Source organism: Pygocentrus nattereri, chromosome 9 (assembly GCF_015220715.1).
Source record: "Pygocentrus nattereri isolate fPygNat1 chromosome 9, fPygNat1.pri, whole genome shotgun sequence".
Lineage (NCBI taxonomy): Eukaryota > Metazoa > Chordata > Actinopteri > Characiformes > Serrasalmidae > Pygocentrus > Pygocentrus nattereri.
This window is the reverse complement of record NC_051219.1, coordinates 13,568,776-13,687,641: the sequence shown is the minus strand read 5'-3', so window position 1 is coordinate 13,687,641 and position 118,866 is coordinate 13,568,776. Positions and strand designations below refer to the sequence as shown.

The 118,866-nt window shown below is 40.9% G+C and overlaps 5 protein-coding genes, 1 long non-coding RNA gene and 2 pseudogenes across 21 annotated transcripts; 3 read left to right on the top strand and 5 right to left on the bottom strand.

Annotated features, from left to right (window-relative positions):
• Positions 1-3,814: 3,814 nt before the first annotated feature.
• si:ch73-217b7.1 (ensconsin) lies at positions 3,815-62,167 on the top strand. 10 transcript variants are annotated; one of them, XM_037541420.1, is made up of 21 exons: positions 3,815-3,913; positions 32,929-33,054; positions 33,753-33,827; positions 35,995-36,158; positions 38,429-38,543; positions 40,853-40,954; positions 42,288-42,398; positions 42,751-42,852; positions 44,979-45,095; positions 46,898-46,915; positions 48,945-49,126; positions 51,920-52,062; positions 52,930-53,228; positions 54,456-54,606; positions 55,605-55,773; positions 56,526-56,630; positions 56,716-56,757; positions 57,324-57,378; positions 58,495-58,618; positions 58,891-59,111; positions 60,407-62,167. In XM_037541420.1, the coding sequence occupies exons 1-21, from the start codon at positions 3,868-3,870 to the stop codon at positions 60,415-60,417; spliced, it is 2,478 nt and encodes an 825-aa protein (XP_037397317.1). In that variant the 5' UTR covers positions 3,815-3,867; the 3' UTR covers positions 60,418-62,167. The 10 variants fall into 10 exon arrangements, with proteins under 10 accessions (XP_037397317.1, XP_037397316.1, XP_017563366.1 ...); XM_037541419.1 differs by lacking the exon at positions 3,815-3,913 and adding an exon at positions 9,740-10,219 and having other exon boundaries at positions 48,969-49,126; XM_017707877.2 differs by lacking the exons at positions 3,815-3,913; positions 46,898-46,915 and adding an exon at positions 9,741-10,219 and having other exon boundaries at positions 48,969-49,126.
• Positions 62,168-68,368: 6,201 nt separating this feature from the next.
• LOC108433369 (chemokine XC receptor 1-like) lies at positions 68,369-87,019 on the bottom strand. 5 transcript variants are annotated; one of them, XM_037540997.1, is made up of 4 exons: positions 86,869-87,019; positions 77,503-77,785; positions 71,488-71,770; positions 68,369-69,734 (listed from the first exon to the last, which is right to left on the bottom strand). In XM_037540997.1, exons 3-4 carry the CDS (start codon positions 71,489-71,491, stop codon positions 68,731-68,733), a joined length of 1,008 nt encoding a protein of 335 aa, XP_037396894.1. In that variant the 5' UTR covers positions 71,492-71,770; positions 77,503-77,785; positions 86,869-87,019; the 3' UTR covers positions 68,369-68,730. The 5 variants fall into 5 exon arrangements, with proteins under 5 accessions (XP_037396894.1, XP_037396895.1, XP_037396896.1 ...); XM_037540998.1 differs by having other exon boundaries at positions 71,488-71,767; XM_037540999.1 differs by lacking the exon at positions 77,503-77,785 and having other exon boundaries at positions 71,488-71,767.
• Positions 77,883-79,421, bottom strand: LOC108433347 (annotated as a pseudogene).
• LOC119264004 lies at positions 83,528-87,102 on the top strand. The gene is made up of 3 exons (XR_005130695.1): positions 83,528-83,796; positions 85,105-85,393; positions 87,016-87,102. It is a non-coding gene; the product is annotated as an uncharacterized LOC119264004 (long non-coding RNA).
• Positions 87,103-89,614: 2,512 nt separating this feature from the next.
• On the top strand, positions 89,615-91,442 carry LOC108417808 (chemokine XC receptor 1-like). The gene is made up of 3 exons (XM_037541003.1): positions 89,615-89,919; positions 90,151-90,204; positions 90,287-91,442. Exons 2-3 carry the CDS (start codon positions 90,201-90,203, stop codon positions 91,252-91,254), a joined length of 972 nt encoding a protein of 323 aa, XP_037396900.1. The 5' UTR covers positions 89,615-89,919; positions 90,151-90,200; the 3' UTR covers positions 91,255-91,442.
• A 1,722-nt stretch (positions 91,443-93,164) lies between these two features.
• On the bottom strand, positions 93,165-95,957 carry LOC119264055 (annotated as a pseudogene).
• Positions 95,958-97,068: 1,111 nt separating this feature from the next.
• Positions 97,069-98,800, bottom strand: LOC119264003 (chemokine XC receptor 1-like). 3 transcript variants are annotated; one of them, XM_037541000.1, is made up of 3 exons: positions 98,577-98,800; positions 98,285-98,338; positions 97,069-98,202 (listed from the first exon to the last, which is right to left on the bottom strand). In XM_037541000.1, exons 2-3 carry the CDS (start codon positions 98,286-98,288, stop codon positions 97,208-97,210), a joined length of 999 nt encoding a protein of 332 aa, XP_037396897.1. In that variant the 5' UTR covers positions 98,289-98,338; positions 98,577-98,800; the 3' UTR covers positions 97,069-97,207. The 3 variants fall into 3 exon arrangements, with proteins under 3 accessions (XP_037396897.1, XP_037396899.1, XP_037396898.1); XM_037541002.1 differs by having other exon boundaries at positions 98,285-98,309; XM_037541001.1 differs by having other exon boundaries at positions 98,285-98,800.
• Positions 98,801-100,743: 1,943 nt separating this feature from the next.
• Positions 100,744-109,241, bottom strand: LOC119264054. The gene is made up of 3 exons (XM_037541276.1): positions 107,598-109,241; positions 103,091-104,290; positions 100,744-100,816 (listed from the first exon to the last, which is right to left on the bottom strand). Exons 2-3 carry the CDS (start codon positions 104,266-104,268, stop codon positions 100,744-100,746), a joined length of 1,251 nt encoding a protein of 416 aa, XP_037397173.1. The 5' UTR covers positions 104,269-104,290; positions 107,598-109,241.
• Between the last annotated feature and the right edge of the window lie 9,625 nt (positions 109,242-118,866).

The window sequence follows — 118,866 nt, the reverse complement described above, 5'->3', positions numbered from 1 at the left end:
AAAACAATTTGAAATGTGGACTCATCAGACCACAGGACACTTTTCCACTTTGTGTCAGTCCATCTCAGATGAGCTCGGGCCCAGAGAAGCCGGTGGCGTTTCTGGGTGTTGTTGATATATGGCTTTTGCTTTGTATGGCAGAGTTTTAACTTGCACTTAGACGGAGTGACGAACTGTGTTCACTGACAAACGGTTTTCTGAAGTGTTCCTGAGCCCATGTGGGAAAATCCGTTACAGAATCTGTCACCTCATTTTTATTTATTCATTTAGTAAGTAAGTTAGTTAGTTAGTTGTTGTTAGAGCTGTGTTAGTCCTTTTCACAGAAAAGAACTGAGAACGTCCTCCAACACTGCTGTAGTTTTCAGATAGCGCCACTAGGTGGTGTCCAAAAACAGTAAAAAGCAGAAATGCTCAGCAAAAATACATTCCATCAATCTTAAACATATGAAGTGAAGTACATGGTACTAGTTACATGGCCCACCTCAAAAATAAGTAACCTCTGTAGGTGAAATAGCTGAACTGAATGAAATACGCATATACATAAACACACTCGCTTTATTAGGAACACCTACCCTATATCTACATTCACCAGATGCACTTTGTAGTTCTATAATTACCAACTGAAGTTCATCTGTTTCACTGGATACTTTGTTAATCAATGGTGAGGACCCCCCGGACCACCACAGAGCAGGTATTATTTGGGTGGTGGATCATTCTCAGCACTACACTGATGTGGTGTGTGTTGTGTGAGTGGCTCAGACACAGCAGTGCTGCTGAAGTTTTTAAAAAACCTCAGTGTCACTGCTGGACTGAGAATTTTCCACCGACCAAAAACATCTAGCCAACAGCGTCCCATGACCAGAAATTGGACACTGATGAAGGACTAGAGGATGACCAACACAAACAGCACATATGAGCTATAATTTCTAACTTTAACTACAAGGTGGACTAACAAGTTAGGAGTGTCCAATGTGGACAGTGAGTGGACACTGTTTAAAAATTCCACCAGCACTGCTGTGTCTGATCCGCTCTTACTAGCACAACACACACTAACATACCACCACCTCAGTGTTACTGCAGTGTTGAGAATCAACCACCCAAATAACACCTGCTCTGTGGTGGTTCTGTGGGAGTCCTGACCACTGAAGAACAGGGTGAAGGACTGGAAATGACACAGGCATCTCCCAGAAGATAATAAAACGATGTACAAGAGGCATCACTGTGGAAAAAAAGTGGCATATCCAAAATTATTGAACAAAAAGTGGCATATCCAAAATTATTGAACAAAAAGTGGCATGTCCAAAATTGTTCATACCCTTTGCAAACTGTCACAGTCAATGGCAAAATCCAAAGTTCTATACCATTCCAAATAGTCCAAGCTGTTCTAAAGCATCCTAATTACCCTGATTCATTGGGAAAAGCTGTTTTAATCAACTCAACAGGTGAAAAACAGCAGCTCTCTGCAGGTGGTTTGTGGACAGTCATAGCTAAGACAAAGGAGCTCACTGAGGACCTGCAGCTGTGCATTGTGGCTACTCACAAGTCAGGAAAGGGCTATAAGGCCATATCTAAATGTTTAAGTTCCAGTGGCTATAGTGCAAAGTATTATTCAAAAACACAAGACGTTCAACACTGTGGAAAAATCTCATAGGACATGGTTGGAAGCAAAAAGTGACACCTGTGCTGGCCAGGAGGATAGTGAGAGGTGAAAAAGAATCCAAGGATCTGCTGGTGGCAAAGTCTCAAGGCAGACAGTCCAACGGACACTGCACACTGTTGGGTTCCACGGATGCAGATCAAGGAGGATGTCACTTCTCCAGAAAAGGCACACAGAAGCCCACTCGGCCTTTGCAAATTCTCATCTGGACAAAGAAGAAGACTTCTGGTCTTCTGTTTTATGGTTAGATGAAACAAATTGAATTGTTTGGCCACAATGATGTGTCCTTCATTTGGTGTAAAAAAGGAGAAGCCTTCAACCCTAAGAATACCATCCCCACTGTCAAACATTGTAGTGGGAACCTAATGATTTGGGGGTGTTTTTCAGCCAGTGGACCAGGGAACCTCATCGCAGTAAAAGACACCATTTAAAAAAAAAAATTCATTCACACTGAAGGCATCAAAACTATGAATTAACACATGTGGAATTATATACTTAACAAAAAAGTGTTAAACAACTGAAAGTATGTCTTATATTCTAGATTCTTCAAAGTAGCCACCTTTTGCTTTGATTACTGCTTCGCACACTCTTGGCATTCTTTTGATGAGCTTCAAGAGGTAGTCACCTGAAATGGTCTTCCAACAGTCTTGAAGGAGTTCCCAGAGATGCTTAGCACTTGTTGGCCCTTTTGCCTTCGCTCTGCAGTCCAGCTCACCCCAAACCTTCTCGATTGGGTTCAGGTGCGGTGACTGTGGAGGCCAGGTCATCTGGCGCAGCACCCAATCACTCTCCTTCTTGGTCAAATAGCCCTTACACAGCCTGGAGGTGTGTTTGGGGTCATTGTCCTGTTGAAAAATAAATGGTCCAACTAAACGCCACCCGGATGGAATAGCATGCCGCTGCAAGATGCTGTGGTAGCCAAGCTGGTTCAGTATGCCTTCAATTTTGAATAAATCCCCAACAGTGTCACCAGCAAAGCACCCCCACATCATCACACCTCCTCCTCCATGCTTCACGGTGGGAACCAGGCATGTAGAGTCCATCCGTTCACCTTTTCTGCGTCGCACAAAGATACGGTGGTTGGAACCAAAGGTCTCAAATTTGGACTCATCAGACCAAAGCACAGATTTCCACTGGTCTAATGTTCATTCCATGTGTTCTTTAGCCCAAACAAGTCTCTTCTGCTTGTTGCCTGTCCTAAGCAGTGGTTTCCTAGCAGCTATTTTACCATGAAGGCCTGATGCACAGTCTCCTCTTAACAGTTGGTCTAGAGATGTGTCTGCTGCTAGAACTCTGTGTGGCATTGACCTGGTCTCTAATCTGAGCTGTTGTTAACCTGCGATTTCTGAGGCTGGTGACTCGGATGAACTTATCCTTCGCAGCAGAGGTGACTCTTGGTCTTCCTTTCCTGGGGCGATCCTCACGTGAGCCGGTTTCTTTGTAGCGCTTGATGGTTTTTGCGACTGCACTTGGGGACACTTTCAAAGTTTTCCCAATTTTTCGGACTGACTGACCTTCACTACTTAAAGCAATGATGGCCACTCGTTTTTCTTTACTTAGCTGCTTTTTTTTTTCTTGCCATAATACAAATTCTAACAGTCTATTCAGTAGGACTATCAGCTGTGTATCCACCTGACTTCTGCACAACACAACTGATGGTCCCAACCTCATTTATAAGGCAAGAAATCCCATTTATTAAACCTGACAGGGCACACCTGTGAAGTGAAGACCATTTCAGGTGACTACCTCTTGAAGCTCAAGAGAATGCCAAGAGTGTGGTAATCAAAGCAAAAGGTGGCTACTTTGAAGAATCTAGAATATAAGACATACTTTCAGTTGTTTAACACTTTTTTGTTAAGTATATAATTCCACATGTGTTAATTCATAGTTTTGATGCCTTCAGTGTGAATCTACAATTTTCATAGTCATGAAAATAAAGAAAACTCTTTGAATGAGAAGGCGTGTCCAAACTTTTGGTCTGTACTGTACACACACACACACACACACACACACACACACACACACACACATATATATATTTCATATTTCTATATGAAGCGAATGGCTTTGAATGTGTGTGAGTAAATGTGCTCGGTGTCTCCTCCTCTCTGGAAATAACCATCACCTGAGGGGTGGAAGGTGCCGCGCGCCCTTCTCCACCTGTCCGCAAGGGCGCGCGCCTGTCCCCGCCTCACGTGACGCGGGCAGAAATGGCGGAGCCGGGGGAGAGCGGCGGACATCGGAGTTACAGCCAAGGTGAGGTTTAAAGTCTCTACACGAGTAAGGGTCGCCGCTCGCCCACCCAACCTGACTTTTCGCCGCGGACAGCGACGCGAGCGTTTGTTCGATGTGACGGGGCAGTTTCTCTCTGGGGATGAGGTGAAGCCCCTGCGGCGCTTAGTTGGAGCGAGCCGGTCATGAGAACCATGAGGACGGGATTATCCGGACTGGCCGCGGCGAGCGGTGGCAGCAGTTGGTATTTTAGAGAAACCGGGTCTTATGAGGACTTTCTGTCAGCCCGACACGCATTTCATACGTTTTAAACCTCAGCCGCTCTCAGAAACGCCGAGCGCCTCGAGAACACCTGTTGCGTGTGAGCGTTTTTCTCTCAGACCTGCTCGAGTTTCTCTCGCTCAGGCGCGGAATGTCGAGTTGGGAATGCGGAGAGGAGTTTGACAGGATTCAGAAGCGCTCGGAATAAGGTTTTTAATGTTTTTAGTAGCTGACGGGCGGCTGTTTTCAGGTTTTGGGCGACCGCTTCAGTTTCAGCTAAAGCTAAAGCGGCCGGTGAGTCAGCCTCAGTGCTGGCGCTCCTCCGGTTCATGCCCCAGTAGAGCCTGAGGGCTCACGATCTGACTGTGACCTGATCGTCTTTCTGTGCTTAAGTGAGTTCACTCACCCCATAGACCACACATTAGCCCTAGAAACGGGTAATGCCTCAGTTTCGTCATGGACGTCTGTTTGATCGTCTGGACTTTGTTGGGGTTGTGGTGTTTGTAGTTCTTTGTTGTAGTTCAGAGGTCGTTCAGTAGAGCAGGTGAATGCTATCTGGCTTGGTTTGGAAAGTGTTGTGAGTGAGTGTGTGTGTGTGTGTGTGTGTGTGTGTGTGTGGGAAGTGAACGTACTGCTAAAAGAGTAAAATTACCTTTACTCTCTAAGCTGCAGGGAGCAAAGATCAGATTGCTCAAGTCTTTGGCTGTTCTCACTGTAATGAATGGATGAGGTGTGAGTTTGTGTCCCTGGGTGTGTTTAAATTTCTCCAGGATTTCCAGCCAGAGGCAAATTCTCAGTGATGTGATGGTGAGCTGCTGAATTACGCGTACACAAATAGGTCCGTTCCTATTTATTTCTACAGGAAGAGCTGCTGCTACATGGTTCATAGTGATAACTGAAAGCTGTTTGTTTAGTTTATGGTGGTGTTTGTAGGGATGTAACAATACATATATTTTAAGGTTTGATATGCTTTTTATTCCTGATGTGTCAGATTTGACTCCGTGTTTTGGTATGTGTTCAATACTACATTAAAAATTACATTTTCAATTTTTCTCAAACTTGAAGTGTGTTTCCCAAAAGTCAGTAGAAGAAAATGCAAATGAATGTTTCCATTATACACAGGTTCCAGGAGATGATGTCTCACACTTGTGCTCTGTGGTCTGACAGTCTCTCCTTTAATAGATCTCAGTAGAGCAGTTCTGACAGCCCTCTGTCAGCTGAACATGGCTGTAGCCCTGACAGTGGAGCCGGTAGCTGACCATTTGTTAAGGGTAGCTGACCATTTAACTGTTTATTTTGACTGTTTTATTTATTTATTTTGTTAGTCTGGATTTTAAGTTTTTATGACCGTTAAGGAAGTGAATGGAAAACACTCTGCCGATTGTTTTGGCTTTGATTGGATTGGCCGGGGCTGCTGTCTAACAAAACAAGCCCAATAACAAATAAGCCCTAAAACAGCAACCAATAAAATTTCTGAAAAAAAGAGTGGCATAGCATAAGCCCCTCCCCCCATTTTACTCTGGTAGGATTCATCCCAGATGCCTGATTTCATCACTGACTTTGGTTTGATCATCGAGTATCAGTGATGCAGTTTTAAATTTCGGTGTTCTGGTTTTTTTTGAGCCTGCATTGAAATCGTTGTGCCATTGCTTGAGGGTGGTAGCAGACAGAAAAAGCCACGCACGTACACACGGATGTACTGCAGCAGGGCTGTGTGGAATGGTCTGCAGGTGGTTTGTGTGAACGTGTTTATCAGACATTGTTAAAAGTATAAAGACAGATTATGTACTATTGTATTTAAACTCCTATATTTTGTAAACTGTTGTTTTTAAAGAAACGATATGCTAGAATAAAATCGAGGCACTTGTAGCAGACCTTCAACATACCTACAGATATTTAAACTGCTCAAAAGTAATTGAAATAAAAGCAAAATGTATTTATAAAACTATGGGCTCCATTAGCTACAGATAACTGTTAAACCTCTTTGAATGTACCGAGGGGGTAGGTTTTTAAACCTGCCTCTTTGCTTAAAAGACACAACTGGTGCCTGCTTTTTGTGCTGTAAAAGCTGCCCCATACATTGTTGCTGGAGGTGTCTGAGCACACATTAGGTAGCAGTGCATTCTGGGGGTTGTAGTGCAGCTTTGGTGAAATAGGCTAATATTAATAGAAAATTTAAGTCATTTCACAGGCCAGATGGGATTGTGCCACGGGCCTGACACGGTGCCTTGTGTTTGACTCTTGCGGCTTAACATCTTGAGCCACTCAATGTAAAATTGTCCAAAGTATTGTAGTAGTCATCTGGTATACAGATGATGAGCTCACCTATTGGTTAGGAGTGAAGGCCTTATACATTAATTACCAACTGAAATAGAAATCCTCTGGAATTGTTTGTGTGTGAGAGAGAGCGAGAGAGAGTGTGGGAGAAGGAGGAAAAAAAAGGAAAGAAAGAAATGGGTTAATCCACTAATCTGAGGAATACCGACAGGCTCCTATCTGCTGCTGGAGTGTAATGTATTTGCCTATGAGCCCATATGCTTGTGGACACTGCTTACGCTGCATATTTACATGACAGAGACTGAGAGCTATGTGTGTGTGTGTGTGTGTGTGAGTGAAGATTTCAGGTTACAGTAGTGCACCACAGCATAGCTGTTTGTGTGTGTATATTTTCATGTATTGAATGCGGTGCTGGAGTGTAAATATATTTGATTTGTTTTCTGTATTAAATAAGTTGTTTTCTTCTGTATTGCTATCTGTGAGTGACTGGCTCATTAAACAGCGATCATTTATAGGCAAGCTCACACCCTTACTAATGCTGACAGTTGTACGGTTAAGGGTGTGTTACATGCAGCTCAGTAGCCAATTTCTATATACATAGCAACTTCTCACACCTACAACCTTTAGTGATGTTTATTTGTAGAGAATCCCTTTGAAAGTACAATTATATTGTGCTTTCTGTGCAGTTTTATATGTTGGAGCATTGGTTCTCAAACTAGTTCTCAGGGCCCTCAGACAGGAAGTTTTTGCTCTTTTCCAGCTCTCAGCATGTAGGGATAGAGCAAACTCCTCTACAAATGTGAGCCATCTGGGAGGGCCCAGAGGACCAGTACAAGAACCACTACATTAGAGAAATGTGATCGTCTGAGGTTCCTAAATGGATAGTTCAGTCAAAAACGCTGACCTTGCCAACAATATGTGTAAATGAACAGCTACTTGATTAGCATTATGCAAATTACATAATGCTTATTTATGGCTGCTGATTTGCATTTATTGTTAGCCACATTATCATGTTTGGCCAAGCTGTTTCACTGTGTTCTAGTTTAAAAAAAAAAAAAAAAAGCTGACGTTACTAAAACACAAAATTAAAATGTAGAGCAACAACTTGAAAAATGACAGCATGTAATCAGTGACTACTAGTTACTTTTCACTGTCATCCACATTAGCAGGATTGTTCAAGCCATTGTTTTAGATCTCAGTGTATTATGCTTATGTCCAACTCCTCAACTACACCCTCCTCAGTGTTGGTTCAGAACATGAAACATTAAAGGGCTGTGTTATTAATTATAGAGTAAACTGAAGTTATATGAGTAAAACTTATATTGACTGTGAGGGCTGTTTCATTAGACCAGTCATCTCTGTGTGACGTACAGAGAGACTGGTGTGAATTTATTGGCAATATGAGTGTAATTTGCTTTTAACTGGTGGCAAGGGGCAACTGATTTGGCAGTGAATATGAAAACTGTTCCAATTTATTTTGGAGGAAAGCCTACACTGTCATCCATCATCCACATTCATCCATCTGTCCATCCAAACATACACCACCATCCATCCATCCATTCATCTATACTACTAAGCAACAATGTTTCAGTCATATATATAATATTTAAATGGGCAAACATTAATTTATGTTTTGGAAGATGTTCAATATATGACCCCTGCTGCACGTTGGCTGGACATCAGACAGACGACACACAGAATCCAGCAGGCCCAGCAGCCCCAGGAAACGCACACCTCTTAGCTTTTGTGGGTACAAAATATACATGTACTAAGTATGGGCTAAGAATAACTTTCTAGAGACCACTAAATTTCCAAGGTATTTTGCCAATGTTCTCACAAAGCTTGTAGTGCATATGTAAGCAGTGTCCTTACCAGTCATGAGGCTTGTGTAGGTTGTAGGTTATTTTTAACAACACTGTTCACCTTCAATATGTTCTAGTCAGATAAACTTACTATGAGAAAGCTAACATTGAACAGAAGTTAACCTATCAAGCAGAACCGAGCCAGCAAGAACGTCCGTTTGTCTGTGCGTTTACTCAACCAGCAGTCCCTGGATGCACATCCAGCAGTAAATGAATCAGAACCTTATCTTCTTTAAGGCATTGCCATGTAAAAGTGAGAATGATTTGAGTCAACTCTGGACACATTGTGGTCCACACCACCATCCTTCAGCCCATTTCACTCATTTTCTGATTTCATGCAATTCATGTAGTTGTTCTGGTTGTGAATTGAAGGCTGTCAGTCACGTATGCATATCAGAATATTAGGCCACACCCAGTCCATTTTCAGAAAGTTCTGATAAACTTCATTGCTATGTGGTGTATGGTAGTCTTTAGACTGCTGCAGGAGTTCTTCTACTGCTTGGACTAAACAGGACTGGGTTTCTCAAAAGCATCTCAGCACAAAGATGATTGTTAAATGGCAGCATTACAATTACACTGAACACTCTCTCTACTAGTTATAATCTTTACACTAAAGGCATTTTCACACTAGAGTTGTTTTCCAGACCCAGGACTGCTTGCTCTGTGAGTTTGCTATGTTTTATCAAGTCTGAAGGTGTCTTCGGGCCTGGGAGCGGTCCAGAATGCTACTCTCTGGCCTTCCTGAAATTGGTGGTCTGGGGTTTGCTTCCAGCAATCGCTGGTGTGTTCTGCTGCACGTGTGGAAGTTCTCCGCTCTGGGTGACGCGTGTGGGGTTGTGTGATTGGTTCGTTTTGCAACGTGATTACTTCTACTTATTGCGTCGCTTCCGTTTTCGTCGTGATGGCGGGAAAAGGATTACTGTAGTTCCTGCATAGTTCCATAGTGGGCTCAAGAATTTGGGTCAAGTTTGAAAATGCCCTAAAATGCGTTTGAGAAATTGGGCCCAGATTAGAATCTCTAACCAAGACGTAAGTGCAGGCTCCGTGCTGCCCTCTGGTGGGACCATATAACTGTGGAGAGAAGCTAATAAGCTTATCAAAAATCTAAATTACCTATTTGATGAATTTAGACTTGAATAATCATTAAAAAATTCTGGCTCATACATTACATCCACCTGTCCATCCTTCAGTCTGTCCTTCATCCTTTGCTGTTGTCCTGATGAACATTAACTGACTGGTTCACCTTGCCCCGCTTCCCTCCATGCTGAATATTTCAGTAGGAAACAGAGCTGTGGGTCTGTGTGGTGACAAGTGTGTGTGTGTGTGTGTGTGTGTGTGTGTGTGTGTGGGAGAGAGAGAGTCTAGGGCGGACCTTGAGAGGGAGAGAGAGACAGAGGCAGCATCAGCAAGTAGAACAGCAGCAGCATCTCTGGCTTAAAGACAGAGTGAGGACAGGGTAAGGGGAGAGCAGAGCAGGCTGTTTGTGTGGATTAAAGTGAGCTTCTCTAAAGCTTGGCAGCATGAGGAGTCTTCACTGAGCTGTTTACCCCTCAATCAGGGCTAGCAGCAGCGTTTTCTTCTTCACGTCAGTCTTCTAATGTCGCTCTGTCTGTCTTTCTTTCAGTCTCTTGGTCAGTTTTTCCTCTGTCTTCTCATGCATAGCTTTTTATCTCAGCACACTCACATCCAATCTGCAGGCAGGTTGAGTGCTAGCTGTTAGCGTTAGCATAAGTAAGCTAGCAGGACAGCAGCAGAAAAAGAGTGAGTGAGGGAAGGGGAGAAAGAAGGAGGCCTGAAAGAAGGTGGGGGGGGATGCCGGCGCCCCCCAGACTGAGGAGGGGGGGCAGCAGGCCGGCTCTGCCCTCGCTCTCAACCATCGCAGAGGAAGAGGAAGAACAGAGGAGCCGCCGCAAGAAACGCAGGAGAGGAGGTGAGAGAGAGAGAACAAAAGAGATAGAAGAGGGGTCATAAAGTGATGGAGACTGGGGAATAGACAAGTAAGAGTGCACAGAGGAAGAGAAGAGAAGAAATGGAGGAGCCTGAGGGTTTAGGCTCTTCAGTCATCAGGCTGCTTTGGTGCTGCGCTGAGCTGACATGCTTAAATGCCACCTTTCTGACCTGCCAGCGTCTGTTCTAGTTTCACTATATGTTTTTTAGAACACTGACTTGACTTGATGTGTGAGTTCTAGAATACTGGCTTGACACTGTGTTTGAGGGTTCTAGAACCATGACTTTGCTCTGTGGATGAGTTATAGAATACTTGCTTTACTCTATTTGATGGGTTAGGAAAACTGGCTTGATTTTCAGTATCTAGAGTGCCAGATTGACTTTGTGTGAGAGTTCTAGCTTCACTGTATGAGAGGGTCATTGAAAACTGGTATTCTAGTAGACTGACTTGATTTGTGAGTTCTAGAATACTGGTTTGACTTTGATGTTTTCTAGAAGACTGACTTTTCTCTGTGTATGAGATTGACGTATTAGCTTCACTCTGTGAAGGTTCTAGAAATCTGGTATTTTAGAACACTGGCTTGACTCAGTCTGTGAGTTTTAGATTACTGGCTTGACTTTGTGTTTGAAGGTTCCACGACCACAACTTTGGTCTGTGTATGAATTCTAGAGTACTTGATTGATGTGTGTGTGTGTGTGTGTGTGTGTGTGTGTGTGTGTGTGGGTTCAAGAACACTGGCATGACTTTCTGTATAAGTTCTATAATACCAGATTGACTTTGTGTGAGAGTTCTAGCTTCACTCTTTGTGAGGGTTCTGGAATGCTGTCTTTAAACGTGCAAGTTCAGTAATACTGACCATGATGAAGCTCTAATGTTTGCGGATTTATGTACCAAAAATTACTTTCATTAATTTTACAATGTACAATACAATTATGTACATAATTCTCACCTTTCTCCTAATTCATTAACAACGTCTCTTTATACCTCACAATTAAACAGGCTGTTTTTGTGACTGTACCTTTATGTGTAATGTAATATAAATAGCCTTTTGTGATTGGCTGACCCTATCGCACTTGCCCTGCGTTGTCCAGGCTAAAATGTAGGAAATAAAAACTGTAAAGTTATATCACTCTGTATCACTTCAGTGTGAATGGGCGGAGCTCAGCTGCTATAGGCTGAACAGCTGGTCATACATAAATGTGTTCATGGTTAAAACATCATAAAGATGATGAATTAATGACGGGCTGTGTTTGCAGCCTAGTTTTGCATGAAGGAACTGTATGGGTGGGGGATTTAAATGTACAGTCTTTAACATTGTTTATATTAAATTGTTCACCAATAATTATACCACAGTTCGTTCCGGTCACGTAAGACTGATTGAGAAGCGTTTTAACTGTGCTGTTATTTTGCCATAACATCATGTGTTTTTCACAAACTCTGTATTACTCCACTGAGACACCGTTGCTAAGCAACGAGTTCGATAGGAGACGCTCAGGCTATTTGAAAGTTTTTGCTTCTTATTTTGCGCACAGACAGAAAATTGATACTTTGAAGATCACATTTGACCGACAGCCGATTTGGTCAGACTCTGAAGATGAGACGACAGTAAATTCCCAAACTGTCAGTTGGTCTGTGAGGAGCTGGAGAACGAACTGCCGGCTGAGCAGCGAGTGGGTGGAGCTCGTTACTCTGACGTAGCAACAAGCTGCTTGTTAAGCATCTATAATTTGGAGGAAGGAATCACGAACATTTAAAACATATTAATTGACACGTTCACGGCCCAGTTTATTCATTTCTTACTTTATTTATTTAACTGTGTAAAACTAATAGAACACTCGAGGTCGTGTGTTATCGATCATCACGGTTGTGACAAGCTACGGTGATCAAATCTCAGCCATGATGTTATCCCGCGATAGCACACTCCCTCTTGTGTTCAATTGCTTAATTATTAATCGAGGGCATGAAATCTATGAGAGAATTTATTGTTCAATGAAAAAGTGGATGCGGTGATAAAGGATGCAGTTCATTACATATTTGAGGAAAGAGGATGAAGAGGAAGATGAAATGCATCCATAACAGAGATGGAGTTATTTTCTTTTAGCCATAGTGACTCAGTCGTAGCCTCTGCTTTGCTTGGTGTGAAGAGGCCTTGGGCTTTGTCACCCCCTCTGGAGCAAATGGAAACTGTTCCAGAAATGTGAATGTTACTGTTAAAATATCTGTAGTTTTGAATATTTCTTGATGTTCTTGTCCTGAATTGTTACAGCCCTGTTGTAATATGCCAAACCTATTTTTAAAAAGCAAGGAAAACGGCTTTCTCATTTAATAGGCCTTTTAATAGCTGTTTGAGGACGTTCAGCCTGTGGAAAGCGTTATAGTCCTTGTTTTGTCCTCTAATAATAATCAAGAGACGTTTTAAAGAGTTTACTCTGCTGAGTAAGTTTACATGTTAAATTTGGCAAATCATTTGTAAAAATGAGTTAATTACTTCTGTATCCGGTGTCTGTGGGATATTTGGCTTGTTTTATTGCATGTGTGGGTGCGCCTGAGAGTGTGTCTTGCTCCCGTGTTGAGGAGGATGTGCATGAGTGAGAACCTTTTTTAGCACATACTTGTCTGAGGAGTGAATGGGGATAACTTGCTGTGACACTGTTTGAAGGTTAAATGTACAGGTTAAGCTGCCAGAGCATTGTTTTTATTTTTTAAATTTATTTTTACATTTGCATGTATTAAACTGCTTTCTGGCTGTCAGATTGGCTCGCGGTCTGGCGTGTGTTTACAGGGAGTGGCCATTTTGCCCTACAGTTGAAGCTGTTAATGACTGACGGGTTAGACAGGAATGCATCAGCATTGTCCTCATTCTGGGCACATGACCCGGAGGAGAACGACAACATGATAGGTGATCAGACGGTCTCCATGGTTGCAGACAAACTGGATCAGTGTGACTTTTGGCTTCAGAAGCACATGAAACCCAAAAGAAATGGAGTCTGCAAATCATACTGTAGCTGTGATAAGAGCAGGTTTGCTTTCACTGTCAACTTTAAAGAGGTCTGAGTGTATGACTTTGGGTGATTTCTGCAGTATTTGTGGTCATTTCCTCGTCTCTTCTGCTAATGCTCAGCTACACAGCATAGCATTGGCTCTGTTAGGACTAAGAGTTGAATGATCTCAATTATAAGTAGTTGTCAGTCTTGATGGTGACGCATTGTTCTAATCAAAGCCCTTTCACAGTTTTTGTATAGCTCACTTTAAGCTTCGATTATTAAGCCTTCTATCCCACTTCATTCTACGAGCATTGTCTCTCAGGTGCTCTTGGGAGATGTAGTACATCAGTGTTCTCCAGCTTTAAGTGCTTTTTGGTAACTGATACTTGTCTCATGACAACTGTGTTAAATATGGCCTCTGGCATAAGAAAACCTTGTAACTCTGTTTCTTTACTTTTTCAAATTAGTAAACCACTTGAAGATCTGCCATTTACATGGTGCGGAAAATTTATTGAACGGACAAATAAGTTTTAAAAAGCACACACAGCAGAACTCACCAACACAACACCAATGATGTATTGTTTTCTGCTGTCCGGGAAAAGACTTGGAAATATCCCTGTGCACAAAATGCCCACACTTTTGCCACCAGACAACTGGAATTGTGCTTTTTCTATTTAGCTCTGCTCCAGCACTGGAGTGTCCAGTTGCATGGGTTTTTGGTACCTGCCCAGGATTGGTACCAACAGGACTTTGTACTTGAGGGTGGGGCTAGCTGTACTCTTTCGTTCTATAGACTATGTTCATTTGTAGACCACTATTTTTAGAATTGTCACTTTGTCAGTTCACCAAAATAATTCTAGCTAGTTATGTCGGTACTGCTAACATTATTAGCATTTAGCAGTCCCTTTTTGCATCATCCCTATTTCAGTCATACCTCAAACGGGTAGAAAATTACCTAGAACTAGAACCCTATGTTCTGTTATTCTAATACTTTAGGTCAGTTCTTTTTTTTTTTTATGTGTGTGTGTAGTGAAAAAAATGCCCTAGCAGAACCAAAGTGAACGGGAAGAGACCAGAGCAGGCCAAAATGAGGCCCAGAGACCAACAAAGGATGTTTGGTTTGGCCTACCAGAAGGTTCCCCTAACTTCCCTAAACAAACCTTTTTATATATGACTTCTTATTACTTTTAAAATTTGATTTAGTACTTTTTGTAACAAAACATATAGTAATGGTATTAACTAAAAGTCAAAGAAAAATCAGTTGCCTTTAATACTGCATTCCTCACTATTCATAAGAGAGGTGTAACAACACACATGTAGTCACTAGTTATGAGCTGATAGCAAAAGTGATATGATAATGGTCATAACTGGCAGTGGTACCCGGGCTAGAGGAGATTTAGGCACGGACCACTTGAGTGAAGATTATTTTCAGGGAATTTAAAGACCAAACTGTCTACTTCATATGTATGGACAATGTCATAGAATTTAAATAACAGCATTTCTCAAACTTCTGAAAGCACATGTGCACCAAGTAGCTGCCCTTGGCTCATCACAAGCATTACATATTAGCCAAAATCGTTTCTGGAAAAATATTTCACCAGAACTTCTCTTAAACCACATTGCAATCTCAATTAAGTTTGCACAGAGTTGTTATGTTTTAGGAGACTGTATGACTTAACTGAACTTCTCTGCTGTGGTCAGCCATTTCAGACATTTCCAGGGAAGCGTAGTCAGGAATCGTGCCCACTCTGTTAATGACCGTCACAAAAACTTAATCTAGACCTGCACTCCTACTCCTGAGGTTCTTTGCTAATGCAGAACGTCTTGTCTAAAAAGTCTGCCCACAACGTTCTGCTGCTCGGTGAAGTAAATCATACCATGCAGTGTGAGTGAGTTGAGAGCGGTTTTGGTGATGTATTTTCTGGGTGACTATTGAGCGGCATTGTTATTTAACAATGTTAGGCACGCAGCTCTGGTTATAATCTAAAGAAGCAAAATTTGAACTCCAAACATGTCTTGGCTGATCGAGTACCTCTGTGGCGAGTGAAAAACTTTCAAATCTTGCCTGTTAAACTATTCATCAAACTATAAATTAATCACAAAGTTACACAGTTGAGTTTGGCAGAAAAATCACACAGGAGTTAGATAAAGAGGAGGATGGGTCAGACCTGCACAGCTAGTTAATACACATGTGTCAGAACCCTGTTCTTTGTGTTTTAACGATTGAGCAAGGTCTCTCGCTCTTTGTCGCTCTCTCCCAGCTTAGCATTAGCGGCCACTAAGCTGCTCAGCTCTGGGATTGGAGGCCTTCCCCTTTTGCGGACTCTGACACACACACACACACACACACACACACACACACACACACACACACACACACACACACACACACAGATTGGTGCCATGTGGAGTGCACATTAATCGCTAACGCTAGAATAATCTCCCTCTGTCTCCTGTGCCTGCGCGCACACATTCATACATAGAAATACTAATATCACGCATACAGAAGCACACATAAGGGTGAGTATTGACCCCTCACCCCTCTTCATCTTTCTCTCTCTCTCTCTCTCTCTCTCTCTCTCTCTCTCTCTCTCTCTCTCTCTCTCTCTCTCTCTCTCTCTCTCTCTCTCTCTCTCTCTCTCTCTCTCTCTCTCTCTCTCTCTCTCTCTCTCTCTCTCTCTCTCTCTCTCTCTCTCTCTCTCTGGGGGTGGGGTGATGAGAGGCCACTGCTTGTGTTTTCTCACTCTGCACGCTGGTCAGCAGCAGCAGTCGCCCCACTGTCCTTCTTTCATTTCTTCATCTCTTTATTTGGCCTTGAATTAGCGGGTGTAATCCCCGGCCTGTGACGGATGCTTCCTCTGCTGGCCTCTGGGTCTGACCCTCAGCGTGCGTTTGTGGTGCTGGCGGTGTTGCCGCTCTTCATTTGGGATGTAATCGAGGGTTGAGGAGTGAGTTCTGGAACCTGAATTAGTGTTCTGGAACTCTCCAGAACTCCACTTTCCAGAACCATGAGTGACACTCAAGGTAAGAGAACTGTAGAGTTTCTGTCCAGATTTATACTGTTCCATAGGGCTGTTATCAAATTGTGGATTTTCTGACCAATAGTATGATTGCTGTTTTTAATGTGATTATTATCTATTAATTCTTTTTTCTGCAAAGAAAATCAGCACATATATCTTTCACTGAATGTAGTGTGCCAGTCTGCTGGTTCACGGTCTCTACATTGTTAGGTTGAAATTGCCCATTCAAAACTTTCCACATCCAATATTTTTCTCGCATTTTATTGGTCCACATATGATGATATGTGGGTTTAGGTACCGAAAACATTCATTCATTTTTATGTGACAATTGTTCAACCTCTTAATATCCATTAGATTTGAACAGGCTCTTTTTGTTGCTGTGTGTGTCAGACTGATGTATGTAAATGAGCTCTGTTCTGATTGGCCAAGTATTGTGCAATGTTCATAAAGCATTCTGGGTTGAAACACTGCGTATAACTTCAAAATGAATAGGTTAGCTATACTGCTGAAGCCTGAATATATGGATACATGTAAAAGTGTTAGTTTTATTGACATTACAAAAACAACTACTTCTTAGTCATATATGCATAACTCTTATTTCTATTATATGGGCCCTTCAAGACAATGTTGACTCTTCTATGACATTTTATAAAAATGATAAACTATTCAGCTCTTGTGTGCTTTGTTATGGTGAGGAGATGGTTGTACTGGGGTTGGAGTTTCTCTAAAGCTTTTGAAGGCTGTGTGTGGTTGCTAAAACTATTTTTCTAGTAAGTGTTTAGCACTAAGATCTGTGCATGTTTTGGACTGTAGACCTATTGCAGTTGTCAACCACATGTAATTATCACCATCGTAGTACTACATTACTGCTGAAACAAGCTTTGGAAGGCTTTGAAGGAATCATCCCATAGATGTGAAGAAGAGGCTTGTGTATTTTATGTATGTTTTTCTTTTATGTGTATGATGTGTGTTTGGAGGGGATATTTAGAAGCATGTGAAGCGTATAAAGCTTTGTGGGATTAATGCTGGGGGGGAGGGTGGTCATGTGTGAGTGTTTAGGGGGCTGTACAGCAGACTCACACACAGGGAACTTTCTGATCTTTGAACTCAGAATAAAGTCAGTCATTGAGACATGAGAAATACAGAGAAAGGCAAGAAGAGTTTACGTAGCAGTACTTTCAAATAGTCTAACCTGGAGGCCTGTGGAGAGGAAAACAGGAATAGAGATCACTGGATAGATTGAATGACTGACTGAAGGTTGTGAAATGATAAAAAGGTAGAAGCTATCTGTTGGTGATGCCTGTCTGCCTGTCATGCCTTTATCTGTAAAAGCAGGTTGTCTAACTGTTAACCAAAATACACTGTTTCTAAGTCTGTCTGTCTGTCGTGTAGCTGAGATTATCTGTCTGTCTGTAGTGCAAATACTTGCTTTACCTGTTTACCTGTCTGTCTGTTAGCCCAACATCATCTCTCAAGCTATCTGTATTATGGACACTCAATTTGCGCTTACAGGTAAAAACAATCTTCCTGTCTAACCAAGAGATTGTCTGCTGGTCAGCCTGTCTGTCTCTTAGCTAAGGGAAACTCTGTCTGTCTGTCTGTCTGTCTGTTTGTCTCTTAGCTAAGGGAAACACTGTCTGTCTGTCTGTCTGTCTGTCTGTCTGTCTGTCTGTCTGTCTGTCTGTCTGTCTGTCTGTCTGTCTGTCTGTCTGTCTGTCTGTCTGTCTGTCTGTCTGTCTCTTAGCTAAGGGAAACTCTGTCTGTCTGTCTGTCTGTCTGTCTGTCTCTTAGCTAAGGGAAACTCTGTCTGTCTGTCTGTCTGTCTGTCTGTCTCTTAGCTAAGGGAAACTCTGTCTGTCTGTCTGTCTGTCTGTCTGTCTGTCTGTCTCTTAGCTAAGGGAAACTCTGTCTGTCTGTCTGTTTGTCTCTTAGCTAAGGGAAACTCTGTCTGTCTGTCTGTCTGTCTGTCTGTCTCTTAGCTAAGGGAAACTCTGTCTGTCTGTTTGTCTCTTAGCTAAGGGAAACTCTGTCTGTCTGTCTGTCTGTCTGTCTGTACTCTATTTTTCTGTATGTGAAGATTAACTGTCTGTCTGTCTGTTTGTTAGCCAAGATAAAGTCTCTCTAAAGCTGCCTGTCTGTCTGCCTGCCAAAATACGTTCTTTCCCTCTCTGTGTGTCTGTCCTGTCATGCAGATACTTGGTATTTTTGTCAGTTAAGCGATATTGTGTGTCTGTGTATCTGTCTGTATGTTAGCCAAGATTCTATCTTATCTATATTTCTATATTTCTATCTGTCTATATTTCTATCTATCTGTTTCTGTATTCTGTTTATCTGTAAGTGCTGGTTATCTGCCTGCCTGCCTGTCAGTCCAGATACACAGTCAGTCTGCCTGTCTCTCTCTCTCTCTCTCTCTCGCTCGCTCGCTCGCTCATGCTCTCTGCAGTCATTTGTTCTGTTGTGTAATGAAAGCAGGGCTCCTGCTTTACATAACTATTCATCTCTCCTGTTTGCCCCCTGACCCCCGGCTGGTTAGAACTCTGGCATTCCTCCATCACTGAGCCTCAGTTGCACTCCACTGCACACACACACTCTGCCATGGAAACTGGCTCAGCAGAGCTGACATGAACGACCAGCATCAGGCCCATGCCAGAAGTTATGCGAGGGACACAAATGTATGAAGAATCGAGAGTTGTAGGATTGTAGCGTGCCTCGTTTTTGGATGTATAGGACCCCAATATGAATGAATTACTCTACTGATTCCTGTTGTATTGGTTTGTTGGAGAGGTGTTTTAACACCTGTTAATGCTTTGTCATGCCTCTGCCCTAAATCCACAGACCAGTATGTGCATGTATGTATGTGTCGTTACACCTGTGTGTCTGTTTCGTTAAGGGCAGGATGACGTCCCTATGGCAGTGTGTCATAGCCTCTCTCCCAGAGCTGTTTGAGGACAATGAGAATGCCAGCATGGAGGATGTTCTGATAAATCCTCCTTAACCCAGATAGTCTACACCAGGAATAGAGCTGTAAATGCATTCTTTGAACCAGAATGGTGTGTGTGTGTGTGTGTGTGTGTTGGATTATTTTACTTCATATTGATCTGGAATGATTTAAAGATCTTGTATCTTTATGATTAGTGCCAAGAAATACATGTTGGGGGTTTTGCTGTCTGGATATACTGTTGTTCTCCTGTTCCTTTTGGTTTGTATGAACATACTTAAGTTTAGTTCTAGTGCTCTGGCACTGAATACATCTGTTCTAATGAGAAGCCAGGTGATATCAAATAGAGGCAGAGGCTTTCAATCGAAATTCAAAAGAAGGTTATGTTGCTTATGAGCATAACGAGAGATGTGCACAGGCATGAAATTGAAGCCTAAACCCAACCCATAACCACAACTTTGAGACTTGACTCGATCCAACTGGTACTGCCAAATTTGAAACCCGAACCTACTCAGACTTACTAACGAGTGGATTATCACAGACAGGGTTTTACAGTGCTTTGCTTTTTTACTAAGCACTTAATATCTCTGTAATACACTATAAACAATATTTATCAGTATTATTGGAATTCCCTGTCGTAGCTGGCAAGAACAGCATCTTGATTTCTGATTAACTGTTGTGCTAAAGTTCAGCAACATTCCTGCTGCTTTTTCTACTTGCTGAAATATTTAACACACTTCACTGTGGCTGTTTACAGAAATTTGAGGAACTCTGATTTCGATAACAAGTGATGGATCAGTCAATTCCACACAATGTTGATTGGAAAGTTGTCTTCATTTTTACTTCTTATACAGAGAGATTCACTCAAAAGAGGCCCCAAATATTCTGTAATAGCTCTGACTAGGACAAAGTAATCTGAAGGATACAATGTGCAATGTGCTCCTCAGTATATGGAGCTTCAAATAAGCCAGGATGCCCCTGTGTTGGTGCGATGAGGTAGGCAATGGACAGCCATCACAACGTTTAACCTCTGATTGCAACTTCAGGTGCATATCCCCGTACCCCTTCATGCGTCTGGCAGAAAATCGAGATCAGTTCCAGCATTGCATGTCATGCAGTCGATACATCAAGGTATCATATTTTTTAGTTCAGTTTACTCCATCCTAACAGGAATTACAGCAGAGAATATTTGGGGCCTCTTTACTTTGTTTTACACTTTGTCTAAAGTAAAACACGGGTGACTTATGACTCGAACATCACTCTCAATTCCCGAATGCCTGGAATCCGTTAATAAATTGTTTTTTGGGATCAGCTCCTGGCCCTACACTTCATTTGAACTTAACAAACAATGGGCCATGGGGAAGTACTGTTGAACTAAATTTCTGCTTTTATTCAGGTTCTCATTGCCCCATTCTTCAAACTGAGGAGACATTCCCAAGGCAGCTACAGACTATAATGATTTTTTTATATGCTTAAATTTATAAAAAAAAGATCCAGAACCCCTGGACTATATTATTCAAGAGAGTGAGAGAGCACGAGACGGAGCGCAGGAGTGAAATTTTATGTAGCATATTCCTTTAAATAAAATCATCACTCAAACAAGCCCCCACAAACCAAATGAAAAATCGGCCCAAACCTGGCAAAAAACAGTCATTTGTCAGGCCTGAATCAGGCCTGGGTTGGAAAACAGACCACCAATCACGATATTCCATTCATATATCTTACTGTAATGAAATGAAATTAAAATGGCATTGTCACAACAAAGCACCAGAGGTTTTGGTTTTAGGGGCTGATAATGATCTTGGCATGCTATTTTCTAACCCTTTAATTAAAATGAAGGGAAACAGGATTCTTTTATTCCAAAGTCATGCAAATCAAAGACGCTTGTTCGAATGCAAATAGTGCTTATGTAAAATACACATACTCACAAACTTGTAATGACTTGTACCTCATTTGAAGATTACTGCATCATAAAAAAGGTATTTAGTGGAATAGCTTAAATGTTTTGCGCTGTTTAGTTGGTGTGTTCCTGTATCCAGTACACAAGCTTTAGTATTTCCATTACATTTACAATGGAATGATTACATTATTGATATATGGCGAGTAGAGAGTGCATATTTTTCTTTTAAAATCATGGGATGTAAATCAAGGTGACAAAGACACTTACAATTGTTAGGAAACACGGCTGTATCCTAGTTATGTGTAAATAGTGGTTATCACATCTCTGAGGTTTGTCTTTGTGGTATGATTGTACCTCATTTGAGGTGGAGAAACCGCCCACATCATCACTGTCATTGTCGTACACAGTCCACAGTTCCAGTTCTCTCTGGGGGTGGATATTTTTAGCTGTGAGGAGAATCAGATCGGATCTGTCGGTATTCATTCAGAATGCCTCCCCATTCCACCCTTGTTCTTCACTGAATCACTCTTGCAACATAGTGTCTCCTTAAGAAAGCCTTTAATCCTTAAAATAACTAGTGGTCTCTGAAATGAACTGATAAGTAATGACATATCAAAATTTAAGGCCATGCCCACTTTTAAATGTCTCAATATCACAGAAATGAATGAAGATACAAACCTAAACTTTTGCCCACTATCTATCAGACACAATGTCATTTATTTCCTGAAAGTATTTAGCCAATCAGACCTGGTTTGTTGAGCTTTCGATGCGAATTTGCCCATATAGACCTTCTGTGTATGAAGTGTTTATATGGATAGGTAAAGTGATGAATGGTTTTTTGGGTTTTATGTTATCCTGGGTTTAGTTAATTGGCTCTGCCTTCAAATGTGCAGCTGGCTTTTGTGCTTCGATAAATGTCATTGAGCTCAGCTCAGTTACATGAGGAAGAGCTGTAGGGTGTAGACTGTAAAGTACACATTCACATGCACACTGACCCGGTCTCTATTGTACCCTCTGGAGAGATCATGAACCTGTGATTTAGCCTGATGCTGTAAGGCCACAATGGGCAGCAAATGCATTCCATATTAGATTACAGTGATGTATTATTGAGGTATTCACCTTTTATTCTTATTAATAAATCCCCCATAGGCCATTTGAAATACACATGTTTAACTGGGGATTTCAGAAACTAAAACACAGCTTTGTTTCATCCCTCCTTTTTGATATAACTGTGTTTCCTGTAGGGAATACTAGTCTTTTTTTTCTATTGTTTGCAGATATAAAGGTTTGGAAACTGATACCTAGAGCTTTTAGCAGAAAGTAAATGGGTCAGACAGAGTTGGGTCTTTGCATATATCTGGAACAGCAGTGTCCCTAAAGAGCCTTCAGGAAAAGGCAATGTGGAGCAGGCAGCAGCTACTTTAGTCTGGTCTCATCAAAACCAAATAGTCATGGACTTCTCTTTTCTTACAGAGTCTTACAAATATCACAAGAACACGTACGAGCACATCAATTGAATTCTGTATTAATGCACCCAACAATGAAGTAAATAGCCTGCAGCAGTATTGAACGTACCCTATGTAAGTTCTGTACGTGGAACTGAAAAGCTCTACTGTACTACTGAATGCTCTATATTCCATAAGTTCCAAAGTTATGTTTACCGCTCTTTATTAGCCCAAGTTAAAATGAACATAAATGCTATGACTGGTGCTAGCTTTGGCTTGCCTCAGTAGCTTTCAAAAATGGTCTCCATCCACTGCTACCTTCTGTATAATTTTTCACACCCATGATTTCTGATTTCCTCATGTTGTCAGGCATCATGATTTCTCTCTGAGCACATGGATGAAATAGTTGTCTAGCTTCTCTCTGGTGTTTGCTTTCAATATGGTAGACTGTTGTAGTCCTATCATTCTCATGAAAGATGATCTGAAACATAGCTATTTATAGCGCCACTCTTTAATTAAAAGCTACCCAATATGAGCTGTTATTAGAAATTACTAAACGTTTTTAACCAGTGACATTGGTCGAACAGTTGTTTGTTGATTTAATGTTTAATTGGTTGTTTTACAGAATTCAGATTTAAAGCAGTTAATTTAGCATTGCACAAACTGCAAAATGAATGTTCACACAATAGTCTAAAACCACAATGAGTTGGTAAATGTTAAATAGACTAGGACTTTGACACTGTATGACATTTATCTATCTGCCTCCATGATGGTTTGTAGCTATGAGTGTACTTTTGCTGACACATTTGTCATTTATTATGTGGTTATTATTGTACGATGCTAAATGCTAGAGTAATAACAACATTAAATGTCTGATTTCTGCTAATTGCTCTTCCTTGCTGTTTTCTCTCTAATGTCTAGACAAGCCATCTGACCATCTGTCCATGGTTTATCTGTTCCTCCCTCTCTTTTTCCCTGAGCATTATGGGATGCACTCTGCAAATTAATCTTGCATGGGAACCCCCCACCCCACACCCTCTTCAGTGAACAAAACAAACAAAAATCAAGCCAGTAAATTATATCACTATGGCATCTGCATTAAGGTGTGTATGTTATCAGCTAAGAAATGAAGTATATGCAAAAGTAGTAAATTCACACAGTTCCCCTCAAAGGCTTTTATTCCTAATGTATGAATAGCAGAAGTGAAATAATCAAATCAGATTTGATCAGTTTTATCTGTTTAAATGTGTGGTTTTGTAGGCAGTTGAATATTGGACATAATAGCTATGCTCTGATATGTGTGTGATAAATTACAAGTGCATAGAGGTGGTTACTTTTTTTGATTGTTTGCTATAGTAATGTATAGCTACTGGGCTGCACAATATATAGTTTTTAATTATAAAAGTGATATTATTCTAATCCCCAGGTATTTACTATGCATTAAGCTGGCTAAAATTATCTTTTACATTGTGACTGGCCATTCGCAGATCCCCGTGTGTGCTCTTTTGTGCACTGGGTTTTATCCATCCAGCAAAAAACGTCTTCGTCCTACGAGCATTATATAGTCACTAGATTCAAAGGGGGAATAATTGCAGTTAATAGCATCCAATTTTTAAAAAAGTTATTCAGGAGTTTTATTTGCTGTAGGAACATGATGTTGCCATGTATTCCAGTGTGACGTCCAATCTTACTTCCCATGGTCCCTCAAAGTTAGCCTTTTTTTTATTATTATGCAAGCCATTGCAGTAAATTTAACTGATAACCGATTATGCCCATTTACAAAAAATCAGGCACATATCTACTCATGCTTTTTGAGGTTTCTCCCACATTGTTAAATGAAGGCTCAAGTTTGGGGAACGTTCAAATGGGACTTCCCTGTTCCCACTTGGTCATGAATGCAGGATACACATTACACAAAAAGAATGGTTTGTGATGTCAGCCATATTGCCCCTTTCTGTCAAAGTAGGTGGTTCTTGGCTTGCGAGGCTCAAGTGACATTTACCTTCGCAATACTGATATAGCAGTAGGTTGCAACATACAAATATCCTCTGGTTCTCAAACTGGGTTATTGAACTATCCCCAGGTGTTGTGAGTTGGGTTGGAGCAAATATGTGACCCACCCATCATCTTGCCAACAGATGCCAGTTTTGGCATACTATGCAGGCTTTAATCGTGTCATAGTCATAATAAGAAGTATGTACACTATATTGCCAAAAGTATTCACCCATCCCACTCATTAGATTCAGGTGTTCTAATCACTTTCATAGCCACAGTTGTATAAAACCAAGCACTTGGGCATGCAGACTGCTTCTTCATCAGTCATCAGAATACTTAATTGATCCCAGGGGGAAATTGCACTTCTACAAATATTTGTGAAAGCTCTCAGGAGCTCAGTGAATTCCAGCATGGTATCGTGATCAGACACCTCTGCAACAAGTCCAGTTGTGAAATTTCTTAGATTTTTTTTTCCCCCTATATTGAATATTCTGCAGTCAACAAAGTGGAAGCGACTGGGAACAACAGCAACTCAGCCACAAAGTGGTAGGCCACATAGAATGACAGAAGGGTCAGCAGATGCTGAGGCGCATAGTGCTCAGAGGTCGCCAACTTTCTGCAGAGTCAATTGCTACAGACCTCCAAACTTCATGTGGCCTTCAGATTTGCTTAAGAACAGCGTACAGAGCTTCATGGAATGGGTTTCCATGGCCGAGCAGCTGCATCCAAGCTTTACATCACCAAGCGTAATGCGAAGCGTTGAATGCAGTGGTTTAAAGTGCCGCCACTGGACTCAGCAGTGGACAACGTGTTCTCTGGAGTGAATGAATGAATCGAGCTTCTCCATCTGGCAGTCTGAAGAATGAGTCTGGGTTTGGTGGTTACCAGGAGAACGGTACTTGTCTGAATGCATTGTGCCAAGTGGAAAGTTTGGTGGAGGGGGGATTATTGTGTGGGGTTGTTTTTCAGGAGTTGGGCTCGGCCCCTTAGTTCCAGTGAAAAGAACTCTTGATGCTTCAGCAGACCAAGAGATTTTGGACAATTTCATGATTTCACACACTTTGTGGGTATGGCCACTTCCTGTTCCAACATGACTGCCCACCAGTGCACAAACCACAGTCCATAAAGACAAAGATGAGCGAGTTTGGTGTGGATGAACTTGACTGGCCTGCACAGAGTCCTGACCTCAACCCAATAGAACACCTTTGGGATGAATTAGAGCGGAGACTGTGAGCCAGGCCTTATCGTCCAACATCAGTGTCTGACCTCACAAATGCGCTTCTGGAAGAACGGTCCGAAATTCCCATAAACACACTCCTAACCCTTGTGGAAAGCCTTCCTAGAAGAGTTGAAGCTGTTATAGCTGCAAAGGGTAGACCGACATTATATTAAACCCTTTGGATTGAGAATGGGATGTGACTCAAGTTCATATGCATGTGAAGACAGACGAGCGAATACTTTTGGCAATATAGTGTATAATATAATGGAAATATGATATTTTGTCCCTTTCTTGCCTCTCACCCCCCTAAACTGGATAATACAATTTGTGTGTTGAAAAGGAAGAAAAATCTGAGTAAGTATTCTGAATGCAGCTTAAGACAGCCTGAAGTCTTACACTGCTTTCATAGTAACTCTCACAGCAGTGGCAAAGATTCAGCCATGGGTGTGAATAAATATTGATCAGGTGTGTGAGGTGGCAAATGTAACAGCAGGCTGCTGATTGGTTTTAAAACACAGATCAATATGAAACTCAGCAGGACTAGAATGACCTCGGTAAATGCCGTCATTGATAGAATGTCAATATCCAATGTGGGCGCAACTGTAACATGACATGATGTGCGATAGAGCCTCCCTCTCACAGATCAGCACTTCAGTCCCAGCGCTGGCCCTTCCTGTACTGCACAGTTCAGTGTTTTTTTTTTTGCTCTGACACACCTGATTCAACTCATCGGCTAATTATCAAGTCTGTCGTGAACTGAGTCAGGAGTTTTGTAGCAGGGGGTTGTGGGTCCACAGTTCTCAAATTGACAGCTTAGTTTTGTAGTAGTTACTGAATGATATGCCTGTGGTTAACTGTAAAATATTTTAAAAGTAGATAAAAAATAAAGTGTAGATTTATCCTACACTCTCAGAAAAAAGGTACGACTCCGTTACCGGGGCAGTACCCTTCTTGTCACTGTGGTCATACCCTCAAGGGTACGTCACAGTACCTTTAGTCAGGGAACATAATTGTACCATAATCCATGTAAATGATATTTTCTAAGCTGTAATGACTCCACACACCCTGTCTCATTGCCAGGCTTTTTATTAAATGGTTTTGTTTTAAACCAGTAGTTTATAAAGATACAGATATCTACTTTTCCACTGGGAAAAACTTATTTAAGGTACACGATTGAGCCTTAAAACCACTGCTGTACCTTTTGAGGGAACATTTACGCTGTTTGTACCTTGATGAACAAATCATGTACCTGCATGGTACCTTTATTTCTAACAGTGTACATAACATCTATAACTCATAACATTTTAGCATCTTTTATATTTTATGTCAAAAAAAAAATCACTAGTCTTATGAAACAAATGTGTTGTGTAGCTATGAGAGTGAGGACCTGAAGTGTGGACCCACAGATGAACCCTTAGAGCCTAACAGGCTTTTATGTTCCATGAACATATTGGTTGAATTTTGCTGTTAAATAACCACGTTTTTATTTGTTACAAGAATGCTGCATTCAGGAATGTAATGGTATTTGCTCCAACCTCATTTCCAAAAACATCGGGACATTGCAAAATATATGTGTGTGTGTGTGTGTGTGTGTGTGTGTGTGTGTGTGTGTATATTATAAATGTATAATGTGTCTATGTATGTGTAGTTATGAGAGTGAAGAACTGAAGTTTGGGCCCACAGATGAGCATTTAGAGCCTGACAGGCTTTTAAATTCCATGAATATATCAATTGACAATCGTATCACTTACAAATAATATTGTGTAACAAAACCTATTAGTTTGTTTAATTTCTTAATTTTCACCATATAAAATATTGTCTCTTCTCTGCTGTTTTATTTTTTTATATCTTTTATATTTGTGTTTTATATCTAAACTCTTTTATATCTGTATTGGTGGAAGTTTTCGTATCAATCAGGCCAGTTATATACACTACTCACAAAAAGTTAGGGATATTTGGCTTCCAGGTGAAATTTCAGGGTGAACTTAAAATGCACTCTAACCTTTACAGGTGAACTTAATGTGACCTTCTCTAAACTTTTGAATGCACATGTCCAACTGTTTAATGTTTCAGTACATTTTGCACAACTTGCTGTTCTCTAACAGGGCAAGGTGGTGGTGTTAGGTGTGTCTAGTCAATACAGAACTGCCCTACACTTTGTGAACGGTACAGTGACGAGCCCATACTACTTGAATAACATCATTAATCCAGTCATTGTGCCTCTGCATGAACAAAACAGGCCTAATCTTCATGGACGACAATGCTCCAGCTCCTTGAGGTCGCATCATTAGGGAACGGCTGCTGGAGACTGGGGTACCTCAAATGGAGTGGCCTGCACTTTCTCCAGACCTGAATCTCATAGAAAACCTTATGGGATCAGCTGAGTCCCCATGTAGAGGCTCATAACTCTGTACCCCAGAACCCCAATGACCTGTGGGCCGCCCTGCAAGAAGAGTGGTATGCCATGCCTCAGCAGACAATGAGTCGACTTGTGAACGGCATGAGACGTCGTTGTCAAGCTGTAATTGATGCACAAGGGCACAAGACAAGTTATTGAGACACTGACATTTTTTGTTGGGGTATACCCACCACTGTTGTTGGCTTTTGTTTCAGTAAATTGTTTGAGATGAGGAAATCATTGCATGCTTCTACTTAAATACCCTACTTTCATGATATAATATCACTGTAAGGTGAACTTTTTAAGTTTTCCATAAATTTCACCCGAAAGCTAAATAACCCTAACTTTTTGTGAGTAGTGTATATGTAAAAATGCTCTTTCTGGATCAATTTGAATTTGTTGTCTCTTGAAACTGAGGAATCTGAATCTGAAGAGGGGAATCTGATTCTCACTTAGACGTCTGAAGAGTCAAAAGAAACACTGATTTGATCTAGAATCTGCACCCCTTTTATACAATGTTAGTTTTTTTTTTCCACTTTTCCACACGTTAGTGTAATAGGAAAGGTATGACTGGTTAAAATGATTAAATAACAAGTACAAAAAAGTGTCCAAAGAAAAGAGCTGAACAAATCAACTATTATCTATTATAGATTCTTTAAAGTTGCCCCCTTAAGTGCCATGTCAAAGTAGCTAGGTTGCATATTTTGGCATATCAAATAAAAAAAATTAATGGAAACAGCAGCTAAACTTTGAGTTAACGTATGCACACCTGAGGGGGATACATTTATACAATGAAAACACATTTGCTGAAAAATAATGTAAATGTTTCAGGAATTAAATCATGTGACTGCTTTTCTGGCTGTACTTACAGAACATAACGAAAAGCCCCTCAGCTGTTGCCACTTCATTTTTTCTTTGTGCTGTTATGCTGTAAAATACAACAATAAAATTGGACAGTGCTGCTCAACGTTGGAGTTCTCTGTGAACCGTTTCCATTTTTCTCAGTGTGTTTTATGAATGACACAGAGCTGATAGAAACTCATAGTTTTGCGATATTTATTATGTGCTTGAATTTAATTCGGCAGCTGGGTAACAACATGGCTGTTTTCTTAGGTAGCTCACTAACATGCTTGAAAAAGATGCACATAAGCTGAGTGCTTGACTCCTCAAGCTACCAATTTCAAGCATTTAAGCGTAAACTGTCGGGTCAGAATGTCTAAAACTAATAAATACATCCAGTTGTATTCAAGCTTTTCAATTGAATTTTGAATCGGCGCTTGAGTCAGTCTTACACATTGACCATATGTGGTTGGAATTTTACATGAAGGTTCAACGGGACAATTTTTAGCTCCTCAAACCTCCCATGAATAAGAAATCCTCTTTGAGAACAGGAGCTTCCTTCTTCCTCATCTGTGTCGTTCTGCTTGAGTAAACCCACTTTTTCCCAGCACCCTCTGCTCCAGTGCTGTAATCTCTTTCCCAGCCCCAACAGGATCACGCGTGATTATAAGTCAACAGCACCTGACCTGATGTCACTGAGCTGGGTTGGGTACATAAGCAAAGAACAGTTTCAGAGATAGAGTACTGACTATGCTGGCTGCTTAAAGGACTACTTACTACTACGACCTATTGCCTAAATCGGCACACACTTACTTCAAGCCATGTTGAGTTGTTAATCATATTTAGTGTTAAATTGTCAGTGAGTGTGGTTTTAAAATTTGAAATTCATCCTTCAAAGTTGCTGGTACTACTGTTTCTAGCCGTGTAGCACACTTTTTTCCATTTTACAGAACTTTAATGGCAGCAAATGGAATTTTATTTTTCAGTGGGTGATGAGGTGTGCTAGGCTATTTAGAGGGGCAGCTTGAGCGACCACTGCACAACCCAGCCACCCCCTGCCCCCGGGGCCGCACCTGCACTGAGGAGTAATGTTATGGACAGGTCCACGTCAACATTTAATTGATACTGAGAGAGCTCTATATTGTGAGCCCTGATAGCTCATCTGTTACTGATCTAACACAAGAGCCCACTGATTTCTCTTGACAGTTTTTGAGTAATCAAACTTGTTTCTCTGTGTGTTGCTGTTTTTCGTGGAACACCTGTGCTGTCCTCTAAAAGGTTATCCTAAGTGCTGCTGCTTAATCCTTCCCAGTGCTTAACCGGGTGTCTGTTGATCAGCTCTCAATGCTCGAAATAATAATGAATGTATGTACATAACTGATGCGCTCATTGAAGTAGGGGTGTATCTGTTCTGTCAGAAGGATGACTTGAAAACAAAAAACACTTCAAATATTATTATTTTTAAGGATGATTTAGAGAGTAAGTAATTGAGTATCTTGTCTGGAATTATTAAGTATTTGAAGCCTGTAGAAGTGTCATGTGGTGCCAAGCAATTCTCTTTGAGACGAGCAATTAGAAGGCTACACGCTTCAGTTACTTGTAGATGATGTTATTGTTGCGCTGAAGCTGCAATACTGAAGAAGCAAACTTTTGACACCACAGGGAAAATCGTGTAAAATTAGACTTTATTCCTTTAGTTCCAGTTCTTTATTGAAAGAGTTTTGTTGATAAGATCAATGTCATTCACTTGGCTTATCGTGTGTTCAAAAATATAATTGGGTTTGGTTGGAGATCTATTATTTAACCTGATTTACAGGGCTAGTACAGCCAACCTGCCCTTCTCAGAGATTGTTATCTGGTCTGTCATGCTCCTCTGGACAGCCGTTTCCGCAGGCCTGTGTGAAAAGTCTTTGGTTTTGTTTTGGTTTCTTTAGCGATGCATCAAAAGGAAAAATCTGTACTGGTGCTAGTGATTGACGTTTTTGAAGTCTGCTCATGTCCAGGCTAATGACAATAATATAGATCAACTGCTTTGAAGTGTAGGGGCAGCACAGTGGCGTGGTGGGTAGTGCGGTCGCCTCACAGCAAGGAGGGCCTGGCTTCGATTCCCCTGCCGGGTGACCGGGGTCCTCTCTGTGTGGAGTTTGCATGCTCCCCGTGTCTGCGTGGGTTTCCTCCAGGTTCTCCGGTTTCCTCTCACAGTCCAAAGACATGCAGTCAGGCCAATTGGACATGCTAAATTGCCCCTAGGTGTGAGTGTGTGAGTGACTGTCTGTGTCTGTCTGTCTGTCTGTCTGTCTGCCCGCCCTGCGATGGACTGGCGACCTGTCCAGACCTTTCGCCCGAAGACTGCTGAGATAGGCTCCAGCACCCCCCCACGACCCTGACAGAGAAGCTGCTTAGAAAATGGATGGATGGATGCTTTGAAGTGTATGGATTAAAATGTAAAAATTATTTATGAAAATGAACATCTGTCTGAAGGGGAATGACCTTTTATGAAATGTCTGGGCACCACTTTAGTCTTTTCTATTGTTACTGAAAACTCAGAAAATGCTCCATAATATTATTTAAACTTTATGTAATGTGGTCTGACAGTTTGCAGTATGCCACAGTGTTGGGGCAACACAGCTGCTGCATTGTACCCCAAGTTGACAGTGCTTGTTGAGCAGATTAAATGTCCCGAAGTGCACGCTTATGGTGTGGTTGTGTTTAAAGGAACAATTTGTGAGAGATCAAACTTCTCTGTTTGCCCTAGATGAAGCCGATCAGCCAGGAAACGTTCAGTGTCCAAATTTTCTTGTTTAGTTTAGAGTTGGAGCTACAAGGCTAATGTAGCTAACAAACACTAGAAGTCCATAGTCACCCATACGTTTTCTGTAAATCTGCTTGCTCAAAGGAAATCCCGACTGTGTACAATTAATGTGACCTTACACAAAACTTCAAACCTGCGTAACCAGCTGCTGTCAGACACTGTAGACTCTGTTTGGCTGAAATTGCATGTGCATGTACGTCACACCGGTTTAACAAGGCTTCACATTTCTTTCACAAGCTTCCGATCTTGAATTTTCTAACTGCAGATATGAAAATGTTTATGAAAAGAAACGACTGGAATTCAGTCCGGTGTTCATATGCCCTGGCCTGCATGTATACAAAGAGGTGTTGGATTCTGCACGGGAGGCAGAATTCAGCACAACACTGTTATATAAAGTGGCTGGCTTCACTGTTCAGCTACACAGTGAAGGTTTGTTAATTTGTTCTAGTGTGCGTTAGCAACATTAGCCTCATAGCTCTAGTGCTAAATTAAGAAGTGCAATTCTGACATCTGACCTGTCTTGGCTGTTGGACTACACCAGGGGTAAGGGGTAAATTGTGTGAAGTAGATTTTTTTTTTTTTTTTTTGCTGAACCATTTGTGTGCGTGTGTGTGTGTGTGTGTGTGTGTGTGTGTGTGTGTGTGTGTGTGTGTGTGTATATTATACTTAATAAAACTGTGCAAGAGCTTGTTAACATCTGCTGTGTATTGGTATTTAAGAACATATGCATTTAGTGTGGTTTTCTGCACTGCACCTTTTTATAAATGGTACTTGGACGCTGATCTGAAAGTGCATGAACGCGCATGCACTTGTATGCAAAAGTTTTAATAGCCCTGGTCAAAGTATTCTATTGTTGCAATGCTGGTAACAACAGTGTTATAAATGGTGCTACATGGAACCCTTTCTAAAAAGGTTCTTTATAGAACTATATACAACACATTCTCCATCAATCTGTAGGACCATTTCACCATTCAACTATTTAACTAAGCATGAAATGGTTCTATGTAGAACTTCTGGTTCTAAATAGAACATTCTCTTTACTAAAGAACCCTTGAAAACCCTTTTAAGAGTGTAGTGCTACTGTTTAAAGGCTTGTTTTAACATCCATTTTCTTCATCTTCCTCTTTTTCTGTCCTTCAGACTCGGACTGTCACCTCAAAGGCGACGAGAAGAAATCTTCAAGTCAGCCAGGCTCGTCCACCTCCGGGCACAACACCTACACCATCCCCAGTCCAACAGATGTACAGAATACAACCGGGAGACCTGGTGGGTCACTTGTACAACTTGAGCATTTTTACAGGGATTAGCTGCTGTGTGTTTTGTGTTCAGAGTGGTTTGATTTCAAATGCTTTGTTGTAGATAAACTTACCAACTCAAGACCTCTTCACTGTGGTGGTGATAAGAACTAGCGATGACAGTGTCTACATGCAAATATAGCCATTTATTTACCATCCACAATGCTTAGAAAATGAATGAATGAATGAATGAATCACCAGTGAACCTGCATTTTCCAATACATACATTTTAGGCTAAGAGATTATGGCAAGAAACATTAAAACATTTGTCTCAGAAATCAGACAACATATTTATAACCATTTTTATAATGGCTTTTAGATTAAACTACTCTCAATGACTTTGTTTACTTAACCATTTCATTATGCATGGAATGGAATGAATGCATGGATAGAATTCCCCTTTTAATCCTTGTTTGAATGTTGATTTGTACGGCTCCTCTTTTTTTTTATTTATTTATTTTTTTTTTTTTATTCTAACCTATGACAAAGTAGATAATTAATTATTTGCTGTATGATCCAAAATTTGAAAATATACATAACAAAAAAGGTAATGGAGTGGTAGACAGCAGACACCAAAGCAACTTACATTAAAATGGCTCATAAGCTGTTTTGTATTCTGTCAGTGTGTGTTTACATACTAAACATGCATGTGTCTATGTGTCTCCACAGAGCCACTGGTACTCAAACTCGATGAGAGGCAGAGACTGGCTCGAGAGAGGAGGGAGGAGAGGGAGAAACAGATTGGTATGACGCACACTCTCTTAGACTCACTTCCAAGCATCTCCTGCAGTTTCTGAATAAAACTCAACCTAAACGAATAAAAGGAACTTCATAACCTGCATATGTAGAAATGTGTTGTCTTTGATGGCTGTGCAGCTGTATATCACAAACTGTTTACTAAGGAGAGAAGATTAGCTTGTGCAGGGTGAAGCAGGAAAGACTAATATTGAGTAGAAAATGACTATACTTGAAACATAAGCCTCATCAGATCTATGGGGATGTCCAGGAAAAAGGGCAACTGGAAATAAACACTTTAAAGAGAAATTTTCTTTGGTCTTAATTAATGCTGCTATAGTTTACATATGTTTTGCATGTTTTCTGTCTACCTCATACTGCCTTATGCTATGTTATTATGACAATGTGTGTTGTGTGCCACATGAGGCCCTGGTGGAATGTTTTGTTTCAGTACACACCTGTGCTAATAGAGCTTTAATCAGGCCTGAAGTTTTGATCTGAACCGATAACTTTCTGTCCGAGCCCAACCTGACTGTGCATCAAGTCTAAACCTGCCCCAAGCCTTACCTGAACATCAGCAAGTTCATAGTCCAAAATTGACCTGAGTCCAAGAAAATTCTGTCTGAAACCATCTCAGTGGTGAATAAAACCTTATAGGATGGTGATGGCTACTGTGTAGTAAATAGCAGTCATTAGATCATGAATAAATGAAATGAAGAACAAAGGCTGAAATAATGTTAAAAAAACAACAGCTGTCCAGAATTAAGTTTAAATTCTACTCAGTTATTATAGTTTTGAAACTTTAGTGTAGTTAGATGGTGTAGTTTTTATTTAGTTTTATTTTTAGTTTTCAGTATGGGGGAAATATATTAATAGTATGGGAGGGTGCTGTGAGAACATGAAGATGACTTTTAAACCAACCCATATGTTCAAGAAAATGATGATCAAATCTGACATGGGCAGTGTGGTTCCATGGTATTTGAGCAAATATTTCAACTTATAAATTACAGCTGACTTATAGTTTAACGTTGTGTTTTTAATGTGTGCTTTGACACATGTATCATTTAACAGCTATTGTAAATTTCAGGTAAATTGTTTACCGTTGTAAAATGTTTCAAAGCTTCAAAGCTATAGCTTTGCTACAACTGTCTAATTATGCTATGTTATGTTAATCAGTGATCCATTTTTCCATTTCCTGCACATAATATATGTTTTATAGGGATTGTGTAACTTACACCAGCAAAAATAGCAACTTACAGCTTCAATAAATTGATCAGTTATGGTATCAGGTATTGTGTGTATTGGTATCGAGCATTATCAGGCATTGTGTGTATTTTGCTTCATATCAGAATATAAGTATGTGGTTGATGAAGGAACAACAAAGTTTTTCATCTTTGAGATGTTCTATAGCAGAGGTGGCTTGTGTGGGAATAACAATGTGGTTCTGACCTTTGTGACATTTCAGGAGGAGATTTAAGGACCGTTAATATCACTAATTAAACTGCAAACACATGGTGTGTGTGTGTGTGTGTGTGTGTGTGTGTGTGTCTCTCTCTCTCACTCTCACTCTCACTCTCTCTGTGACTGCATGACTAGGTGAATGTGGCAGGTTGCCGTGGTGAAGTTCAGTCATTATGTAAACTGTTGGCGGCCTGTGCTCACATAGACGGAAGCAGAAGATTTAGGCTTGCATGTGTTTATTTTAGATTGGTTAAATCGTTTGCTGTTTCAACAGGACCATTCACTCTCTCCCCAGTTGGAACCAGTAAAGGAGTGAGGCTTTGAAAGATGATTAGGCAGCAGCTTTGCCACAGTGATGGATAAAAATAAATAGACCCCAAAACCAGTTGAACTTTTATACCTGTGTTTTCTAAGCATTTTTTTTCAAAGCGATCAGTCAATTGATCACCTAATTGGCACTGTCTGTCATACACAACAGTGGAATGCCTGGCATAATTATTGACATTTCCAAAAATTGTAATAGCGTAGTGCATTTTGAAATTTTAGCACAGCCTAAAAAGTTACATGAGGCCAATGGCTGTTTGTACAGTTGTTCTGTTTTATGTATAATATGTATTACATCATGTTTATTATGATGACTCTTTTAAAATCTACAAAATGCTTTACATACATGATCCTGTTTCATTACTTTATTTATGTGTATTTATGTGTATAGCTGCACGGGAGGCTCAGTGGCAGGAGCGAGAGGAGCGTGCACGGCAGTACTATGAGAAGCAGCTAGAGGAGCGAAGGAGGCGTCTGGAGGAGCAGAGGGTGAAGGAGGACAGAAGGCGTGCTGCTGTAGAGGAGAAGCGAAGGCAGAAACTCCAGGAGGAGAAGGTGAGCTCCTCATTCCCTGGAGCACATGCATTGTGAGATACATACATTGTGTTCACCGAACTTCACCATTATCTACCACATTATGGTGCAAAATATAATACAGTCATTTGCATTACACGTCAGAAACTACATCACGACATCCACGTATAAATACTACCACGTATAAATATACTACATATATAAATAACCCACAGATACCAAAACACACCATCATACTCATTATATAGTATATACAGTAACAGTATAAGAGAAGGCAAAACTTTCTTAACTTTCAATGTAAGTTAATTAGAAAGAGATTTTATTCCAAGTGTTTTTGGAAAGTTTCTATTAGTCCGTTCATCATAAAACTTTTACACTGTTACATGTGAACGCCTTGTGCGTGTCTCTCTCTCTCTCTCTCTCTTTCTCTTTCTCTTTCTTTCTCTTTCATGCTCCCTCATTAGCTCTCTTTTCTCTCCTCTTTTCTGCACCAGTCAGTCTAGCTTTCACCTTATAGGTGGATCAGGGTTCATCATCCTGGATGAGCCCCCAAATGTTACGTTCCCACAAAAAGCTACAGTCCAGGGGAACGTGTGAATGTGGATGTCCTTGAATTAAATCTGTTTTCTGTATACTCCAGGTTCCTCAATGGTTGGCCATCTCCACCTACTCACACCGCACATGTTACTGTCCCCACACTCTCCCCTGGACTGTAGCTTTTTGTGGGAACGTAACATGCACTATAATGTCCACGTAAATATTAAGGCTGCTTGGTATCGATTTAAAAACTACACCTTGACATCTGTAGTTACCAAAAACTGCACCGTAATGTTGTTTACCAAAAACTACCCCTTGAAATTCATATAAATTGTAAATTGTAAAAAAAAAAAAAAAATATGTTTGTGGTCACAAGGGCCTACACCGGAAAATGTACACATTCCCCCAAAAGACTAAAATGCCATTATAACTGTTCTCCTAGCTTGTAAGAATTTTAACCAGCTTAAGAGCCCAAACAGGCAATGCTTTACAGCACCAGCTGAAGTTCTTATTTCAGACCCAGAATATCTAGATCTAAATCTGATTAGAGTTTTAAATCACTACTCAAACTGCACCATAAAGTGACTGGCACATGATTATAGGATCATGACCTCACAGGTTTAGAGAAATGTCATACGACATTAGCAGGGTCGTATGGGTTAGCAGGGTTAAATTCTCAGCCCTTTTTTTCCTGTGTACCTGCTGTTGCAATTGTACACACATCTCTCGCAGTGCTCATGTCCTCCCCTCTCTGACCTTCACATTCCCATGCTCTATTCGAAGTGGAGCTGAAACTGTTCCGCAGTGCACAGGTGATATAAGCTCAGCACCTGCAGGCAAACAGCTGTTAGCATTAACATTAGCATTACAGGAATGGCAGCTTTCACAGGAGTGTCTTCCTTGAAAGCAGGCGGTTTGTGTGTATGCTCACCTCAGTTGTGTTTTACCTGTATCTGTTGACAAAATGCTCAAACAATAATAATCTGACACACAACAGCCACCTTTTGAAATAATGCTTTACTAAAAAGAAAATTATAGCCTTGGGAAGTTTCGATTAAAATAAATGCCACTTGGTTTAACATTTTGTTTCCCAGCACAATATCTTTAATACTCTTTTTTGAGCCACAGATGTCCAAATACTTTTGGTCCCGTTTGTTTATTGAAATCACAATTTGAAAGTACAGTTTTTCGGTGGAAAGAGCTGCAATTTTTATTATTATTTTTTATATCTTAGCTTATGTTATTAACAGTGTTGAAACAAATTTTAAGTGTGGAAATATAAACATGGAGTTCATAATCTGCCTTTAGACCAACAAGAAGCAACCAAATGTCATGTCACAACTGCAACTGGCAGGCAGGCACACTACATTCAGCGTTCAAGTTTCAGGCAAAAACAACACACTTGGAGTGAGAATTGTCATAACATTTAAAGCATGTTTACAGTCTAAGTTACTTGGTTGAAGCCCACTGCAGAGAAACATTTGTTAGACTCCTCAAGCTTCGTTCCCACCAGTCTAATGTGTATGTAAGCTAAGTTGATCCTTTCTATAGCAGCCCTTACTGAGGTGTGTATCATGGAACTATGATATCATGGAACATCTATTGCAGTAACGAAAATATGGGATTTATTGTGTATTCCTAATTCGGTCTTGTACGTTACTCTGTGGTAATGTCCTATTTGTACTTGTAGAGTATAACAATACTTTTTTTTCTTTCTTTCCTGGCTTTCTTCTGTGTGTATGTGTGTTTTCCAGGCACGCTATGAAGCTGTGATGAGGAGAACTCTGGAAAGGAGTCAGAGAACCAAACAGAAGCCCAACCGCTGGAGCTGGGGAGGAGCTCTCACCACCAGCACCTCGCACAACAGTGGTAAACACACACCCGAAACCCCTTGCACTGTAGCCCATCATACTTGGCAATGCACTTACCACAAGAATATGAAAAACTGGTGACTTAAAAATACAAACCTCACATGCCCTTATCTTGAATTTACACCAGAAACTAAATGTCACTAGAATCGTAAGCATAGCAGAAGTAATGCAGAACCAACCATGCATCACACATGTGCCTCATGCCAGAATGTCAGCTCATTGTTTCCCTATTTTTCTTTTCAAACTGTTTTACAGCAGGTTCAAAAGCAAGTCTTTAAAGCACAAACAGCAGGTCTGTTGATGACCCAATTACAAGTATTTACTCTCGCTTGTGTCAGACAAAAGACTCGTCATTCTAATGGGAGCCTCTACACAAAGTTAATACAGAGCAGGAGCTGCTTTGCAACTACTAGGCCAACAGAACCATAACATTTTTAGTAGATTTTGTTTTTTAAAAACAGGAAGTTGGGAGAGTGGAGTGGATTTACATTTTACTTGAGACTGCAACTGCAAGACTCACACTTTTCAGGAATAAAAACATTGGCTTTGACACTAGGACCGGGCAATATGGCAGCATATCGCTGTTGTCGGAAGAAAACCTTGTATATATCTTCAAATTGGCAACTTTACAGGAGAAGAAACAAACCTACTTTACTTTTAATGCAAGTCAACGGAATTAGATTTTTTTCCAAGTCATGTGGGCCATTTGTTTTGGTCCATTAATCATACACACAATGTAAAGGGCAACAGGCATTTTCAAATTTTTTCAAACTGCTATGATAATTTACCTCACAATACATCACTTTTCTGATCATGCTGTGGATAACATGAGTACTTGAAGAGCAGTTAACTGCAATGAGAGCATAATTAGTCCTGTTTAATTGGAAGAGGTGCAGTGCACCATGTGAAACATTGAATAAAATTCATTGTACAGTTTTTGATAGCATTTTTTAATGTGACACCACTAGTTCCTTTTAGTCTGTTCAAACATATCGTACATCAGAAAAGCTGAATATTCTGACATGTTGTGAAATTCTATTTTTACCATATTGCCCAGCCCTACTTACTTAAAGCACTCGCATTTTGATAAACATAAGACACGTCTAGTGCAGATGGTGTGGCCTACTGTATTGATTAAAATAGAAATTTCTTAGATGGATGACTAAAAATGTGCTTTAGAAATGCTTTCGGTGTGCCGTACACAATAAGCCGGTGTCTAGCCTGTAGGAGAGTTCTGAGAATTGTTTGTTGCTTAATTTAGCTTTGTTTACATGCACACAATAGCCCGGCTAAGTTTATAAGGCTGTTGTACATTGAGCTCAAATTATTTGGACAATAATAATTTAATCAAAGTCTGTATATAACGGATGTCATCTTGCATGAAGGAATGGGATTCAGACACCAAATGATTTACTCCACATTCTATTTGGCTTTATGCTGATTTTGGCAGGCATATTAATGGACTAATCAGTCATCTCTTGCATTGGCATGACAACAACCAACATGATGGATTGGAGGCATTAGGTCGCTGCCTGCTTTGTCCTGGATGGTATTTCCAAAAGCAGCTCAAATGGGGCTCAAACTTGGGCTATGGATATTGGAGTTGTGGAAGCGCTCAAAGTTTCTGCTCCTGAATAAAGCAATGCTGTCCACACTGCATCTACTTTAGCCTGCATGCACTTGAAGACATTCTGGCCATTTCATAGGTTTTTTTTTTTTGTCATCAAACAATAAAAAAATTCCCATCTGGTGTTTATAATTTTAATGCGAAATAATCATGTACAAATAATTTTGTGTCGTTTATTCACTTCACATTCTGTGTTTAAAGGCCTTTAGTTAGTCTAAGTTCTATTTTAAATAGAAAAAAAATTAGTCCCATAGTCTGAATGTGCATGTAAATATAATTATTATATGTCTTCATTCTTGTAGTCTCTTTTAAGTTTGTTTTAAGGTCCTCATACTGTCTTTGTCTGAAATGTGTTCATGTTCCTGTGCAGCTGCAGGAGTGTGTGTGTGTGTGTGTGTGTGTGTGTGTGCGCACATAAACGCATGTGAGTGTTGCTTTGCATCTCTTAGCTCTCACACATTTGCTGACTCAGGGCCTGCTCCCACTGCCCCCTCCCTTTTGTTTCTCTTTGCTTTTTTTTCTTCTCTCTCTGTCTCTCTGTCTCTCTATGTATCTGTCTCTTCCACAACTCTTCTTTTAATAATCACTTCCCATCTTGTAACTTCTATTACTTCCTTCCTCCTTTTTTCCCCCCATCCTCTGCTCCCCTTGCTCTCTCACTCTCGCTGCCCCTCTCTCAGGTTTTGATGACTCTGCTCTCCTCCTGCCGTTGGACCTGGCTGGGCTGGAGCATTATCATGGTGCTTTTAGCCTGGCGCGTCAGCAGCGCCTGCGCACTCAATGTGAATATGACTCGGAGTAGAGCAGCCCACTAGCCAGCTGACTAGCATCAGCGACCCTAGAATGTAGCATGAGACTGTAGATAGCAATAGCGTTAGTGTAACATGGGTTGTGTGCAACAGTTAGCATGTAGCCTACAAAACCTTACTGTAACAATGACCCCAGTTGCTTGGTTAGCATTAGCATTTAACTCTCCTTTATAATTTTTAGAGCCTTCCAGAGTTTTTTGCAGAGACGAGAAAATTTTTTGTGTAGTTTTTTGTACACTCCTGTAAGTGTCTAGAATGGTGGTTATTTTGATTAAAGTTTTGATCTTTGAGAGCATTCTTAAAACTTTGCTGAGGAAGCCGATATTTCTGCAGTTGTACTTGTCCACATTGTCACACAGATGGTATTAGTGTAACTGAAGTGCATGCATTAACAGTAGCTGTAGTCTTAGTTAGCATTAGTTTTCCATAAAATTAACCTAAAATCAGTATTTGCTAACCACATCGTAACACTGAGGACGTTTTGCAATGCTAGAGCATCAGTTGCTTGACAGCCTCTTCTATTTCCGCTCACACTTTTCAGTCATTCAGGCATTCTTTCTCCACTCAACTAATTCTCTCTGGAGGGCTGTTCAATCCCAGAAACTCTGGAGTTGACTCTGATACTGATTCCAAGTGTTGGGAATTGATGAAGTTGGTTCTAAAAGTCGTTTCCTCATGATCCTTTTCAGATTCTCGATTCCAAACATCAAAACATAAGGAGGAAAATAAAAGTACATACAGTATGTAGAATATGTGATATTGTATGCATGCGTTCTGTGTAATGAATGACAAGGAATCAGCACATGCAGAGCAGAATAAACAGCAGTTTAAAAAAGCTAAGAAAATTATGGGGTGATAAATGTGTGATGGATATGATCACATGTTTACAGCCTAGTCACTAACAATCAACCCATGTAGGAAATCTGCACATTTATCGTTCGGTGTGTTCCTCAAACGTAACAAAAAAACATTTATTTCCAGTTTTTTTGACACTTGCCATTCAGCCATTTGATGTGTGTGTAAAATGATGTGTTTTTTACACACAGTCAAGACAGAAACAGCAGAATAACTCTGTGTGCATGTGGATGCAGCGGCACTTGGACGTCACTGTGTGGAAATGAGCGCAAAGCTTTGAAATCAAATCCTGATTCCCAAATGCCTGGAATCGGACAATCGACTCTCTTTGGGATCGACTTCCAGCCCTGTCTGTTTGTCTGTTCCCTGTTTCTGCAGCACTCTCTCTGTGCACAACTTGTCCTTTCTGTTTTGTCCTTTCTGAAGTCGTTGTCTCTGTGTGTGTTTGTAGATGCTGACAGAAGGTCAGTCTCCACCATGAATCTGTCCAAACATACAGACCCAGTCATAACCAAACGTTTATCCTCCTCTTCTGCCACGCTGTTAAACTCACCAGACAGAGGTAACCACACAAACACACATGCACCCAGATACCAGAAGACCTTTTTGTTCTACATGCTGTTCTTTGTTTCTCATTGTGTTTTCACTTTTGTTGGTACTGTAAGGTTAACACACTCACACAATTGCACCCATATACAACGAAATGAGCTGTTACTCAACTCTTTTTGGGTTTGTGGTCCATTTAAAGATCTCTTTACTGTTCAAAGTTGTCATGGATAATAATGGACTTGGTGATAAATGTTCATTTCTGTTTAAATGTTCCTCAAAACTCAACTTTGTTTCAGTGGCAGTCAAAGTTGTGATCTGTGTTTGACAGGCGTGTGATTTGTTGTGTTCTGTGCTGTCGGTTTAAGCCTTACAGAAGCGGACGTCCCTTTCTTCCTCTTGCTTAGTAAATAAAGTTCAGTCTAAAGCGCGAGGTTCCAGAGAGAAGATCCAACAGGACAAACCCGCAGGTGGTCCTGGGTTAAACCCAAGTTATTTTTCTCTCTTTCACAGGAAACACACATTCACTCTCTTACACACAGATCCAGCAGGAATTTTGGGGTGAAAGTTGTGTTTAAGGAGTAGCTAAGAGAATGTTACATCCTTTCTAGTCTCCGTATGAGGAGCTGTTTGGATATTAAAGGGGCATTCTGGTGTAAAGCTTGTATTTATTATGTTATTTGTCAAGTTTGCGGTATTCAGTTGAGCATCATTGTATGGCTCAGCATCATCGATTTGACAAGTTTTCCTTTTTAAGTTCTCTTACTACAGCACCTAGCAAGCATCACACACACACACACACACATACATACACACACACACACACACACACACATACACTATATGGCCAAAAGTGTGTACCTCCTAATGATTGAGTGCGGGTGTCTCAGCCACACCTATTGTCAACAGGTGTATAAAATCAAGCACATAGCCATGCAGTCTCCATAGACAAACACTGGTGGTAGAACACTCATGTCATGCTGAAGAGCTCACTGACTTTTGCTAAATCTGCTCTGGTGAACTGTAAGTGACAAGGCAACATTTAGGAGTAACATCAGGTCAGACATAGTGGTAGACCATGTAAACTCATAAAGCAAAGAAAACATTGTACACAATTCTTTTCTTCCAACTTTGGCAGTGTTTTGGTGAAGGTGTTTTCCAGTTCCAGCATGACTGTGCATCTGAAGCAAGATCCATAAAGACGCGATTTGCCAAGTTTGGTGTAGATGAAGTCCCATGGCCTGCACGGAGCCCTGACCTCAAAGCCCATTGAACACCTTTTGCATAAATTTAAATGTTGATCGCAAGCCCAGCTTTCCCATCCAGCATCACTGCCTGACCTCACAAATGCTTATTTGACTGAATGGGCACAAATTCTCACAGACGTGCTTTTGGAAAGCCTTCCCAGAAGAGTGGAGGCTGTTTTAGCTGTAAATATGGGAACCAACTCCCATTAACTCCCATGGTTGTGGAATGAGATTTCCAACGACCTCATGTAGGTGTGATAATCAGATGTCCACATAATTTTGGCCATGAAGTGTATGTCATACAACCATTGTGAATTCAATCATAACTGCTAGCCTGGCCACTGATCCACTTATCCGCTGATTAAAAACAACCAAGTTAGCATTAGTGTACCTCTAACCTTAGTTGTCGAACAAGATAAAATGCTTATATTTATCAAAGATACTATTCAGTTGAAGAGTTGTTGGGTATCTGGATAGCCATGTAACTTGCTAACATTCTAATGAGTGAGATCCGTCAATCGAGTGATCCATTATTTCCTTTATGATGATTTGAAGACACCACAGATATATGGCATATACTCAGTTTGCTAGCAGTAACATTAGCTCTCTGGCTTCCTTCTGCATTCACCAGCTGACAAATAAATAACTTTTAAATACCTCGCCCCCAAAACATCCCCCGTAAAGTAGTTCCTTCTACCCCCAAAACGCTTCATCAGGAGGGGGTTGTTTTAGTCTTTAACCTGGAAAATCTTGCTCTAGAGAGTGTCACTGCACGAGGCATGAACAACAGTAGTTAAAATTTCAGCTTTGGCCAGAGTGTCTCTTTAATGTTAAGAAATTTTAGAAGTCAGTATCTATAGATCTGTGAAACTAGCCCCAAATCCTGTTGGTGTTTAGGTGAATGTGTGGGGAATATGTGACTATGGGATCAAATGTAGAATGTGTTCATGGACTGACTGGCTGGTTCATTGGTCTTGAATGTATTGTGATGGTCTGTTATGATTTATACTCTCTTACTCCACCTTCTGTCCATGCTTGCTTTGATTGAATGATGTGCTATTGCTGCCCTGTATATTGATTTGCCTGTGTTTACTTTGCGTATTGTAGAGCACACATTGCAAAACCTGTATGCAGTCCAGCAATGCATGTATTCTTGTCCCATACTGAGGTCACATGGGCTGACTCACCCTGTGAATGCCATGTTGTTACTGTGTCGCATGTTTGGCTGGTTTTTAATGTTTGGGCTGTCATTCTTTTTATTGATTGGTCAGATTTTTTTTTTTTCATTTCCATTAGTAGACAGTAATCAAACAACATCTAATCGATGAATAAATGTTTGTGTGTTTCAGGTATGCGTCGTATGCCTCTAACTCCATGGGAGAATACTGTAGTCAACCGCTTGCAGACCCCAACTCACTCTTACCTGGCCAGAAGCCGTAGTGCTATGTCACTGTCTGGAGATGCAGGTAAAATAAATAATATGAATAAATGAACAAATAAAATGCTAATGCACAGTATGATTGCTCTTACTTGGTTGTTCTGAGGTGAATAAAGTCAAATGAGGCTAATCCTCTTTTCACATAGATTAGTGAAAAGCTGTCTATTTCTTTCTTTCATACTTAATATCACTTCTGCAAAGCCCAGATTGGATGGGAGGGTTAATGATGCAGCCTGGCACACAGTATCCTGAGTTCGAAAGCTGTTTTGGGATCATCTGTTGAATGAAAATGCATTCAGGCCTGACTAATATAATGTTTTGATGATCATATTGACTGATATTCAATGGATTTATCTACATTTCTCTAAGAGCATTAATTAAACCCATGCAGCCTGAACTGGCAAGCTAGTAAGCACAAAAGGCCTTCATGATTGATATAACAAAATCTACGTGTGCTATTAAATGTGTAAATTTCATGTCATAGTGCAAAAAATCTTTATTGCTGCCCAGTGCTGCAAGATCTAAATTTAGTTTTATCTGAGGAGGTACTGTAATTTTAATGATTACCCAGGAGATCTTAATCCAGTATGAACCTACAGTCTGTTCAATTCTGAGTTTTTACAAGTCTGGAGTTAAATACCTTTTATGATTTCCCAAATCCAGAGTAAGTAGTAGTAGTCATGTTTTAAACGTCTACAGAGCAGAGACAGAGTCTCAAATCTGCGCAATTTCATCGTCATTTCTTAGTGTGAGTATTATTTATATGCTGCACTGAGGTAACTGGTCATAAGAGGGAACCTGGTGAAAGCTTTTATCTTAAGTATGACATAATCATGACAGCCTATATGCTGCAAACTAATGCTAGCTAAGTTCAGCAATTCTCACCACCCACCTACTTGGATATGTCCTCGTCTCTCATAAGTAGCTTTTTTGTTATTGTCTTCTCTGTACAACCTAGTTTTTTTTTTTTTCTTTCTTTTTCATCGTCTTCATGTGGCTGACATATAAAAATGACATCAGTTATGCAAAACAAGTAATGAACTCTGTAGAGCCCTGCCTCTTTTTTTCCGTTCCACCTTAAACAGTGCAGCAATTACACAGTACAGTCTGTAGAGATTCATTTACTGTTACTGTTTATCCTCAAGATCAGTACAGGGCTACTATAATCCACATTTTTGAAGATGCAACATTTTTGCCTAATTGAGAGGAGAAATTAAGTAACTTGGAATGTGATTTCATTCTTGGTAGGTGGTACTTAGTAAGTTCAGTAAGGCCCATTTACTAGCCTAGCATTAATTGGAAGTTTTTGCTTGCTGTTTAATTTTAATCTTAATGCTGACGTGAATCTCCAGTCTATGACGTTTTGATCCAGATTGTGAGGGGTAATTTTCACTCAGATACTTGATCCAATATGAATCAGCCAGTCAAATTTGTTACTTATTACATTACCAGACCTCCTTTGATGAAACTAATCCAGCTCAAATAGTGCATCATTGGTTATTAGAGCTGCTTTATAAATGATTCGTTTTCTTTAACAGTTAGTAAGTGGATATTTCCTTCCAAAGCCTGGATAACTTTAACAAGGGGACCTTTTAAGGACCACCCTCCTTCATTTAAAATGGGGAGGGAGAGCGAGAGAGAGATGAATATTGTAGAACAGAGCTCTGCTTGGCGGGTTCGTCTCACACTTTCTGAAACAGAACAGCTCTTTCAGGGGTTCACTCTACCCCGCACTGTTACCACGGTTACAGCCGTGCCCAGTTACTGTCGGCTTGGTTTTATATCAACCTGTGCGTGCGTGTGTGTGCGCGCGTGTTTTTGTGTATAAAGGTCGTCTTTGCTGTATGCGTGAGTAAGCTTTTCTCTTATACTGCTTCACTGTGTTGGCATTAATGGGGCTTGGTTGTCTCTCAGGGTGTTTGTGTAACTGTTCTTTCTACTTTTACAGTTTGCACTTGTTCACCTGGGCATTCTGTCATTGATTCTAGTTCATAACCAATGCTTGGACTGAAAACCTGCTAATGTGGAGCTCAATCATCACCAGCTATTAGTGCTGCACAATATGACGTTCGTTAATAAATTGGCTTTTGCAGTACTGATGAAAGGGAAGGCTGGAGCATGCAAATGAGCCTCTAATAAATCACACAAAATCAAATTACTATGTACCAGGAGTATCCTGATCAAATGTCTGACTTTTCCAGATCAGTGTTGTGATTAGTCAAGAGATTCATGTGTTTAAACAAATATTTTGTGTCGTAATAATACAGGGCTTCACCACTGTGTTTCAGTATACTTCAAGCAAAGATACATATTTGTATCTAGATTGCCAACAGAGGGCACTCTACTGAAGCCAATGCTCCAGAACACTTACTTTCTTAAGGGCTTGCATCGTGTTGTCGAGTTTTTTTTTTTTTTTTTTAAAAGGTTTTTTCTCCAAGATACACATCACATGACATCGCAACCTTTTTTCCGATTAACATAATACTAATACTCACCTCTATGGGAATCACTGTTATGTTAACACCAAGCTTACTGAGGATCACATTCACTGGATTTATTATTACATATGGCAGCCCTACATAAACAAGGACCTTTGAATTTTAGAAGTAGTCTTCTTTACTTTAATCTTCAGTTTCTCTGTGAATTCTCCAGTAAATAAGTACACACACACACACACACACACACACTCATAAACCTTTTGACCTGTGACCTGTGCAAAAGAAATGGCACCTTTATTTTGTTCCAATTTGTTCGTAAATAAATAGAAATTCTGTGCTATAGTTTGCATAAAAATGTCATATTATGTATGTTCCCTGTAGAGCAGTGGTCATCAGCTCTCCTCCTGGAGAGATCTACTTTCCTGCAGAGTTTAGTTTCAACCTTCATTTAATATTCTGCTTCCCCATCATACCCAACATGAATGTATCTGATTCAGCCAATCAAAGACTTCTGAAGAAGGTAATTAGCTGGAGCAGGATTGGCAGGATTGGTTGGAGCTACACTCTGCCGGAGGTTAGATCTCCAGGACCAAGATTGGTGACCACTGCTGTAAAGTAAGAACTAAAGGCAATTTGACCAGGGATATTTTAAGGTTTGTATAAGACTGTATATTCAATTGGCTACAGGCTTCTCTATGAAAGCTACATTGAGAGTTATATTAGCCATAAAAACAACTTCTATGTGGACTTTTGCAGGGCACTATTGCAGGAAAACCCAGTGCTCAGGTTTTTTTTTATTATATGTGCAGTTCTTGAGAATATGTTGACATTGTCCTTAGACAAGGATTCATTTTACATTGCAGGGAAGGAGTATGGCAGTCAAGCGGCTTCACTTTGCCGTGTATATAATGACCCCATCAGCAGTGTACTGTTATATCACAGATTATATCACAGTATATAGCTGTGTAATCAAAATCTGTTGTGCATATTGTGCAGCCCTATTGGCTACTATTTCAGGGGTCCTCTAATAGGCCACACCCAACACACATCTCTGAGTGTCATTATGGTAATCCTGGCCCCTTCCCTCAGGAATAATTGTAGTTGCTGCATGCCTTTGTAGTGCTTTGTAGATGCTAACACACACTTTCTCTTTCTTTTCCTCCCTCTCTCTTTTTCACAACACACCTTCTCTTCCTCCATCTCTTTTTCATAACTCTTTGTTTTCCACCATCTCTCTCTCTCTCTCTCTCTCTCTCTTTTTTTTTTTTTTTTTTTTTTTTTTTTTTTTTTTTTTTTTTTTTTTTTTTTTTTTTTTTTTTTGTTCACCTTCACTTCCCTTGTCCATCCCTCCTTCCTGATCCCTCATTCCCCCTGTTAATTAAATGCATAATCTCACTACATGGCCTGGTTGGCTGCTTAACCTTTGACCCCTCGTTCAGTGACCCCCGTTTGTCCTCGCTCAGCCTCCTGTCACCCAATGAGCTCGCTGTCCTTCAAGTCCCTGCAGTCACGCAGTGCTGAGAGGCCAATCAGAGCAGGCCTCAGCCTTGAACGACCCATCAGAGCTGGATATGTTGGGCCGGAAACCATCCCCCGCAGAAAGACGACTCATAACGTACCGGTAAGGAAGAGTGTATGTTGTAAAAGCTTTGCATTTGTAGGTGATACTGGAGTGCGTAATAGCAACATGGCCTTTGTTTACCAGTCCATAGAATCCAAATATGGAACCAAAGCTGTAAAACAGCCTATGTTGAATTCATGGATGTGATGTCACAACTACAAACACATGCAGAGATCTCCCTTATTTATTTAATTATCAATAAACTGCCATGAAGTACAAGTCATTCATTCTTCCAAATATTTTTGTCTGTCTGACTTGGATGGTCTCACTGTACTTTACACATACACTCACCGGCCTGTTCAGTTGCTTGTTAACACAAATAGCTAATCAGCCAATCACACGGCTGCAACTCAATGCATTTAGGCGTGTAGAGGTGGTCAAGACAACTTGCTGAAGTACAAACCGAGCATCAGAACGGGGAAGAAAGGGGATTTAAGTGACTTTGAACATGGCATGGTTGTTGGTGCCAGACGGGCTGGTCTGAGTATTTCAGAAAGTGCTGATCTACTGGGATTTTCACACACAACCATCTCTAGGGTTTACAGAGAACGGTCTGAAAAAGAGGAAATATCCAGTGAGCGGCAGTTGCGTGGATGAAAATGCCTTGTTGATATTGCAAATTTCTCTTTATCTTTGTTTTAAATTATTAAAGTGTTTATTCTTTTACATAAATGGTTGCAACTGTAACAACTGCAATCAATAAAGGATTCTGATTCTGATGTGAGAGGTCAGAGGAGAATGGGCAGACTGGTTCCAGATGATAGAAAGGCAGCAGGAACTCAAATAACCAACCAAAATCTCTGAGGAACGTTTCTAACACCTTGTTGAAAGTCTGCCATGAAGAATTAAGGCAGTTCTGAAGGCAAAAGGGGGTCCAACCTTTCACTAGCAAGGTGTACCTAATAAAGTGGCCGGTGAGTGTAAGCATGCTTTCAGTGTACTATAGTTTAGCCTGACCAGTCACAATGAAGTCATAAGGTGTGTTGTTCCTGTAGCAGAGGAGCACAACTGAGGTCATTTATATATCAGTTTTAAAGTGCAGAAAGACAGTTATTCAAGTTAAAGGATAAAACAGGTTTAAAATGTAAACTTAGACGGAGTTTTTGTTGCATAAAATTACACAAACATTAAGAGCCCCAGCTTTGGCTTGTTTTAGTCTGAGCAGTCTCAAATGCAAACCTCATTCTCTGTTTTTGCCAGGAGCTAATGTCATTAAGGGCTTGTGTCTAAGACTCAGGAACCACTAACCTACACCGGACACAATCAGTCTGTTTGTATGTGTCTATGCCAGGGAAACTGTTACCAGCTGCAACCAGCCTTTATCCCTTTCCTTCTCTCAAGCCTTTCTCACACCACACTGATCTGTGTTTATTACTTGACATCTGGCCATCATTCTTACTCAGAGATCTGCACTTACAGTTCCACTCTGACTGTGCAGAACTCTTGTATTCCACCTAATGTACAATCTGCTATCACTGTCTACCAGGGGTGGGTTCCTAGAGACACAGAGGCTCTTTACACCTTATATTTACCTGTGTTTTTTGTCCAGATCATCTCTTGATATTTAATTGTATGCAAAAATTGACCCCTGGCCAAATGACACTGCTGATTTTGAAGTAATAAGATGTAAACACAACCTCTGCAGCAAACTGTTTCTCTGCTTATGTTTATACACAGTAATTATGGCTTCTGCAAATTTTGTGCACACTTCAATATGTAAATCCCAAAACTTAATTACATCAATAAGCCTGAATTGACCCATTTGGACTCTTGAGGCAGGTCAAGAATCGTCAGCTAAATACAATTCCAGAGTAAGTTCTCTGACTCTTCAAACGTTGTGCTTACACTCTGTGTAACAACTGTGGCTGAAGATCTGAATATGAAGCTAACGCATGCCTACAAATCTATATAAAAAAATATCTGTTGTGCTTCCAGCTCACATTTTTCACATAATCTGCATGTAAGACTTTTGTGACTGAAGTATGCAAAGCAACAGGTAGATAAACCAGAGGCATTTTGAAAACAAGTGTTGTGGTCTGATGAAGTAAAAATTGAAGGAAGTCTTGGGCCACGGTTACATACAGGGTGTAGCACATGATGAAAAGAACACCTTCCCGACTGTTAAGTATGGGAATGGCTCAATTACAACCTTCTTAAAATAAGAATATAAAGACTCCTATCTGGCTACTCTGATGGACTACCAAGTGTTAATGTGGGGGCTCAGATTTTATCAGGATACAATCCAGATATGAGTCGCATGAAATGACTGGGTGTATAACTGGGTCTTGAGGTATTGGGTATATTTTGTTGGTAGAAACAGCCCACAGGTATAATACTCATTCCAGGTTAAAAATAATAATGATAATCCCAGGATTTTAAATGGCCTCACATTTTTAGTCCATCGTGGAGGATGTACACAGTAGAAACTCTCTCCAGAGGACCTAGTAATTTGTCCCTTTTTTCCCCTCAGTAGTGTCATCTGCTGGACAAAAACTCAACTGAAGAGTAATGTATGTGAAACCACAACAGCACTGGGAACTGGGGGGAGAAAAATGAAAGTGAAGTGTTGCACAAAGTGTGCTTCGTCACTTTCTCCTGTGAGCCGTTCCATTTTTGAGCTTGACAGCTTTATCGCCACCTGCTGTTGTCCTGCAGTGCAATAGCAGCACACTTTTTCTTAACCATGTGACAAGATTAAGATAAAGATTTAAGTTGAAGATTTGTTCTTTAAAGTTGTGTGTTAGTGAGTGTTGTGTGCTGTTTTTGTTGTTGAGCTGTGTTTTATGTGGTTAGGTTGACAGGAAGGATAAAGACTATGTGAGAAAGTCCTGGAGTAATCTGTCATATCCTACTCCAACACTGACCCCGACACCCTTCAAGAGAGCTCCGTCACCGGGTAGCCAGCGCGGCAGAGCCAGTCAGCTGTTGACGGTCAGGTACGCATCCACACACACCTAAATACATTCACACATTTGTACGGACATATGTATATATGCACTGCTCGAAGGTTTGGGGATACCCAAAGTTAGATTTAGATCACTTTAGATCAGGGTTTTCAAGCTCAGATTGCCAGGGTGCCACTAGAAAAGGTGGTCTTCTCCAAGTTGGGCAAGTCCCATGTTTTTGTTTTTTTTTTGCCGCCCCCCAATATTTTTCATCTAATATTTTATCTAATTTTGTAAGCAAAAATATAGGGAAAATGGGGGGAAAAACATTTTAAAGTATAATTTTTAACACTTAAAATATAACCACTTAAGTGCATCTTTGTCAGTGTTTTTAAGCAACTCTCAATCTCATAAGGCCAGTAGTTTGAGGCCTGTTTAAATACTCAGCTGCAAAATCCATTTCAAGGTAGTCAAAATGCATTCCTTGATATGAAGAGAACAGGTCTTGGTTAAATAATGATTTTTGACTGAGTGCTGACATCAAAACAAGAAGATATAATGTGTGGGTTTGGCATTATTCCCAAAGTGGGATTTTCAGTAAAATTCTAGAATGTTTTCAGGAAAATTGGTACACCAGAGCATCCCACTGTTCTAACGAGGAACCCATACAGTGATCAGCAAGCCACAGTCATGATAGAAAATGGACAAACTGACTGATTCCAAATCAGCAAAGGTATAACACAAGCCTACAAGGCTACCATCACCATACCCACAATCTCAGCTGGACCAGATCACAACGTAACTCAGACATTATGAGAAAATTCAGAATTTCTCCTTTTCCCCTGTAAAGTTTGTGTAAAGGTTTATTTTTTAATGTATTTTTTTTATCTTTGCGCCGTGTTTTGCTTTTGGTTTCAGGAGTTCCGCTAAACCACCTCAGAAGCCTCCCATGTCCAGAAAGTCCAGATCTCCACCTCCACTAGCTTCCCTCCCTCTGTCACACAGCAGCCCCTCTCTGTCTCCTGGTAACCTGCGGCCTAACAGGGTGGCATCAGAGAGCCCCAGAGTCACCCCGGAAGGCGAGAAAGCCAAGAAGGAGGACAAAGGGGCAAAAACAGAGGCAGAGGAGGCAGAAGGTCAAGAGGAGGTGGAGCCAAGACCAAGCACTGCCAAGACAGCAGCAGAGGCCACAACACCAAAAGCAGAGCCTGCTAGTGGTTAGAGCACTTATTTAATTTTATGTATATGCATGTACACAATTAAAAGGGCTGCAAGACATGACCAAATACCAGTATTGTGATTTGTATTAATAAATACACTTTATGGATAAACGTATTGGGGCACACCCCTTAATCAGTGAATTCAGGTGTTTCAACCAGTCCCATTGCAACAGGTTTGTAAAATCTTGTGTAAATTTTCCCAGAAGAGTGGAAGCTATTAGTGCTGCAAGGGACAGGCGGCAACTCGGTATTAATGTTTGTGTTTAGAATGGGATGTCATAAAAACTCCTGTAGGTGTCCAGTACTTTTGTCCATATAGTGTATTTTGATTGCCATATGGATTTCATGGAAATCATTGAATCAATGACAAATTGTGATATGGTTAAAGATTGCCAATGTCTCATAGGGATGTGCTCTCATAATGAGAAAACGTATGTGGGGACAATTGTGTGGGATTATGGCAAAATCTGCAGCATAACAAGAATACGTACCTTCTAAAACCTGCACCAGATTCGTCTAGTTTGTGCTCTTTTAATAGCTTCAGTACAATTAGTAAAACAAGCACAGCAAATGAGCTATTCCTCCAGAGATAGTGTTTATTTTTAAAGCATGTAGCAATGTGTTCCACGCATACACGACTTCACACATCTGCATGCTTAATTGTAGTTTTATGGGCAGAGTTTTTATCCATGCTAACTTACATTTGCAGGTTTGTTATTTGTTGGACAGCACTGAAGAGTGCATGATCACTCATTACTTTGAGCTCTGCCTTTACAAGGAGTAGGATTAGTTTAGTTTTGTGCTCTCTTTGTTCCCACATTAATAAGACTTCATTCCCACCTAAATGTAGCCCAAAATTTCTCATTCTTATCACAAGTCTGGCCCCACGAGACGAGCAGTATTTTAACCGAGATTTAAAAGAATTACATTTGTTGAATTACATGTGTAACTTGATCGATCAAAACACCTGCAGAAGCACTTATCTGGAGCTGTGGTTGATCAGGATGGTCACAGTCCACAGTAAAAACACTGATTGATTGACATATTGCAAGCCTTCTGGAGTATCAGTACCGCAAGACCATTGTGGTGAACAATACATTGTGCAGCCCTAACATGCTCTGTGTATTTCATTGTGTTCACTCCTGTAATCTTTCTTTGTAATTGTAGTTGGTTTCTCCCATCATCTCTTCGTCTGTGTTTTTGTCTCTCTGTATGTCTTTTTAGAGAGTGGTGTTAGTCCTCCAGCTGTTAGAACATCTGCGGGCACTACTGACCCAGAGGAAGCCTCTCGCCTGCTGGCTGAGAAACGGCGGCAAGCCCGAGAGCAGAGGGAGAGGGAGGAAGAGGAGAGGAGACAGCAGGAGGAGGCTGAGAGGTGTGTGTGTGTGTTTGTATCTTTGAGGTGCACAAGTGTTTGTGTCTTGATGTTGAGTGTGAGTCATCGATATCATGATGGATATCATTTCTAGGGATGACCTGATCTGATCAGAAAGATGCATTTCTGAGCCAATGAAAGCATTTCTTTGGTTCTGTATCTGTATTCCCTTCTGGTTTGCTTGTTTTATCCAATTCTTTACCTTCTATTTATGCCACTGTCATTGTTGTGACATAAACAGATATATCTGCTGAGTGAGACTTCAATTAGATTGTTTAATTAACCATAATGCTGTTTAAATTTGCTATGTGTGGCTGTAATCAAAATGCAAATATGGGAACAGACTCCGTATCAGCAATTACTCCAGATTTACTCCTTTTTATGATGGCCATGGAATGCAGTTTCAGTCTGAAGATTCCACAACTCAGCCTTGAACCTTTCATATTTTGTTAAATATTTCAATTAAAATGTAATTGTATTTTGAATGAAACCATTTTATTGGATTACAGTCATAAAATATCAGATGAGTCCTTTTCTGCTCTGCCAGCAGTGGGCAGAGGCAGACGCTGTCTGGCAAAGTGGACATTCCATTGTTTGTTTTGTCAGCGGAACTTTCTGTCAAGACTTCAGTCATCTTTTGCCTTTGAATTCAACAGTGGAATAAACTGGATTTTACAAAAAAGAAGAAAAAATGTGAAGCTATGGATGCTGTCTAAACATCTCACTGTTGAAGTAAAAGCACACAAAGTATTTTACAAAAAAATAGAGTGCACCTTCCTGCCTTTTAACCATTTTAAATAAACAATATATGTTGATAAACCTCTTCTCTGATAATGAAGCATTTTTGGCAATGTATCCATACCTGTGTTTTCCTGGCTGCATGCCATCATGGATTGTGTACCACTAAGGCAGGGAGCTAATTTTCTTTCAAAACAACGTGTAAATGCAGCATAATATTTTCAGAACTTTATCAATTGAAATGGGTTAATTATGCACAGGCGCCACAAAGAGGAGATGGCTCGGAAGAAAGCAGAAGAGAAAGCGAGAAGAGAGGAGGAGGCTCAGCGTCTGGCCGAGGAGAAGAGACATAAAGAGGAGGAGGAGAGACGCTTAGCAGAGGAGAGGCTGCAGAAAGAGAGGGAGGAGGCAGAGCGCCTTCAGAAACAGGTCAGAAATCACACCCACAGCTCTCTCTGACCAGTGCCTTGCAAAAGTAATTCACCCTCTTGGAATAACGCTTTATGGATGTGACATTAGCATATTTATGGTGTTTTATTTGCTGTAGTGTTGTATTATCTCAGATGCTCATTAAATACTTCTTAAAACTATTTTTTTTTTTTAAAGATATATTTGTTGAGATTTGGCTGCTGCTATTAGTAGGATATACACACCTTCAGACCTATCATTGTTTGGTATTTGCTATTTTTTTACTATTGTATATGTTTATTCATTTTAATATGTTACTGTGAAGGGCTTTGTAATTTCAGTTTAGGAAAGTGACATAAATGATGAACCATATTTCTTAAGCTTGTTAAGAGCCCGAGTTTTGTTTAACAAGCAGTTAAGCAGACAGCTAACGGGCTAACAGGTGACTCCAGTAACATTAGTTAGCCTTCAAGTTCAGATGTTTACTGAATGTTTGACTGCATATCTGGAAAATATGTGTAGTCCATGTGTAGACTGTGGCTAAAGATAAAGTAAAGGTTTCCTCATTAGGCACTCTTATTTTATTGCAAATAATGCAGTACATTCAGAACACATCTTTGACATTAAAAACAAAAAGGTTTCTTTCAAGAAAGTTAAATAGTTTCCAGGTCACTGTAAGTGTGTCCAACTAGGAATAACATTGCACAGATGAATGTAACATACATAGAACCCTCATAAGGTTAACAAGGGACTGTGTTTGTGTGGTTTAACAGAAGGAGGAAGAGGAGGCCCGCCAGCGTGAAGAGGCTGAGCGTTTACGTCAGGAGAGAGAAAAACACTTCCAAAAAGAGGAGGCAGAGAGACTGGAAAGGAAGAAGGTTTGCTGTGTTTGTTTTTCTGAAATGTGGTGGGTGTTTTTATTTGTGCTCATTGATGATTTATGAACACACTGTGCTTCCACAGCGCCTTGAAGAGATCATGAAACGCACACGGCGATCTGATCAGGTACTGTAAAAGACGCAAACACACTTTACTGAGGTCCTGTTTCTGCGACTCCCTTGTCCGTTTGGTCATAAATGACACCTACATAATCTACCTCTTATCCCAAATGTAGTCGCCCTGCCAAGACGTGTTTGGTTTAGTGTCTGAAGTTTGCTTTAGTCTTGCACTGTGAAGCTAATGCAACTAACAAGTGATGGAAACTTAAAGCCATCAGATACAATTTGAAGACTTTCTTCAAACTGTGTGAAGTTGTTAGTCTAATTGAGATTACTTGTGTGGTTTCTGACACTGTATGGTGTGCTGTTATCTACAAATATGGACAAGTATGTTGCAGAGTTAAAAGCAATGCCAGCAACCATCTTACAGCCTGGATGTTTTTCATGCTTCTGTCCATTTTGCAGGCTTCCATTACGTGTTAGCTACATTAGCTTTGTAGCTCCAGTGCAAAACTAATTTGAGGTGAGGTGAAAACCATATGTTTTATTTTCTCCTGAGCCATGGCCTCCAAGTGTTGAAATCTCTCACCTGGTAGTTGTTGTTGGTCTTAAATTTGTTTCTCCTGTATGTAGAAAAGCACAACCCAGAGGAATGGAGACATGGGCCAACAGCGTGGTCAGGACTCAGGTAAAACCATGTGCATGTATTTTTTTGTTCATTCAAATCGGTGTACTGCCCTAATCAGCACACTGTTACATCATTGATAAATGCTGTATCACCTAGAGTTTCTCATCAAGCTTGTGGGACCTTGAAGGAGGTACTAGACTTCACCTACCATGAAGGAGGTACTAGACTTCCAGCCAGTTGTATGCTAAAAGGCAACGCTTGGTATTTGAAGCTTTTCTGTATGGAGTAGTTTTATAGGCTGTGTATGTTCTGTGTGCAGATGTATTCTGGAGTACTGGCTACATGTTTATAGCCCAAGTTATTTATTTTTTTGATAATGGAAGCTATGGATGGTGGGAGGGTTGGGGCCTTCAAGTTGCTGGCTCACCTTTTTCCACAACTGAATATCAACCATGCCTGGGAAGAACTTTGTCTGATACCAGCCACCTTTTGTCTGGGAATTCCTTTGATAAGTCACTTCTACTGTAGAATCAAATGGAGCCGTTTGTTCTTAGCTGTGAGATAAATGATTAGTTGACGGCAGGGTGCCTCAAGTTTCTGCTTAATGTCTGTCCAATTTTGGGTTCACTCCTGTATAGATAGTTTGATTGATTTATTGATTGATCAAGGGTGTGAATTTGTAGTCTCCCTTTTACTGGAATAACAGCCTCTACTCTTCTGGTACGAATTTAGACAAGATGTTGGAACAGTGCTGTGAGGATCTGGTTGTATTCACCCACTAGAGCAATAGTGACGTTGATGTTGAATGATTAAGTTCTGGATCAGAAACGCCACTCAAACTCTGGAGCTCCATCATTCCCTTAGGATATATTTGGGGGAATTATACCCCTCTAGGTGACACTTGGCATTGGGAATGATGACCTTGGGCTCATGCGCAGCAGCTACAGAGAACCCGAATCCATTATAAATGCTTTACAATGGAAATTATACAAGCTTTGTTGAACACCTGTGGCAACAGTAGGTGCGCCTTAGAGTAGGACACAAATTAGAGGGGGGTGTTTGGATAGTTTTGGTCACTGTACACTTTGGTTCAGATGCAAGTCAGATTTTATTCTTACGTGGCCCGAGGTGGAGCTTGGAGTCTGATCTTTCCTCCTCTCTTTGTAATGATTTCAGCCCCTGGAAGCCCTTCGGTCACTGTATCCTCTCCACGAGCCCCTGAGGCATCGCAATACAGTGACAAAAATGGACACACAAACCCCAGCCTCAGCTCTCACACACTGCCCCCTGCTGGACACAAGTGAGTACTGGATACAGAGACACTTCATTCAGTAGTGTTGGAGAACCGGGTTCTGTGTTGTGGAAAAAATTCTCAGTTCAGGCTCCTTTGTTGTCGATAACTTCGGTCTACAGAGAATACACTAATTCTCTAATTCTTCTGTCTTTCTTAATTTATGGCTGTAATTACATTTGTGCAGTGTACAGTAACTTATATGACTGGAAATTAAATAAAGCTCATAATGCAACTTTCACTTAGCGAAGCTTTTCTCATTCCGTTTTTGTTTTCAATAGTGTGAGCACAGAAGCCCAGCTCCGTGAAAATGGCATCATCATGGAGACACAAGCCTTTGAGGAAGTAATCGAGGTACCCATGGTGACAAAACTGTCCCGTCAGGAGGGAGATGGGGAGGAAGAGGACGAGAGGAGGAAGACTCCGCTGCTGGCCTTCAGAGAGAACGGCAGTAGTCATAACCTGACCGCCCTGGACGACAGCCAGAGCCAGGTCCAAGCAGGTGATAACACGTTCTAAATTAATAATTAATGTTAAATATGTGTTCTGTATAACATTTTTTGCCCATTTTCACTATGGCATTTTTTTTTAATTCTGGAGCAGATTTTCTCCTTTTGTGTTTTCTGGTCTCTGCTGCTGATGATACAATACTTCATATATATTTATTGATGCTTCCATACTTCCTGAAAGAGTAGTAGTTTAGTATTGTTTTGAAAAGAAGCAGCAACTAGGTTTTATTTATTTATTTTTTTTAAGCATTATTATTATTATTATTAATTTGTATTATTTATGTATTTATTCAAATATTTTAACATTTATTTATTTGTTTTTATAAATAATTTGTCTCCTGGGGCCTAAACAAAGGCACAGCTCAAAATAAGAGGCGATGATGCTCTCGTTAACATTGTCTGATTGACAGCTTACTAGGATGAAAAGTCCTTTGAAAAAAACTACTTTCCAAATCTTCTGCATAACTACATGATTAAGATGTCAACAAAATTATTCAAAGTACTTTGATATAAAATGGTTCATTGTAGAGAAACTTACTCACATTTATTCACAGTGGTGTTGGTAGGAACGGGGTGGGGGGGGGGTGAAATATCTAACACAAATATATATTAAACATTTTATCTATTATCCAAAATGACTACCTACACTTACTTTCTGAGTTTTTATGTTATGTTGATGATGGAAAAATTCTTTAGGGACTGTACTGTCTGATAGTGGCCTAGATGTACCTCTGCTATGAGTAGATTTAAAAAACATCCATTTAAGGTAAAACGTCTTAGACATCAAGCAGTGTATTCATAACCATTTCATTTAATAACTTTCTGTGAGGGAGCTTTTAAAGGCATTAAGCTCTTCAGATTTCTGGTCCCCATCACCTCTGTGTTGTGATTCTGACAGTAATTTCCTCAAGAAAATGTTCACATCAAACTGCATTGAATAACATTGAATTTTACTCAACCAGTGATTTATACTTGAAGTATATTTGGAAACATTGGTTATGTTTTCATTTAAGCATGTATAGTGTTAAATTACACTTTACATACAGTAAAAAACACATTTTGCAAGACAAAAACAGTTTTGTTTGTGAATAATGGCATTTTTATTGCTAGGTTGTATTCTTCTGTTTTAGGATCATGTCTGGCCCTGCGAACTTTAATTAGTTGCTTTTCTGATGTTTTCTGAAATAATTGAGAATAGCTTAGGCACTTAACAGCTACTGTGACAGTGATTTTTGATTGTATTATTGTGCTTCATATGTTCATTATGTTCTCTTTTACCTTTCTGCAGGTGATGTCTGAAAACCGGCAAGAGAAGAATAGGGAAGTAGATAAAGAGAGAACATCCAGCTGCTTATGTTGGAAACCTTCTTTCCTTCTCCTTTTAATATCCTCAAGTTGGCACACCTGGAAAACTGAGGAGAAAACAACTATATAAAGCTTCCCTTCTCCTCACAATGTGGACAGCTCTCCTAAAGATTGCTCTTGTGCTTCCTGCATTCTGGCTTCTGCCTTGACCCCTTCCAGACTAAAGTGGTATGTCCCAGGAACATAAGGAGCAGTAGTGGCCCAAATCATTTATCTACTGTTAGTGGGGGAGCTGGGGTATGTCTAAAACCTGTGGATTTAAATCAGCTGTAAAGTCTGATCTAATACTTGAAGAATTTTTTTTTTTTTCGTTGCTGTTGAGGTAGCCTTCGGTAAAGTGCTAACCATAGTGACGCTGTCGGATGGTGAATGACCTTTGTGATGTTTAGGTAAATCTAATGCAAAACTGACAAGTTTTGCTTTTGGTAAACCAGGAATGGTGTTTGACTTACTGATCTCACTGCTTAGTTTTGGAATTCCTTTAAAGAATGAAGAGAAAGTACTTTCACCTCATTTGTGAAGCTTTAAAATACATTCGCCTCGTCTCATCGGTGTGCATCTGATTTGAGAGAACCCTCGTAATGACCTGACCGATGGTTCAAGAATCCAAAGACCCTATCCATCAAGCACTGTCTAAAACTGTTTGATTTCAGACCCTGATTGGCCAATCAGGAGCTACCCCATGACCATCAGAGAGCTTTTTTTTGCATTTTAGTGGAAATAATACTGTTATTCAAAAGGTTGTGCACTACTCCAAGTTGACCGCTAGTGGCAGTGCTTTCATCCTACACTGTAGACATCAGAAGGGAGAATTTTTCTGATATGTAATGAAGCAGGCTTTAAAAAATCTCACTCTGTGTGATCAGATATCATAAAATGAGGAAAAATAACATTTGCAATGCTGCTACATACAACGTCCCTTTGCCTTATCAGATCATAAGTGTGAGATGTTTGAGCAGCTTATCACTATGTTGGTGGACCTATCATTTGGTTTAAGGGCTGATTTACCCCCCCCCCCCCCCCCCCTTTAATTTTACACATGCAGGACCACAACCAGCTCAGATCTCTCTTAGATTCATCTCAAATTGCCCAGTGAGTCTGGACTGATGGAAAGACATCAGCAGTTTCTGAACACTGTAATGCTTTAGCCATGTAACACGATCAACAGTAAACAAAGGTGGCCATCCTGCAAACAATGTCAATAAAACAGGTTAAGATACTGTATATTTTGTTGAATGGATGTACAGAGAAAATATGTAAATTTAGATATGTATACAGTAAAGACACACGTATAACTGTAAAAGTTTCAAAGTTCTATATTTTATTAAAACTGACACACAGCGAGACACTGAGGTATATCATGAATGGAGCTTTACTAAAACTGGAAGCCGGGGTCTTCTATACCAGCTTTATCAGAGTCTATTAATAATATTATACATAGGATGAATAAACCTGCAGCAGCACTTGATCTCCGAAACACTGGATGCATAAGAGCTCTGGCTTGGTTTTAGTTCAGTGGACTATGCTGGGTTCTTCTTCACCAAGCCTTCTTTTCATCTCTGTAGAATCCTCATTACAGACACACAAAATGACCAAAACAGAAATACTTTCTCTCCCCAAGCAGTCAGATCTGTATAGCATGTAAAAATATAAAAAGCAATAAAATTTTGTTTGGAAATCACAATGTTTTTTGTTTTTTCTTTTTAATATGAATATTTTTGACAAGTCTGCCACATCGTTCATAAAAATAAATGGTTTTGTCTTTGTTAAATTGCCTAGTGCTCACATCATAGATTTCCATTAAATAGTCAAGAAAGCTTTTATTTAAGTCACGTTTCCTTCAAAACTGCACTCCAAGTAGTTATTTTAGTTCTGATTTATTTAAGACTATTTAGCAAATTCTCTATCTTGTGTAATGAGTTTAACTGCTTACAGAATGACTGAACTGACTTGAAATACTTGGGTACAAATACAACATTACGAATGATAATAGAACAGTCTAAAAAGGCCGCTTTGTCATTGGAAAGTATTGGCATGAATGATATGTGACAGGCTTTCCCTCACAGTCCCTCACAGGGTCTAAGTTCGTATAAGAACGTAGCTAGCTGTTTCTCAGCTGTATTTGACGTGTTGATTTGAATAGATTTTGATGACCTAGTGGTCTAGAATTGCTCCCTACTTCTAGTGCTGACTAGCTTTTGGTACACAGCCCAATTCTTTAGTAATTGAAACAGTGGCTGCATCTAAAACTGCATCCCATACTGAACAGTGTGTCAGAATAGTAGATGACTGGGGCCTTTGAGCTAGGAGATTAGGAGATTGTGAGTTTGATCCCCAGTGATGTTACAGCTAATCATGGCCGGGAGAGCACAACTGGGCTCCATCAAGAACCTATGAATAAAAAAAATCAAAACCTGGCTGTCTCATCCAATATATAAACTCTTAAACTGGTCTCGGTCTTGATGCAGACTTACCTACTACAAGTAATATGTAATATAAAGCCTAAATGTATCTTAAGACATTATTGATTATTAATAATGTTATAGCCTTACTCAAAGTTTGCATTGTAACTGGAAGCAGTGAGGAGGTTATTCTCTGATGCTTTTTTTTTTTTTAAAACATATTCAGAATCAGCAGCTAAAGTCAAATGAACATAAACTAAGTGACATTCCTTCTTATTATTAAATAAAAACAAAGTAATAATAACATTCTTGTCTGCTCACAGGGGATGTTTGAAACTTGGACCCCAAAAACACACAATGCTCAAACAGATTTTAATTAAACATATTCAACAGTGGTTTTCAAAAACTCAAATGAACCTTTGTAGCCCATCAGTTTACGTCACATGGAGACTAAACACAGTAAATATGTACACTATATTTCCAAAAGTATTCGTTCATCTGCCTTCACGCGCATATGAACTTGAGTGACGTCCCGTTTTTAATCCACAGGGTTTAATGTTGACCCACCCTTTACAGCTACAACAGCTTTAACTTTTCTAGGAAGGCTTTCAACAAGGTTTATGAGAGTGTTTATGGGGAATTTTTGACCATTTTTCCAGAAGTGCGTTTGTGAGGTCAGACACTGGTGTTGGACAAGAAGGACGGAGAAGTGTGATTTGTCTGGAGTCCAGTGGCGGTGGCCCTTTACACCACTGCATTCAACGCTTTGCATTGCAGTTGGCGATGGAAGGCTTGGATGCAGCTGCTCGGCCATGGAAACCCATTCCATGAAGTTCTTTACACTGTTCTTGAGCTAATCTGAAGGTCACATGACGTTTGGAGGTCTGTAGTGATTGACTCTGCAGAAAGTTGGCGACCTCTGCGCACTAAGCCCCTCAGCATCCGGTGACCCCGCTCTGTCATTTTACATGGCCGACCACTTTGTGGTTGAGTTGCTGTCGGTCCCAAACGGTTCCATTTTGTTATAATACCACTGACAGTTGACTGTGGAATATTTAGTAGTGAGGAAATTTCACAACTGGACTTGTTGCACATGTGGCGTTCGATCACGGTACCATGCTGGAATTCACTGAGCTCCTGAGAGCGACCCATTCTTTCACTAATGTTTGTAGAAGCAGTCTGCAGGCCTAGGGGCTTGGTTTTATACACCTGTGGCCATGGAAGTGAATGGAGCACTTGAATTCACTGATTTTAAAATATAGTGTATCTAAACCTGGTGATTTGAGCCAGAACTCCTCAGCTTTTCTCTCTTCACCCTGAGAATCCAGCACCAGCTACCAAATCAGCCTTCTCAAATGAGTCCATAGAAACTTTCTGTAGTCATTTGTGTGAACCGAAGGTTGTAAGAGTTTGGGAACCTCTGACACAGAGAAAAGGCTGTTCTGTTTATTCTGGTTTTATAGATATTTAATAATAATTACCTCAGCCCGAGGCATCATACTCGGCTGGTCTCGACAACAATTTCTAAGTCAACTTTATCCTGAGATCGAGACGACTGAAGTCGAGTCAGACGAGAACCTTTGGACCTCTAGTGCGTAATATATAGTGACCGAGCGTTGGAAGTCAACACAGATGAATATTGTGTGAACAGTAAACCACAATCTTTGAAACTGATTACTGATATTCTTAGATGTCTGTTCTGTATTTGAAGATTTCATAAAAATTCAATGTCCATCCATCCATCCATCCATCCATCATCTTCCGCTTCTCCGGGGTTCGGGTCGCGGGGGCAGCATCCTGAGCAATGAAGCCCAGACCTCCCTTTCCCCAGCCACTTCCACTAGCTCCCTGGGAGGGATTCCGAGGCGCTCCCAGGCCAGCTGGGCGATATATTCACGCCAGCGTGTCCTGGGTCTTCCCCGGGGTCTCCTCCCCGGTGGACTTGCCTGTGACACCTCCCAAGGGAGGCGTCCAGGAGGCATCCTAACAAGATGCCCGAACCACCTCAACTGGCTCCTCTCGACGTGAAGAAGCAGCGGCTCTACTCCGAGTCCCTCCCGGATGACCGAACTTCTCACCCTATCTCTAAGGGAGAGTCCAGCCACCCTGCGGAGGAAACTCATTTCAGCCGCTTGTATTCGCGATCTCGTTCTTTCGGTCATTACCCAAAGCTCATGACCATAGGTGAGGGTGGGAACATAGATCGACCAGTAAATCGAGAGCCTTGCCTTATGGCTCAGCTCTTTCTTTACCACAACAGACCGGTAAAGAGCCCACATCACTGCTGACCCAGCACCAATCCGCCTGTCAATCTCCCGCTCCCTTGTACCATCACTCGTGAACAAGACCCCAAGATACTTAAACTCCTCCACTTGAGGCAAGAGCTCATCCCCGACCCAGAGAGGGCTCTCCACCCTTTCCCGCGTGAGAACCATGGCCTCGGATTTGGAGGTACTGATCCTCATCCCGGCCGCTTCACACTCGGCTGCAAACCGATCCAGTGAAAGCTGAAGTTCTCGGCCTGATGTCCCCAATAGCACCACATCATCTGCAAACAGCAGCGATGTGACCCTGAGGTCACCAAACCGGACACCCTCCATCCCCTGACTGCGCCTAGAAATTCTATCCATAAAAATTATGAATAGAATCGGTGACAAAGGGCAGCCCTGACGGAGTCCAACTCTCACTGGGAAAAAGTCTGACTTACTGCCGGCCATGCGAACCAAGCTCCTGCTTTGTTTGTACAGGGCCTGAATGGCTCGTAGCAAAGAGCCATGTACCCCGTACTCCCGAAGCACCTCCCACAGAATACCCCGGGGAACACAGTCGAATGCCTTCTCCAAATCCACAAAGCACATGTGGACTGGTTGGGCAAACTCCCATGAACCCTCGAGAATCCTGGAGAGGGTAAAGAGTTGGTCCAGTGTTCCACGACCAGGGCGGAACCCGCACTGCTCCTCCTGAATCCGAGGTTCGACTATAAGCCGGACTCTCTTCTCCAGTACCCTTGCATAGACCTTACCAGGGAGGCTGAGGAGTGTGATTCCCCTGTAGTTGGAACACACCCTCCGGTCCCCCTTTTTAAAAAGAGGCACCACCACCCCAGTCTGCCAATCAAGTGGCACCACCCCCGATGTCCATGCAATGTTGAAAAGGCGTGTCAGCCAAGACAGCCCCACAACATCCAGAGCCTTGAGGAACTCGGGACGGATCTCATCCACCCCTGCAGCCCTGCCGCCAAGGAGCTTTTTAACTACCTTAGCGACTTCGGCCTCAGTAATGGACAAGCCTATTCCCGTGTCCCCAGACTCTGCCTCCTCACTGGAGAACATGTTGGTGGGATTGAGAAGGTCCTCAAAGTATTCCTTCCACCGCCCAATGACGTCTTCAGTCGAAGTCAGCAGCACACCATCTCCACTATATACAGTGCTAGTGGCACACTGCTTTCCCCTTCTGAGTCGCCTGACGGTTTGCCAGAATCTTTTCGGAGCCGACTTAAAGTCACTTTCCAAGGCCTCACCGAACTCTTCCCACACCCGGGTTTTTGCCTTGGCAACGACTGAAGCCGCAGATCGCTTGGCCTGTCGATACCTGCCAGCTGCCTCTGGTGTCCTACAGGCCAACCATGTCCGGTAGGACTCCTTCTTCAGCTTGACGGCATCTCTCACCTGGGGTGTCCACCACCGGGTTCGAAGATTACCGCCCCGACAGGCACCAACTACCTTGCGACCACAGCTACAGTCAGCCGCTTCAACAATGGAGGAGCGGAACATGGCCCATTCTGAGTCAATGTCCCCCACCTCCCCCGATATCTGGTCAAAGTTCTGACGGAGGTGTGAGTTGAAGATCAATCTGACAGGTTCTTCTGCCAGACGTTCCCAGCAAACCCTCACTATACGTTTGGGTTTGCCTGGTCTGACTGGCATCTTCCCCCACCACCTGATCCAACTCACCACCAGGTGGTGATCAGTTGACAGCTCAGCTCCTCTCTTTACCCGAGTGTCCAGTACACATGGCCGCAAGTCCGCTGACACGACTACAAAGTCAATCATTGAACTGCGGCCTAGGGTGTCCTGGTGCCATGTGCACTTATGGACATCCTTGTGTTCAAACATGGTGTTCGTTATGGATAAACTGTGGTTTGCACAGAAGTCCAAAAACTGAACACCACTCGGGTTCAGATCAGAGAGGCCATTCCTCCCAATCACACCCCTCCAGGTCTTACTGTCGTTGCCCACGTGAGCGTTGAAGTCCCCCAGTAGGACAATCGAGTCTCCAGTAGGAGCACTTTCAAGCACCCCTTCCAAGGACTCTATGAAGGCTGGGTATTCTGAACTGCTGTTCGGTGCATAAGCACAGACAACAGTCAGGACCCGTTCCCCAACCCGAAGGCGTAGGGAAGCTACCCTCTCGTCCACCGGGGAAAACCCCAACATACAGGCGCCGAGTCGAGGGGCTATGAGAAAGCCCACACCTGCCCGCCGCCTCTCACCATGGGCAACTCCAGAAAAGAAAAAAGTCCAGCCCCTCTCAAGGAGATTGGACCCAGAGCCCAAGCTGTGTGTTGAGGTGAGCCCGACTATATCTAGCCGGTATCTCTCGACCTCGCGCACCAACTCAGGCTCCTTCCCCGCCAGTGAGGTAACGTTCCAAGTTCCAAAAGCCAGTTTCAGCAACCGAGGATCAGAACGCCAAGGCCCACGCCTTCGGACACTGCCCGATCCACAATGCACCGCACCCCTACTACTGCCCCTCCCATCGGTGGTGGGTCGATGGGAGGGGGGACTCATGTAGCTCCTTCGGGCTGGGCCCGGCCGGGCACCATGAGTGAATGCCCGGCCACCAGACGCTCGATGGCGAGCCCCTCCCCCAGGCCTGGCTCCAGGGTGGGGCCCCGGTAACCCTGATCCGGGCAGGGTACACGAGTCCTGCTTTGTTGTCCTCATAGGGGTGGTTATGGATCACACTTTGTCTGGCCTGTCACCTAGGACCAGTTTGCCATGGGAGACCCTACCAGGAGCTTTTGCTCCAGACAACATAGCTCCTAGGGTCCTTCAAGCACACAAACCTCTCCACCACGATAAGGTGGTGATCCATGGAGAGGAAATTCAATGTCATTTAGCAAACTTTTATAAAAACCGAAAAAATAATTGAAATTAAAATGTTGGCTTTGTTATGAAGAAACCAGACAGCCTTTTACAAACTGCCACATTGTGCTGTTTAATCAAGAAAACTTTAAAAATAGGATAAAACCCCATAATGGCATAAACCAGCTGCTGACAAAATAGCTTATTTTCTCAAAATATTGACTTAGTATCCTGACATAACATCTTAATAACTTGAAATATTAAGTCAGTATGTCACTCACTGACCCATTTCAAAATATTGACTTGTCTTGAAAGAAGCATTTATTATATTTCAAGAAAGTAAGTAATTATTTCAGATATGCTACTTAAACACTTCACAAACAAATGACGGAAACATAGCTGTGCCAACTCTTTAATGATCACTCACACGTGACAGAACAAGCCATTAACATGAAAGTGAAGCTAAATCACACAGTGTACTCAATATTTGCTCAGTATTGCATTTAGAACATACAGCAGTACACCTTAAAAACATCATCATAAAAAATATACTTGGAGCGGAGTTTGAAATTTTATACAGTTGCATGAGTGAAATGGATGTGGCCACCTTGTTGGTGAACTGGCGAGGAATAATTTTATAAATGAAGATATTCAAGGCATGCATAGTGTGGAATATAAAAACATTGGGATATTGGGATATTGTGCCTCCTCAGTTTTTACCTTGTTTCTTTGTCATGCAAGGGGACACTTATAATGCTTCACAGTGAACTGTCAGAGTAAATTTCTGCCTGATGGAATTCTGTATTTGTTTGTCGTTGGAACATCTTCTGTAGAAGTGCCTTCAAATGATTCCTTATTTTTGTACTAGCAAAAATGTAAATGACTGGATTAACACAGCAGTGGGAAAAAGCGAGTAATCTGCAGACATGAAATGCGTAGTTAAGCTGAGCAAAGACACTGTATTGTGTAAAAAACTCGATCTGATGATGATTTAAAGTCTGCAGAAATATCACAATGTTATAAGGAGCCCAGCTTACAAAGGACACCACCACCATGCAGAAGACGAGTCTTACAGTCCTGTCTTTCTTTGTTTGGGCCTTGAAGATGGTCAGAAGAATTCCTTTGAAGCAGAAGCTCATGACTGAAAAGGCAACAACCAAAAAAATGTTCTGCTCATACGCGACACTAACGGACGCTTTAACGCTGTTAAGTTCACAGTAAAGTGTGTCAGGCTCTGTTGGGTCTTTGATGGCTTCGCTGAACAGTGTGTCTGGCAAAGCTGCTGAACAGCTCAACACCCAAGCAATGATGGGAATCACTGCAGAACTATGGCACTTGGTCCAGTCAGATAGAGGATGGGCCACTGCTACATAGCACTGAATGGACATCAGCATCAGGAACACAATGCTGCTATGAAATCCAACAGAGAAGACAAAGTTTACACTTCTGCACATAAAATCACCAAATATCCAGCTCCAGATGTAGGAACAGGCCCAAAATGGAATTCCAAGAGTGAAGATCAGGTCAGACAGAGCCAAATTAAACATGAAGCAGTTGGTCAGTGATTTGAGGTCCTCGTAGAGTCCAAGGATCACCAGAACTAGGATGTTACCAATGAGACTGAGGAGGACCACAATGAACATGAATATGAATATGGAAAGTACAATAGGGTCAAATTTGATCACAGCCTCCTGGGGACTTGATTCATCATCCACGGGAATGTATGAGTAATAGTCTGCGTATCCGTATATAGTGTCGTTTTCTGGAAAGCAAAGAAAAGATTGTTAAACGTAAAGATTGATCCTGTTTTGCCATCTTTCAGGGTGGTGATTGCAAAGGATCTACTTCTGTCATCAACTAAACTCTAGATGCGAACACAAAAATAACATTTTCATATCAGCACTTTCACCCTCCCTCTCTCTCTCCCTCCCTCTCTCTCTCCCTCCCTCTCTCTCTTACTTGGTTTCATTCTCTCTCTATCTTTCTATCACTCTTTCTCTCTCTCTCTCATTCACTCTTTCATTCTCTCTCTCTCTCTCTCTCTTACTTGGTTTCATTAACTATCACTCTTTCTCTTTCGCACTCATTCACTTTCACTCTTTCATTCTCTCTCTTTCTCTCTCTCTCTCTCTCTCTCCCCCTTTCACTCGGTTTCATTCTCTCTCTATCTTTCTATAACCCCTCTCTCTCTCTTTCACTCTCTCGCTCTCCCTCTCTCTCCTTCACTCGGTTTCATTCTCTCTCTCTCTCTCTCTCTCCCCCCCTTTCACTCGGTTTCATTCTCTCTCTATCTTTCTATAACCCCTCTCTCTCTCTTTCACTCTCTCGCTCTCCCTCTCTCTCCTTCACTCGGTTTCATTCTCTCTCTCTCTCTCTCTCTCTCTCTCTCTCCCCCCCTTTCACTCGGTTTCATTCTCTCTCTATCTTTCTATAACCCCTCTCTCTCTCTTTCACTCTCTCGCTCTCCCTCTCTCTCCTTCACTCGGTTTCATTCTCTCTCTCTCTCTCTCTCTCTCTCTCTCTCACGCGCGCGCCCCTGGCACATCACTATTTGCATGGACAGACTTAAAACTTACGATAATATTAAACACGGCTTATTTTGAAAAAGACCGACTTGCGACCACCTTGACCACCTCACACTAAACGACGGAGATGGCGCGAGCGCGGCTCTAGCGAGACTCTCGTGCTTTTATTACGACACTGCGTGCCTGTCCGCGGCAGCGAAGTCGCTTGTAGAGCCGCTTGGTGTAAGACCGGCATCATGAACACCCCTTACTGCCGACATTACAGCTGCTCTTCTAAACATCCTCTTGGAATGAGGCCGTCGGCGCTTTACTGGCGGGAATTCCCGCTCGGAGGCAAGGAAATTCCCAAACGGTCCACAGGAGAAAATCACTGGGGTGGTACTGCACCAGAAGGGGCGCTCAAGAGCGATGAACCTCGTCGAGTCCCAGCTGATCAACGAGCTCTGTTCCCGGGACGAGGCTGAGCCTCATGTCGCTCACACGGATCTTGAGGAATGACAGCAGAACAAAATACAAACCACGAGGGCGAGTGCAGTGTGAAGGTAGAGCCCCCCAACAGCGGGGTCTGTCTGTAAACATGTCTGCACTGAGACGTGCTCAGAGAATGCACTATTATTATTATTATTATTATTATTATTGTTATTGTTAGTTATTGTTGTTACTATTATTGTTATTATTATTGTTATTGTTGTTGTTGTTGTTGTTGTTGTTGTTGTTGTTATTGTTGCTTTTTCTGGGATAAGATGATACATTTACATTTCTTCTTCAGCTCACTGGACTCTATATTTAACACACAGACTTCGCTCGTCTTCACATTTACTTGATGTACTTTTACAGGCAAAACTGAAGTTTGGCGATTTTGTTCGGTTTTTGCCGGTTATCTGTTTTAAACACGCAGGAAACCCTTCAGTTTTCTAGCAGTGAAGACAAATCAGTGTTGTTTTAATAAAAGATTAAAATCTTTTTAAAACATAAACGTCATTTTCTTACCCATTGCTCTTTCCCAGTCGCTCGTCTGTGCCGCAGAGAGAAGTCGCGGAGAAGCAGAAGCGAGCAGGGATTCGGTTTCTGTAACGGATCTGGAACAGTTGTAGGATGTTGTGCGTCCAGTGTTCACTCAGCGCTGCGGTGCCCAGTAACTCCGGCTGGATTTATCCAGCCCAGGATCTTCTAGCGTGAGAGCTCCACTCGCTTACTTTCACTTCCATTTGTACAACATGGCAGGACTTGTAGGCATTGAGACGCTTGTGTTGAGGCTCAGGGAGTCACTCTACTGAAAATAAAAAAATATATTAAATATACACAAAATCTAGAGACATTTACACATTTTACAGTGACTAAATTATTTAGTCATTCATTTAGATGTCATTTTGCATACTTTTATGGAGTGACGTTAAAAGTGAAAGAGTTTTGTTGTGAAGACGCTCCAGGGCCTTTTACAGAGACTACTGTTAGAAGCTCATTGGTGCATCTAATAAAGAAAACTGCTTATATGATTGTATATGAGGCCACTTAGTAGGACAAACCAGTATGAAGCCAGCTACTGACAAAACAGTTCCTTCTGTAAATTCATTCAGAACAGTGCGGAACCTCATTCTCACCAGAGGAGTGTGGTTTTCGTGTCCTTTTCGAGAGACTTGCTTTGAGTTTTTCAAAGAAATCGGCAGAGATATTTTTGCTTCAGCTCATCCAAGAAATCCAAACACATTCAATGATGTTGAGGTCTGGGCCCTGGTCTGGTGAGCCCATTACTCTGAGAACACCAGCAGCTTTTAATTATTTATTTATTTTTTTAAACATCTGAAGCAAGAGAGGGGGCAGCTTTGGTGGTCTACCAGGTCTTGCATGGTTGTTAGGAGTTTCATTTTCTTTTGCATATCAGGGCCCACGTCATCCTAAAGGATTGCTTGCCTTTTTGGAGTGAGGGAGTTTGATGTGGTCTCTGGAACGTGCCCTTCACTCCCCAGTCCATGAAGTCCATGTGTGGAGGCTTGGATGCGTTAACAGCCCATTTTTGAATTCAGTATATTTGTTATTTCACAAAAACAACATTTACATATCCATCTTTTCAAGCTCCCTTGTCAATAATGGCCTGTCTTTTTACACTCAGTTACTGGCAATAAAATAAATAAAATTAGTATTTTATAGTAACAAAGCTGTAAATATGATACAGGATGTCATTGTGGATGGAACATGAGGTTTGCCTTGATGTTGAGAGATGTGCGAGAGCTGTGTCTCAGATGTGGGAAAGATGTAATTTCAGGACACGTCATCAGTAGTGTACCTTGGAATCATGGGGTGTTTTGGCCTTTCGAAACTAGATACCCTCATCAAAGGTGGCCAGCTACAGGGTGATCAAACCTGAGCTTGTGTCCCATGCCCAATCATGAGAATTGCCTGGTTGTTTAAATGGCACAACCCATGGGACTATGGAAGGCAGGGGACATCCTATTCCCTGAGTCAAGCCTAAAGCTGACCACATACTGGAGGGTGTTGACCTGTGTTCTCAAATGAGGAATGAGGTGGGGGCGATTAGTGAGCAGGTCATGCTGATGCTCTTTGAGCCCAGCACAGGTCCTTCTGCTTGATCCATATCCACTGGCTGCTTCTTTTGGTTCAGAGACTGATCTAATTGTCTGTTGCAAAGACTGTCCATGGATACCAAGGTCTTTCAGCAGCCTGATGGTGGAAGAAGCCACAAAACCTCTGCATCGCACCTCAACCGGATAGACTTTTGTAGCTGCCTGGTGCATGCTGCAGTAGTGGTCAGAGTGGTCATGTCAGTCGGTTAGGTGGAAGGCGCTCACCCCCACCACCCATCTTGAGGCCAGTTGCAGGTCCTTAAGGCATGCTTTTACTAAATTACCCGAGGGAGAAGCCCAAATTGCAGGCACCAGAGCTTGAGCTTCCCTGGCAGTAGAGTCTTGTTGATGTTTTGTAGACTTTTGATGATGTCCTGCCTTACTTGCGGTACTTGGTCTTTGTCCCTGAAGCTTGCATTGTACCATCTGCCCAGGCTTTTGACAGGTTGCTCAGACACCGTTGGTGTTGGGTCGTCACCAATGCAGAACTTCACGTCTTTAAACTGTCCCTTGACTATTGAGATGCTTCATGACTTGTTCAGCTTGATTTTCATCTGGGCCCACTTGATGTTCTCCTGCAGTTTTCCAAGTAGCTGCCTGGTGCATGCTGCAGTAGTGGTCAGAGTGGTCATGTCAGTCGGTTAGGTGGAAGGCGCTCACCCCCACCACCCATCTTGAGGCCAGTTGCAGGTCCTTAAGGCATGCTTTTACTAAATTACTGACGGAGGCTGGAACGTGGAAGAAGTTGATGGATTCCCAGAGGATGTTATGGGGATCTGATCCGAAGGCACTGGCCAGGTCAAGGAAGATGACATGGATGTCTCTTTTGTCTTTCTTCACCACTTGGATCTGGTGCCAGATCATACTGGTATGCTCCAAGCATCCAGAAAACCCAGGAATGCCAGCCTTCTGTACGGATGTATCAACATACTTGTTCTTCTCCAGGTACGTGGACAACCTCTGTGCTATTACGCTGAAAAAGTTTTTCCCCTCAATGTTGAGAAGGCAGATTGGTTGGAATCGACTAATTTCTGTCGCATCCTTCTCCTTGGGAATTAGCACACCTCCAACCCTTTGCCAAGCCTTAGGTATTATTCCCTTCTGCCACACTATTCTCATGAGCCCCCAAAGATAGTGTAGAACATCTGGTGCGTTCTTGTAGAGTTTATACAGTACTCCATTTGGCCCTGGGGCTGACGCTGCTCTTGTGCACTGTACTGTATTCTCTATGTGCTTCCATTTTGGAGGGCCAGTCTCCAGGTTGAATTCAGGAGGTTGAATAGGTGGGATGTCATGTGGGATAACTAGCTGTTCGTGCCTTTTTGTGTTGTGGTAGATCTTTTCAAGATGTTCTTCCAGTTCCTGCTTTGAAATTTTCAGGGTTCCACTTTTTTCCTTGGCCATGAGATCTTTGACAAACTTGAAGGGGTTTTTATAGAACAGTGTTCTTGTGTGTTCCTTCTTTTTGTGAAGTTTCCTCAAGTTCTCTGCTCTTCGCAAGGTTGCCAGCTGACACTTGTATGTAAGTAAAATTTTAAAATATTAAGAATATTAAAATATTTAGAAAGCATTTCAGAAATAAATGACAAAAATATAGCTGTGGCAACTCTTTATTAATCATTTATACATGACAGAATATAAGCCATTAAAGTGAAAGTTAATGCTACATCACACAGTACATAAAACACAGTCTCCAATTTCAACATAGTACAGACATTATTTAAGCATGATATGAGATTTAAAAGAGTATGATTATGATACATAGTTGTATGAATTAAATGGGTGTGACCTGCTTGTTGCTAGGTGAAATGGTGAGGAATAATGTTGTAGATGAAGGTATTGAAGGCATGCATAGTGTGGAATATAAAAATAAAACGCTGCAATATTGCGCTTCCTCAGTTTGACATTGCTTTTGTGTGGAAGGTGACTCAGGAATGACGTGTATCCTCAGTCCTGCTTCACATTGAACTGTCAGAGTAAATTTCTGCCTGATAGAATTCTGTATTCATTTGTCGTTGGAACATCTTCTGTAGAAGTGCCTTCAAATGATTCCTTATTTTTGTACTAGCAAAAATGTAAATTACTGGATTAACATAGCAGTGGGAAAAAGCGAGTAATCTGCAGATATGAAATGCGTAGTTAAGCTGAGCAAAGACACTGTATTGTGTAAAAAACTCGATCTGATGATGATTTAAAGTCTGCAGAAATATCACAATGTTATAAGGAGCCCATCTTACAAAGGACACCACCACCATGCAGAAGACGAGTCTTAAAGTCCTGTCTTTCTTTGTTTGGGCCTTGAAGATGGTCAGAAGAATTCCTATGAAGCAGAAGCTCATGACTGAAAAGGCAACAACCAAAAAAATGTTCTGCTCATACGCGACACTAACGGACGCTTTAACGCTGTTAAGTTCACAGTTAAGTGTGTCAGGCTCTGTTGGGTCTTTGATGGCTTCGCTGAACAGTGTGTCTGGCAAAGCTGCTGAACAGCTCAACACCCAAGCAATGATGGGAATCACTGCAGAACTATGGCATTTGGTCCAGACAGATAGAGGATGGGCCACTGCTACATAGCACTCAAGGGACATCAGCATCAGGAACGCAATGCTGCTATGAAATCCAACAGAGAAGACAAAGTTTACACTTCTGCACATAAAATCACCAAATATCCAGCTCCAGATGTAGGAACAGGCCCAAAATGGAATTCCAAGAGTGAAGATCAGGTCAGACAGAGCCAAATTAAACATGAAGCAGTTGGTCAGTGATTTGAGGTCCTCGTAGAGTCCAAGGATCACCAGAACTAGGATGTTACCAATGAGACTGAGGAGGACCACAATGAACATGAATATGAATATGGAAAGTACAATAGGGTCAAATTTGATCACAGCCTCCTGGGGACTTGATTCATCATCCACGGGAATGTATGAGTAATAGTAGTAATTGTCTTCGTATTCGTATATAGTGTCGTTTTCTGGAAAGCAAAGAAAAGATTGTTAAACGTAAAGATTGATTCTGTTTTGCCATCTTTCAGGGTGGTGATTGCAAAGGATCTACTTCTGTCATCAACTAAACTCTAGATGCGAACACAAAAATAACATTTTCATATCAGCACTTTCACCCTCCCTCTCTCTCTCCCTCCCTCTCTCTCTTACTTGGTTTCATTCTCTCTCTATCTTTCTATCACTCTTTCTCTCTCTCTCATTCACTCTTTCATTCTCTCTCTCTTTCTCTTTCTCTCTGTCTCCCTCTCTCTCTCTCGCTCTCTTACTCTGTTTCATTCTCTCTCTTTCACTCTTTCATTCTCTCTCTCTCTCTCTCTCTCTCTCTTACTTGGTTTCATTAACTATCACTCTTTCTCTCTCTCTCTCTCTCTCTCTCTCTCTCTCTCTCTCTCTCTCTCTCTCTCTCTCTCATTCACTTTCACTCTTTCATTCTCTCTCTCTTTCTCTCTCTCTCCCCCTTTCACTCTGTTTCATTCTCTCTTTATCTCTCTATAACTCTTTCTCTTTCTCTCTTTCACTCTCTCGCTCTCCCTCTCTCTTTCTCTCTCTTTCTCTCTCTCTCCTTCACTCGGTTTCATTCTCTCTCTCTTTCTCTCTCTCTCCTTCACTCGGTTTCTCTCTCTCTGTCTCTCTCTCTCTCTCTCTCTCTCTCTCTCTCTCTCTCTCTCTCTCTCTCTCTCTCTCTCTCTCACGCGCGCGCCCCTGGCACATCACTATTTGCATGGACAGACTTAAAACTTACGATAATATTAAACACGGCTTATTTTGAAAAAGACCGACTTGCGACCACCTTGACCACCTCACACTAAACGACGGAGATGGCGCGAGCGCGGCTCTAGCGAGACTCTCGTGCTCAACGAGCTCTGTTCCCGGGACGAGGCTGAGCCTCATGTCGCTCACACGGATCTTGAAGAATGACAGCAGAACAAAATACAAACCACGAGGGCGAGTGCAGTGTGAAGGTAGAGCCCCCCAACAGCGGGGTCTGTCTGTAAACATGTCTGCACTGAGACGTGCTCAGAGAATGCATTATTATTATTATTATTATTATTATTATTATTATTATTATTATTATTATTATTACTACTATTATTGTTATTATTATTGTTATTATTATTGTTATTGTTGTTGTTGTTGTTGTTGTTGTTGTTATTGTTGCTTTTTCTGGGATAAGATGATACATTTACATTTCTTCTTCAGCTCACTGGACTCTATATTTAACACACAGACTTCGCTCGTCTTCACATTTACTTGATGTACTTTTACAGGCAAAACTGAAGTTTGGCGATTTTGTTCGGTTTTTGCCGGTTATCTGTTTTAAACACGCAGGAAACCCTTCAGTTTTCTAGCAGTGAAGACAAATCAGTGTTGTTTTAATAAAAGATTAAAATCTTTTTAAAACATAAACGTCATTTTCTTACCCATTGCTCTTTCCCAGACGCTCGTCTGTGCCGCAGAGAGAAGTCGCGGAGAAGCAGAAGCGAGCAGGGATTCGGTTTCTGTAACGGATCTGGAACAGTTGTAGGATGTTGTGCGTCCAGTGTTCACTCAGCGCTGCGGTGCCCAGTAACTCCGGCTGGATTTATCCAGCCCAGGATCTTCTAGCGTGAGAGCTCCACTCGCTTACTTTCACTTCCATTTGTACAACATGGCAGGACTTGTAGGCATTGAGATGCTTGTGTTGAGGCTCAGGGAGTCACTCTACTGAAAATAAACAAATATATTAAATATACACAAAATCTAGAGACATTTACACATTTTACAGTGACTAAATTATTTAGTCATTCATTTAGATGTCATTTTGCATACTTTTATGGAGTGACGTTAAAAGTGAAAGAGTTTTGTTGTGAAGACGCTCCAGGGCCTTTTACAGAGACTACTGTAGAAGCTCAGTGGTGCATCTAATAAAGAAAACTGCTTATATGATTGTATATGAGGCCACTTAGTAGGACAAACCAGTATGAAGCCAGCTACTGACAAAACAGTTCCTTCTGTAAATTCCTTCAGAACAGTGCGGACCCTCATTCTCACCAGAGGAGTGTGGGCTTGAAGGACTGGGGTGGCTAGAGTGTTATTGCATGCTGAGCATGGTGTCTTTATTGAGATGACCCATCGCCCATCTGGATGCAGAATTACAGCCCTGCGATTGCTGTTATCACTTACAGAGCTAACATCTGCATGCATACCACCCACATTTAGGACATATGTTAATAAAGGTTAAAGCCACATCTGCCAATTACTTTAGCTGTTTTAATGTGTTGTGCTCCAGATGCCCTTTGAAAGTGTCTGTTGGATAATAAGCTAAGGTCTGCAGAAATACCACAATGTTATAAGGAGCCCAGCTTATAAAGGACACCACCACCATGCAGAAGACGAGTCTTACAGTCCTGTCTTTCTTCTTTGTTTGGGCCTTGATGATGGTCTGAAGAATTCTTATGAAGCAGAAGCTCATGACTGAAAAGTCAACAACCAAAAAATGTTCTGCTCATATATGACACCATGAATGCCTAAAATGGTGAAATATTCACAGTAAAGTGTTTTGGGGGCTGTTACCTGAGCTATGAGGCTGAATGCCAAGTCTGGCAAAGCTGCTGAAAAGCTAAACACCCAAGCAATGATGGGACAGAGACAGAGGATGGATCACTGCTACATAGTGCTGAATAGTCATCAGTGTCAGGAACACAATGCTGCTATGAAATAGAGTAGATAAAGTTCAGATTTTTACACATAATATGCAAAAAGGTCCACTTCCAGATGTAGTAAGAGGCCCAAATTGTAAGTCCAACAGTGAAGATCAGGTCAGACAGAGCCAAGTTAAGGATGAAGACGATTAATGACTTGAAGTTCTCATAGAGTCCCAGGATCACCAAAACCAAGATGTTACCAATGAGACTGAAGAGGACCACATTGGAGATGAGTATGTGAAGTACAATAGGGTTAAATTTGATCGCAGCCTCCCGGGGACATGGTTCATTATCCATGGAAGAATTTGGGTAATAGTGTCCGTATTCTTCTATAGTGTCGTTTTCTGGAAAGCAAAGATAGTTAAATATGTAAAGATTGATTCTGTTTTGATTGATACATATATAGATACATATTGTGGCTCGGCCAGGGGAGGGGCTGACGCTCACTGACCAGGAAACCCAACAAGAGCTCAGAGAGACATAGTCTGTGCTCCTCTCCTCATTATCCATCCATCCATTTTCCAAGCCGCTTCTCCAGCATATTTATATCCACAAGGGTTAAGAGTGTGTTTATGGGAATACATATATGTATATATATCCATCCATCCACAAGGGTTAGGAGTATATTTATGGGAATTTTGACCATTCCCACAAAGTTGGGAGCATGAAATTGACCAAAACCTCTTGGTCTGCTAAAGCACTGAGTTCCTTTCACTTTCCTTTCCTTTCATTAAGAGTTCCCAATCGCTTCCACTTTGTTATAATACCACTAACAGTTGACTGTGGAATATTTAGTAGTGAGGAAATTTCACGACTGAACTTGTTGCACAGGTGGCATCCTGATACCATACTGGAATTCACTGAGCTCCCGAGAGCGACCCATTCTTTCACAAATGTTTGTAGAAGCAGTCTGCAGGCCTAGGTGCTTGGTTTTATACACCTGTGTATGATTTGGAGGGGTGAGTGAACACTTTTGAAAATATTGTGTGTGTGTGTGTGTGTGTGTGTGTGTGTGTGTGTGTGTGTGTGTGTGTGTGTGTGTGTGTGTGTGTGTGTGTGTGTGTGTGTGGGCCCGAACACCCAGTGATGACAAACCTCAGCTGCGAGTGGGGCAGGAGGGGGCAGAGCACAAAGCCCGAGCTCCCCTGTCGGACGAGAGTGACACGAGTCACGGGAGTGATGGGGGAGGAGGACGACGACAATGGGGCGACAAGGAGCAAGTCCCAAGCTCCGTCGCCTGGGCCCCGCCCCCCCTCACGCTGCCCTTAATGAGAGCCAGCAGATGCGCTCAGGCTTCCAGCCAGATCAGACTTTAAAAAGAGCTGAGAGGCTCCAGTGTCCTCCTTGAGCCTGGGGTAGCATTTGCAGTGCTACAGTGGTGCCGAAACCCAGGAGAAGGATGGCAACACATCCAGGGAGTCTCCCCAGCAGAAAAAGAGGCCATCAAGACCCTGGGCCACCTGCACCTGGCCAGCTGGCAGGAGCTGCAGGCTGTCGTCCAAGATGCTGAAAAGCACTTGAAGCAGCTTGCGGAGCCCCCCCTCACACCACCCCTCAAGCCTCCAGTCCCAGTTCCCAGGAGGACTGGAACACCTCTCCCTCCTCTTCCTGCTCCAAGGAAGTTTGGAGCACCCCTTCTTTCCCCTCCCATCCCTCACCTCTCCCCACCTGCTGCCTGAGAGGTCACCGGGACCCCGCCTTCCACCGGAGACGCGCAGTGATGAAGAATCACAATATAATAATTTCTCTCTCCCAAATGCTTGTCTGTGCCACAGAGAAACACAAACTAACAGGGATTCAGTTTCTAACGGTTCTGATCAATAGTAGGAGGCTCTAACAGGCGGAGCATCACTGTGAGTTTGTTCTGACCCAGCTAGCAATGAGTATTTGGCTCAAATATGCGCCACGTCTGCAGTTCTCTTATCGCCCACTTTTGGCCTTCATGTACCGTGTTGACTCAGGGTGAGTCTGGCTGCCTCAGCTCAGCCACAGGTCCACCATGTCTGGGCCAAACAAATTTACCTTATACTTACCTTGCATGGCTATGTCTGGGCCAGATAAATTTACCTTATACTCACCTTAAATGGCCATGTCTGGGCCAGATAAATTTACCATATACTCACCTTAAATGGCCATGTCTGGGCCAGATAAATTTACCAAATACTCACCTTAAATGGCCATGTCTGGGCCAGATAAATTTACCAAATACTCACCTTAAATGGCCATGTCTGGGCCAGATAAATTTACCAAATACTCAGCTTAAATGGCCATGTCTGAGCCAGATAAATTTACCATATACTCACCTTGCATGGCCATGTCTGGGCCAGATAAATTTACCAAATACTCACCTTGCATGGCCATGTCTGGGCCAAATAAATTTACCATATACTCACCTTGCATGGCCATGTCTGGGCCAAATAAATTTACCATATACTCACCTTGCATGGCCATGTCTGGGCCAAATAAATTTACCATATACTCACCTTAAATGGCCATGTCTGGGCCAAATAAATTTACCATATACTCACCTTGCATGGCCATGTCTGGGCCAAATAAATTTACCATATACTCACCTTGCATGGCCATGTCTGGGCCAAATAAATTTACCATATACTCACCTTAAATGGCCATGTCTGGGCCAAATAAATTTATCATATACTCACCTTGCATGGCCATGTCTGGGCCAAATTAATTTACCATATACTCACCTTGCATGGCCATGTCTGGGCCAAATAAATTTACCATATACTCACCTTGCATGGCCATGTCTGGGCCAAATAAATTTACCATATACTCACCTTGCATGGCCATATCTGGGCCAAATAAATTTACCATATACTCACCTTGCATGGCCATGTCTGGGCCAGATAAATTTACCATATACTCACCTTGCATGCCCATTTCTGGGCCAAATAAATTTACCATATACTCACCTTGCATGGCCATGTCTGGGCCAAATAAATTTACCATATACTCACCTTGCATGGCCATGTCTGGGCCAAATAAATTTACCATATACTCACCTTGAATGGCCATGTCTGGGCCAGATAAATTTATCATATACTCACCTTGCATGGCCATGTCTGGGCCAAATAAATTTACCATATACTCACCTTGCATGGCCATGTCTGGGCCAAATAAATTTACCATATACTCACCTTGCATGGCCATGTCTGGGCCAAATACATTTACCATATACTCACCTTGCATGGCCATGTCTGGGCCAAATACATTTACCATATACTCACCTTGCATGGCCATGTCTGGGCCAAATAAATTTACCATATACTCACCTTGCATGGCCATGTCTGGGCCAAATACATTTACCATATACTCACCTTGCATGGCCATGTCTGGGCCAAATACATTTACCATATACTCACCTTGCATGGCCATGTCTGGGCCAGATAAATTTACCATATACTCACCTTGAATGGCCATGTCTGGGCCAAATAAATTTACCATATACTCACCTTGAATGGCCATGTCTGGGCCAGATAAATTTATCATATACTCACCTTGCATGGCCATGTCTGGGCCAAATAAATTTACCATATACTCACCTTGCATGGCCATGTCTGGGCCAAATAAATTTACCATATACTCACCTTGCATGGCCATGTCTGGGCCAAATACATTTACCATATACTCACCTTGCATGGCCATGTCTGGGCCAAATACATTTACCATATACTCACCTTGCATGGCCATGTCTGGGCCAAATAAATTTACCATATACCCACCTTACATGGGCCAAGTTCTGGCCAAATCAGGGCCAAAGAACATAACCTCAGCTTCACCTAAAATGGGTCAGATGTGTGCCAAATCAGGGCTATATCATACACTTACCCTATATCAGCCCAACGAAATTACCTTAAAATGAAAATTCTCCTTAAATGGGCTGGACATCTTTTAATTTTCTTTCATTTTTCGAAAGTGAATGAACAGAAGTGGACATAGCAAAGCAATCAACATTCTGCTGCAGTTTTAAGAACATGATGTGTGTTATCATGCGTTACACCAGGATGTGCTGTATTACTTTGTTAAAGTCATTGATTCTTAAAACTCACCTCTATGCATACATGAATTTCAGTGACAACACTAGAAATCATTTGGAAACAACAGCTTTAATTGTCTTACAAAAATATACATATCTTGCACAGACAAAATGGGTGGAATAGCATGTATATAGGTAATAGTTACCATATATCAATAAACAGGTGTTAAAGAAAAGTATGGAATGTGGAGTGTGCAGTACACCATTGTACTCATTGGCCACTTAATGTACAGCTACCCTGAATTTAAACTCATTGTCCATTTTATCAACTCCACTTACCATATAGGAGCACTTTATAGTTGTACAACTAGTCCATCTGTCCACTAAATAGACAAATAAGTAAATGCAGACATGTTAATTTATGTAAGGTTTTATTTATTAATATATTATTTTATATACATTTATTTATTTTTAGATTTATCATTATTCTGTGCAATTCCAGTTCACATATTAATTCACGGAGTCATTTATTCTTACTGTTATTTGTTTTTTACTTTGGCAGATCATGTCCCCCACACTAGAGTCAGACAGTGAACTTCAGCACTCAGAGCTTCTCTGAAACCTTCACCAGGACAAACCCAGCCTGCAGAAGCAGCAGCCAGACTGGATCATCTCTCTAGGTTTGCAATAGTTGAGTATAATGCCATTTAACTCACATGTTGAAAGCAAAGCTGTTGGCAAATTATTCAGTAGTTCTCTCTAAATCATCATTGATTTTCTCTTAGATCTGAAGCCATCATCACAGTGAAGATCCTGCACCAGATTCTTTCAACACTTGTTTGTGTCCCAGCTTTAAATCTCAGTTCATTACTCACAGATTTGCACTGGATAACTGAGTCATAAGATCCAATAGAAACTCAAATTTCAGATTTTGTGTGTTCTTCATTAGTATGGGAGCAACATGATGCAGCATCTGTGGCCAGATGATCAGAAGAAGACCTTCCTCTTTGTCTTGGAGGTTGGAACTGAGAATGGTCAGTATTTTGTTGCTGTGAATGGGCAGCAGACCTTGGTTGGGTTTTTTTCAGTCCAGCATTTTCTAGACTGAGTGCTCCGCTGTAAGACTGCTCTTGCCTTGTTTCACTTTCATTATTACTATTTTGCTCTCACCTGAGAGATACAATCAGACTCTCACATTCCTTGTGGCGCCTGAAGTATAAAATAAACAAAACATCAACTTATTTACTTCAACATGTTATTGCTTTACTGGCTTATGCAAAAGTTTGGGCACCCCTGGTGAAATGACACTATATTGATTTCCTAAGTGAAAATAAATGAACACACGCCCTCCACAGGCAGGGATTTCATTTCTCTGTAAAATTCAGTGCACAACATCTATTAAAATGTTAAAGTTAAAATGTGCCGTAAGTTTTGGACAGGCTTCAGAGTTGTGTTTATTCCTCAATGTGTTAAGTTCAGCAAATGAATAGTAAGTGTGCATTAAAATGTGCAGACGTGTGTGTCTGTATAGGATGTGTTCACTTCTTTTCACTTAGAAAATCAACAAAGCAGGTCATTTGACCAGACGTGCCCAAACTTTTGCTTACAACTGTAGTGCTGTATTGTAAGTTGAATATTTGCCGCATTTTAAGACTTTTACTCACTGTTATGTCTGCACGTTGTGAAAGATCTGTTTGAAAGTGATTACCATGGGTGAACTGCATCATGAATAAAAGAGAGATAAATAGAAGGGCTGTTTGTGTCATGAAAACAAGCTTATTAAAAAAAAAATACTGCACCTCATAATCACATGCAGAAGTAACTACAGTGAAGAGGAGCAGCGGGTGCTGTTAGGGTTTCAGAACGTGTCGTCTGCTCCCCAGTCCATGAAGCCCATGTGTGGGGGGTTGGATGTGTTAACAGCACGTTTGCAATTCAGTATTTTTGTGATTTCACATTTACATATTTACATAATATTTACATAATATTTACATATATCCATCTTTTCATGCTCCACTGATAAAATCAAACAAACAAACAAAAAAAAAATGCACCAGTGTTTGCAGATGCACACAGACTTTACTCTTTTTGCATTTACGTTTAAAGAATACAGTTAATGTATTACAACTGTGATTTAGCACATTATGTTTTTATTGGGTGAAAAAATTATTCTCCTGGAGTGAGCATGCAAACCTTTTTTGCCATTGCAAGTTTTTTGTTTAAATATGCAGAAATACAGGCAATAGAGAGAAAAGTAGTGATGACAAATCATAACATTGTTTAAATAAATGACTAAAATTATTGACGTAAATGTCATTTTTTTAACCATTTGTCTTTCCCAGATGCTCGTCTGTGCCAGAGAGAAGTCATGGACAATCAGAAGCTAACAGCTGTGCAGTTTATCTGTGCAGTTTATCTATATAGTTCTATAAAGAACTATAGAACCGTGTACCAACCCCTCCTCCACACAACACAACTGAGGGTCTCAAACACATTAAGAAGACAAACAGTTCAACAAATGAACTCATGACAAGGCACACCTGTTAATTCAAACTATTCCAGATGACAACCTCATGAAGCTGATTGAGAGAATGCCAAGAGTGGGCGAAGCTGTCATCGTCATGTCAAAAGGTGAAGAATCTAAAGTAAAAACATGTTCTGGGTTGTTTCACACTTTTTGTTTACTACATAATTCTGTGTGTTCCTTGTTACTTCATAGATCTTCAATATTGATCTACAATGTAGACAATAATTAAAACAAAGCGAAACCATTCAATGAGAAGTTGTCCAAGTTCAGACTTGATTGGTATGGTTTTGCAGTCAACTGAGTGGAAAAAAAATGACTAGGCCTGATATAAAATTATTTTATAGAACATGTTGATGCTGATACAGTGGTGTATTACAATGATTTAATATTAATTAATGCTTCATTTCAGATTCACTGTGGTGATGCTTGGAGGCAAAATTACAACAATTATGTCACTGTGCAAAAACCTAATCCTGACCCTCACCCTTGCTCTAATCCTAATCCTAACCCTAACCTTAACCTCAGCCCAATATTTAATCTCAGACCTCACCCTGGCCCTGGCCCTAATCTTAATCCTAACTCTAACCTTAACCTAAAACCTTATCTTAACCCTCACCCTGGCCCTAACCCTAAGCTCAGCCAAAACTTAATCCAGTTAAAATCCACTCACTGAATGGTGTCAGCAGTGTGTCTCTAAAAGCTTGCTGAGGATGTTGGTCTGTGTTAAAACTGTTACATGTTCAGTGACTCCTCAGGTGAACATCTACAGATATGAACTTGGACACTCAAAGTGAAAAACCACCGAATTCAGCAGAGTATAGTCCATTTTTATTTACATATTACATAATTAAATGTTTCTTGATAATCTACTGAATGTATTCACTGTTGTTACATCATTATGTATTATAATACTATACAGACAGAGGACATATACAGTAAGCCCACAACAGCACTGGATACATAAGAGCTCTGGCTTAGTTTTAATTCAATGGGATATACTCGGTTCTTTTTTTCTTTTAATTTCTTTAGAATCCGCATTACACACAGAATGACCAAAACAGAAATACGTTTTCTCCCCAGATCTGCTCGTATCTGTACACGTAAAAATACATACAACTCAAAAAAGTTACTGGAAAACAAAACACAACACTTCCGATTTTTCTAGTTACTAATAATACAAGTCAGCAATTCGGTTAAAATGTCTGAATATTACAATTATTAACACAGATGTATAATTAAAATGTCTGATTGCAACATACTCAAAAGACATGAATTCACCAATAGAGGTACTTTTGCAGATAAAGTCACTATTATAAATGCAGGTCACTCCTCCTCATCTACCCTATCTTACTCTATGCATAAATCTGTACTTTTCAGGAGCAACTTCTAGTAGAGTTGCTGTGCCATTATCACTAAGCCAGTTTCTTTGATTTTTTAATTAGGGTTTGATGACTCTAATGAGGTTTTTGGAGCAAAATCTCCCTACATAACTAGCAGAAGCTTCGGCGTTAAGACAGCAGAAACAGGAAGGAAAGGTAGCAATTAAGGGGACATTGTCTATATCATTAAAGGCACTTACCTGTCGTCCGTTGTCTACTACAGGTTGAGTTGCTCCCAGAAAACATTCTGGTTGCTCACGTAGCTGACACTGTTGTTGTTACACCAGGCTTGGAGCCAGCACTGCAGTGCGTAGAGCCTACTGAACAGCTTGCTTCCTGTCCGGTAGGTGGGCAGCAGTCTTGAGATGATGATCCTGGCATTGGTTCTCTTCTTAACGGTATCTCGAAGTAATCTGAAATGCTCCTTGAGGACTTCGCTCTGTCAGGATGAGATGTCATCCACCCCCACATGAATTACTACGGTGCCGAAATATCCCAGGCATCTGGAAAACAACAGATAGCCGAATTACTTCCAGAGTAAGTTACTTTAAGATGTCTCACTATTGAGTCTCCAATTATAATAACACTCTCCTGACTCTCTCTCTGAGGCACTCAAGCAGGTGGTGAGCTGAGGGCCTTGAACAGGTTACTGAAGGTAAAACTGAGTGTTGAAGGAATTGGTGAAAACCTTCTCCTTCCCCGGCCACGCTGGCGTTCCCAGCCCTGCTCCGGCGCGGGTGTGAAGATGGGCAATCCTGGTGTTAAACGTAGTAGCGCTCCATCTGGCAGAGTAGAAGTCGCCGCCAGGCTTGGTCTTGAAACAACCATGTAGGACGTATCCTGGGCTGCTTCCAAATGGGTTTTCCACCAGTGGAGCGCTGTCTGCCACTTTAGGGGAGCCCTGATCTGTTGATCCAACTGCAGCAGCTCCCTGCTCAGCGTCTGGAGCTCGTGTTTTCTCAGATTCCAAACAGAGAAATAAAGGTTAGTTAAAACTAAAAATAAAAAAACAACATTGTGAGGGTAAAGAAACAAGACACAAAATAAATATTTAGTTAAAGCAAGTAACCAGAAGGATTAATAGCAAGATAAAGGAGCAAAAACTAAAAGTCAGTAAATGAGCAAACCCAAATGTGTGACCTGTTCGGTCAACAATGGTGTCAGCCTTGCACATGCGCAGAGCATGACAATGCCAAGCCAGATGTAATAACATCTCCAGAACCACAGAATCACATCATCAAGTTTGCTGATGAAACGACTGTGGTGGGTATGATTAGCAAGAACGATGAGTCAGTGTACAGAGAGGACTGTGAAGAACCAACAACCTGTCTCTGAATGTGGACAAAACTAAGGAGATGGTTGTTGACTTCCGAAGAGTGCGAGGTGGCCACCCCTCACTGAACATCACTGGCTCTGCTGTGGAAATCATCAGGAGCATCAGGTTCCTCAGTGTCCACATCACAGAGAACCTCACCTGGTCCCTCAACACCAACTCCATAACCAAGAGAGCCCAGCAGCACCTCTACTCCCTGCGGAGATTGAAGAAGGCTCATTTCCCCCTCCCATCCTCACCACGTTCTACAGCGGGCCTGTGGAGAGCATCCTGAGCAGCTGCATCATCGGCTGGTTTGGGAATTGCGCCGCCTCAGACCACAAGACCCTACAGTGTATAGTGAGGACAGCTGAGAAGATCATTGGGGTCTCTCTCCCACCATCATGGACATCTACACCACATGCAGCATCCACAAAGCCACCAGCATTGTGGCGTCCCCATCCATCCCTCACATAAACTTTTTTCATTGCTTCTGTCTGGCAGAAGGTACCGGAGCATCCGTGCATCACTGCCTGACTCTGCAACAGCTTTGATCCGCAAGCAATTTGGTTTTTGAACTCATGATGACTGAACTGAAAGCCCCTCTCACACACACATTCTATACTCACACACTCTCCTCTTTTGCACTATCTGGAACTTGCTGCTAATACAGTGTTTACTCAAGTACCATGTATATCCTGCCTCAGGAACTGCTGTGCTCATGTATTCACAGTCCACAGCATGTTAATTAATCTTTGCACCTTATTTCACAACCCTTCCTCATGCTCACGCTGTCTGTCCTGTCTGTTTACTGTGTCTAATGTTGGTTTTATTTATAGTATTTACTGCATTGTTTCTAGTCCAATATTTTTGCACACTTACGTCTGCACGTTGCACTTTGTACTGCTTATTCTGTTTCATGTTGCACCGTGTTCCTTAGAGGAACGTAATTTTACACCACTGTGTACAAAGATGGAATGACAATAAAAGCCTCCTGACTTGACTTGACATGTTACAGAAGTGTGCAGAAGTATGTTGTCTGCAAAGGATGTGGTCACCAAAAATGTAATTTGACCAGGGGCACCCAAACTTTTGCCTATATACTGGATATAACCTTTATATAACATGAAAATGTCATTTATGAGTAACAGCTGAAGACAAGGGCTAATAAATAAAACCTACTAAACCACCAAGAACTGTGGGAAAGTCTGCTTCATACACTCTTAGAACTTGTCGTGGTTAGTTTGCTCTAACTGGATACCAGACAGTACAGACAAGTCTCACCCTCTCACATTCAGTCTTCCAACCTGAGCAACCCAGACTGTTATTTAACAGAATGTCCAATGATTACACATATAAGCTCAGCTATGTGTTTATGTTCATCATGTATTTGTAACTTTAATCAAGCAGCATTAACTTTCTGCCTGGCAACAAAGTAGCCTGCAGATGTAACCCAACATGCAGACAGTCAGTCTTTTTAAGAAACATAGAATAAGGGTGCAGATACGTTTCTCCTGTGTAAGAGAGAAGTGAGACACTGTCTGTCACCTGTGGTTTCTGCTACTTGCTGAAATTAAGTCATTAGCTTCTTTTAGAAACAGAGCTTCTGTTCTGAAGTTGACCACTGAAGGTTACATGTTCTCACAGTTTTTTAAGTGCCATGTTAGAAGATCCATGTTTGGTAAGGTTTTACTGTGTAACCAATCACAAGCTTTAAACTGTCCGTTCAGAAGTGTCTATATAACCCGCCGTCAGATGATGAATGTTTGAGACTTCTCATCATAAAACAGAACTCTCCCAGTACTAGAAAAACTGCATGACTTCTTAAATATCAACTGACTGAATCTTCACATCCACAAGACAAAGCAGACTGGATTTCTAGTGCAGGCTGCAGAAGGTGATACCTGCTCTGTACAATCAGCACTGATTTAGAGAGTCTGTAAGTATTTTACCTTTCCTTGTTTTAGTTTTAGTCCACAGTGTGGCACAAGATTACAAAGCTACATTTTCAGCATCTTTGTTAGGCTTTATTGTAAATCATCAGTAGCATCTCAGTCAGACTGATTATTTTAGTGTTGTGTGAGCAGATGTGTAGTGTAGGCTTTAGATGTACAAATGCAGTGTGAGAAAACAGTGAATGGCTGCCTTTAGTCCTGTTTCTGTGTTGTAGTGTCCTAATCCTCCTTCCGTGCGGCACAAACAACAATTCAGGAGAGAAAAATGGGTAAGAAAGAGCTCTAATTTAGTATGAACTGGTGAACAGAAGTGCTCTGAAGGTGTTCAACTGTTCTTTCTTTGCTTTCCAGAAAACAGTGAAGAGGGAGAAAATGCAAATAGCACATTTGGATATTATGACTATTATGACTATTATTACTCTCCTCCTCTGCTATGTCAAAACGAAGCTTTGATCAAAGCTGTTTCCACTGATTTTCCCATAGTCCTCACCATTGTGGTCCTCCTTAGTCTAATTGGTAACGTCCTGGTTCTGGTGATGTTTGGACTCTTTGAAAATCTCAAATCACTGACCAACATCTTCATCCTCAACTTGGCTCTCTCTGACCTGATCTTCACACTTGGGCTTCCATTTTGGGCTTGCTATCTCATGTGGAGCTGGACGTTTGGCGACTTTATGTGTAAAAGTGTGAACTTTATCTTCTCTGCTGGATTTCATAGCAGCATTGTGTTCCTGATGCTGATGTCAATTGAGCGCTATGTAGCAGTGGCCCATCCTCGGTCAGACTGGAATAGATGGCAGGGATTTGTCTTTCCTGTCATTACTTGGGTGTTTAGCTTTGCAGCAGCTTCACCAGAATTACTGTACAGTGAAGTCACGCCTGACCCAAAAGACTCTAAAAAACGTTACTGTACGTATTACAGCACTGAAGCTATCATTGGTGTTACATATCAACAGAACATTTTGTTTGTTGTTGCCTTTTCAGTCGTGGGTTTTTGCTACATAAGAATTATTCTGACCATCCCAAAGTCCCAGAGGAACAACAGAAACAGGACTAGAAGATTGATCTTCTCTATTGTGGTGTTGTTCTTTATCTGCTGGGCTCCTTATAACATTGTGATGTTTCTGAACACGTTGCATTTTCATCAGATTGACATTTTTACATCGTGTGATGCGTTCATTCATCTTGATTCTGCGCTTTATGTCTGCAAAGTGCTCGCTTGTTCCCACTGCTGCTTGAATCCAGTTCTTTATGTTTTTGTTGATGTAAAATTCCGTAATAATTTGAGGATGCTTCTACAGAAAATGTTTCGATGTTGAATTGACGTGAACTTCCATTAAATGAGATTGGTAGAAATTCATGTTCAGTTTTATGAGTGCGAGAAGTTGACTTAATTCACTCCTATTCAATAAATGAATAAATAAATCCATACAGAGATAATAAAAAATGGTATGTTGGAGCTAAAATATACACAGCAACTAAACAATCTTTGTGAACAGTTGGGCAGACAGAAATTGATCACTCTACATCATGATCATGAGCAGTGATTTTTTCCAAACACAGTTATGAAAAACTAGGTGCAGGGATAGTTTTGTTGCTAGAACAGAGTTTGAACAGGCTCTCAGGCTTATTTCAGCAAGACAATGACAAATTGCTGACCACATTCTGCATGTATTACAACACCATGGCTCTGTAGTAAAATAGTTTGAGTGCTAAACTGGCCTGCTCGCAGTCCAGACCTGTCACCACTGAAAATATCTGGTGCATTGTGAATGAAAAATACCACAAAAGAGACACTGAACTGAAATCCTTCATCAAACAAGAAGAGGAAAACATTTTACCTTCAATATTACAACAGTGTCTTCTCAGGTCCCAAACCATTACAGGGTGTTGTTAAAAGAAGAGGTGGTGCAGCACAGGGGTAAACATTGTCCCAACTTTTTAAAAAAATGTGTCAATGACATTAAATTCAAAATGGGCACTTATGCATACTGTCTTTTCACAATATTAAGCACAGTAGATAGCGAAGGTCCCTTGGCATATGCTCCTTTTATTCACCTAATTCACCAATTCACCTACTTATTCTGGAATGCTCCAGAATTCAAAATATGTTTATTTTTATAAAATACAATCAAGCTGGTCAGCCAAAACATTAAAAGTTTTTCTACTTCATTTAAACACAGCAGCTGCCTTTAACCTTGTGTGAAAGTGTAATGCAAATTGGACCAACAGAAATGGTCCAAAATTGCTTGGAAAAAATATCTTTACACTAAATTACATTTAAAGTTTTGACTATTTTCTACAGAGCCCTGCTGGTGACATCATGTATAAATAAAATGCATCATGTATAAATAATGCATGAGAATGAGATCCTTATGCATAGCCATAACTTAGTAAGGCATGGGAATGAGATATCATGTCCTGGTAAAGTGCGGGTACGAGATCATGCCTTGCTAAGCCATGGCCATATATTAGGATCTCGTTCCCCTACCTTACTAAGTTAGGACTTAAATACCCTGTTCCCATGCCTTACTAAGTCGTGGTCATGCATTATTTTCATTTATATAGGATATCACCAGCAGGGCTCTGTAATTTTCACACTTTTCTGTAAGGTTACTGTTTTTTTTTCCCAGTAAAAAACAGAAAAATGTAAATATTTCTGAACATTGTTGGAGGAGTCTGTTAACCTCTGTGCTCTCTGTCAAGCTGTTCAGCCTACTGAAAGAAGAAGTAGTGTAGACCAGTTACCAACTGGAGTATAGACCATTTACCAACAGCCTAGTAACAATGTCTTACATTGTCTTACATTGTCTTACATTGTCTTACATTGTCTTACATTAACAACATCTCACATTATGATGACTATTATAATTTATTACTCATACAGTTCTTCTTCTTCTTCTTTCGGGTGCTCCCTTTAGGGGTTGCCACAGCGGATCATCTGCCTCCATCTTGCCCTATCCACTGCCTCCTCTACTTTTACACCAACCATCTCCATGTCCACCTTCACTACATCCATAAACCTTCTCTGAGGTCTACCTCTTCTCCTTCCACCCGGCAGCTCCATCTCCAACATTCTTTGACCATTATATCCACTATTCCTCCTCAACACATGTCCAAACCATCTCAACCTGGCCTCTCTGGCTTTATCTCCAAACTGCTCCACCTTCACTGTCCCTCTGATCTGCTCATTTCTAATCTTGTCCATCCTTGCCACTCCCAATGAAAATCTCAGCATCTTCATCTCCGCCACCTCCAGCTCAGCCTCCTGTCAACCCCTCCAGGGTCTCCAAGAAGGCCGGATACTCTGAACTGCGTTTCAGTGCATAAGCACAGACAACAGTCAGAGCCCGTTACCCGACCTGAAGGTGCAGGGAAATAACCCTCTCGTCCACCGGAAAAAACCCCAACATTTAGGCACTGAGCCGGGCAGCTATGAGTAAGCCCACTCCTGCCTGATACCTCTCACCCTGGACAACCCCAGAATGGAATAAGGTCCAACCCCTCTCGAGAGAGTCTGTTCCAGAGCCCCTGCCATGTGTTGAGGTGAGCCGAACTATGTCTAGTTGGTATCTCTCAGCCTCATCCACTAGCTTGGGCTCTTTTCCTGTCAGAGAGGTAACGTTCCAAGAACCAGTTTCTGTAGCCAAGGAACGGAACGCCAAAGGCCCCGCCTTCGGCCGCCACCCAATCCACATTACACTGGACCCCCATAAGTGCCTCTCCCATGGGTGGTGGGTCCATGGGAGAGTGGTCCCATGTAGCGCTTTCAGGCTGAGCCCGGCCGGGACCCATGGGTAAAGGCCCGGCCACCAAGTGCTCGCTGAGGAGCCCCTCCCCCAGTCCTGGCTGCAGGGTGAGGCCCCGGTAACCCTAATCCGGGCGAGGGAAGCTGGGTCCTGTTGTTATCGTTCATATGGGGTTTTTGGATCACCCTTTGTCTGGCCCATCACCTAGGACCTGTTTGCCTTGGGAGACCCTACCAGGAGCTTTCGGCCCTGACAACATAGCTCCTAGGATCATGTAGGCACACAAACCTCTCCACCATTGTAAGGTGGTGATCCAAGGAGAGGTTATTATTATTTAGTTAATAATTTATTAAATTGGAGAGCATTAGATCAAATTTTTGGCATACATAAAACTGGCAGAATTCATTTGTATCATTCTCATTCTGAAGTCCACGTCGAGTCAACATCAAAACATTTTCTGTAGAAGTGTTCATAAATAAATTGGGAATTTTACACCAAAAAAACCCATAAAGCACCGGATTAAGACAGCAGTGGGAATAAGCAAGCACTGTGCATATATAAATAGCATAGTTAAAATGAATGAACTCATCACATGTCATCATCTGGTGGAAAGATAAAGACCTCAGAAACATCACAATGTTATAAGGAACCCAGCTGATAAAGGACACCACCACCATACAGAAGATCAGTTTTATAATCCCTTGTCTGTTGTTTTGTCTGAGACCTGAGGACATTCTGAATAATTCTTATGAAGCAAAAACCAATAAATGAAAAGGCAACAACAAAAAAATAGTTGTGTAATATATAACACCAACAACTGCTTTAGTGCCGCTAAACTTACAGCCATATTGGGTTGCGTCAGAGTCTGTTTGATCAGCTATGACTTCGCTGTACAGTAATTCTGGCAAAGCTGCTGAAAAGCTGAACATCCAAGCAAGAATGAGAATCACTACAAAACTCTGTTGCAGTCAGTCAGAGGACGGACCACTGCTACATAGCGCTAAAAAGACATCAGTACCAGGAACACAATGCTGCTATAAAATCCAGCAGAGACAACGAAGTTCACACCTTTACACATAAAATCACCAAATGTCCAGCTTCAGATGTAGAAACAGGCCCGAAACGGAAGTCCAAGAGTGAAGATCAGGTCAGACAGAGCCAAATTGAGGATGAAGATGTTGGTCAGTGATTTGAGGTTTTTACCGAGTCCAAGGATCACCAGAACCAGGATATTACCAATGAGACTGAGGAGGACCACAATGGTGAAGAACATGGGAACTGCAACGGATCCGAATTTGGTCACAGTCTTATAGCTAAAAGCTTCAGTAGGCAAAAAATTATCCACATAATTATTAGAATAGCCATAATATACAGATGTAACACTTGCATATTTTCTGTCTTCACTGTTTTCTGGAAAGCAAAGAAAGAACTGTTTAACACCTACAGAGCACCTCTATTCACCAGTTCATACTAAAGTAGAGCTCTTTGTTGCTCTCAGTCAGAGTGAAGTGCTTTAATTATCACTGAGATAAATGTTGAACAATTTGGATGAAGTAAAAACATAAACAGCATTTTCTTATCCATTTTTGTGTCACATGGAAGGAGGATTAGGACACTATAACACAGAAACAGAAGGACTAAAGACAGCCATTCACTGTTTTTGTACATCTCAAGCCTACAACATACTATCTGCTCACACAACATTAAAATAATCAGTCTGACTGACATGCTACTGATGATTTACAATAAAGCCTAACAAAGATGCTGAAAAATAAGCATGTAGCTTTGTAATCTTGTGCCACACTGTGCACTGAAACTAAAACAAGGAAAGGTAAAATACTTACAGACTCTCTAAATCAGTGCTTATTGTACAGAGCAGGTATCACCTTCTGCAGCCTGCATTAGAAATCCAGTCTGTTTTGTCTGATATGTGGGAAAAATGATTCAATCGATTAATATAAGAGACGTCATACAGTTCTTTCAGTACTGGGAGAGTTCTGTCTTGTGACGAGAAGTCTCAAACATTCATCATCTGACACTGGGTTATACAGCCACTTTAGACGATATCAAGCTTGTGATTGGTTACAGAGTAAATCTTTTCTAACATGTCACTTACTGCAAGAAAGTGTAACATTCAGTGGTCAACTCAGGTTCAGAACAGAAACTCTAGAAAATGCTGATGAATGCGTTTAAACAAAGAACAGAAACCACAGAGACAGATAGTGTCTCACTTCTCTCTTACACACTTTCATAAAATGACTGACTGTCTGCATGTTGGGTTACATCCCTTCTGCAGGTTATTTTGATGGGAGGCCAAAGTTAATGCTTTTTGATTAAATCTAAACGCTTGACTCATAAAAAATATAGCTAAGCTTCTAATCAGGAAAGCCTTTTATCCCAAAAATGGGCAGATATTTTTCAAAAACAATAAAATTTCTCAGTTTCAACATTTGATATTTTGTCTTTTTACTATTTTCAATGAAATATAGGGTTTAAATGGTTTGCACATAATTCTTTACATTTGCATTACACAGGGTTTTAACTTTTTGGGAAATCGGGTTATACAAGGACAATATGTAACATTTTGAAACAGAGAAATTGTATTGTTTTCTGAAAAATATGTGCCCATTTTGAATTTGAAAAAAAGTTGCAAGACTGTTAACTACTGTGTTGCATCAGCTCTTCTTTTAAGAATGCTCTGTAAGCGTTGGGAAACTGAAGAGACCAACTGCTGTAGTTTTGAAAGTGAAATGTTATCCCATTCTTGTTTGATGCAGAATTTTAGCTGCTCAACAGTTCAGGGACTCCTTTGTTGTATTTTCCATTTCATAATGCACCAGATGTTTTTAGTGGCTGGCATATTTGTACTGCAGGCTGGCCAGTTTAACACTGTAGTGTGTTTTTCCACTTTAATTTTGTGTGTGACTCCAAATCCAGGCCTCCATTGGTTAATAAATGTGATTTCCACTGATGACTTTTGTGTGATTTTGTTGTCAGCACAACCTGAGCCACTTGTGTGGGTTGTAGAGTCCGTCTCATGCTACCACGAGTGTGAAAGCACCACCAACATTCAAAAGTGACCAAAACATCAGCCAGAAAGCAGAAAGGTACTGAGAAGTGGTCTGTGGTCCCCACCTGCAGAACCACTCCTTTATTGAGTGTGTCTTGCTAATTGCCAATAATTTCCACCTGTTGTCTGTTCCATTTGCACAACAGCTGTGAAATTGATTGTCAATCAGTGTTTCTTCCTAAGTGGACAGTTAGATTTCACAGAAGTTTGATTTACTTGGAGTTATATTGTGTTGTTTAAGTGTTCCCTTTATTTTTTTGAGCAGTGTATATATATATATATATATATATATATATATATATATATAATATACATTAACATTATATTAACCTTTGCGCACTTTGTATGTTTATTAGGACTTAGTGTCCAGATGAAGGCTTCTCTAAGTGCAACATTACAGAGTGCGCTGTTGTCAGCAGTCAATGTCAGCAGTTACTGATCTTTGTAATGCTTTTAAAAAGTAATGCTATAAACAGTTGATGAAAGTCTACATCTCACAAACATTTTCTGTAGAAGCATCTTCAAATTATTACGGAATTTTACATCAACAAAAACATAAAGAACTGGATTAAAACAGCAGTGTGAAAAAGCGAGCAGTTGGCAGACAACAAACGCTGAGTCAATCTGAATGAACACATCACACGTTTTCAGAAACATCACAATGTTATAAGGAGCCCAGCAGATAAAGAACAACACCACAATAGAGAAGATCAATCTTCTAGTCCTGTTTCTGTTGTTCCTCTGGGACTTTGGGATGGTCAGAATAATTCTTATGTAGCAAAAACCCATGACTGAAAAGGCAACAACAAACAAAATGTTCTGTTGATATGTAACACCGAAGATAGCTTCAGTGCTGTAATGCGTACAGTAATGTTTTGTAAAGTCTGTAATGTTCTGTAAAGTAAAGTCTTTTGGGTCAGGCGTGTCTTCACTGTACAGTAATTCTGGTGAAGCTGCTGCAAAGCTAAACACCCAAGCAATGACAGGAAAGACAAATCGCTGCCATCTATTCCAGTCTGACCGAGGATGGGCCACTGCTACATAGCGCTCAATTGACATCAGCATCAGGAACACAATGCTGCTATGAAATCCAGCAGAGAAGATAAAGTTCACACTTTTACACATAAAGTCGCCAAACGTCCAGCTCCACATGAGATAGCAAGCCCAAAATGGAAGCCCAAGTGTGAAGATCAGGTCAGAGAGAGCCAAGTTGAGGATGAAGATGTTGGTCAGTGATTTGAGATTTTCAAAGAGTCCAAACATCACCAGAACCAGGACGTTACCAATTAGACTAAGAAGGACCACAATGGTGAGGACTATGGGAAAATCAGTGGAAACAGCTTTGATCAAAGCTTCGTTTTGACATAGCAGATAAGGAGAGTCATCAGAGTCATAATAGTAATAATATTCAAATGTGCTATTTGCATTTTCTCCCTCTTCACTGTTTTCTGGAAAGCAAAGAAAGAACAGTTAAACACCTTCAGAGCACTTCTGTTCACCAGTTCATACTAAATTAGAGCTCTTTCTTACCCATTTTTCTCTCCTGAATGGTTGTCTGTGTCACACGGAAAGAGGATTAGGACACTACAACACAGAAACAGGACTAAAGGCAGCCATTCACTGTTTTCTCACACTGCATTTGTACATCTAAAGCCTACACAACACATCTGCTCACACAACACTAAAATAATCAGTCTGACTGAGATGCTACTGATGATTTACAATAAAGCCTAACAAAGATGCTGAAAAATAAGCACGTAGCTTTGTAATCTTGTGCCACACTGTGGACTAAAACTAAAACAAGGAAAGGTAAAATACTTACAGACTCTCTAAATCAGTGCTTATTGTACAGAGCAGGTATCACCTTCTGCAGCCTGCACTAGAAATCCAGTCTGTTTTGTCTGGTAGATGTGAGGAAAAATGATTAAATCGATTAATATAAGAGACGTCATACAGTTCTTCCAGTACTGGGAGAGTTCTGTCTTGTGACGAGAAGTCTCAAACATTCATCATCTGACACTGGGTTATAGAGGCACTTCAGACGGTATCAAGCTTGTGATTGGTTACAGAGTAAAACTACCAAATACAGATTTTCAAATGCGGAACTTAAGACAATCCAAGAACATGTAACCTTCAGTGGTTAATTTCAGTTCAGAACAGAAACTCCAGAAGATGCTGATGAATTAATTTAAACAACTCTCACTTCTCTCTTAGACACGGGATTCGTATCTGCACCCTGTACATTTCTTAAAAAGACTGACTGTCTGCATGATGGGTTACATCCCTTCTGCAGGCTACTTTGTTGCCCTGCAGATAGATAGATAGATAGATAGATAGATAGATAGATAGATAGATAGATAGATAGATAGATAGATAGATAGATAGATAGATAGATAGATAGATAGATAGATAGATAGATAGATAGATAGATAGATAGATAGAACTTTATTGATCTTGGAGGGAAATTGCAGTGGTTCAGTAGCAAGACATATAATTACACATAAACTTACATAAATAGTACAAGAGAAATACATATTATTTACATATTTGCATGGCATATGAACTGTTTATAGAGTGAGTATCAGCATCAGCAGTCTGCACTAGAAATCCAGTCTGTTTTGTCTTGTGGATGTGAAGATTCAGTCAGTTGATATTTAAGAAGTCATGCAGTTTTTCTAGTACTGGGAGAGTTCTGTTTTATGATGAGAAGTCTCAAACATTCATCATCTGACGGCGGGTTATATAGACACTTCTGAACGGACAGTTTAAAGCTTGTGATTGGTTACACAGTAAAACCTTACCAAACATGGATCTTCTAACATGGCACTTAAAAAACTGTGAGAACATGTAACCTTCAGTGGTCAACTTCAGAACAGAAGCTCTGTTTCTAAAAGAAGCTAATGACTTAATTTCAGCAAGTAGCAGAAACCACAGGTGACAGACAGTGTCTCACTTCTCTCTTACACAGGAGAAACGTATCTGCACCCTTATTCTATGTTTCTTAAAAAGACTGACTGTCTGCATGTTGGGTTACATCTCTTCTGCAGGCTACTTTGTTGCCAGGCAGAAAGTTAATGCTGCTTGATTAAAGTTACAAATACATGATGAACATAAACACATAGCTGAGCTTATATGTGTAATCATTGGACATTCTGTTAAATAACAGTCTGGGTTGCTCAGGTTGGAGGACTGAATGTGAGAGGGTGAGACTTGTCTGTACTGTCTGGTATCCAGTTAGAGCAAACTAACCACGACAAGTTCTAAGAGTGTATGAAGCAGACTTTCCCACAGTTCTTGGTGGTTTAGTAGGTTTTATTTATTAGCCCTTGTTGTTTTTTTTCTTCAGCTGTTACTCATAAATTATATATATATATATATATATATATATATATATATATATATATATATATATATATATATATATATATATATATATATATATATATATATATATATATGAAGGTTATATCCAGTATATAGGCAAAAGTTTGGGTGCCCCTGGTCAAATTACATTTTTGGTGACCACATCCTTTGCAGGCAACATACTTCTGTAACAAGTCAAGTCAAGTCAGGAGGCTTTTATTGTCATTCCATCTATGTACACAGTGGTGTAAAATTACGTTCCTCTAAGGAACACGGTGCAACATGAAACAGAATAAGCAGTACAAAGTGCAACGTGCAAACGTAAGTGTGCAAAAATATTGGACTAGAAACAATGCAGTAAATACTATAAATAAAACCAACATTAGACACAGTAAACAGACAGGACAGACAGCGTGAGCATGAGGAAGGGTTGTGAAATAAGGTGCAAAGATTACTTAACATGCTGTGGACTGTGAATACATGAGCACAGCAGTTCCTGAGGCAGGATATACATGGTACTTGAGTAAACACTGTATTAGCAGCAAGTTCCAGATAGATCAAAAGAGGAGAGTGTGTGAGTATAGAATATGTGTGTGAGAGGGGCTTTCAGTTCAGTCATCATGAGTTCAAAAACCAAATTGTTTGCGGAACAAAGCTGTTGCAGAGTCAGGCAGTGATGCACGGATGCTCCGGTACCTTCTGCCAGACAGAAGCAATGAAAAAAGTTTATGTGAGGGATGGATGGGGACGCCACAATGCTGGTGGCTTTGTGGATGCAGCATGTGGTGTAGATGTCCATGAAGGAGGGGAGAGAGACCCCAATGATCTTCTCAGCTGTCCTCACTATACGCTGTAGGGTCTTGTGGTCTGAGGCGGTGCAATTCCCAAACCAGCCGATGATGCAGCTGCTCAGGATGCTCTCCACAGGCCCGCTGTAGAACGTGGTGAGGATGGGAGGGGGAGATGAGCCTCCTTCTGTCTCCGCAGGGAGTAGAGGTGCTGCTGGGCTCTCTTGGTTATGGAGTTGGTGTTGAGGGACCAGGTGATGTTCTCTGTGATGTGGACACTGAGGAACCTGGTGCTCCTGATGATTTCCACAGCAGAGCCAGTGATGTTCAGCGAGGGGTGGCCACCTCGCACTCTTCGGAAGTCAACAACCATCTCCTTAGTTTTGTCCACATTCAGAGACAGGTTGCTGGTTCTTCACAGTCCTCTCTGTACACTGACTCATCATTCTTGCTAATCATACCCACCACAGTCGTTTCATCAGCAAACTTGATGATGTGATTCTGTGGTTCTGGAGATGTTATTACATCTGGCTTGGCATTGTCATGCTCTGCGCATGTGCAAGGCTGACACCATTGTTGACCGAACAGGTCACACATTTGGGTTTGCTTGTTTACTTTTTACGACTTTTAGTTTTTGCTCTTTTATCTTGCTATTAATCCTTCTGGTTACTTGCTTTGACTAAATATTTATTTTGTGTCTTGTTTCTTTACCCTCACAATGTTGTTTTTTTATTTTTAGTTTTAACTAACCTTTATTTCTCTGTTTGGAATCTGAGAAAACACGAGCTCCAGACGCTGAGCAGGGAGCTGCTGCAGTTGGATCAACAGATCAGGGCTCTCCTAAAGTGGCAGACAGCGCTCCACTGGTGGAAAACCCGTTTGGAAGCAGCCCAGGATACGTCCTACATGGTTGTTTCAAGACCAAGCCTGGCGGCGACTTCTACTCTGCCAGATGGAGCGCTACTACGTTTAACACCAGGATTGCCCATCTTCACACCCGCACCGGAGCAGGGCTGGGAACGCCAGCGTGGCCGAGGAAGGAGAAGGTTTTCACCAATTCCTTCACCGTTCAGTTTTACCTTCAGTAACCTGTTCAAGGCCTTCAGCTCACCACCTGCTTGAGTGCCTCAGAGAGAGAGTCAGGAGAGTGTTATTATAATTGGAGACTCAATAGTGAGACATCTTAAAGTAACTTACTCTGGAAGTAATTCGGCTATCTGTTGTTTTCCAGACAATTTTATATTTTCTTTATTTTTTTTGTGCAATATGTTAAACTCAGAACATTGCAAACATTGCAGAACATTTATTTTCACTTAGAAAATCTCTCTCTCTCTCTCTCTCTCTCTCTCTCTCTCTCTCTCTCTCTATATATATATGTAGTGACTTTTAAACAAAACAAACGAAATTGACCTAAGCCACCACATAATGAGAAAGAGAGCTGGCGGTAGCGGATTTGACTCGTTCAGTTTAGCAGGAATTACCACAAAGTCCATACCTCTTGAAACTTTGGATATACCAATCCATTTATTGTTCTTAAGTTGGCAGGTAGCACATAATCCAACAGCAGCAGTACCAGCGCTCAAGATCTTTAAATGTCCCGCTAACCATACGGTCAAAATACTGTTGACTTCCTCGCCAACCCCCGTATCCCTACTACAACCTTACAGCCACCTATAAACCCAGCAGCGCCCCCAAGTGGTGAGCGATCAAAATAAACATAAGTTTAAAGAAAACATAAATGGCTCCAACACACCGGCCCCTAATTGTTAATGACAAAAGGCATAAACAATTTAATGACTAATACAACAATATAAGGAGCCAAAGTAATACCATACTTCAAACTATATACATACAAAATGTGTTCCTATATACGATACCTCATAACCCCTCTAGTAAAAGGCAAAGTTTTGTTATTGGTCTGGTCAAGAGACTGGTTTTGGTTTGTACTTGTGCTGATCTAACCAGCCCTTTCTTATCTGGGTATATTTTAAATACCCTGCCAAGTACCCAGGAATTACGAGGAGCTGTGGTATCTGCAACCAGAACTATATCGCCAGGCACCAGATTTCGTTTCTTCTTGGTCCATTTTTGTCGTTCCTGTAGTAAAGGCAAGTACTCTGTAATCCACCTTTTCCAAAAAAGGTCAGAGATGTACTGCACTTGTCTCCACCTTCTTTTTCCATACATATCAGTCCTATCAAATAGCCCTGGAGGCAAGACTGGTTTCCTTTTCATAGTAAGAAGATGGTTGGGGGTAAGAGGCTCTAAGTCATTTGGATCCTCAGACAATTTGGTGATTGGGCGATCATTAATGATCGCTTCCACTTCACATAAAACTGTGTGTAACCCCTCATCATCTAAAGTCTGCTGGTGCAAAAGGGATGTAAGAATCTTTTTCACCATCCTAATGATTCGCTCCCATGCACCGCCGTGATGGGAGGCTGTAGGTGCATTAAAGCTCCATTTGATTCCTTCCTGCAGAAAGACTTTCTGAATCTTATCATGGTTTAAAGCTGCCAATGCTTCTTTTAATTCCCTTTCTGCACCAGTGAAATTGGTTCCATTGTCTGATCTCAAATGAGAGACTTGTCCTCTTCTGCAAATGAATCTTCGAATGGCATTAATACATGCATCTGTATCCAAAGAATAGGCCACTTCTAAATGTATGGCTCTACTAGCCATGCACGTAAAAATAACACCATATCGCTTTACAAAGGAACGTCCTCGTTTTACTTCAAATGGCCCGAAGTAATCAACTCCAACATTAGTAAATGGAGGAAGATCAGGAGTCAACCTTTCAACAGGCAAATCGGCCATTTTTTGTTCACCCAGTTTTCCTTTGAATCTCCTACACAAGCCACAACTGGATAAAATTTTCCTTGTTGCTGCATTGGCATGAGTTATCCAATATTTCTCACGCAATTTGGACAGAACCTGGTTTCTTCCACCATGACCGACCTGTTCATGTATATGCTTTAAAATAAGCTTGGAAATATGTTGGTCTTTGGATAAAATGATGGGATGCTTAATCTCTTCAGGCATTGCTGCCTTACACAATCTTCCACCAACTCTCAACAATTCATTTTCCAGGACCGGGTTCAATCGGTGGATAGTGCTGCCTTTTGACACTTCCGTTTTTCCTGAGGACAGTCCAACAATTTCTTTGTTAAACCTTTCAAACTGAGAAAAACGAATGACTGCCTTTTCTGCTTCAGAAAGGTCCTCTATGGACAAGCTTTGTGGTCTTAATGCAGCTTTGACCTTCTGCATTTCCTGCTGAATGTCACAGGATTGGTCTGACAATTCCAACAATTCCTTCCTTTTCTTGCTCAATTCCATTAAGACATGTTTTAATTTCAGCATCCATGCAACAGCAATTTTTAGCCTCTTCCAGTCAGAAAAATATTCAATCAATTGGCTGGTTGCATTTGTTTCCATGATCACAGCATTTGTTCTGTGCTCCCTTTTTAGTTCTGGATCTTGAGGAACAAGGTTACAATCCAAATTGACCTCTGGCCACTCCTCCTTTGTTGTCCACAAAAAGTCTGGACCCTTTAACCACCGCTTGTTTGTGATTAGCTTCTCTACTTTCAATCCTCTGGAAGCATCATCTGCAGGATTCTGGGAGGTATGAATGTATCTCCACTGTGAGACATCTGTTACTTCTCGAATTGCTGACACTCTATTAGCTACAAACGTCCGAAACCTTTTTTCTTCATTTTTGATATATTTTAGAACTGAAGTACTATCAGTCCAAAAACAAGAGTTGTCAAGTGGAAGCTGCAATTCTGTTCTAAGCATCTTATCTATTCGAACAGCCAGGACAGCAGCAGTAAGCTCTAATCGAGGGATGGTAATTTGTTTAAGAGGTGCCACTCTTGATTTGCCAAGCAGAAAAGAAACATGAATGTTGTTCTGGTTTTGTAGTCGAAGATACGTCACTGTTCCATAGCCATTCTCGCTGGCATCTGAGAAGTGATGCAATTGTGCATGATCAGGTTGTCCAAAGTCCTGTGCCTTGATGCATCTGTCAACTTTAAATGCATTCACTTGTTGAAGATCTGTTAACCACTTTATCCACTGTTGTTTGAGGCTTTGGGGAATCTGGTCATCCCAGCCATAATTCTTTCTGCAAAGCTCCTGTAGCATGAGTTTGGCTGGAAGTGTTACTGGCACAAGAAATCCCAAAGGGTCATAAACTGAGCTGACCACCGATAAAATTCCACGTCTAGTATGTGGTCGCTCCTTTTCCATCATCTTGAACTTAAAGGTGTCTGTCTGGACACACCAATAAAGTCCAAGGGCTCTTTCAACGGGCAGTTCATCTCGATCCAAATTCAATTCACTCAAGTTTTTGGATCGATCCTTCTCTGGAATGGTTTGTAAAACCTCACGATTGTTGCTAATCCATTGCGTTAAATGGAAGCCACCTTTATGACAAAGTGCAGCAAGATCTTTGACCATTTGGATGGCTTCAGCTTGAGAAGGAAGACTCTTCAAAAAATCATCAACATAGAAGTTATTGTGGACACTATCAATGACCTCTGTTGGAAACATGTGCTTGTTGTCTTCTGCTGTCTTCCTAAGAGCATAGCAGGCACAGCTTGGAGAGGATACTGCTCCGAATAGATGAACGGTCATCCTATACTCTACAATTCCTTGAGTAATGTTGCCATCAGGCCACCACAGGAACCGGAGAAAGTCGGTCTCATCCTCAGCAACTCTAACTTGATGAAACATTGATTTGACATCAGTCATAAATGCAACTGGTTCTTGTCTGAATCGAAGCAGAACACCCAACAAAGAACTAGTAAGATTGGGACCTTGTAGAAGTTGTTTGTTTAAGGACGTATTCCTGAATTCCGCACCACAGTCAAATACAACACGTAATGTTCCTTTTCGAGGATGGAACACTCCATGATGGGGAATGTACCAAAGTTTACCATCAGAACGCTCCAGCTGATCCTGGGGTACCTGTTCAGCATAACCATTTTGAATGAGCTCATTAAGGTACTTAGTATATTTCTGATGGAACATTTCATGTCTTTCAAACTTTCTTTTCAATCCTGAAATGCGCTGTTTAGCCACACAGAGGTTGTTTGGCATGACAACACCATCCATTTTAAAGGGTAGTTTCAAACTGTAATGTCCAGCTTCAAGCTTCACTGATTCTTTCATGATGTTCATGAATTTCAGATCCTCTCTTGACATCTCTTCTTTCTCTTCTGATGCCCTTTCATTGAAATCATGTTCATATTGAGTTTTCAGCATTTGTTCCAATGTTTCCACAGAAATCCTGTTTACAGTGAGAGTTGGGCAATCAACATCAGGAGGCTTACTATGACCCTCTCCCAGTGATCCATTAAGAACCCACCCCAATAGGGTCCTCACTGCATAGGGTCCCTCCCCATGGCTATTCACTACTTCCCATGGTTCAAGCAGCTTTGAAGCATTGGTACCAATCAATAGCTCAACATCAGCTTGAATGTGAGGAATGGAAATGCCATCCAAATAAGGCCATTTAGCCAGATCCTTCCTTTGGATAATGTTGGCTGTGCTCACAGGCATTTTCCTTTGCGAATAGACTTCAGGAAGGTCATAAAACTGTTTGCCATGAAGACCTGAAATCTCTAATCCATTCACAATATAACTAGAAACTGTTGTCTTCGGGCTCATAGTTAGTAAACAGATTTTAGTTTTTCTTCCATTCAAATTCAACTTTGCCATTAAGCTTTCAGAGCAAAAGGTAGATGTACTACCTGGATCCAAGAATGCATAAGTCTGAATGACTTTGTCTCCCCTTTTGGATTTTACTTGTACTGGGAGGATGGATAAAATCCCATGACCTTTCCCGGCCCCTGTATGATCACATGCTTGCGCAGAAACAAGTGCGGTATCCAATGCTGGATCATTTAAGGCTACAGTGTTTGTGTTGACCGCCTTATCTGCCTTATATGTGAGATGTATATGAAGAATAGTTGGGTGATTCTGGTTACAAATCTCACAAGTTAAGCGCCTATCGCAATCCTTGCTTACATGCCCAATGCACAAGCAACCAAAACAGACCCCTTTTTCCTTTAGAAAGGACATTTTTTCTCTATGCTTCATTTTTTCCAGCTGGGCACACTGCTTCAATGCATGATTTCGGGTACAAAATAAGCAGTTGTTCCCTGGCAGAACTTTTGTTTGTCTAGGTGTTTTCCATACAGGCAGGTCAATAGGTGTAACAGTGGTAGCAAAACTGTCTCCTTTAAATTTGGGTTTGAGTTGTAATTTTCCTTTGTTTACAGGCCTATTGATTGGTCCTGTTTGGGTGTTCTGAATATCACCAAATATTGGGTCAGACACTATTTTCACTTCACGTTCAATGAAAGCAACAATGTCACTGAATTGTGTCCGGCGTCCATGTTTTTCCATAAGGTTACATGCGTAAACTCTCCATTTATCTCTCAATTTGTAGGGGAGCTTCATTATAATTGTCTTCATATTTGCTGGCATATCCAGTTCATGCATGTATTGTAAATCAGACATTGCATTACAACACTCACGCAAAAATAAGGCATAAGCTTGGAGAGCCTTAACATCTTCAGGCTTTATCATTGGCCAGTTGTGCATTCTTTCCAAATATGCAGATGTAACTTTAGCATCATGTCCAAAATGCTGTTGAAGCAACGTTTTAGCTGTTAAATAGCCTCTTTCAGGAGCCATATGCTGGCAGCTGCGAACTAATGCACGTGGCTGTCCTCTAGTGTACCTTTCCAGAAAGTACAGACAATCCCCTTTGCTACTTGTTTTTTCCTCCACACAATATTCAAAGGCTTTAATAAATGTTCTGTATTGCAGAGGATCACCTTCAAAGATTGGAACATCTCTTGGAGGAAGCAGATGTGAATTGTGCTGTTGTATTAGCAATTCTGCTATGTCATTTTGTCTTTGAAGTAAGTGTAAAGTAGCACTCTCACTGTTTTCCTGAACAGTTGGTTGTGATTGTCCTTCATGCATTTGTGGTCTCCTTGGTCGTATGATTGGTTCATGGATATGGCCTTGAGATTCTCCGTTTGATAATTGGTACTGCATTTCTCGCAACTGTGGCTTCTGTGCAACACCTATTTTATTGGCATGTCTTTGTGACTCACTTCCAAGAGGATCTCTCTGACCACTTTCAGTGTCATCTTGCATTTCTTGTTGTGAAATCAATGCATCAATATCAAGAAGCCTTTTGTTAACCTTTTGTCTTGTAGATGGATTTGGATTTTCCTCTGATTTTCTTGTTATGGAGACTGCCTTTTGTTTGGTTTCTTTTTCAAAATAGGACTCCATTCCATCTGAGATGACACTTGATGCTCCATAAATCTTTAACACTGACAGTTTAGCAGTGGAAGCAGCCAAGTCCGCATCAAGATCCATTTGTTCCTTTTTCCTCCTTAGCACCTCTACTTGCTCCTCCAAAGTGTGCTTTTCTTTTAAGGATGCAGCACGAGCTACCAGTGCTGCTCTCTCTGCCTCAGCTTGGAGGCGTGCAAACAAAATAGAAGAGTGGCTTGACCGTTTAGATCTAGAACTGGAATGGCTCTCTTTGTGGCTATAGCTCTTATTAGAAACACCGGTTTTAATATTAGAAATGCTGTCATCAGGATTTATACCATCATTTGGATCAAGCTCTCTACCCTGAATTTCAACGATTTGACCCAACACACCATATTTTGGACGTGCTTCGTTGTCAATAGTTTGAGCCATTGTATCATCTTTTGAAAGTGACAGCCATTTAAACACCCCAGTAGAGAACTCATTTGCACTCAGCATTTTTGCTTTAAACCATATGTCATGTTTTTCCTTTTCCTCATCAGGTAACAGACCCATTAAAGACTCGTGTGCTTCTTTTGCCTCAGTGCATAATACCTGAAATTTTGCAAATACACTTTTAACCTCTGTTTCATGTTCTGTGTTAACCATGAACCCTTGAATCATAGTTTTAAGATTGGAAGCTTTATTAAGTTTAAATTTTCGAATTTTTTGCAAAGACTCCAATTTTTCAAGCAGTGCCTTTTCAGTGAGTTTTACCACCCTTTTTACAGGCTCTTTGTTTACATTACCATTAGTACTCTGTGTATTACCATCATTACCCTGAGGTTGAACCACGGAGGGCTCAGACACAGAAAAATCAGAATTCATTTTAAAACTGAACTTTCAATTAAGACCCAGTCACTTAAATTACGCATATGCGAAAACCTTTAAACCCCACCAATGCGCATTGGATTTACTGACTAGTCTTTAACGTGTGCACACGAGTTAGTCAAATGGCCATTGTTTGTTTTTAAGGTAGCGCTACCATACCTCCATATCCAACGATCAGTCAGACCGCCGCACTCACACGAACAATCCTTCCTTCCTTCCTTTCATGAAGCGTTACCAATCGCCGCAATCTGTGCAGACTTATTTCACCGGTCCAGCCTCTGGGTCCCACAGAGCCTCCATTAGTCTCCACCCAAACGAAGCTGTCGCAGTCCCATGTTCCGTTTCCATTTCCAAACGCCCAAGACCATTCTCCTGTAGCAGTCCGTGCTCAAACGAAGCAGCAACTGCACTTCAGCAAACAGTCCGCATCCAATTCTAGCGTAGTCAGTATTTTGACTTAAAAAATGTAGTGACTTTTAAACAAAACAAACGAAATTGACCTAAGCCACCACATAATGAGAAAGAGAGCTGGCGGTAGCGGATTTGACTCGTTCAGTTTAGCAGGAATTACCACAAAGTCCATACCTCTTGAAACTTTGGATATACCAATCCATTTATTGTTCTTAAGTTGGCAGGTAGCACATAATCCAACAGCAGCAGTACCAGCGCTCAAGATCTTTAAATGTCCCGCTAACCATACGGTCAAAATACTGTTGACTTCCTCGCCAACCCCCGTATCCCTACTACAACCTTACAGCCACCTATAAACCCAGCAGCGCCCCCAAGTGGTGAGCGATCAAAATAAACATAAGTTTAAAGAAAACATAAATGGCTCCAACATATATATATATATATATATATATATATATATATATATATATATATATATATATACACACACTTTAGAGCTCTGTTCTCAGTCAGAATGAAGTCTAATGCTATACAAAATCTCCGTTCTACTTAATCTCTAAGGTGTTTGATGGGGTTCAGGTCAGTGCTCTGTGTGGGCCAGTCAAGTTCTTCCACACCAAACCCACCGAGCCATGCCTTTATGGCCCTTGCTTGGTGCTTGGTGATGTAAGGTTTGCGTGGAGCTGGAAACCCATGCCATGAAGCTCCCAGGCACTACAGACGGTATCAAGCTTGTGATTGGTTACAGAGTAAAGCTACCAAACATGGATTGTGTAACACTGCAATTAAAACAACAGCGTACGAACCTTCAGTGGTCAACTTGAATTCACGTTCTTGCCAGACAGAAAGTTAATGCTGTTTGATTAAAGCTAATTACTTAAAATAAAAATACAGCTAAGATTATATTTAAAATTCTATCATTAAAAGACTTTTTTCCCCGCACATTTCCCTTCTTTGACACTATCAGTGTCAACATTTTCGTGTGAAGGGAAGTGTGGGACAAGGTTGCTTAAACACTGACGTTGTCTTCTGCAGAAAGGTCTGAGTGGTGATCAAATAGTCAATAAGGTTTGTGAATGACGATAATAAGCGAGGCCCATATTCTCGTTGCAGGAACCAGACATACAGTGAGAACAGCTTCCATGCAACAGTGATTAGAAATATCACTACACCCATGAATCGTGGCAATTTTCTCCACAAAGCCCCACTAGTGAACCACAAGTGCAGGTAAGAAGGAACCCAAGCATGGCTTTCGTGCAGTTCTTTTGTATTAGCTGTGTTATGGGCTGGTCTAGCACTGTGCATGAGGCACCGGTAATGTAAGTGCAACACTCACCTCCCAAAGTCTGGCAAAGACCTCCCTTTTCCTTCAAGAGAAGATCTAATGCAACACCTTTTTGCACAGCAACTTCCTTTACTTCATTCACTTCCTTCTGCTTTTAGAGCAGCATCCATGTGATTTTCTAAGACTCCTGAAAGTATGTCAATTTCCCTTTCATTAACTCTATTGGTGTTGGTTCTTTAGGTGTCTTTAGGTCATATGTAGCACCAAAAGCTCAATATAGCGCCATATAGAGCAGATTCTTCATCAATGTGAAGAACCCTTTCACAATGCAAAGAACCCTTTAATCATGCAAAGAGTTGTTTGAGCATTCATTTACTTTACTAAGGAACCCTTGAAGAACCATCTTTTTAAAGACTGTATAGTAAATCCCAATAACAATGCTCAAATAACCTTTTGCATTAATAAAGGGTTCTTTAGGTTCCATGTAGCACCAAAAATGGTTCTGCTACTGTTACAAGCTCATAAGAATAGCAGAACCCTTGTTGGTGCTGTATAGAATCAGTTTCAGAAAGGCTCTATATAGCACCATATAGAACAGATTCCTTATCAGTGTGAAAAACCGCTTCACAAGGCAAAGAATGCTTTAATCATGCAAATCATGCAAAAGATTTAAAAATCTTACATTGATAATGTTAAAAAACACCATTATTTCATTTAAGAAATATAATTGCTAGATGCTGAGAAGCTGATCCGTGCTTTCGTGTATGCGTAACTGTATCGCTATAATGCATTGTTTACTCATCTGCTTAAAAAACTGACAGATTGAGTTTTTCAGGACTCTGCGGCTACAGTACTAACTCATATAAAAGAACTAACTCATAAAAAAGAGGAACACCTGTTTTAACTTCATTACACTGGCTGTCTGTCTCATCTAGAATTGATTTTAAAATTCTTTTATTGGTCTATAAATCTCTGAATGCTTTAAGATCACCAAGAGCTGCTTTATTGATTGTTACCAGGATGAAGTGCAACAAGACACAGCATTCTGTTTCTATGCACCAAAAACCAGGACATTTTTCCGTGCCAGGCATCATCTGTTAAAAAGCAGAGGAAAACGTCTTTATTTAGCATTGCATTCTGGTCAATTATATTTTCTTCTTTTTTTATTCTGAACCATATTCATTCTCTTGCTCTTATTTTTCACTCTCAGTCTGTTTATTTTATTATATTTTCTTTATATTTTAATGTATAGTTGTTTGTATTTCTTTGTATTTGTTTATTATTATAACCGTTTTTATGAACCGATATTATTTCCAATTGTCTGTTACTTACTGTATTTAATTTCATTGTGAAGCACTTTGAACTGCCTTTTTACGTATGAAAGATGCAACATAGATAAAGGTATTATTATAATAATTATAATGAAGAGTTTTCCTAAGGGCAGGATTAATTGCTCCAATTTGAAATGTTTCTGTAGGTCAGTTTGAGTTGATGGAGCCACTACAACAATGAATAAACCTGAGTGCACTTATTAAAAGACTGAAGTCAATATTATCCAAATGTACTTTTGCATGTGCAAACAAAGATAGAGTCTATTCTAATTAAAATATTGTCATTAGAAAATGTTTTAAAACTTGTGACTAGTAAGCGATTGGCTAGCTCCAATTTGCATAATTACAGATTATTTGAGGGATAGAATTTGTGGATGATCATAAAAGGTGGACAAAACTTCTTACTGTCAGAAAAGTGATTGAAGTCAATGCACTTGAATGCAAATCATTCAGTAACCAGATGTCCATGTGAAACTCTTGTAAAACTAGCACAGTACAAGAAATTGGTCAATAGCATTGCATTATAAGTGCTTGCTCAGACTTTGTTCTGCCAATAAACCATCTGTGCGTTCTCCAGTTCTTCTTAACTGTGGTTGGTAAAAAACTGATGATGTAGAATGGTTGACTCCTGTCTGCCCACAATGAAACTCAGCAAATGTTGTTTTTTCTTCCTTGAAGCAGTGACACACAGAAACCAAGACACAGCAAGAACAAAAGGCTTGAACAGTAGAATGGTTCACTGATTCTGTTTTTTGATAATTAAAAGTCACTTAAAAGTGTCAAATCACATACTACCATAAATATTAAGTCGAACGTGAAAGAGGAAAGCTCATAAACAAACTTCAAGTAGCCTTGACCAAGCCAACATGCTATGAAACCCAAGGTGATCCTGTGGCCATTGCTATAGTATCCCAGAGACTCAAGACTTGACTCTGACTCATACTGTATAGACCTGAAACTTGAGTCAGACCTGCACCCCAGAGACTCAAGGATTGTCTCTGGCTCACACCCAACAAACTTGAGAGTCAACTTTTTGGAAAAATTAATAACTTGTACTTCATAGTAATTTTGACTGAAATTGTAATGGGTGGTCTCTGGCTGGTAATCCCTTCATGTTCTGTCATAATGGTTTCCTTTAGGGTTCTGCAGAAGTCTTTTCCCTGGGTTGGTCCTAAAAACCAATGCTAGAGTCACTGCTTGTTTCTCTCCGCCTCATTTCTGCACTGGAGTATAAACAGAAGATTTCAATCTTGCAATTGGTTTCCAACTTCTTTGCCTTTTGCAAGGTCAGTTAACACCATGGCAATAGTAAAGGAGATTTTGGGCATCATCCATCCTGGGTCTGTGTTATGCAGAGCGCTGGACAGATGCAGTGTAAGGTCTACGACTCCATGCTGGCTCTACCTGTAGACTTTCAGGCAGCCCGAGCCATGACTGTCATCTCCATCATCACAGCTCTGTTGGCTTTGATAACCTTCATGGTGGGAACCACCTGCATTAAGACTGAGATGAGAAAAGCAAATACTATGTTAATCTCTAGGGTCTTCTTCATTATTGCTGGTATCCTGGTGCTCATCTCTGTGTCCCGGACAACCAAGAGCATCATCTAGGACTTCTACAATCCCATGCTGACCATGGCTCAGAAAAGAGAGCTTGGAGCATAACTCTACATTGGCTTTGGAGCTGCTGCTTTGCTCATCATTGCAGGAGGCAGTTGTGCTTTATCTGACCTTCAAAGAAGCGGAAGTAAAAGGGCTGCTCCACTCCACACTTCACCAACAGCTATGGCAGGTAGGTCTTTATTTTTTAGGTCTTTAGATTTTTATGACAGTGAAGATGCTTCTCAAAAGCGTGTAAAGGGCCATGTGTGTCGCTGTGTTTTTTTTTAGCTTAAATGGTCTACATATTCAGAAAATACCATAGTCTATGTAGTCTATATAATCTTATAGAAGTATAAATATAGAATTTATCTTTCTTAAAAGTGAATTAAAATAATAGCCTTGCAGTACTTTTATTATACTTCTGATAAAATTATACATTTTAATGTTCTGAACATTTTTATTCCTTCATTCAAAAGTGAAAGTTTTACTCTAAATAGGAGATTGATTTTAATTGTTTGACATTTCTTGTGTTATGTTAAGTTTCCTCAGATAAATGTAAACTCTTTAGCAAAAAAGGTTCTATTCAGAAGCAAAAAGGTTTTTGTAACAGTATTGGATCCCTGCCTGGTGCTTAATTAAACCCAGCACACCCTGTAAGACAAACTCTATAGTTACGAAGCTTTGTTTAAAAAATAGATTAAAAATCAACTTTCCTATTTAGCCTTCAGTATCATTTCTTTCCATTTTTGCATAATGTTGCCTCAAGGACCCCCAAAATACCCCAAAAGGACCCCCGGCATGTTTTTTTGTTTATGTATTTTTTATTTTAGTTATGAGGCCCACTTTATGTAAAGAAAGTGAATCAAGCTTTTTTTAAAACATTGCTCCCTAAATATATGAAATAGAGGGATATATTAGAAAAACGCAGTGATTACACACTTTTGAACGCAAGTGCATATTTGCGGAAAGGACTCTTTACGCAGTTTCATTTACTCTTTACATTTGTGTGTTTTATTTCATTGTGTTCTGTTTGTTCAGATTTTTGTTGTTCACGCTTTTTTATTGTGAGCCATGAAAACAAAAGCAAAACAAATCAACAACAACAACAACAAAACAAGAGAGGTATAACTTGCTCATTTAGACCCAACTGACACTGCAATGGCACTGGGAATTCTTAAAAATCATGTTCTTCTGCAGTGGTTCTTAACTTTTCTGAGCAGCAACCCCCCAAAAATGAAGGCTCTCAACTTTCTCCCCCTCTGCTCACCCTGAAACTCTCTACAATGACCTTCTTCACTCTTGTTTTTAGAGCTCAGTGAGTGTACCTTCGCCCGTGCATTCACTCCCTGTTTCTAAAGGTTAATATTGTAGTAAAGACCACTGTGGCACATCACTGGTGTGGGAGACTTTATGAAAACCATGAGATGAGAACCACTGTTTTTCACAGCGATGCTATCTTTGGTAGTTGATGATGGCCTACAATGGCTGTGCCAGTTGCTTCCTAGGGTGTTTTGGACACTGCTTAGATATTTTCTCCTTCTTCATGGTTGAGCTCCTCACTCTGTAATAACTGTGGCAGAAATTCAAGAAACCCCCATTTGTTGACACCGTGAAGTAATGCGACACTGATATTCTCAAACATTCAGGAGATGATTTGGGGGGTTGGGGGGTCTTGGGTGTACAGGAACCACTCAGGGCCTGTGCATAATACCCTATGACATGAGCCAACTTAAGGTCCTATGGTAATAGATAGTGATGTGTACTAAGATGTTCCATGTTCTATAGGGAGCTCAGACCTTAAGGAGTTTTGGAGACAATAATGATTTACTATTGTTCCAGCTGGGTCACCTTGTTTGACTTTTTACAGTGAGGTATCAGCTTCTGCAATCTCAAACGAGAAACCGTTTTACTCAGTAATCGACATGTCCTCAGACTTTAATGACACAGAAAAAACACAACTTCTGCCCAGTAGATGTTGCTTATGCCTGTAAAATACCACCCTATAAATCACAGCTCTATTACAGCCAAACCAGACAAATATATTTCCCTTTAATCGTTTTTTGCTGCACTCCGGGTCGTTTTGGGGTGCTTTGCGCTTTTTATGATTGTTGCTTCATCCTATAATTTTACTGACGACTAAGACTATCTTGGAGCCACTGAATGAGAAGTTAAAGTTCTTTTTTAAAAAGAAAGCACAGTTTAAGGTAAACCAGGACAAATTTGAATGCAGTAAACACATTGCCCCCTTTCATATAGGAACAATGTCTTTATGTTAATTTGTCTTGTAGGCAGTTCCAGATTCTGGCTCTGCTTACAGAAAGGCAGATTGTTTTAGAAGTTTTTCTACTTTCTTAGAGATGAGGGAGCAACACTCTTAAAAACAATGAAAGAGGAAGATAATCAAATAGGTCAGAGGATGCGCTGCAGGATTGAGGAATTAAAATGATCTCCAGTTTCAGATACTGTCAGAAACATAAAGAGGGAACTGAAAGCTGGGATACTGCATATGACCACATCTCAACAACTGAGTTCTGTATTACTGCACCATGGCACGAAAAATCCTTGTGTTGTTAATGGAATAAGCTTAGTCTGTTATGTTGCTTGCAGGAACCACCGCAAATAATGATAACGTAAGAACCTGTTTTTTGCTTACACTGAGAGGCTTACAAATTATTTTCCTAACGACAACTAGGCTGGCTGACTAGCTAACAGGCTAAACGATAGCAAACAGCCTAAACAACTCATCATTAATATCACAGGCTTGAAGTAAAGTATCTATGATATACTTTACTGTAAAATGGCAACATGAAAGTTTGAAGAATGTCACTTACATGCTTCAAATGAAGTATCATCAAACTCTGAATCCCAAATGGTTCCTTACTTCCTATCCAGATAGCACATTTGACACATGGCACAGGAGTAGGCCAGATGCGGTTGCCAGCACCCAGCCTGTTTATTGCCATTACAGGGCCACATCTCAGCCACCTTAAAACCACCAGTGCCAGAACAGACCCACCACTAAAAACCACTAGCACAAAAACCAGGCCATTACAAGAACTGCCCTGTCAGGTAGGAATGTTGGACAGTGCCATGAGGCTCAGTGAGAAGTGGTGTTTAACACTCGTGCTGTGCTAGCTTCAGATGGGATTTGAACTTATGATTTCCTGAAAAAGGAGCAAATGCTCAGCCCACTGCTCTACTCAGGTACCTCTCGTTACAATCCTACATGTCCAAATTGTTTACTACACTGTGAAAAACATTTGTTTAATTTAAAGTAACTGCCGGACAGAAAAGTTTAAGATCAGTGAATCTCAGATCAGTTTTGTGAAGTGAATGCAAAATTCTAAGCAGCCACAAATCATTGAAAACTAAATCTGAATAAAACAGCAAACTAGGATGTGGAGTAGTGGTCCTAGTACTGAGGCAGCATTTTAACCTGCCATTTACCTTTGTTGAAATAACAAATAAAATATCACAGCAGCTAAAACATTTAGGTTGGATTTTTTTACAGTGTACTGTGCTGTATATGGCCAAGATCTGAATGTAAAGTCTCCCCACGCAGTCCTGCTAATTCCTGTTTAAAATATAAATGATCATGTAGCTCATGTCAGCACTGGCAATGCTTTCCAGAAGTGGCCCAGATGTGTTTTGAGACGTGCCATGCTGTATGTTCTTGTTGTAAGAGGCATGTGAGGGAAATGTGTGTACATGACGCTACATTTATGCAAAAAATACGTTCTTTTCTTATTTTAAATAGTTTTCATGACATTTCAGTAAACAAATTTTCCTCTAAAGTTGAGCAGGTTTTGTTGACATTTATAAAATATCACACATGATTTCCATATCCATAGCCTACATCGACAAATGCTCTGAAGCGTTTTTGCAAAAAAAATCCTTTGGATAGAAATGTGGCTACTGTTGTGAGGCAACACTGTTATAAAGTACCCTAAGCTACTTGAGAGTTAATAGAGCCCCCTTGTGGAGAATCATCAGCCTGAGGAAGGGAGAAAGGGAGGGAGGGAAGGAATGAGTGAGTAAGGGATGGAGGAAGACAGGGATTGAGTGAGTGAGTGGATGAGGGAGGGAATGAGGGAATGAGTGAGTCAGTGAGGGAGGGAGAGAGGGAATAAGTGAATGAGTGAGCGAGGGTGGAAGGCCAGGTCCATGAGGTACCTCACATTTAAGTGCAGTTAAGTTATTGTTCAGCACTTATGTGATATAATATGCCATATTATAATATGCCAAATATTGTAAATATTGTATCAGCTATCTGGGCCTATGGTTTAGTACAACTGTCATTTACAGTTTTCTAGATTAATGTTCATGTAGGAGTTGCAGTAAAGAGAAACAGCCTCCTCTGCTGACATTTTAGTGTCTGTGGCTCTGTAATCAGGTTGAAGCACTCCAAATAAACCTGCTATGCACAGAGCATTATGGACAACAAGCCTCTCCAATGTTCTGCACATTCATTGATGTCTTCACACAAGAAAGCTCTTCACTAAAATACACTGCTTTTTAAATAAGACATATTACAGTGTTACAATTCACTGAGTAAATTAAATTTTGCACACTTTGATAACTTGTAGTATGTTTTGTATGCTTTGTAGCATGCATAGACTCTTTCTGGACCAGGGCCCAGTTGAAGGCCTCTGTAAACCAATGCAATAACATGTGATTTAGTGTAACATCATCACTGCATAACCTGTGACCTCAGAAAAAGTGCCTGTTGTCGGAGATATGCGTGTCTTCATAAGCACAAAATCTGAGGCTGCTGCTAAACAGAAGTGTTGGGGTTTTTTTACATTGATTTAAAAGCAGTTCCTCAGCTAAATTCAAAATCCAGCTGTTTATAGTGAAATATCTCCTGTATTTTTTGTATTTCTGCAGTGGATGTGTTTGAATGACTCGACAGTTTTTAGATCATGCGACTGGGTTGTTATGACAACCAGATAGCAAAGAAATGGAAGTATTGGTGCTTTATGGAGAATCAATTTAGACAGAGAGTGGTACCCAGAGCCATTCCTCACAGAAACTATTGAATAAAAATGAAAATTCAAGTTCTTTGGCGTGACTAAGGTTCTGTCTTATTGAAAGCTTTGAGATCACTTTATAGACTGTATACATGATCTATTCAGAGGCTGTAAACAGCAGGAACCAT

What these genes read in the sequence shown, in the direction of transcription:
- si:ch73-217b7.1 (XM_017707876.2), top strand. Translation starts at nt 10,102, where the DNA reads ATGCCGGCGCCCCCCAGACTGAGGAGGGGGGGCAGCAGGCCGGCTCTG. An exon ending in GGAGAGGGAGAAACAGATTG is followed by an intron (nt 33,828 to 35,994) that starts GTATGACGCACA and finishes TTATGTGTATAG; the next exon opens with CTGCACGGGAGGCTCAGTGG. An exon ending in ACAGCGTGGTCAGGACTCAG is followed by an intron (nt 57,379 to 58,494) that starts GTAAAACCATGT and finishes TAATGATTTCAG; the next exon opens with CCCCTGGAAGCCCTTCGGTC.
- LOC119264054 (XM_037541276.1), bottom strand. Translation starts at nt 104,268, where the DNA reads ATGCTGAAATTAAAACATGTCTTAATGGAATTGAGCAAGAAAAGGAAG. An exon ending in CTATTTGATAGGACTGATAT is followed by an intron (nt 100,817 to 103,090) that starts GTATGGAAAAAG and finishes TCTGTCTGGCAG; the next exon opens with AAGGTACCGGAGCATCCGTG.